The sequence below is a fragment of the Vigna angularis genome, chromosome 6, assembly GCF_016808095.1.
Source record: "Vigna angularis cultivar LongXiaoDou No.4 chromosome 6, ASM1680809v1, whole genome shotgun sequence".
Lineage (NCBI taxonomy): Eukaryota > Viridiplantae > Streptophyta > Magnoliopsida > Fabales > Fabaceae > Vigna > Vigna angularis.
The window spans coordinates 29,778,559-29,922,737 of record NC_068975.1 but is presented as its reverse complement, the minus strand read 5'-3'; the positions used below and the strand labels follow the sequence as shown (position 1 = coordinate 29,922,737).

Below are 144,179 nucleotides of genomic sequence, written 5' to 3'. Positions count from 1 at the left end.
GTGAGAGGATCCTTATTGGATGGTACTCTAAAGAGTAAGCTAACGGTCAAACCTCTATTAGACATATAAATTACAAATCGAACACATTTATAGATAAAACACATTTATTAGCTTTTAGACTGTGATTAGGTCAATTTTAATTAAAAGTTCATTTCGAAACTTATAAATGCAGAAGCAAAGTAAGGAGGTAGATGATTGCATTTATTGTGAATTTAAGACTTTACAGTATTAATTGATTGACCACGTAAGTAAACTTAAACGCCAAAGTGTCTTTGATAAATATCCACTCGCATGACTTAAAGTTAAAATATTAAAGACTTAGGAGAACTTTACATTCAATTAGCTCTTTTCCCTCACTCCGGATGAATGTATTTTTTCATTTTCTGACAATAGAAACCTAAAACAACGTTGAGAAATTTGGAAAAAAGTGTGAATAAATATTTTGATTGTGATTTCTAACTACACGTTCAAAACAAAAGTGGTATCAATATCTTATATGATTGATTCAAGTCTTATTATTATTATTATACCTTTCTTATAAAAAATTTTCTTTTATAAATCTAACCGTTTTAAGTTTGACTCTAAACTTCGTTTTAGAATTACCCACATCGTATAATCCCATTAAGAAAATGTCACAAATTGTAACTTAGATGGATTAGATGGAACGCATTTCTCGTCTGTTGATAATGGTCAACAATACTCTACAGTTGAATTGCAATTAACTTTGAATCAGATCCATACTTTAACTTTATTATGGAGTCCACCAATAAATATTATATATATACTTTTCATGAAGAGTTTCATTTATTATAAATGTATTATTTCATTTAGTTAATAACACAGTGATGCTTGCAAATATAGAAATTCAAATATTTTATTTTCTAATATTAGGTCTTTTCGCTGTATTGTTTTATTCTTCATTCTCTAATGGATTTTACTTTATTTTATTCATCCTATCTCTCACAAATATTTTAATTCTTATTTTGCTTTCCTTTTATTTATTTTTCTTTAACGAAATGATAAAGGTTAGTGGGAATATAAATGTAAGAACAAATTCATGAACTTGTGAGCCGTCAGGTTAGACTGTAGGATTTATGACGAGACAATAATATAAATCATAACAATGGACCATTCCATTCACTTCATATTTTTAAGGCAATTTGTTGTATAAAACTACCATTTTTGTGTGTTGTGTTATGGGTTACATATTTTATATATATGCCACTTTTGTCTTTACTCCTTTATACTCTTCAATTCATGCCAAAACAAAAATTCATCATTTGAATTTTAATTTGATTAAAAAAGTTAAGCAAATGCAAACGAAATAGTATTTATAAGGGCATTCATATATTTTTTTTTCTTGCTTCAAGAATTAAGAATGTTTTGTTTAGGTTCTGCTTATTAATTTTCATATATTTATTGAGGAATTAAATTCAAAAGTCAGTTTAAAAACAAAAAGAATGATTATTTTTATCATGTTTATTAAATGCCTTTGTCAGAAATTTTGTACCTAATATTTAAATACGAAATCATGATCAAATCAGGCGTTCCATCTTAGAAAGATAATAATAATTACCATGGCAACTTGCATAGAATTTGGTAACTTTCAAAAGCCAACATGCCTTCGTAAGTTGACTCTTCAACGTGCACGTTTTCCTAAATACTTTGTTGAAGAATCGAGGGTGACTTCTGTCATTTCCCCTTCAAACTTTAAAATGTTTCCGTAACGTTGGTATGTACAGCTGGCATAAATGTAGATAAAGAGATAAGGTTCTTTTATTACATCCAACGACTTAAACCAAAGTATATTATCAAAATAATTTATGTTTTTTCAAATTATAGATATTTTAATACTTCTTTATAAACATATTATATACGGATATTATATTACTTAGGTATTCATTATTAATAAAAATTAAAAAAAATTTAATTCATATTTTATTAAATTAAATTTATTAAAAATCAAAATTATTTATATTTTTTCGGATTATATTTAATTAAAATTTAATTTTAATTTATATTATATTTTATATATATTTTAATTTTATTTTTATTTTATTATAAAATTTTATAAAAAAATTATTTTTAAATATTAATTAATATTTATAACTATTCAGAAGTATCTTCTAAATAAATATTCGGTGAATAATAGATGAACTTATTTACTGTGAATCGAATATGTATCTAATTCGACTCGTTATATTCTTAATCGAGATTTATTTTTCTTACAATATTAAAATAATTAATATTATGTTCATAATATTAATAAAAAATAAGTAATGCATACATTCCTATAAGGTAGCTTTTTACATTCATAAGTAAAAAATAAATAAACAGATTATTAGTGTGAATGATAAGATTTACAGTTCAAACTTTCTGATTAAAATTAAAAAAAAAAATTAAAGCCAGTCATCGAAATCTTTAACACGAATTACTTATCAAGAAGGTTGAAATATTAGTCATATAATTGCAGAAAAAGAAAAACATGAACTTAAAAATAGTGTTAGAGAGGATGGGGTGGAATTAGTTTTAAATTAACTTAAAGGGCATTAAAGGCACTTCTTGATGGTGGCTAACACAAAGTAATGTTTGAAAAATGAAGAGTGACATGTGAAAATATGCCTTCTTGCTACCAAACAATATCTAAAGACTCAGACTTTATTGCTGTTTTAGTGAAAGCCACCACCCCTCAGATTTTTTCTGCTTTTTAAATGTTTAAAGTTCTATTCTTTACAAAAACAAAATACATCACGGATCGAGACACTTTTCTTTATATTCCCACACTTTTCAATTTTCTCCTTCTATATTTTCTGCTTGCTTTTCGATCAGATCCCCCCACATCAAGAATCAAAACTTTTACTTAAATTGGTAACTATTATACTTTCCTATTTTTGACGATTAATCGTTCACTTCTTTGTTTTTTTTTTAAATTTTTTTTTAAGTTTTCTAAAATATATATTTGTGTAAAAATTTGGTAGGTGAGTATTAAATATGGAAATATCGACACAATTTTTGTTTTACAAGAAGTTTACTTATGGGTAAGATAAAAGTAAATATTTTGTTTATATTTGACCTTTTAGCATTGTGAGAAGGTTAAAGTGTTGTATTTTATAACGTGTTCACCAAACGTATTAATGGCGGCAATAATGAGTGCACCAAAAAGTAAGCAGTAGTTGAATAAATGATCATGGTGTGGCTAAAACATGGAAAAGATTAAGTGAATGATGAACAACATTGAAAACTCCAAAGACAAAAAACCACAACTTGTTAGAATTTGCAAACCATTGCTTACTTCAACACTACTCTGCAACACTTATGTTTTTGTTGAATAAAACTCCCACCATGCCATTTCCTAAAGTACTATAATTAACCAATGACGTAAATTTCAAGAGATTCTACATTTTACAGATTCCACAAAAACAAACCGTGGGCGTGCGGCCCACGTGTCAGCACCAGGACCACTGATTTTGTAATGGAAGAAAATAAGAACGTGGTGGCGATCAGCAATTGCGGACTTTATTTTATTTTAACATAAAAGTAAATAAGTAGGTAGGAAAGAGTAACATAGGGAAAGTTAAGAATGAGTGTTTCAAATATCAGCTAGCCGACGCCATGAATATCCACCATGGCCATTTGTTCCTATAAATAAAGGCTTCGTATCTGCCTAACTTGCACGCCGACAAACGCAGAGGTAAAGACAACAAGTTAAGGAAAGGAAAAATGAGGGGTTTTCATGGAACACTGACAGCTCTGTGTTGTGTAGTGGTTGTGCTTGGAGTGTTTCCACTCTCTCTAGATGCACAACTTGATCCTTCCTTTTACAGAGACACATGTCCTAGGGTTCACTCCATTGTTCGTGAAGTCGTCAGGAACGTTTCAAAGAAGGACCCTCGCATGCTCGCCAGTCTCATTAGACTTCACTTTCATGACTGCTTTGTTCAAGTACGCATGCACACATTCATACTTTCTCTCTTTTCTTTTCCTGCTTAACCTATCTTCTTTTCACCAGACATTTTTTTACATACTTTCTTTCTTCTTCTACACGTAAGTGTATTTGTGAAACACTTTTCATCGGACGTTAAGGTAAGAACATAGATTTTTTTCTGTGCACCAAACCAAACTTCATATGGAAACTAAACAAATCGCTGAAGATTTGAGATAATACCATTTGCCTTCCGGCAGCTTCCATTCACCACTCCCTATTTTAAGTAGAGCTTGCAAAACTTGTAACCCGCTCGATCCCGATCCCCAGGTTGCTCACTTAGTGAGTAAACATAACTCGATTAATTTATTAACGAGTTAAAAAAATTTGAATCCCACTTAACCATCACGGGTTGGTAAGTTAAACGGACTGAGTTAGTATCTTACTTAATTATAAGTTTTTTTTAAATAAAAAAAATTATAATTTCTTTTTAATTATTATATTAGTGAGTTAAATAGATAAATTTATAATATTTTTTTCTTGAAATATTTTTTTTATCTCATCTATAATATAATAAAAAATTATTAACTAATAATATTAAAATATAATTAAATTAAATTAGGTGAATTGGTGAATCAATCAATTCAATTTATATAAACTAGATTTTAAGTGAGTTAAATTAAAAATTAATCCTCATAAATTTTTTTATTTTTTTTAAACTCAACCATGTTCAAACTCATAATAAAACAGATTAGATCGGGGTTTCAAGTGATCACTAATTTTAAGTATACAGTAAATAATGGCATCCACGAATTTTCTTTAATTTATGGCAGTACCAAGGGTCCCAGGCACCGGTGACCCTCATTAATTCTAACCTCCCTCTTTCTTCGTTATTGAACCTGATCTCATTTTAGCTCTATCATTTTTAACTATACTATGTTTGATTCGCATCCAGTTGTGATGTTATATTATATATAAAATATAAGTCTGATGAAAAATACGATGTAATTAAAAATATTCCACCCATTTTTTTCTTCTATCTTTACTGCGGAAAGATATTATTATTATTATTATAAGAATAGCACTTTCACTGTACATTATTTTTGTCCTCTCGGTTGATCATTTACCGTTATTAGTATTTTGTACAATAAACAAGTGAAAAGATAAACTCATATTATGATCTGATGAACCAAGAACGTTGTGGCATGCAGGGATGTGATGCCTCGGTTTTATTGAACAACACTGCTACAATAGTGAGTGAGCAGCAGGCTCTGCCAAACAACAACTCGTTAAGAGGTTTGGATGTTGTGAACGATATCAAGACAGCAGTGGAAAATGCTTGCCCCGGCGTGGTTTCTTGTGCAGACATTCTTACCCTTGCATCTGAAATATCTTCAGTTCTGGTATACATAAATGCTGTTTCCAATTTATTTTACTTGTGTTTGAGTATCAAATATATGTTTGACCAAATTCATATAGAATGAAATATTTAATCTTACACTTGAGTACAAAACATGATTTCTTGTAAATCATGATTATGCAGAGATCTTTCAGAAAAGCATATTTATGTTGATCATGAATATAGTAACTCAAAAGTCTATGAAGTCCGTGATGTTCATTTAATTAAGAGTTATGCTAAAACGAGTTTGTTAATATAGGGAGGTGGTCCTGACTGGAAAGTTCCATTGGGAAGAAGAGATAGTTTAACAGCAAACAGAACACTTGCCAATGAAAACCTTCCAGCTCCTTTCTTCAACCTCACCCTACTGAAAGCTGCATTTGCTAAACAAGGCCTTGACACTACTGATCTAGTTGCACTATCAGGTAATGAAATTTATCCTGTGTTGAAACAATTAGAAACAATAACAAATGGGAAATTCACCATCTTCTGATACAACACATGATCAATTAGTATATACATGATTCATTTCAGGTGCTCATACATTTGGCAGAGCTCACTGTTCTTTCATTCTTGACCGATTGTACAACTTCAGTGGTACTGGAAGACCCGACCCAACTCTGGACACAACTTATTTACAACAATTACGGTCACAGTGCCCCCAAGGTGGACCTAACAACCTTGTAAATTTTGATCCAACTACTCCTGACAAAATCGACAAGGCCTACTACTCCAATCTTGTGGTTAAAAAGGGTTTGCTTCAGAGTGATCAAGAGTTGTTCTCAACGCCCGGCGCTGATACCATTCCCATTGTCACCAGGTTCAATAGCGATCAAAAGGTTTTCTTTGACGCATTTGAGGCTTCGATGATTAAGATGGGTAATATTCGTGTGCTCACTGGGAAGCAGGGAGAAATCAGAAAGCACTGTAATTTTGTTAACAAGAAATCTGTTGAACTTGATACCGTGGTCTCTGAGGAATCTTCTGCAGAGGGTCTGGTTAGCTCTTTCTAAATGATTTGAGGCCATCAATAAGCTAGTTTTTAGCCACACTCATGCCATGTGCCTGCCACTTGTTATGTTGATGTGTGTTAGATTTTCTTTGTTGTAGTTTCAATCGTGTATTTTAGTTTTGGAAAGAGATCCTGAAGAAGCTAAAATATGATCTATCATTCGAGGATAGAAGTTGAGCCGAACATTTAAACTATAATTGACCGTTGTTTGTATTTATTGGCTTCCATCTGGCCAATGGATCAACTTGCCATTTGAAGAATGATAGTTTAAATGAAATCTTCAGAAGAGGACCCACTCTTGTTCTTACACATGCGAAATGATATGGATCTATGGTTTTGAATTTTCTCGAAAAAAGAAAAAAAAAACATTTCACGTTTAATTCAAACTATTTTCTTAACCATTTATTTCAATGTCTTAAACATGTAATAATATTAGTTTTAAATATGTGTTTGATCTATTTAGAGTAAGGAAACACGAATCGTTTGTTATATGTTACTATTATAAGTAGTCTAAATGATCCAAGATTATCTTTAATAAATTATTTCGAACTTTAGAGTAGGATTAAAAGTAAGCACAGTGTACTTAAAAGTAAGGAGGGAAAAGTTCATGCAAAAAAACAAATTGGAAAGTCCATACACAACCCATGACTGCCCGAACACTGTGTTAGATCTTGGCTTACTTTAATGCAACACTTATGTTTTTTAATTCCTAATTATAAACTAAATTTGATGCCATACTCCATCATTCCACCATGCCATGTTACTATAAATGTCAAGATAAGATACTTTTGAATTTACAAATAAATTCTCCTTCTGTCACCTAAGCACCAGCATCTCATGTGATAAATACTCCGCCCTTTTTAAGTATGTTTATTTTTTTTCTAGAAAAAAAAACTAATGAATATTTATACCTAATATTTTTTATAAAAAAAATTATTTTACGGGTTTTATATTTACATTATAATATATATATATATATATATATTAATTAAAAAACGAAGTGAAAAATAAAAATTTAAGTAATCATTAAATATAAATAATTTAAAAAAATCATTCTTTTAACAAAAACTGAGTTATATATATATATATATATATGGAGAGAGGAAGACTTAACTTCGACGGGTCCACGCATGACAGACCGCCACAACCTGCGCACTAGTTTAAGGAAAATGTAATACATGTTTTTTAATGCGTGTTGATAAAAAAAAACAATTGTTTTTTAATGTGTATTTTAAATGTTTCCATACAATTTTTTTATAATGTAGTTTATTTTTTTAAAACTTGTATTAGTTAATTTTACTTAATAAATTGATGAGATTCCGTAAGTTTTAGCTTACACAAAATAGCATTAATTAAAAGATCGTGTCCAATGAGATACTAATTATAACATTCACTATCTTTTAAATCTAAAAAAAAAATACTAAAAATGTACGTCTTATTTTATAAATAATTTGAGGTGAAAGAAAAAAAAATAACAGAGATAATGATACATTTACAATTTAACAAGAGAAAGAAAGACAAAAGAAAACAAACTACTGAAAATGAAATGTAACGAAAAAAAATTAGATAAAATATTATTTAGTCCTTTAAAATTTTTATAATTAATTTTCAGTTTCTCTAAAAGAAAATGTTCATTTTTCCTTTAATTTTGAAATATATAAATTTTTATCTTTCAAAGAGAATCTAAATACTTTTTGTATTTGTCCATAAAGCATTTATTAAATATTTCAAAGAAAAAAATGTATTTTCAAAATTAAAGACATTACTGAAATTTTTTTTAAAATATAAAAAAATCAAAAATAAATAAATTTCTATACACTAAATTAGTTTTTTATTTATATATTTTAATATAATCAATGGTTTATTTTTTCGAAAGATAAATACATATTGGAAACAATTAAAAATATTATAAATGATAAAAAAAATTCCAAATACTTAATGACACTGAATATTAAAAAATAGCATACAAGTTAGAGTAGAATGATGACATAGCATACACTGATTATTGCATGACACTAATCGATTGAAATAACGTGTAACACAGTAGCAATGTTTGTCTATAATAAATAAAGCATCTTTACTACATGGTTGTCCACAGCAACAAACACAGATAGAAAATGAGGTGTTTCTTTGCATTAGACTTCATGACTGTTTTGTTCAAGTACATTTGCTTTACTTTTATTATCGCTCTTCTTAATTCCTCTCCCCTTCTTCCATATACCTCCATGCATTCAACTGTTTTTCTATTTTCTTTTCTTTCTTATGGCTGATACTAACTCAAGGTTAGGAGAGAGACTCGACTACCTAATTGTTAATTATCATGCAATCATTTAAAAAATGAGGTACAAGAAATGTGGTTATTGTTTTTTATTATCATAATTAGACTTAATTATGTTTTTGATAAATTTAAATGTTTATAATTGAGTCTCTATTTTTTTTTTGTTTATTAAATATTCAAAAGTTTTATATTTTTTAATTTGAGTTTTTAATTTTAATTTTTCTTTTAAGTAGATATGTATGAATAACTTTTATTTCATTAAAAACGAACAATAATGGTTTCATTAAAGATGATGATGGAGATAATATCTTAGTTGATGTACATTGATTCACACATGTAGAATGTTTGAGATTTTGTTAAAAGTCCTAAATGTACATTGATTATTGATATTGTGGAATGCAGGGGTGTGATGCATCGATTTTACTCAACAACACAGATTCGATAGTGAGTGAGCAAGAAGCCCGGCCAAACAAGAACTCAATAAGAGGTTTGAATGTGGTGAACGACATGAAGACAGCGGTGGAAAATTCTTGTCCCAACGTTGTTTCTTGTGCAGATATTCTTGCCCTTGCAACTGGAGTCTCTTTGCTTCTGGTATTTCCAATTTATTTTGCTTTTTGTGTTTAGATAGGAAAAAAACCTAAATAAAAGGATTAAAAAGTATATGTGTATTGATAGAGTGGTGGTCCTGGATGGAAAGTTCCATTGAAAAGAAGAGATAGTCTAACAGCAAGCCAAACACTTGCAAATCAAAACCTTCCTGCTCCTTTCTTCAATCTCACTCAACTTAAACAAGCCTTTGCTGCTCAAGGTCTCAGTACTACTAATCTAGTTGCACTCTCTGGTAACAAAAATGTTTCCCAATTCAATTATATATATATATATATATATATATATATATATATATATATATATATATATATTGTTGCAAAAATTATGTTAAAACATTGCGACACTCCTCTGTATTCATGTGTGTTATGTGTATTAATTTCAGGTGCTCGTACATTTGGTCGATCCCATTGTTCTTTCTTTAGTGGTCGATTGTACAATTTCAATGGTACTCAGAAACTTGATCCAACTCTTGACACGACTTACTTAAGGTTGTGTTCACTTGAGGAGAAAGAACTATTTACGCGTGTTTAAGGGCGATGAAATGCGAAAAAATGTATGTTCACTTTAGCCGAAATGCGAGGAATGAAATGCGCGGATTTGCGGGATTGGAGAATTTTTCATTACCCGCTGGAGTGCAAAGATTTGAAGGGATTTACCATCTAATGTTTAATTTACCCTTGCACATTGTATAATTTCCAACTCCTAAAGCTCACATAATAATCAATTTTAAGATGATGGTTGAAGATGAGTTCAAAGCTAAAGAAGAGGAAGAACAATGGAGGTGTATTCGGTTACCTTTCACCCGTATTCGGTTCCAGGAGTGTGAATAATTTTTGAAGAACCTGTATTCGGTTCCCAGTGGGTGATATTCGGTTCACATACTTCTCAACGAGCTTCGTATTCGGTTGCATGTGCGATCTGGAGCAAAGAGGAAGGAGAAAAGTGGTTCCCCTGCAAGCAGTCCAAAACAGAAAGAGAAAAGAGAAGGGTATCTCGCTTTCTACCCCGCGACCTCCCTAGAACGGAGAAGGAGAGAAATAGCTCATCGACGACGCGACAAAAAGACTTGAACGCTGGGTTTTTCCATGAAGAAAAAGAGATTGCACGAACCAAAGAGAAAGGGAAAGAATTTTCCCCGTGCGCGCTGCAAGACTCCCATTGCTAGAGTTCTTAGTTGGAGAAGAAGAAAGGTGCTACCCTAGCTACCTTTTCGTGTGAGACAAAGAGAAAGGGAGTGAAGAAGCTTCACCAAGCAGCCCAAAGCTGGGACTGCGAGAGGATAAAGGCCCAAACAAAAATTGTGTAATGTGCATGATTATTATCTTTTACTAATAAAGAAGATAAGAAGATAAGAATTTTTAATAGTGTAATATTCATTTTATAGTGACTATTTATATTAGTTGTAATTTACCAAATATAAAAAGTAATGTAGTGGCAAAAGTTTAAACAAATAACATTTTATATGTTAGTTTTAATTATATCGGGTATAAAAAGTTGGCATAGCAACCATAGTAACACTTTTGTAATAAAAATGAAAATTTATTATATCAGTTCTAGTCATAGAAAGTGAACGCGATAATATTTTTATAATAAATAAAGATACTTTTTAGTAGTGTTGTCAAAATGGATGGTAATCGGCGAGTTAATCCGACTCACCACGTGTTTGAGCCGGGATAAGTTTGAAAAAAATATAATTTTTTTATGCGGGCTAGTTTTCAGCCTGGTTCACCGGGTTGAACTTGTGGTGAACTAGGTTGACTGACTAACCCACCTAGTTTAGTTTAATTATTTATTATTTTGTGTTTCAATATTATTAGTTGGCATTTTTTTTATTATATTGTAGATGGTAACAGAGAAGATGTTTCAAGAGAGAAAAAATATTATAGATTTGTCTATTCAAAACTTTAATATTATAAATGGATAAGTGATATAAAAATTATCAATATTAAAAACTTATTTATTAGTCTTTTGTACATGTTTTTATATTACACTTGGATTGTATGATACTTTCTTTTAATTGTCTTTGGAGTTTAACATCATTTTAGTGTGACATTTAGATTTGAATTAAAAAAAATTGTAATTTTTTTATTTAAAAAAAACTTATAATTAAATGAGTGAGTCAACCCGTTTAACCCACTAACCTGTGATGAGTAAGGCCGGATTTGAATTTTTTCAACTCACTAATAAGTTAGTCGAGCTCACTAAGTGACCAACCCTCAATGAACCAGGTCAGGTTGAGTTAGGTTACTCGTTTTGACAGCTCTACTTTTTAGTTCTAATTATAATGAATATAGAAAATGAATGTATTGACATTTTTTTAATAAATAAAAAAATTTCTATATCAATCTTAATTATAACTTGTATTGAAAGTCGACCTGATAATATTTTTATAATAAAAAAAAAAAATTATACCAACATGTGTAAAAGTCAAAATCAGTATTAAAAAATATTTTTTAACTGAAGGCTTTCCTCGTCTATATCATATCTATATGTATATATTGTGTATATTTGTAAATAAATTATTTGAAATCAAAATTCTTTTAAATCTATAATTTATATTTACAATACTTATTTAAAAGATAAAAATTAGCGTAGTGTAAATTGATTGTAAAATATGTTTCTAACTTTAATTACAAATCTTGTAATCATTTTTTTAACAATAAATTATATTGGTTAGTTTATATTTAATTCAGAATATTTAGCATTCATTTCATTTTTGTAAGTCATCAATGGTGATGTGGTTTTACAAACTGTCTTAATAATTCACCCATTACTGTTTTCTTAATGTTCTAGGAATGACTTTTCATCAAGCCATAAGGGTTGCTTAAAGGAAAACGTTTTTACCATATGTTAATTAATATATGTTGCAATTCATTTCAGTTAAATAGTGATATTTGTGTACTTATGAATTCGTTTGACTAGTTTCAAGTAGTCTGAAAATTTAATATTCAATATAAATAAAGAAATTTAAAGATGTTCACTACATACGAATCTAATCTATATAATTAAGTAATTGAAAAATAATTTTTTATACTTAATATGCTCTAAGTGAAAAAAAAATCATTTTTTTCATTTGTAAGAGTCAATATAAAATCCAACAACTCGTTAGACATTCTTGGCATAAGAAATATAATTCCAAATGACATAAAAAAAGTGACTTAAAAGAATGTGCCTTCCAAATACAAAAGAAACTAAATTTAAATTCTTATTCTGCTAAGCTTGGTCGAAAATTAGGAAGAAAAAATTGAATTTTGAAATTCAAATTTCCAGATGTAATGAAATTTTGAAGCACGAGTTCTGTTTGGTGCATCCTGTCTGTGATCACTCTTTCCTTGGTTTTCCCTTTTGCACCCTTAATCTCCAACTACACCCACTTCTTTCTCGAATTTCATGAAGATTTGAATTAAGATTAGCGAATAAAACAACTATTAAATATATTACAAAAATGCAATAAAAGTCTCTTACAAATTAAAATCAAGAAATATAAGATAAAGATAAAAAACTATACTTAAAAATAAAAGTATTTTATGTTGTCCATCTTGTTTCTTTTTATTTTTTTTTAAATTCCATACTATTACTTTTTTTTTTCTTAATCTTCCTCTATATACCCGTTACATAGTCAAATTGTTGTAGTATGTTTTCACAACATGCCTGATTTATATATTTTTTAAAAAGCACACACACATGAAAACTTCTATAATCGATTTGTGATGATACGGATTAATTTTACTGCAGTGAATTATTTTGAAATGCTCATTAATATTTAGTTATTTTCAAGTGTGACTAATTTGACAACGTTGGGGACATAAAGTAGACAATCGGTATGAGTTTTTAAAGTTCAACAATGGTAAAAAATATAAAATAAATAATTTTTCCATAAAGGGAGAAAAACAATTTGTGTCATATCTTAAAAGACACCAAATTTTGTTCACATTACATGGGCAAAGTCATGCATTGCAATAATGGATGACCTAGTTTAGAATAAATATTCATAACCTTATGATAGGTGGTGAAGTGTTCGGTTTTCTTGGTAGACATTTGTCATTGACCATTAACTCTTTTGAGTGCTCTCCAAAACTCTTATCTACATATTCAAAATCTTCTTTGATGATGACACGAAAGAGACATACAATAATGCGATTTTTTCTTTCCTTCTAATAGATCCATGTTTCAAATAATACACGCTATGAAGTTGAGTGTGCAACAATTAATGATAAGGAATGTCATTTTCAGATGGTTGTTTCTCTTCTGTCAAAACATGTTTCAAATTTCGTTGTTGAAGTGACATCTTATTGCTACTAATCTTACTTTATTAATAGATTATTGAATTGGAGGAGGTACTATGCTTCTCGGGTCAATGGCCATATCTTCTTGTTATCTTGGTTGAACTATATGCATGTGTAAAACACACGCATACTTTATATATATATATATATATATAAGATCGAGATTTTTGGTATAAAAAGTATTTTTGTTCAAACTGAATTTGAAAATTCAAAAGTGACATCAACATCACATTGTGCACTTGGTTTGTCGAAAACAAATTGAGTAAGAAATTGGGAAGCAAACGCTAAAAGTCTACATCGTAGATTAGATCTTAACGGAAAAGGTTGAAAAATGTCATAAATGATTATATATTTATGTTAGGATTACGTCATATGCTTCTAGATATTGTCGGCTATGATAAAAGTTTTGTTGTGCAAGTTATATGCATGTGTGTCTGCCTCAACCAAAGCACGTTTTAACCACATATCTTCTTTCATGGTGCAAGAAAATGAGCAAAAAGACAAGCTAAAGCAGACAAACATGACTGACAAAAGTAGGTTTCAACACTTGCGTTCTTTTTCGTGTTCCAACTTCGTAAGTTATATATGTCTCTTTTTTTTCATAATTTTGTCGATTTAATATCTATATTATGACCACTTCCATAGAAGTACCTGAAAGATTGATTAGTAGTAAACTTATATATGTCTCACGCTATCTTGCTGTATATGGATTCATTGTCCATACCCATAGTTAAGAAAATATTTAAATAATAAAAATAAAATTAATATAATAAAAATATTTTTTAAGATAATACCAAGTAATTTATAATATGTATCTTGCTTTTAATTTATTTTCTACATTAAACTTATTGTTTAGAAATTTATATTAAAAAATCTTACTTTATCTTATTTATCTTTATATATATATATATATATGTGTGTGTGTGTGTGTGTGTGTGTGTAATTTATGAGACCAAACATACTTTTAATATTGTAAGTGTAGTTAACTTTTGATATAATAAATTAAAAAATATTTGTCACATAAGAAAAAATTGTTCTATATTTTTTATTTGCATCATTGAAAAGTTAAATAAAAATTAATTTGCAGATTTAATTACAAACTTCTAAGATGAAGAGTTAATTGAATAATTTAATATTAAATGAAAGATTCTATAATTGTGTACCTGTCACCTAAAGCACGTGACTTTGCCTCTGTGATGTATTTTGTCTTCTTCCTCATAAACCAAGCAAATCAAACCACAGAAGGAAAATATTTATTTGACCACCTTTTTACACATAATAATAATAATAATAATAATAAAATAATGATACATAATCTATTATTAAAAAAATTAAAAAGAAATAGATGTTAATGAAATATACTAAAAAAACATAGCAAACTCCCGTTAACCTAAGATTGTCTTATCTTTTTCATGTTTTATTTGCGTATTTTATATTTTTCTTTTATAATAAACTTTAAACATTTAGAACGTGTATAATTTATTTTAATTTTGTAATTTGTTGGCTCAATAATTATTTTTGTTTTAAATTATAAATTATTCTGAGTCTAATATCTTTAAATTTTTTAGATTGTTTAAATATTTATGATTATATATAAGAACACTAAATATGTTGATAAAAACATTGGATATTCATTATATGAATTTTGAATTAAAGATGTTGATTCGCATCGAAAATGATTTCTTTTAACAAATTTTGTATGATTTATGAATTTGTTACATTTGTGGTGTTTTTATATTTTGGTTCTTATAAAAAGTGACTGTTTGCAATAAATTTCATTGACTTATAAATCGGTTAAGTTGTGGTGTATTTATTTTTTGATTTATTTTTATTTGTATTTATTGAAGATTTAAATTCTCTTATTCAAAAGTTGTCCCTGTGGTGGATCTTGATATCATGTTGGTGTACTTTTTGTGCATTATGGTCACCTGATTACTATGTTACGACAATCTATAGTCATCTTATGCTGATCAACCTGTGAGGGTACTTCACATTTGGAACTGAAAAAGTTTTAACACACAATTGGGATATTCTGATATTTTATTTTAATGGTATTTATTTTAATTCCTTAAATTAAGACGATGAGACATTATTAGTTGCAATGATGTTATAAAATCCTATGTTTCTTATATTTCGTTATCATCGAAGAATATAATATTTGTTTTTATCTTCTCTGTATCTTTAATGACAACTTTTAGGTTGTTTTAATATTTTGTTGAATATATGATGATTAAACATTTCGTTGAATCTTTTAGAGTATGGTGGCCGGTCTTAAAAGAAATATTGAAATGGATTAAATTTTAACTCTAATTTTGAAAATCGATTGACAAACAATTAAATTTCATGAAAATTTCGTCATCAGAATAATGTGTTGGAATTTGTTTTTTGGGATGTGAAGATATCCTAATGATGATCCTCTAGTTTATATATAAAGGTGGACTGGTCTAGATAAATCTGGAACATGTACATGTTATGGGCCTGGCCCAATTATATTTTCCCCCATAGGCTCAGTCCTGATTGAGTACAGATATATGAACATAATGATGAAATTTAAAATTAATATGAATTACACTTTTGTTTGACTAATTTATGAAGAGATGTTAGCAACAATTCTCACCAATATATAGAGAGCTGAAGTTGAACGATGTCGTACTCTCTGCTATCATTCCAGAATTCCGTAATTGAGAGTTGTACAGATTCGGTTCAGGCTGGGGAAAAAAACTAAAAACAAAAAAAAATGGGAAAAAGCTAAAAACAAATAAAACAAGTAGGGTGTGATTCAATGACACCAAAATTTACGTGTCCTACTAATTTTGGATCGTTGGAAAAAAAATTCTCGTTTTATTATTCAGAATAATATAACCTTTCAAATAAAAAATTACGTAATTGTAAATATTACAGGATAATTGACCATTAAATCTAGTGATTAAAAATTGTATTAGATTGTCTCATCAGCTAAAAAATCGCACAGTTCGATTAATTTAAAACTTCAAAAAAAAATCAATAGATAGTCAAACAATTAGGTTAAACAATAATTAATGCTAAAGACAATTACTTTAAATCTAAATAAGATTATTATTATATGGGTTGTAATTAGGCCAATGATATCTATTCTAAAATTTATAGATAAAAGTTTGAGATATTATAGTAGGTTCATTATATTTATTATTTTATTTTTTAAAATATTTATTAATTTTGACATTGAAATATTTTGTAATTCTTTGTCTCGACTGAAATTGCGAAGTGAAAAAGAGACTTTGATCTATGCTTGAAGTTAGAATGATGAAAAAAAATTTAATCTTAAACCCCATAAAGCGAAACAAAAATTAAAAAAGAAAAACTTAAAAGAATCCATTGTTCCAGTATAATAATATAGTAACATTTTCATTAATGTTCAATTTATTAAATAAAAGAACAAATGCATAAATGTTTCTAATAATCTATACATTAAACTGTATTTATATCTATAGTCTTCACATGTTGTTTTAGAGAGAATTCGATGAAGTTTCTTTTGCAAAGATTTCTGAAAAGATAGAATTTGAAACCAATACTTTTTGTTCTTCCTGTAATAGATGTTGTAAAAATTCAATTATTGAGTTATTGTGACATGATATTCCGCTCACCTTCGTTTACTCGAACACTCAATCATTCCATTCTTAACAAGACCTTTATTAAACATGTTTTTAGTTACATTCATAAAGATTACCAAGATAACAGGGGAGGTTTTAACTCCAACATCAGATACGTCAAATGTGTTTTAAATGTGATAGTCAAATTTTGGAAATTTAAGATGGAGAAATTTCACACATCCAATAATGCCAATTCATGGGAGTTCAGATTCTACACGATACGTAATGAATAAAGTCTAACATAAACGTGGGAAGACATTGGTGCAGTGTTAGCAAAATTGTATGTTGATTGGGACCTAAAATGTACAATTAATAAAACTTTAAATTCACATATTGAACTCATAAATTGTTCGTGTATATATATATATATATATATATATATATATATATATATAATCTTCAAATGATACTTTTCTTCTGTAAAATGAAACTTTAACTTGTAAGTTGACGTAGATAAGCTCTTTCCTTTGGGTAAATAAAACAGAAGAAAACACATAACGAGTTAAATGTGGAAAGTGAAAATATGCTCTTTGGAAAAAGTAGGTACTGATGGGAAGACTTTCATAATTCATTCTATTTCACACTCTGTCTTTTCATTTTATTGTAGTTTTGAAGCCATTCAAATAACATTGCCCACAAAAATAGAACCGAACCTAAAGGAATATTGTATTTTTATTTTTATTTTTATATTTTATATTTAAATATGTTTAGAAGCGTGGCCGAGGAAATACAAGGACGGAAATTAAATTTTTATGGAGTGTACAATATGAAAATATTACAAAATTAAAAATATCAATTTAAAACATGTCACCTATCAACTATTTATAGACAATAAATATGTCGTCATAGTATTTAATTATTGATACTGACCTCTGTATGATGAAAAAACCGAAAATTTATTTATATAAACAATAATGAGAAGTGTATCAATTATTGCTGAATCTGACTCTTAAAATTATAAAAAAAAGAAGTAATTGTTTACTTTAATTTCCTCTGTTCATTTGTTCTACAGCATATGAAGTATGTCCAAAAGTATGAACATGGAGTGTGGAAAATAAACATAAGTGCATGCACAAAGTCACATTTTAATATTTTAGAAGTTTGTATGTCTTATCATATTCTAACCTAGTGTTGGGTACAAATAAAGTCTCACATCAAATAAAATAAGATATAAATATAAATTTATATACACATGAAATATAGATTTTTTGAAATGATACCAAAATAAATTCGTGAGAATTAGTTCAAAACAGACAATATCTTACCATGTATATGTGTTATAGAGGGTTTATTATCTAGACGTTCCCTCTCAAAACGTGTTTTATGCAACCTTCAACTTTTCTTTTTCTTCATTTCATACTAACATTTTTCAGAAATAGTTAAGATCTTTTATTACTTTCTATTTTTATCGATAAATAATTTCCTAATCATAATTTTAGCAATCACTGACAGTTTTCCTGCATTTGAATAATCTTAAGAAAAAGTATGTATTTAATGTACGCTTCTACCAACTAAAGAAGTTTCTTATTCGCAGCTTTTACTTTTTAACTTCAAAAAGCAGAACTTACCTGTGGTTGAATACGATGTATACCCTCCCTCACACCACAAAAGTAATGAGTCCCTTTTTGTTTTTACTTTCTGAATTTAAATTTGAATCAAGATAGGCAAAATAAAACTTATATTCTAAAAAAGTGTAAGATCCCAAAATAGCTAAAAACTCAATTTTGTTTTATATTTAATGCTCATTAATCGTTTTACCTAATGACATACTTATAGATACACTGTATATGAAATTTCTTTTTAAAATGAACTAATCTGTATCTGGTATTGGTATTTCTAGGAAGTTATACATTATGTTTAATATAAAAAAGACATTCTATTTACATATTCACAATATAATATAATATTCAAATTTTACATTATTATTATTATTATTCACTATCAACTATAAGATTATCCATTTGATTATCTACTAACGTATAATTTATACAATCATTGTCTTAAATAATTCACAGGCAATAATAAAATACAAGTAAGTTTAATTATAAAAAAATATCATGCAATAAATTTGTAATAATCATATATAAATTATTCAACTCATTATTCAACATTAAACACAAATAAAATTATAAGACTCTAATTTCAAAGACAAAACAAATAATATTGATGTTAAAGTTTTATACTTGTTATAAACTTTTAATACAATAAATTCAACATCATCAATATCAATTCATTTACCCCTCAAAATCACCATCCTTATCACAAAAACAATCATGACAGTGTTAGTTTCCTTCCATCATTTAAGTCAATATATTATTTTGTACCGATCTTGCAGATTAAAAATCTTATTCGACTCTCATAGTCTAAATCACATTCTTTACGTGAATATGAGATTTATTAGAGTTAGAATGATTTCACGCTAGAACATGCTAGAACAATGTATACACTACACTCTATAATATGATTATTTTTCTAACAAAATAACCATATTCATACAATTCATCCAATATATATAATATAATAATTTCATGTGTTTATCAGTCACACAATATAGTTCAATTTTAAAATAGTTACCCTTCTTGTCTAGTCTTGCATCAATTTTGAAGGTTCCCACTTTTTCTACCAATATACTAATTCTTTTCTTAATTTATTTTATGGATAAATTTTGTGTCCAAATACATCACATTTAAAAATGAGATAGAATAAGGTTATTAAGATCGCACCGAATAAAATTAATTCTATTAATAAAAATAAATAAATAAGAATGAGGTTAAAAACACCTAACTTAAATAAATAAATATAAATAAATAAAAATGAGGTTATGAACATAAATAAAATAATAATAATAAATAAATAAATAAAAATAAGATTATAAATATCTTATTAATAAAATAATAACAATAAATAAATAAAAATAAGTTATAAACACCTCACTACAAAAATAAAAATAAAAATATCAAATAAATAAAAAAATGAAGTTATAAACATCTTAACTTAATAAAATGATAATAACAAATAAATAAAAATAAAGTTAAAAATACTTCACTAATAAAATAATAATAATAATAATAAATAAATAAATATAAGATTATAAAGACCTAGCTAATAAAATGAAAATAATAATAATAAAAAAATAAGGTTATCAATATTCTACTAATAAAATAATAATAAAGAGATAAATAAAAATGAGATTATAAAAACTTTACCATAAAATAAAAATAGATAATAAATAAATAAAAATAAAGTTATGAACACTTTATTATTAAAATAAAAAAAATAGATTATAAATCTCTCACTAATAAAATAAAAATAATAACAATAAATAATAAAAATGAGGTTATCAATACTTTACTAATAAAATAATAATAATAAATAAATAAAAATAAGATTATAAACACTTACTAATAAAATAAAAATAATTACAATAAATAAATAAAATTAAAGTTATGGATATCTCACTAATATAATAATAATAATAAATAATTAAAAAAAGGTTATAAACATCTCATTACTAAAATAAAAATAACAACAATATGAGTTTATAAATGTATCTCACAAATAAAATAATAACAATAAATAAATAAAAATTAGATTATAAATACTTTATTCATAAAATGAAAATGATAACAATAAATAAATAAAATAAAAGTAAAGACACTAAAATAAAATAAATAAATCAATAAATAGAAAAACTCAAATATATAAAATGATAAATATTTTACTTCCCTTATTTCAAATTAACTTGTCCAAAACAAAACTTTACTTTTCAATATGGAATAATTTCTTCAAATTATTTTAAAATCATTATTAGTTTTTAAAGAAAAAACAAGAAAAAAAAATGGAAAAGAAAAAGAACGAAAAAAAATAGATTGATGGATGCAACCCCAAAATTTCTTTATTATACTTCTTTTCTTATCGTTATATAAAAAATTTATATTATTATAATATCATTTTTTTTTCTATACTTTACCATCATGTAACTATAAAGTCATCATTTATTATTTAAATATTTTAATATTTATTCATAGTATTTCAAAAATTATCTATAATTTTACCAAGAAAATTTAAAGAAAAATATGACAGTAAGTAAGATGATAACTCCAAGAATAAATTTTAAATAATTTACTAGGAATAAGTTTAAGTTTAACTTATTCTTATAGAATAAACTAATAAGATAAAAAAAAATCCTATATAATGTAATTTGGTTGTTAATTTAGAATGTTCCACAGTTCCTACATCAAAGTATTTTAGGGTTTAATATATTACCATCTTGTGTCATGGGTGGAATTATTATTATTTATAAGTAGTTTAATAGCAAATAGCAAGTGAAATATAGATTTAATAATATTTACAATGATAAATTATGATACTATATTGAATAAAATAAATTTGAATTTTCTTTTACTTTAAACCATATAAATCTGCAGCAAATATAAAGCATGAAAAAAATTAAATATATGGCTTTTCAAATAAATCTATATAAAAAAGAAGTGGAATTTCACTTTAAGTTTTGTAAATATATTTAATTATAAAGTGTAATTTTTCAGACTTCATTAAAAACGCACCCAAAAATCCTCTGAACGAATGTCAGGTGTCAAGGGACTAGGATCCAGAAATCAGATAGTAGAAGACAGGTGTCGGCAGATGAACGGACGCTCCTTTTGACGTGGGAAGCAAAACTTGATTTTTCAGAAAATTTACGTCACACTCTCTGCATGCACCTTCTTCCCCAAACTCTGAAAATTTCATTTCTCCTCCTTCTCACTAAAAGCTCTCCCTTCTCTCTACGAAATCTCACCCTTTCTCTTCTCCGATCATCATTCAGGCACCGTAGAAGCACTTCTGGTGTCAAGGGCTTCAGTTTGAACCGATCGGTTTCGAGTTCTGAACTGTTTGAAGAATTGTTGAGCGTTGAGGGTAGAAGGAATTTTAGTTAGGCGAACCGTATTCTGTCTCTAGGAACGTTCGTTCATGCTCAGAGGTAAGGGAAACTTATTAATTTAATTTGTATGATTATATGTATTGCATGAACGTTCGTTGAATTGAATGAATTAATATGATATATGATGGTTGATATGTTTGGATTGTCTGAAGTATGAAAATTGATTATGATATGAATGTATAAAATTATGAATATATATGTTGAGAAATGAGTTTGTATATAAATGATTCTGGTATTAAATTTCTCCTATGAAAGTGTACGTTCGCTACTGAACGGTCCTTGACCGTTCGGTTTTTCTAGTGAACTTGGTTAGATTTGGATTCTTTCATTTGGGAAGAATCCTAGTTGAGGACGAGCATCTCCATTCCAAACTACTTTACACAAGCGTTCGGCCAAACATAGTTGTGTCTTGGTATTCTGTTATAAACTTAAGTATATATATATATATATATGTATATATGTAATTGTATATTTTAGTTATTCTTAAACACTACTCCAATAGTATCTTATTATATTTATCAAGCTTTCTAATATCAGTTTAGTAGTGCTCGGTCTTACACCAAGCGCTCATTTTCTTTCCCATATTCTATCTTGTTGAAAATAACGTTCGTCCAAATTCAATAGAGTTCTCTCTCTACCGTGCTCGGTCATTGACTGACATTCGGTTTTCTTGATGATAAACTCAAACAAGCTAAGTATTCACAAGCGTTCGAGTTCTTCATGTGAATTCTTTTAAGTATTATTCTTGGATGTATTGAAGTGGTTGTATCCATTGGTTCCAGCCTAGAGTCTTAGTACTTGGCATGGTCTTTTTGGTGTTTGGTTGGAGCTCTCAAGAGTCAGTTCATCTAATTGGCTCACTTTGTAATTTACGTTCGTTCCATTCGTTTCTTGTGATATATGATTGTACTCGTTTTCTTTCTCAACCCGATATTAATCCTCTTGGTCTTAATCTATTCTGGAATTGGAGATCTCTCGGTCTCGGTCCACGTGTTCGGTCTCATTCTAAGTTAAAGTTTAACGTTCGGTATTTGATACCATTGTGATCTTTGAACGAATGGTTTAATTAAGATGATTTATAATGAAAGATGAAGAGAATATGATGTGGATGAAATGTGTTGAATTATGGACGAGCGTTTCGGGGAGGAACGACTCATGAATGAATATTGAAATTGGTAAAGTATGAATGTGGGCATGTTAAGCTAGCGGTTCATCCTGATGTTCCGTGAGTACTCGTCCTCACTTAGAGGAGGGTAGGTCATGTGTGGGAACGACAAGAGGTCCCAGTCCTTATGGTTAATTTGGACAGATAGGACTAGCCTCGGGTGGCAGCTGTTGAGGGTATCCCAGTTACTACATCACCCGAGTGCACAAATGTCGTAGCTACACAGATTTCATACAGTCTGGACAGTCAGTCTAGTATTAGGCTTTGCATGAAACGTATGATGAAATTTATCTTGTGTGTTTGATTGTGGGAAATGTATGTTATACATGAATTAAATTACATAAGTTTACCATGTGTTTTCTGTCTTGTCTTGTTTTATACGTTCGTCTTTGTCATTGCAATGATCATCTATGTAGATGTGAGTATAAGGAGACGAGCTGTTGGAAGAGGCGCTGGAAGAAGAAAACCTGGTCGAGGTGGAAGTGAAGACCGAACAGTAAGACATTCGGTCAGTAGTTTAGTTTGGTTGTAAGGTGGTCGTTCGATCACCTTCTCCTTTTGTTTTGATTGACAGTTCGGTATAGGTTTTTGTAAACCGTTCGGTCAGAAGTGTACCCCTGTGCAGCTTTAATTTCTCGTATTGCTTTGTAAGACCGTTCGGCCATGATCGTACGTTCTCTTCTAGTGTAAGACTGATCTGTATATTATTAAATGTGATTATTCTATGATATAGTTTTAGACTTATTTTTGGGATGTTACATAGTTTATATTAATTTACAATTTTTTTTTGTATATTGAAAAAAATACCGAAATTGTAAACTGATAATGTTCGGGGTGAGTTGAAATGTTCCTTTACTTAATGCATACAGTAATGGTTCTTACATTTAACTGAATTTCACTTACTAATCCAGAATAAACCAAAGGCTTTTATCATGACAATATGAGAACGAGTGTAATGTTCTATTTCATGGTTTGAATTCTATTTCGCATACAAGATAATCTTACTCAATCTATACAAGATTACCACCATATGCTTTAAAACTTTCATTTTCAACATTTAACCTATGCAATGTGTTCAAAACTAAAACCCAGGTCATCATGGTTTAGCTAATTTAATTTTTTTTTAATTATATTATTTATACCAAATATATCTATGAATTCTGTTGATAGGCAATCTCTATCTACAAATCAGACTTATCAGGTGTTATTCTTTGAATTGGTTTGTTTTATTCACATGCTTAAAACCTGCTAAAGACGATCTATAAATAGGAGCAGCTGATCTGCATGTTCTTGCAACAACGACACGCTCATAATTTCAAACATCAGAAAGAAAAAATGAATTCCCTTGGTCTCACTACTTTATGCTGTGTTCTGGTCGTGCTTGGAACACTACACTGCTTCTCATGTGATCAACTGGATCCTTGGTTTTACGATACCACATGCCCAAATGTTTCTTCAATTGTAACAGATGTTCTCTCAAATGTTTCCCAATCTGATCCTCGCATGCTTGCAAGTCTCATCAGACTCCACTTTCACGACTGTTTTGTTCAGGTAAATATATTTTTCTGTCAAGAATACAAATGTGAATTTAAGTCTCACGTTAGATAGTGTCGTGTTTTTTCATTTAACTCCTTCTATAAACCTAACATCTTACTACATAAATATATATATATATATATATATATATATATATATATATATATATATATATATATATATTTTGTATGACTAACAGGGGTGTGATGCATCAGTTCTTTTGAACGACACTGATACGATTGTGAGTGAGCAAACTGCACTGCCAAATAACAACAGCTTAAGAGGTTTGGATGTTGTGAATCAGATCAAGACAGCCGTAGAAAATGCTTGCCCTGGGGTTGTCTCCTGTGCTGATATTCTTGCTCTTGCAGCTGAGATATCTTCTGAACTGGTATCTGCATAATCATTTCACCTCATCTTACATTTCTCATAGTTTATAGAAAATGATGGAACTTTATAACATTTGAGTTGTAACAAATGTTTTTGATATTTTGCAGGCTGATGGTCCTTCTTGGGAAGTTCCACTGGGAAGAAGAGATAGTTTGACGGCAAATCGAACCCTTGCTAATCTAAGCCTTCCCGGTCCTAATTTTACACTTGATCAACTTATTTCCTCGTTTGCTAATCAGAACCTCACTGTCACTGATCTAGTTGCACTTTCAGGTATGAATATTTATAACATGTGTAATGTGGTCTACAGTATAAAAATATCAAATTTATGATTGAAAATATTTGATTTTTAGGTGCCCATACAATTGGTAAGGCTCAATGCGGAGTTTTTGTGAATAGATTATACAATTTTAGCAGTGGGAACCCAGATCCTATTCTCAACACCACTCTCTTAGAATCATTGCGAGCAATATGTCCCAATGGTGGAGTTGGGACAAACCTCACCAATTTGGACGTAACTACTCCTGAAATATTCGATTCCATGTACTATTCCAATCTTCAACTTCAAAATGGCCTGCTTCGGAGTGATCAAGAGCTGTTTAGCACACCTGATGCAGAAACTGTTCCTATTGTCAACAGTTACATTAACGATCAAACTCTTTTCTTTGAAGATTTCATAGCGTCAATGATAAGAATGGGCAACATTGGAGTTTTGACAGGATCAGAAGGAGAAATTCGAAAACAATGCAACTTTGTGAATACAAATTCTTCTGCATTTGATATCTTTACCACCATAAATCATCAGAAGATGGAGTTGTTAGCTTAATCTAAATAAACAGAGGAAGATTAGTGTGGAAAATGTAGTGATTAAAGTTATAATAAAAGTTTTATGTGTATGCAGCTTGTGGTGAACGGTTTACGTTGGTACTTTGTATTCTACTCAAGCTCAATGGGTGAACAGGCTTGTACTACAGTCTTTTGTCGAAGAAATAAATGGCACTGTTTTTCATCTTAAAAAAAAAGTATCACTTTCAAGTGCATTAATTATTGTTTGTAAGGGTAAAATTTAAGCTTAATTTAGTCTTTATAAGATAAGGTTTCTATTTATTTATATATTATGAAATCTCTTCATTTTTAGTCTATGTATATTCTTATAACACTGAAATATATATATTTTAAACGTGAAATTAGACGAGATGATCCAACAGCAGTATGATAATAAATAAAATAATATATTTAATAAATAATCAATATTTTAATAACAAGTAACAAAATAAGCTGAAAAAACGAATATTAATTGAATATTTCCACCAAAATTTGTATAATTATTATTATGAACAGTATAAAGTCTTTTTTGTTGACCAAAAGTATTTCAAAATTGTAAATAGTGTCATTAAGAATTATTATATATAATTTTACAAGTATCTTTTAAATAAACTCAATTAAAATTAATTAGTTTTATTTATAAATTCTGTAAGAAGCAATAATGCACCGTGGTCTGAATTTCAACATGCATTAACGAAGGTGAATTAAAAGTGTCGGTTTTATGTTGGTTTGAAAATTCCTCTGTGGAAAAAGTGAACCAAAGAAAGAAGGAAAAGGAAAAATTACCGTGTTTCCAAATTCCAAGCTAAATGGAAATTTTCGTCACTTCAAAGATTGATGCGATTGGGAAAGGTTTGGATTTTGACTTAAGGACAAATAAAGGATGATGCAACCAAATTTTCTCATGTGAGTGGGCCATTCAAGATCAATTTCTTGCATTCTAACAAGAAATGAGAGTATTATGAACTAACTTAATTTAAATTAAATGTTAGTTTAAATATTTGTGATTCAACAACAAACATCAATATCTCAATATAATAGATCCTAATATTGTACTAAGAAATAAAATATAAACTTAATTTAATTTAATATCATAAAATCAACTTATAAAATTAAATTTGCGTTTATTTTAACATTATAATTATTTTTGGTAGATTTAGAATTTCAAATACGGAAATAAAGACATTAATTATATCATAAATACATTAACTATGATAAGAATGAAGTAGAAGCCAAATATAGAGAATTCGACTTTCTTTTTATATCGTTTTGGTCCACTTTGATTTTAATGCGTTATATCTTGGAGCAAGTTTTCTATTTTATTTATCTTCATAGACTGTATATGATTAGGGTCATTTTTTATACTAGTTGTTGATATAATTATTATTAAAATCATGCGTTGAGATCATTGATTGTTGACCTGGTTTTTTAATTAAAAGTTTATTCAAATTATTCTTGTTTGTTTGGGATGAAATAAGAAGGATAAGATAAAAATAAACATTTTTTAACATTTTATTTGAGAAAAGCATAAAAAAAATAGAGAAGTTATTCTCATGATGGGTGACCTATTAGAAAACATTTTCTTTCTCCTCACTTTAGAGCGAAATAAAAGGAAATTCATGAAGAAGAAAAAAAAAACTTAAAAAATATAAATTTACGTGTTTATTTTTTAAAATTATATTAAAGTTCACAAAAAAACATATATTTTAATCTTTTTATTTTTAATTATATTCTTTTAAGAAAACAATATATATGTATACGAAATATTATTATGAGAAAAGTTTTTTGTTTCCAACCTGTTATCAGGCCACTATCGGACATTCAAATTAATTTTTATTCTCACGTACGAGATGTTTATTCCTCGATGTGAAGGGAGTATGTTGGAAGTATACATCGACTAGAGATAAGACAGGTGCAAACCTCACCTTACAAGCCGATTTTGTGGGGTTGAGTTAGACCTAAATCACTTTCTAATATGGTATTAGAGCTCCTTCCTTTTTTCATAACTTGGTATCAGAGTCATTATTAGAGTCTATCCTTACGAGTTCTAAGTGGATATTTATGTTTTCATCCATTATAATATATAAATAGGGTGCAAACCTCACCTTACAAGCCGATTTTGTGAAATACTTAAATACATGACACCTACATATCATGAAAATGTGTGATAATTACAAATTAAAGAGATGGAGTGAATAATAAATTATTAAAGATATACATGAATCTGATATCACAAAGTAATATTCGTTATCCATTTGAAGCATCAAATTAGGTTTTGAGCATTGTTAAATCCAAACATAAAGAATGGAAAAACTAGCCAATGAAAAAGTGGTACGTGTGTATCATTGAAGTTTCGTCCGTATTATAATAATCATCTTCGTAACAACTCCTTCAAATTTCAATGCCTAAATTAATAATTTAGGTAGAAATTTAAAGCAGCCACGTGGGTGTGATCTAGAGAAACTCGATCTCGATTTAGGTTTTAACAAATATATGTGGAAGGAGACAATGAAACAAATTATGGATAAGATAAAACGATGTCAATGATCAACAAATAAAAAAAAAAGTATATTATTCATACAATTTATTTTACAAAAAAATACTTCATGATTTAAAAAATACTACACTCGCATCTCTTTGCACTATTTGTTTTGAAAAATATTATAGCATATATCTCATTGAGAAAATAAAAATCACTACAAAATGTTGAAAAAACAATAATTACCCAAACATTTGTACGAAGTTCCACCCTCACTCAAGACATTTGTGCCAGAAACTGAAGTTTACAAACGATGATGTTACGTTCAAGAGAATTCAGGGTTGAATGTTGAATAAAATACTTACAGTAGGCTACTATACTAATAATTAAATACAATAAATAATTAATAATGACCCAAAATGGAGTGTGGCGAGTTTGAATATTTGGAAATAATATTATTATAGAGAACACGTAACATATATGTTAGAGTGTTCAAAGCAAATTATATATGGACCACTTATAGATTTATAATCTAAAATAATTACACCCAAATACCTAGAGGATTTAGATTGTTCAACACACACCTCCCGCTTCTGCGCTTGCCAAAAGATGTAAGACTATAAACTACCCAATAATATGAAAAGAATATCCATCCTACTTTTTTAAATATATTATGACAACAACTTTAAATTTCTCAGAAATTATCATTTTTTTCAGAGTTTAAATCTATTTCATATATATTTATTCAGTATAAGTAGTTTTAAAGAAAATTAAAAAAAATATTGACTAAAAAGCTATTCTTAAGATCGTTTTAAACATTTAACAGTACACAAAAATTACACATTGTTTACATATACATTCATTTATATATATATATATATATATATATATATATATATATATATATATATATATATATATATATATATATATATATATATATATATATATATATATATATATTATGCTAGATTATATATATATGGCGTATATTTTTTTTTGTGTGCTGAAAATTAAATTTCACAATGTCCACACACAAGAAAACTTCATCTTGGTGAGATGAATGATGGTATATCCACAAAGCTGAAGTACGACTTTTTTTTGGTGGTAATCGACAAGAGTTGACTTGGCAATAAATGAGTCGATTAAGAATTGCAACACGGTAAAGACTAGCATTGCACCTTCCTTTCTTGATCAAGTGGCTCTTAGCATAATCTATCTTAAATCATCATTTAGCATAAACAAACAACTTGTGTGAGAATTATTTCTAAAAATATATGCGTTTTGTACCAGATAACGTGCCCAACAGGAAGTCTTGTTCTTCATTTCACAATTCAGGAGCTAGGACATGGCCATTTGTAGCTATAAATAGTGTAGCATTATGGTCTGTCTCAAAATACAGCAACACACAAAAACACTCAAGGGGTTAACGTTTTAGGCATGAAAATGAGGTTTCTTTGTGTTGTGGTAACAGCCCTAGTGGTACTTGGAGGGTTACCCTTTTCCTCAGATGCACAACTAGACCCCTTCTTCTACCAGTGGACTTGTCCACCCGTGCGTCATGTTGTGTTCCAAGTGGTAGAGAGAGCTTCACAAAAGGATCCTCGTCTGCCTGCCAGTCTCGTCAGGCTTTTCTTTCACGACTGTTTTGTTCAAGTATGTAATTTTTCATGTTGAAACAACTATCAAATACTTGATATTTTTAAGAACGAATTAGAAATAAACTGATATATATATATATATATATATGGTGTTACTGGTTTTGGCTTGCAGGGTTGTGATGCATCGATTTTGTTGAACAACACTGCAACGATAGTGAGTGAGCAACAAGCCCTGCCAAACAACAACTCCATAAGAGGTTTGGATGTGGTGAATGACATCAAGACAGCAGTGGAGAATGTTTGTCCCGGCGTTGTTTCTTGTGCAGATATTCTTACTATTGCAGCTGAAGTTTCTTCTATTCTGGTACGTCTCAGAACTCAGACCAAACTTCTTTTCACCTTTTTGAAGTTGTCCAAATGATATAAAAGTAGTGTGTGATTTAATATTGATAGGCTGGTGGTCCTTTCATCAAATTTCCATTGGGAAGAAGGGATAGTTTAACAGCAAACAGAACACTTGCGAATCAAAACCTTCCTTCTCCTTTCTCCACACTCGATCAACTTAAAGCAGCATTTGCTGTTCAACGTCTTGACACTGCTGATCTAGTTGCACTCTCAGGTAATAACAAATCTTCCGCAATTTGCAGTAACAATAATAAATGGAAAAAGTGTTGAAAACTGATTTGGATGTGGTTCGATTTCAGGTGCTCATACATTTGGCAGAGCTCACTGCTTTTTCATTCTTAGCCGATTGTACAACTTCAGTGGCACTGGCAGACCCGATCCAACTCTGGACCCTGCTTACGCACAACAATTGCGCAATATATGCCCTCAAGGTGGACCAAACAACTTGGTAAATTTTGACCCAAACACTCCTGATAGATTCGACAAAAACTATTACTCCAACCTTCAGGTTAAGAGGGGTTTGCTTCAGAGTGACCAAGAGTTGTTCTCCACACCCGGTGCTGACACCATCGCCCTTGTGAACAGGTTCAGTGCTGACCAAAACGCTTTCTTTAGCAGCTTTGCCAAATCAATGATAAAAATGGGAAATATCGGTGTTCTCACCGGGAACAGAGGAGAAATCAGAAAACAATGTAATTTTATTAACAGAAGATCTGTTGAAGTTGATATGGGAACTGTGGCCTCCGAATCAGAGGAGGGTATGGTTAGCTCTATATAAATCAATTAGGAGGAGTTATGTCTACACTTCAAATTCTGTGATTCCCATGGTTGATAATAACGAAGCTATTGCCACTTTATTCGCATAAAGTGCCCGCAGCTAACCATGTTTCATTGTCGCATGTATCATCTCTGCCTTTCTTGTATTTCGAACTATGTTCTGTTCTTAGTATCAATTTCTCTTTTTCTTATCTCTTATCTGCTCCATTAGTTACCTTTGTGTTATGTTTAAAACCACATATGTTTCGTCAAGGAATTTATGCAAATAATATAAAAATAACACACTAACGTTATAAACTAAGATTAAATATATTTTTTATCTTTTAATCTCCATACAAAATTAAAATTTGTTTTGATACAAAATTTTGATGTATTTAAGTTTCCAAATTTTAACAACAAATACATATAATTAATTTAATCTATGTTAATTTTTTTTTCGTATTTTGAAATATTTGTCATTTAAAAAAAAAATCTTTCAATACGATCATAATAAAAGATGATCATACTTTTGTAGTGACATGCCGTTACAGTGGCATTCTGACTATCACAACCCTTGTTGTCTCCACGGAACAATATCAGAGGAACAAGTTCTTTGATATACGTTTTTCTTTTTATTATCATAACTCCTGCGTTATCATAGCCCTATTGATCATAAAAAAATTCACCTTAATTAAATTAAAAAAATTATATCTATTTATTTTTTAAATTGAATACTGTCAAATTTTCATATAAAAATAATTCTAATATCACATCAAACTTAAAAAAATAAACATATATTTAACTCTTTCATAAGTTAAAATCAATTTAAAAAGAAATCAAAAGCCAAATACAATAATGGGAACTTTGTTGAGACAGACACATGCTAGAACACAGAACAAGGGTGGTTAATTATAGATTGAAATATAAAATTGCTCAACAACTTGCAAATTATGTTTGTACATGTGGTATATATTAGATTGAACAGAACAAAGCCTGCCCTCATAACTCTATCCATGCCAAAGTTCATTGCTACATTATGGTACCAATCACATATTTGTCGGGTTCAGTAACATTTGATTCCTTGTTAAATGTAACGTTAAGAAAATTAATATAACTAACATAATATATATATATATATATATATATATATATATATATATATATATATATATATATATATATATATATATATATATATATATATGTGTGTGTATGTATGCTCTAAAAGAGAAACTTCTACGCAAAAATATATTTTACAACCTTGAGCCTACTATTTCTAGTCAATAAATTCAACTTCAACCTTACAAACTATAAGGAAATTTATGAATTGTCTGTAGTCAACTTACAAAACTTTCTCATGTTTTGTTTAAATTATGTACTCCTTATTACACAAATGTTTTATTTAAAATAAACAAAAAATATATTACGTCCTTCTTTTTTTCTTTAATTAACTTTTACTTTTTTTTCATTTACATTATTAATGCAAATAAACTTTAGTAATAAAAAATGCGCGGATCTCAATAACTTAAAAATCTTGTGTTCATCACACGTTTTGCTCTTCAGTAAATAAAGTACATCAATCAAATACTTTGATTTCAGATTATTGACTAAGATGAAATAAAATACATGTGCAGCAAAATCCAAGCAAAAATGTCTGGGGGTTTAGGTTGAAATCCTAACTGAAAGTTAGACAAAATCTACATTAATTAATAATCAAATCGACGTGTGGTTCTAGCAAGATATTCCCAGAATCCCAGTTTGTACCAACTACTTAAACAAATTTAGCTATGAACGTTAATTAATTCCATGTACGAAGCACGAGCACTGTGCATCCAAACAAACAAGACCTACTAAACTAGGGTTAATTTCTTTATTATTAATTTCATTCTCCAAATTCGATGTCCCATTCAATAACTTTGATTTATTCAATATGTTTTTTTTATGAAATAAAAGATAATTTAAATGAGTTGTATCCACAAAAACTATTGAAAAATTTGATAAAAGCACACTTAAATGAATTTCCTTATACGAGAATGATTTTTGTCGTTAAGGATTTATCATCAATATGTGCAAATTTACTAAAGTATAACAGGAACGTCTTTAGCAAGGAAAACTCTGCTAAAGAATAAATATACACTTAAGATTGAAGATAAAGAGAAGATAAAAAAAAATAAGTGAGGGTGAAAAAACAGATACGTGAGCGATGTGTCTTTCCGGAGGTGAAAAAAGCACTTATTTATGAGTGTAGAAGAGTTACAGAGGAGTGGAAAAAATATCTCCTTATTGAGAAGAATAGTCCAACGTTCACAACCACCATCATGTGTGAACGTTTATGCAGTTTTTATAATCTATTGCAGTTGCATAAGCTATGTTGATTATAACAATAATCCCCACATATTGCAAAAGATAATATACGAAAAGAATGAAAAAAGAAAATATTTGATCTCATAGATGTAATGTATCAGAGTTGATATAGCAATCTATATGAATCAGTCATAAATCGAGAAACTTAACACAGAATATAGTTGGTATAGCAAGTTATATGAACCAAAGACACTTGACATATGTCACGATATATCTCCATAATTCTTGATGTTATTGCTATGTTACACTCACTAGGCCATGTATGTGTTCGATATTCATAAGTGCTCTAGAAATCATACCAATATCTCATACAAGGAGCCTCACTCAACACCTATATAGTAATTTCATCAAATGTATGATATAAATCATATATCATCCATAAGGGATATGAAAATAATTAAAAACTTTGTTTAAACTATTCTTACACCATAATTTTAATTATAAAGTTTAACCTTTTAATAATACAATATCTAACACTTTTCACACATCACAATAATTGACATAATTGATTAAAAAATCAATTTAGTGTTATCAGAACTAACAAGTAACATGTTTTTACCCATATGAATCTCATTCATGGGATCTCCAATCATAAAGATTGGGTTATCATCACTTGTTTATTTGCAAGTGTCTTAAGTCTCATTTCTATCGATGTTTCTAAAATTATATTATATCATTTGTTTCTTTGCATGAGATATTAACATGATTTTTAGAGCATTCATGAATACCGAACACCTAATAAGCGCAACACAACAATAACAATAAAGATTGTGGAGGTTAATTGTGATTGATAAACCACTAATACGTGACAAGTGATTTTGGTTATAGTTTGCTATATCATATTATGTGTTAAGTTTCTCATATTTAAGACTTAATCATATAATTTCTTACACCAACTTTGATGCATTATATTTTATGAGATTATAAATATTTTATGAGATTATAAATATTTTTCTTTAATGCAATATTTTTAAAATTGTTGTGATAATTAATATATTGCAAAAGAATATAGCTTATGTAACTACAAGAAAAAATAAGGTTTAACTTATATATATATATATATTCTGAGGGGACAACTAATATAGATAATTAACAACTAATAGATCAATAAAATAAACCCTTAATTGGATAAGACTAGTTTGAATTAATTTACAGATTAAAGTTATATTGTATCGTGTTATACATAGGTAAAATCTACGCGTAGCAAAGAGTACGATATTTATAATTTTTGGTTTAATTTTTTATTTTATTTTAATATTGTTACTTGAGTATATGAATCTAACACGTTATTGAAAATATGTTATACTTTTGTAATGACCTAAAAAAAAGTCAAAAAAAAAATACATTAAACGAAGGAGAGTCCACAAAATTAAATAAATAAATACAACATATTTTTTCAGATACCAGAAGTTAAAGTGACATTATGAAAAACTAAAAGAAAACGCCAATAATTGGAGACCAAATCCGTTGTTAAGTAAATTTTAATTAAGAAACAAGATGGAGATGGTAGTCAAATTAACTTTATCACGTGATCACTAATATTATATTAGTGATATCAAGTGTTGGTGGGATCTTGTTAGAAAATAGAAACTATGACATGAAATCATCATTATAGTGTATTTTGAGACATATAAAACGAATAAATGATAAATTTGTAATTAAGTAAAAAATATACAAATTGTGTATTAATGTTGAAATGAATTGGTAAAAGAAAAAGAGCATGGTTAGAGACAAGTTACTCGAAATGGGATGGGGTTGATTTTGTTGACCGAAAGGACCATTGAAAAAGAATGGTTGGAAAACTTAATGTATTCAATTCAGAATTCAGAAGGTCCCACGTTGCATGTTACTGTTTCACCACTCGTTGTTTCAAAAGCATGGTGGTTGGCAGACACCTTTACTTTAAGGTTAATAATGCAGACCTTATCTTTTCTCCAATATTAAATCAAAATATGTTTGGGACAAGATTTGAGTTTAACATTTTTAATATAAAAATATGATTTTTCAGTATTAATAAAAATATATATCTTAAAAACAATTCAAATGATCGATCAGTCATATTTAATAGAAATTCATTTTCAACTCTCTACATTTCATACATTTATTTCAAAATTTGTAGCAAAAATTCTAATGCAATAACTCTTGACCAAACACCATATAAAATATTACAACAGTATTTTAGATCATAAATTCGAGTAGAAATTCTGAGAGGAGTAGGTACGTAAGAATTGAAAACAATTTAACCCATACAAAGTATATAACGTCACTTTTTACTCAAAAATTTAAAGTAAAAAATTTGTAGATATTTTTTTATATTATGTTGGTTAACTTTATTGATTTTACATCATATAAAACTCAATCTTAAATTTCATTCCTAACATAAGGATATATTGATAAGCATGTATATTCATACTCCTCTTCACAATATTTTATTAATTTTTATTCAATAACTTAGTTTATATTTTAATTTAATATTTTATTATTTAAAGTTGTTAAAACTTTATTGAAAAATAAGGTTTCAAATTTCTATTATATATATATCAACCGATAAGATTGATATATATTTTTCTTTAATTAAAAATATTATCACGAGTTTGGATATGAAATAATACTGTTTTCTTTTTTATTAAGTATAAAGATTTAAAATAAATGAAACTTTTATAAAAGTTAAAATATAAATTGTAATACTTATAATATAAAGATGACACAAAAAGCAAGGTTAATAACGTGAACTCAGAAAGAAAAAGTTACCAACAAATAAATGGACCCCCATGCTATCATGTGTTGCTTTTGTAGAAAAATATTATTTACATGTGTTCTAAAATTTCAAATACTTAATATTATAATTAAAGTTTAAATGCATTCAGTAAATAATTAATTTTAAAATTTTGAATTAAATTGTATTTTTAACTATACGAATACAAATAAATAAATAACACTTGTGGAACCACCAAACCATGGACCATCTTATAAAAGGTTAAAACCATGAATAATATATTAAACCTACTTCAATAATCTTTTACATAGTACACAGAAAGTAAAAATAGCGTCTTCTTCCTTTTTTTTTTCCTCTTAGACGCACCAACCCAAATATGCTCATGCTTAAAATAACATTATAACTAAATTTTTCCAGAACTTCAATAAAGGAAACCCAATTATATATTGATCATTTATGCACTCGTAAGTATAAAGGAAACATAAATTTATTCTCTCATCATACGCTTCATTCAATGTTGAACAAAACAGTAATAGGTGTAACAAGTAAACTTTGTTTTACCGTAGCATTGTTGTAGATTATCATTAAGTTTATTTAAATTAAGGGTTAAATATTTTATATGAACTTTTTTTTTTAAATATTGATTTTAGTTCTTATAAATAATTTATTTGTTTCATTTCTATAGTCTTAGATAATAATGACAATGAATCGTAATTGTGGATGTATTAATTTTGTCTTGTGAGTAACTATGTTTTATCTTTAATTTTGTCTTGTGAATAAGGTACTTATGTAATGTTTTTAAGGTAAATAATGAATGTGTAGTTCTTTAGTTTTAATTTGAAGAGTAAAAAGAATGGGAGAAAAGTGTTATCTTGAAGTGTTCATGTAAAGTCTTGAAGATTTTAAGGGCTTACATAAGTGCCATGCAAAGGTGTGTTTGTGTTCCATAGCAATTTGTTCGTAAAGTTGATTTCATTAGAATGCAAGTATTTTTGTTATATTTTAATATTTGGGTTTTTTTTTTGAAAAAAACTTAATGAAGTATAATTTTTAGGTTCTAATGTGTTTTGGCTTGAAATGTATACTAATAAATTTAATAAATTTGAGATTTGATTGTTATATTTGTTGAGTTAATGATTTATTGTAAAAAATCATGTAACCTATCACTTTTTTTTATGATGATTTATCAGAAAAATTATGTAAAAAACTTAATGATTTATTCTTCCGAACAGAAGATATTTAATTGTGATCATAAGTTTATGTTGTCAAATTTATTTATTTTTCAGCTATTCAATTCATTGTATTTTTGAATTATATTTTGTCTGATGGTGTGTTTGTTATGTGTATTGATGTATTTAGTAACTTTTTATTTTGATTTAGCATATAATTATAACATCATGATTAACTTGTCCTTGTTTTTATCTCGTACTATTTGATGTATGGATATTTTATAGAAGTTTGTGAAATATTGATAAAATTAGTAACAATTAGGCATGACGTTTTATCCCTTCGAGTTTTATGTCAACTGGTATCCTCTTTTTAAGTAATCAGTCTCGCAATTATTTGGGCAATTAAGTAACAAATTTATATAGTGTGATCTTTTCACTTTCTATAATTTTTACTCTTTCTATATTTTAAATTTTAATTTCAATATTTAAAACTTAAAATTTAAACATCTAAATAATACGAATAGAGCATGAAGGATAACAATCTAATGGATATATTCAACTTGTTGTGATGTGATTGAATCACAAAAAATAATAACGGTATTAATTTTATAAACAAAATGAAGGTTTATACCGCTGCAATCAATGAAGAATTATAACCTAATTCATAAATGCAAAACCATTAACAGATATGAAAAAACAAGACCTATTAATCACCACTCACAAATAAGGTTGTCACAACCTATATTCAAAATAAAAAGAAAAACGCCAAAATCACGAAAAAGATAAATTAGGCAGAAGAAGTTGTACAAAAATAACTTCAAAATTTCATAAATATTATTACTTTTAATTATAAAAATATTACTATTGTTAGTCAAAACACTTTGTGGATGGAGAATAAATCGGAGACACAAATATTCCTTTTTAGGTATGAAAGAAATTATTGGTAAAATAACAATAAATAGAAAAGTAACTTTTTTTTTTGGAGAACATGTCTAGTTCCCATTAACGTATGTATCTAATATATGTCCGGTTAAGATGAAACAAAAATTTAATTATATAAACATTGACAGTAACTTGAGATAACATGTATTTCCATTCATTTCGTAGATATTATAAGAATAAAATAATTATAAGAAATAAATTTTTGTATTTCATAAATAATATTTTAATAAATAAATTTTTACATTTATTTGATGTTATAATTTTTTTTCTAATTTTTTTAAGTATAAAAAATTATTTTTTATATTTATTTTATTTGTATAATATTTGTCAAATAAATATAAATATTTATCATACTATTATTTTTTTGTATTTTTAGAAAATAAAGAAAGTAAAAAATAACAAAAGATATTATTAAATGAACGTGAAAAATTTATATATCTTAAAATATCAATTCTTAAATCTCATTCAAATTTTTGGTCAAAATTAGAGTTCACTACAAAGAAATGATATTTTAAGACACAAATTTTTTACTTTTATTTACTGCTACTCTTTATTATTTTTATGTCTCAAATAAACAATTATTATTAAAATTCACAAACACCAAATTTGACTTTTCTCATTAATCTCGGTAGCATGATTGAAAACCTGAACCCACCAGCAGCGGATCATGAAACTGAACCACGTTCCACTTTTCTTCTGTCTCTTTAAATAGACCCAAAGCATTTGGGGAAGCTCACAAGAACATCACATTCACAGCTCAAAACACAAGAAACAATGAGTTCTTTCAGTGTTTTCACAGTGAAAGTAGCACTTTTCTGTGTGGTGGTTTTGCTTGCAGCATCACAACCCTTCTCAAATGCACAGCTTGATAACTCTTTTTACAGAGACACATGTCCAAGGGTGCATTCTATTGTTCGTGAAGTTCTCAGAAATGTCTCAAAATCTGATCCTCGTATTCTCGCCAGTCTCATAAGACTTCACTTCCATGATTGCTTTGTTCAGGTACCATTTCTCTTTTATAAATAAACCATCAATATATAATAGTCTTTGTAAATGAATAATCTATATTCAAAAATCTTACTAATCAATCAAATTTCATGCTGCTGTGTATTTGTTCACATGACAGGGTTGTGATGCATCAGTTCTTTTGAACAGCACTGATACGATCGTGAGTGAGCAAACTGCAGCGCCAAATAACAACAGCTTAAGAGGTTTGGATGTTGTGAATCAGATCAAGACAGCAGTAGAAAATGCTTGCCCTGGCATTGTTTCTTGTGCTGATATTCTTGCTCTTGCAGCTGAGATATCTTCTGTTCTGGTAACTATATATGCTTATCTTCCTCTATTCATCATACTAAATCATATACATCTCATATTAACTACTAATGTAGTTAAAATAAACAAATCTCGGGCTAAAAAATCAATTTTTTCATATATAAGAAAATAAAGTTAGTATTCAAATTTAATACTAATGCTTCTTATATCAGTAGAATCTGTACTTAACCTGAAGCTGATATTCGGACTAATCTTGAATCATGAATCAATTTCACATACAAAACACCATTTAAGATAAAAAAATTTAAGAGTATTATTCTTATTTAATGCATATGTCTACTCAGCTTAATTAGACCGATATCTGTGGATGTGGGCAAGTGAGTTGTTGTGGTGTTATTGTCAAGATTTTGATGGGTACTCCATAATGTCAGATCCTGTAGTACAATGAATCCTTGTACTGAGGTCAAAAATCCATCACACGATTTGCTATATAATATCTTTTCATAGACGGAAGAACATAGTGATCCATCTGAACAAAAAGTATCAATATCTCTTATTTAAAACTGTTCAAGATTTATGGCAAAGGATTATGTAGTTCCCGTTAGGTGTTGAAATTTATGGTATTATGCAGTAGGAAGCTTCGTGTGCTTATAGTAATACTGAAAAAAATAAATAAAGTAAGTCTCTGTGGACTTTTTTCCAAATAGGTAAGTCTTCCTTTAAATATATTACCTTACCTTGCAATCATTTCTCTTTATCTTACACACTATTCATAACTAAATATAATATAAAAATCTGTAAACAAAAAATATATTTTTCTATATAAGTGACATCTGATGTATAGCTACAAAGCATAGATATACTAACAGAGGTAGCATCACTGTGTCTATCAATTATTTGATCATTTCGAAATAACATTTTATTTCAAAAAGTAAAGAAAAAAAATGCTTATAGATACTCGTTAAAATTAAAAAAAAAAATTGTATAATCTAATTGTTTATAAGAAAAGTAACAAATCATTTTTTTAGCTTTTATTTTCGTAATGAATTTACATAACTGTTGTTACTTTTAACATCAATCACATAAGTTTGATTTAATGAAGATAAGAAAAATAAAATATTAAGAAAATCAGACATATAATTAAGTAGAAAAACACAGTCCAGAAATTCAACTTGTTATAAAACAAAACAAAAACATAAAATCAAATGAATAAATTTATTTAAAAAAAAAAGAATTCAAATTTATTATACTGTAAATCTGGATCTCATCATAAAGTTGTTTTTCAAGGACATTATCAACTTGCCTTTGACCCTTGAGCCCAAGTCTATAAATACAAAGCCCACATTTTTTAAATGTGTTCAAGGCTTTTCCATTCTCTCTATACTTGTGTTAAGTTCACCACTAGTTTTCTAAAAATACATTGACAGGAGTATTTAAAGGAAACAGTATTGAGATACATAACCAAAAGAATCTGTGGATGAACTCAGAAAAAACAGGGTGGAAATAACATAGTCCTATGTTTTATACTTTACACACACAAAAATCTCCTTGAGTTTTTAGTTAAAAGAAAATAGTAGTTTATCGACAATTTTGTCCTTCTTTTTTTTATAAAAGTCAAATGAATTAATTTTAAATATTGTTTAAATTTATTAAGCAAATCCTATATTGTTTGTGTTGTTATTTGTTAGGCTCATGGTCCCGATTGGAAAGTTCCTCTGGGAAGAAGAGACAGTTTAAACGCAAGTTTTGATCTTGCTAATCAAAATCTTCCTGGTCCTAATTTCTCCCTCGACCAACTGAAATCTGCATTTGAAAGACAAAACCTCAACACAACCGATCTAGTTGCACTTTCAGGTATACAAATTTCTTGCATATTAAAAAACATATATTGAACAGAGTTGGTATAATGTATAATTCTTTTTCAGGTGCTCATACAATTGGCAGAGCTCAATGCAGATTTTTTGTGAATCGATTATACGATTTCAACAGCACTGGAAACCCTGACCCAACTCTTAACACAACCTTGTTACAAGCACTTCGAGCAATTTGCCCCAATGGTGGATCTGGAACCAATCTCACCAACCTGGACCTAAGCACACCTGATAGACTTGACTCTAACTACTACTCCAATCTTCAACTTCAAAATGGCTTACTTCGAAGTGATCAAGAGTTGTTTTCCACCACTGGTGCAGATACCATTCCCATTGTCAACAGCTTCAGCGGTAACCAGACTCTTTTCTACGAAAATTTTAAGGCTTCAATGATAAAAATGAGCATCATACAAGTTCTCACAGGAACACAGGGAGAGATTCGAGCACACTGTAACTTTGTCAATGGAAATTCAGCTACTTTCACTACTCTACCTACCCAACAATCTTCAGAAGATGATGGTGTTGTGAGCTCAATCTAAAAATATGAACGAAGAATGTTGTAGTAAATGCGATGCAGTTGTCATTAATAAAAGGTTTTACAGGAACATGCATGTGTGTGGTAATGTTGTGTCGTAGCAACCTTTGTATTTTGTCTGGCCATGCATGATATCCACTTATGAGAATTGGTTTGTTTGGTGTATGCTAATTTGGAAGAAAAGTTATTTTTGACATGATAAATTTAAGATCTATAGCTCGATAAAAATAAAAATGAATTAAAAGTTTTATATTAGCATAAATAAAAAAAATTGAATAATGTATACAAGATAAAATCTAAAATCATTAAATCTTAAAATTTTATGTTAAAAATAGTATAAAGTATAAATAACTGTCAATATTGATAGCTAGAAACATGACCATGATGACATTATTGATATTTAGCTTGGAAACTTTTAGTGTGGACTTTTCATTATCTGGAAATATTGTACCTCTTGTTTAATCATAGTAATTACTCTTATTTTACTATACTAAATATAATTGATCTTATTTATAGTTAATGTCTAAATATACAAACACAATTAACCAAACAATTTTTATAAAGAAGAAATGTACCATTGTAACTATCATATAAATAATTGAAAATAGTAAATTTCATTCTACTTTCAACTAATCGCGTAGGATAATCAATTCCAATCTCATATAATCGCAGGAAAAAGAGGATTCTACCACGGATTATTATGAAAATAACATGAATTTTTAAATTGTTTTTCAAAAAGGGAGAATGAACACAGGCAAATAAAGTAAGTAAATAAATAAATAAAGGTAGAGAATTAAAGACCATAGTAAGGGCGTCTTTGTTAAATTAGAAAAGAGAGGGAAAGAAGTGAAAAACTAAAGGCAATTGCATCATGCACTCCGTTATTTTCTTTCTACACCTCCTTCAATTTTAAAAAATGACTATTTTACTCTTGGAAAAGTGGCTTTCGGATTTTTATTTTCCGAAATAACATTTCCAGAACAAAATTTTCCTGAATAAAATTTTTGAAAAGAAATTTTAAAAATGAGATTTTCGAAATAAAATTCTAAAAACACACGAAATAAATTCTGGAACATATTTTTTGGGACAAATTTTTCAGAATGCATATAATACTTTTCTCATAATGAATTTTTTTAAATTATGAAATATGTTTTGGAAAGAGTTTTTTTTTTTATAAACATATGAAATATTTTTTGTAAAAAACTTTTTGAAACGAGTTCTTTTAGTGTTTTATCGACGACAATGATTCTAATGGTGTGGTACACAAAGAAATTTAAGTGTTTTTCTTATATTGTAGGGTACAAAAAGAAAATTGAAAAGCAATTGCCAAAACTAAAAGCAAACTATGAGAAAAAAAAATGGGAAATAAAAGGTAAAAGAATAATAGGAGTTTTTTTTTTCACGGTATCAGAATTTTTATTATGTTTTTTATGACTTTTTATAAATATATATTCATATATATGATTTTTTACTATTTAAAATTAAAATAATTAAATATATTATCTTTTATATATTATATTGAAATTATTGAAATTATTGAACTAAAATAATTTAATTATGTAGAATTAAGTATTAGAAACACCAATAATTTAATTACAAGGTTAAGTATATTTTTATTAATTCAACTTACATCTAAAATTAGAATTTATCTCTCAAAAAGTTTATATAAAACTCATTCATATACTTTAATAGTGCAGGAATATATTATTCAACGACATTAATTTTTTTAGGTGTTTAAAAACTATATTGAATGAATTAAAAAATGTTCACACGTGTAATTTAAAAATAAATTTTTGGTTTTTTTTTTTACACTTTTTTTCTCTTTTTCTTTTTCTCTTTAATTTTTCCCCCCTTTTCACTAGCTACCCCTTTAAATCAAGATCCATTACTTTAGGACTCAATAACCGACCATAGAGTTGAAAGAGGAAAAGAAAAAATAGAAAAAATGTAAAAGAAAAGAAATTATTAAAATTTTATCTTTAAATTACACGTGTAAGCCTACTACTATGTATGTTTAAGGTTGCCGAATGAGAAAAATGTATTCCAAATATTATTAAAGTACAATATAAATTTTATATTAAATTTTCGAAGATCAAATCTAATTTTGAAAACTAAAAATATATTTAACTTTAATTATATTTAAAATGTAAATGATTTTTTATTAGTAGAATTTTTTTTTATTCCACCGGATTTTAATTTTTTTTAATTTTACTATTTTTGCGAGTTTTATTGCTATTTAAATATATTATTATAATTAAAATGAAACCCTTGTATAAAATTAAAATTTAAAAGGATATGAAATATTACTGTAAAAAAAATTTTTAGCTTTTATTGTATACAAAGTAAAATATTAACATTAATAAAAAAATTAATTTATTCTATTTTATTTACTGTTTTAATTAAATATTTTTTATATTCTTTTGTTAACCCCTTTTTCCCTGTTTCACTTTTTTTTTTTTTTTAATTATCCACACACGTTAAGAAAGAAAAGAGACGAAAAATAAACAAGAGGAACATAATTCCCATTAATATCGTTTGTGATATTCCTCATTGTTCATTAAAAACATTAAATAAAGAAAATGTTGGATTTAGTAGACATGTAAAAGTATATATATTTCTTTACATAATCATGCATGCAATCTGAAAAATATAATCTTAAAATATATTTGTCTCTAAGATAATATTTTATTCTTAAGAATAACATTCTTAATTAAGAATATTATTTCAAATAAAATTAAATATATGAAATTGGAGGTAATTAGATAGAAATTAAAGTTGAGTTAACAAAATAATTTTCTTTACGAGAAAATATAATTTTCCCCTCCCAATGGAAAATAAAGTAAGAAAAAGTTTGGAATAATGTTAAAAATTAAGCCATTTTTGTTGTCGTTGAAGGAAAATTAAAAACAGTTAATATTTGGAGTCCTTAAACACAAACTATGTTTTTTTTTGTATCGCTCTTAAACCCTAGTTTCTTCCTCTGTCTGCATCTCTTCTCAAAAACCCTACAAACACCCACTGTATCGCAAATTCGAACCTTTTGAATCTGAATCATGCCGCGAAAGAAGAAAAGCCATGACCCCTTCTTCACCAACGATTCCCGAAAACGCCAAAAGCCCAATGGCAAACTTGACCGCGACGATGAAGAGGATGCCGAGATAGAAAGCGATTTTGATGAAGATGGCTTCTTCGCCGGCGTCGACGACGGCTCCGGTGAGGATCAGGAGGTAGAAACAGGCGCGGAGGCTCGGAAGAGAATCGCACAGGACTATATCCAAATGGTTCGGCAAATAGCGCAGAAAGAGAAAGAACAAAAGGACGGTGAGGAGGATGAAGATGGTGATGGAGAAGACGAAGAAGGAGCAAGAGACTCTCTCGTAGCTCAGAAGTTGATAAAGGAGCAACAAGAGGAAAGTGGGCGCGTCAGAAGAAGCATTGCTTCAAAGTTTGTTTCATTCTTCGCCAACTGTTTGTTTTTGGGTTTTAGATTTTGATGGAACCCTAAATTTGTTTGTTTGATATTTTAGGGTGAAAGTAAGTAGCGATGAAGGGTTTAGGGTGTTGGTGAAGCACAGACAGAGCGTTACAGCGGTGGCCCTGTCTGAGGATGATTCGAAGGGCTTTTCCGCGTCGAAGGACGGAGTAATTATGCGGTGGGATGTGAACAGTGGGCAATTTGAGCGGTATAAGTGGCCCAGTGAGTCCGTGTTGAAATCTCATGGCTTGAAGGATCCGCAAGGCTCGGCTGCAAAGCAAAGTAAACATGTATTGGCTTTGGCTGCTAGCTCGGATGGTAGGTATTTGGCGACTGGAGGACTTGATCGCCATGTTCATATATGGGATACTCGTACCAGAGAGCATGTTCAGGTGATTCTTTATTCTCTCAAATGAATGGCAGGAATGTAGTATGAAAGGTGGCTTGCATGTTGCTGGCTATGTGTGTAGATAAACGTGTAGTTGGTTTCTTGTTTACTGATTGTTCGGATTGGACCGCATGTATGCGTATTTTGCTTCATTTTTTTAATAAAAATGTTTTACTGCTACTGTTGTATGTTTCGCCTTGCTTAGATTAAAGTCAATGAGAATTTTTGTGTTTTAGTGGATAGTGAACTTATTTGAATGTAAACAGCATCCTACACAGGGTTTGACAAAGTAAAATGCAAAGTAATTTGCTTCCTTTGATTTGTAGCTGTACACATTACAGTCAATGTTTGGAAAACCATAGGCCTTTGTGGGCTAATTGTGGATTGGATTGCTGATATTGAATTGTAATTGTTTTTACAGGCTTTTCCAGGTCATAAGGGCCCTGTTTCTTGTCTGGCTTTTAGGCAGGGAACTTCGGAACTTTTTTCAGGTTCATTTGATAGGACAATTAAGATATGGAATGTTGAAGACAGAACTTACATGAATACTTTATTTGGTCACCAAAGTGAAGTATTAAGTATTGATTGCTTACGCAAAGAAAGGGTACTAACTGCTGGACGTGATCGTAGCATGCAATTGTTTAAGGTAATCTTACCAATATATTAAGATCTAAGTATTTGACTATCAACTATCATGTATGTTAACTGTTCATTTATTTCTCATACTGTTGCTCTGTTCTTTTTTATCTTCGTGTGGAAAATATTCAAGTGATTACGTAGAAACTTTTGCCATAACTACTTTTTTCTTGGGTTATTCCAATTTCTGTTTTAGACTTGACTTTTTTAACGATTGTCTTGTGTATTCTCCCTAATTTAGGTTCATGAAGAGTCACGTCTTGTATTTCGTGCTCCTGCATCCTCCTTGGAATGCTGTTGTTTTGTTAATAATGAGGAACTCTTGTCTGGTTCGGATGATGGAAGCATTGAGCTTTGGACTGTAATGCGAAAGAAGCCTATTTACATTTTGAGGAATGCTCATGCCTTACTGGTGGATAGCATGAAATCTGACCAAAAGGACAGTGAAAAACTTCCCAACGGTAACATAGGTAAACAATTATGTGTGTACAAGTTTCCTTGTAATCCAAATGTCTCAATATTGGCAGTTCCTTCAGCAGTTTGAATTACCTTATATCGAATAGAAAATACTTACGATGTTTGTAACATCTTTTGTTTCTTTTTTCTTTTTCACTTTTCTGAAAGTTTTTGTAATGGACGCACTACAATGTATGTGATACCACAGTTTGTGTAACAACACTTTTTGGGAATATCTCTCTTACAATATTTGTTGCATGCTATAATATTCTCTCTTTTATCTCTGCTGTATAGTGCGTTGTACTTGTTAGTGTACGAGTATCATTTACCACTTTGAGAGTGTTGTTTTATCTTCTCCCTGTTTCTGTATTCCGGTACTCATTTAATGTATGGTCAAGATATAGCAAAGAGCATTGCATTTTGCTGTTGGCTTACTTTTACAATAGAAAGGTGTGAGTTTATAATATATTTACCCTTCTCTTAATATCCTAAAGTGATACCGTTGTCTTCACCATGCAGAAAATGGTTACCACCATCCTGAGAACCATCATTGTGCGTCAGTTTTGTCTTGGGTCAGTGCAGTCACTGTTTGTAGAAACAGTGACCTTGCAGCATCTGGGGCTGGCAATGGTTCTGTTCGATTATGGGCAGTTGAAAGTGATACAAAAGACATTAAACCTCTTCATAATGTGCCATTGGTAAGTGAACGGAATAGCAGTTAAACTCAAGTTACTTTTCCTAGATAATTTTTTCTTCAATTTTGATTATAGTTACAGTCTCTGCTGAAAAAAAGGATTTTGCTTATTGTTTATTTTGTTCCTGTTGAATGTCGTTCTCTGTAGAGCCCTGTATTTTAGTGAACAATTATCTCCCCTTATGCACAAACCTTTACTCTTATGCCATGTGATGTATCGTTAAGGTTTCTCAGAATGGTAGATATTCAACATGGAAAACCTTGCTTCTTCCATTATATAGTTGTCAATTTGTACATAGTGTTTTTTTAGTTTTACATAAAAAGTCAAGTTTTTCTATTGAAGTAAAAATAAATTGCCAAACACGTAATTCTTTATATTTCTAGTATTGCATTTACATTTGCCAAACACTGGCATTTAATTAAACATTTTTGCATTATAGGTTGGATTTGTGAATACCTTGGCTTTTGCAAAATCAGCAGAATTCTTAATTGCGGGAGTTGGACAGGTGAAGTTTACATGCAACCGCCTTGCGAATATTTGATTAGCATATTTCTACCAATGAATATCCTGTTATTATCTCGATTAATTGTTACTCTTTTCCTGCCGTTCTTGTCACTAAAGAGTAATTGTCTGCAGGAACCTCGTCTCGGGAGGTGGGGAAGTAACCCTGAAGCACGAAATGGAGTTTCAATTCTTCCTCTTAAGTTGTGAGATGACGCAATGAAAAAATTGTACCTCCTCAATTTTGGTATACGAATTGTAACATTGAGTTGAATGTCCGTCCGTGATCTTAATTATATGTATCGCTTACATTTTTTTGTTATAAATAATTTCTTAGTTTTTGCATGTTTGTATATGATTTCAAAATTTTGGAATGGTTTCTTCTGCAAAAAAATATAAAGCTATTTAAGTAATGGCTACAAAAATCCAGAATAAAAAACTCCCTTCCCTTGACCCTAATACCACCTGTTTCAATACAGTTCAATGTTCCAATGATCTAAAAGCCTTTTAAAAAAATTAAAAGTGTCATGCACTAATCCTCCTCCTCATTTCTGGCGGCTTTTATCTGTACTGTACCATCAACTCAGGCATTGTCGACTTATTTGTGCTATTCAGGAACTTAAGCTGAATTTGTTTGCGTTTTATACCGACATTATTGGCTATTTGGTTTGAGTCCGTTATTATCGGAAGAATTATAGTTAAAATAATAAAAATTCAGTGTATATATAGAAGACAATTAAGGTATTTTTCTTTCATACCATTATGTTCCTGTATAAATTTACCATTGAGATACTTTTACATTATGTCGTATTTTTGCATATCTGACAGTCTTCAGTTGAATGCTGATTTTATGATCGGGTGAGAGTTTGTTTTACACCATTTCTTTACCAGGACTTGGGTTTGACCAGAATCAGGTAGGAAATACGTTACTAGCATTAACAGTAGTTCATATTGTACGAGTAAAATCACTGAAGAAATTATGCCCAAAGTTGAAGACAATGTATTCAATCAATCTGTCAAGTTCAGAGTAATATAACGTAAATCCTGAAACACTACTCAAATGATCAATGCATAGAAATTCAATTTAACTAGTTAAATCCAACCAGGAAGTCTTTCAAAAGTTGATTCTGAAGCAACTTATACAATATACTGGGACAAGTCAATACAAGTTTCAGTACCCGAAGGTTCATGTAACAATGAAACGAATCTTGTTCATCTCAGAAAATTCGTAATTACAGAACGTCCTCCCCTACCCCCCATGTTTTGGTCTTGGTCCATTTTCAGTATGCTTTTGAGGTTCAACTCCTTATCAGCAACCATCTCAAGCTCTTCAATGCTAAAGATTCACATCATTTGAGCTTGGGCAAGGAACTTCCTATAAAAATCATCATACGAGGTTACTTTGAGCGATTGTAAAAGTCAAGCAAGGAACCCGTTTTCATACCGAAACACTCGGATCGGAGAGACGTATTTATATGAACAGTTAATACGAAAAGGGGGAAAATTTAGTAGCACCTAATTGGGCGAGCTAAACATTTGATATGAACAGGTGAAGAATCCAGTAGCACCTAACAGTATGAGCTAATAAAGCCACATCAAACATTGAATTTATAGCTTCAGAAGTTGGTGGGAATAAAAATTTAATACTCCTATTAAAAAAAGCGTGCTGAGAGGTCTAAATGCTCTTGCCCAGCCAGACTCCAGGGTGTACTTTTCCCACCTGATTAATTTTGCATGGTTAGCTACCCAAGCCAGTTCACAGGAATTTACATTATCTATTCAAGTTCGACTCCTTTGTTGTTGTCAGTTGTGTCCTTGTTACTGTTTCCTCCAACCTCGGCGACTGACCCATGCGCAGAAGTAGGTGCACATGAACTTGGATTTTCATTTACTGTTTTAGTTGTCTCAGAGGTTACAATAGTGGAGTTATCGAGAGATGCTGATGGCAAATCAGTAGCTAACTGCTTATCCTTTGTCACTGCAACACTGGCTGATGGAGATGGTGATTCAGTTGCACCAGGATCATTGTTCCCAATTTCCCCATTCGGAAGAACATCAGAAGGGTCATTGGCATCTGAAGATTCCCTCCATTCAACCCACTCAACAGGTTTATCTGTCCCACCATGTTCTAACTTTGGTCCTGCTTCTGGAGAAGATGTTGCAGTGTCAGCTAACTCTTCATCCTCACCAGCAACATCATCTCCACTGGCTTTTACAATACCCTCCTCGGCATTAGGTGATGGAGAAGCAAGGGAACCGGTTGAGCGCTCATTGGCTACTCGATCTCTATCCTCCTCGAAAGCAAACCAGTTGGAATTCGTGAATAGAGATCCACTGCATATGCCATGGCATAAGGTATACATCCCAAGAATGTGAAGAAAAACTAGGCAAGACGTTCAATTCAAAGTAAAAAACTGACACGTACGATCAACAAAAGCACACCATTTACCTTTCATGGTCATCTCCCAACCGCAAAGAAGATATAACGACTTCTGCAGATTCATCATCAAAGTAGACATCCTGCAACATTCATATTCTGTTAGATATTTTATCATAATAGTAAATCAAACCTCAACCAAAAACCCTAAGACACATTAGTGATGTCTATCAATTTACATGAACATGAGAAATCAGCCCTAAAAAAAGACACTCGCAGACTTGTATGATTCAAGCAATTAATTTACTCTGCACAAAGCTGCAGACAGGCAAAACTTATGTGATGGAGGAGTTAAAGTCATTAGAAGACACCCAAGAAAGAATGTTCAATCCATCTTTAAACATATTTATCTCAAGCATTAACCTGCACATATTCAACTATATATTCACTTCACCTCAATTCAAGACTGGATTTTATCACATAAAGAGGAAAATATTATACCTCATCATCTCGTTCAAGAGAGCCATGAACCTGAAACACAGATACATTGGTCAGTAATCAAGAGCTATCGCATAGAATTATTAATGACAGAATCCGATAAGCAGTAGTATCACCACCTAAAAATTAAATCAGGCATTAGGAATTTATCATTCCACAATGCTGAATGAACAAATTGGTCACTACATCAGCTGGTCTACATACTCTAAGAACAAACTATTAAGTGAACCCAGACTGAGTCATTCCATTCTCTGTGAATCCTTATATCTATAACACACTATAGAAATAATTTCTGTAGGTATTTCATGTACTTCTGGCCATAATGAAAAAACAATTCTAAGGGCTTTGTGAAACCAACACCATATCAAAAAATGATTCTTAATAATCTCAGAAAAATTCCACATATTTCTGTTCTTCCATTCACAACTATCTAACAAATGAGACTGCGAAATGCACATTCAGCTGCAGGCAGACAGGAGGTTCCCTAAAATAACTGCACTGTACCTCTTCAATGTCATCACTGTTGTAAATGCCATAACGGAAGGCTTGACTTAAGTTATTTGCTAATGCTGCTACATCATAGTCCCGGTCTTGATAATCATCCTCATCACTATCCCTGTTTCTGTCATGTAACGCTGTTGGCCTCCTGTAACAACGAATTAATTACGAATCAGCAAACGAGCCCAATACACAACCACAAGATGACCTACAATGAAGCTACATCAAAATACAATCAATCCCAACAATAATAAGAAAAGTATTCAGTAACAGGAATCAAGATCGTGCTCAAGTTTGTGGTTCCAAGCATGTATTTCATCACGTGACAGAGATCAGCAAGCATACGGTAGCACAGGGACTATGTATTCTGGAGGTCAAAGTTCTCTTGATTCAGTGAGCAATGATCTATTCCTCTAACCGGAGCATTGTTCTTGATTGAGAAAGGTATATTATACTCTAAAGATTATAATGGTTGCTGTGACATTGTGTTTATGACTGTTAAGAAAAAATATTAGAATATAAATCTGGACTCCAAAGATTCCAACCACGACTTCTAAAAGCATGATGGCATTCAAGGAAAGAGGCAAATCTTTAATTTTTCAGCTCATTCAGATAGTGGCACTGCAGATTAACCATGGGATATAACAAGATAGTGCCAGTTAAGAAAAGCAACATACCCACACGCCCATTGATAGACATTCTCCACAGCATTGCGATTGGATAGAACACCCAAGTACCAATCTGTCCAATCACTATTTCCCTGTCAATTTAAGAACTTTGAAAATAAGTTTCAAGATTATGTAGTTTACCTTTAAAATTCATTTTGTTCAAGTACATGTAAAAAATCAGAAAATTACTTACTGGGAAAAGAAAGAGAATTGATCAAATATCACAACTAAGTTTAAACATTCAAAAATCATACCACAAAACTTGCTGGAGACATAGTAACAGACCTGCAAATGTTCCTGAATCACAGTGTTGTTATTCCCTAACTGGACAAGTTTGTTAGCTATACGGGTTAAGTGTCCTATGCATCCTATCCTAGGTGCTGATTTTCCCTCGGCAGGTATTGTTGCCTGCAAGAAATTTACAGAAATAGAACATTTAAAATATTCATTTATTCCAAAAGATTTTTTTTTAGTTTCCATCAAACATTGTATCCAAATCATAGAGCAAAACAAACAATTCTGCAAAAAAATTCTGCAATACAATATTTTTGTGCATAAGGGGCAAGAGGAACCAAGTACCTTGTTTGTATCAGCTTCCAACGTGAATTGCTTTTCTGCCTGAATAATTTTCCCGACAAAATCACAATGATGGAGAAGATGTTCCAGAAGAGAAGAATTCTTACTCTCCAAGCAAGATGTTATAATGTTTTCCACATGGTGATGCAAAAAGTTATTGTATGGGTACCTACCACGTTCAAACATAGTAGCAAGGCATGAGATTAAATGACAAGGCACAAGATACCAGAATTGCAAAACTTACTCAAAGAACAAGTGTATAATTCTTTGCACTGCTCCAAGATCAATCAATTTCTTCTCAGCAGCTTCACCACCAACAGTTACTAGGACTGATATGAACTCTACAATCTGAAAGAATAAATGTTCAGTTAATATTACTTATGGCAAAGCTACAATATTACTTTTCAACATCTTCGAAGAACAGCAAATTTGAAAAAAGGCAATTACTTGTGAAAATACCTTCATGACAGCACATGTTCAAAACTAGTCTTCGAATCAAATATACAAACGGGACAATTTCAAATAATTAGCTTACCTTTAGACGATGTTTACCAAGCGGTGGTTGTAATTTGCCAAAAGTAGTTAGCAAGAGATTTTCAGAAGAAGAAACTTCTAATAGCTTGAGTAAATCACCTGCAGAGTAAGGTAGATCAAAATTTTGTTCTCCTTTAGACAAAGTAAAATAAAAATTCAGATAAAAGAATATACATACAGACACAAATGGTCTCAAGATTATGTTTGAATTAATTTACCTAATTGAAGTGAACTCATTTTACAAATGTGAAATGAAAATTATAAATCAGTGTAGAGAGAGAGAGAGAGAGAGAGAGAGAGAGAGAGAGAGAGAGAGAGAGAAAATAAGGAAATTGGAAAGAAACAAACCAATAAACCCCATGAAGAGTGTTACAAAACACTCTCTAACACACTCTTCTATTGATTAAAATTTATTGATAACTACAAATCATGAGATATTCACTAAATAAGGATGTGGAACCAAAATGTCAGTGATGTCCAATAAACTCAAACCCACAAGAGTTTGTTCCTCGCACTTTTCTTCTCCCAAAAAACATATTAAGCCATTCAGAAGTCTTACCTAGGCTTTCTAGCATGCCTTCAACAGTCTCGGGATTTGCAGTTACACTAGATCCGTTAGTCATTTGTCGATTATATGTATAATAAGCTCCAAAAGTATGTCTCTTGGGGTCTAACAAAGATATGCATACAGATAAGGAGTTTACAAGAACAGATTTTGGCCGAGAGACTTCCAGGGCATGACGGAATAATCTTCCTATAAAGCTGCAGATATATGATGAAAAATGTTGGTTAATGAAAACGATGCATAAACTTCCAAGTGATGAAAACTAATCTAGGATTGCACTCATAACAAAGAGCAAGTCCTCAAACAAATCTACCTAGGACTGCAGACTTTTGCAGAAAGCCCTGCAGGAGCAAATCGTGTAATAGCACACAGAGTTTCTGCTGCATTAGCATGTACTTCTGGAGAATCCTGTAAAAGTCATAGCAAAAGAATGTATAGTCAGTGAAAATGTATTGGCTGGCCTTCGTAATAAAGAGAATTCAGCTTATACACATGATCCTTACTCTATTTATTGTACGTGTTTACTATATTCATCTTTATAGGTTATAAGAGTTTAAGGAGGTTTTGTGAAGTGTATTATAAGTAGTATAAGTAATACAAAGATATCCTTATGTGCCAAAACATTTAACAGCCTAAGTGAAAAAGAAATTGGCATTGTATATTTGTACTAAAATTCCAACAACAAACATTATGACAATCCAGACAAAAAGAACAGTCTAAATGCATCACAAATATATTTTGAATTTAATCTACATGATTTCTTGCTCTTAACCTAAAAATTGTGCGCTTTCATAGTTAAGTTGGGTTTTCTGATCTAATTAAGTTTTACAGATTTCCAATAGTAATTCAAGTAATATGTTTTTAGGCCTTGATTCAAGATTTTTATAAAATTCCGTTATTCCTCAACTAATCCTTATAAACAAAAATTTAACATACAGGAAATAGTTGTCAATCCCAAATGATCGTGTGAAGTGGCCAACCCACTAAATCTCATTGTGGCTAGCAGGGTGGCCGCTGTTGTAACCAATTAGAATAAGAATAGTAAATGAGGGTAAAAAAACGAAAAACAACCGCAAGGACAACACAAGGCCAGGCAGCAGAGGTAATGTCAGCTGGAAACAGACAATTTTTCCACAAAATTGCCAGAGAAGGGTGGGTACTTGGGGTTGAGCATGGACTGGGTTGAGTCGGGTTCACCCTTTATCCAACCCAACCAAACCCAAAATTGTGACCCAATACCCTAAATAAATGAGATAATACTGGGTTAACCCATATCTGTTACACAATATACAAATTTTAACATTGCAAATATTTAAATAGTAAAACATAAGAATAATAACTTAAATTAATCTATATTTTAAAATAATAAATATAGGGTTAGGATCTATTTATATCAAGTAGTCAAACATACTTTCAATAATTTTTTATAGAAAGCAGTTTTAATCTATCCAAATATTAAATTTCATATTCTTTTTAATTAGATCATGTATCCAAAACTTCATACAGTTTTAAAGCTATTAAGAATTTCTTTACATCTCTTCATTTTAATGTATAATGATATTCAACAGTTTGATTGATTGAATTTGTGTTCTATAAAAAGTTATTGAAGGTGTAATTTAGATGACTTTTTCGTCAGGTGTAAAAATTCTAACCTATAAATATAATATCACGTTATACAAAATTTTCCAATATTAAATAAAAAGGTTATTACTAATACACAATTATTCAAAAAAAAAAGAATTGAGAGGGAATCTTCTGACTAAACCATGTGGAAACGGCTAGAAACACAATCTAACCTCATCCTTAAAAAAATATCGTTTCTGCTTTTAAAATCCCAACCCGCCCAAATCAACTTTGGGTCAAGGCTAGCAGGTTGGATCGGGTCATGCTCACCAAATAACAAAGAGCATGCAAGTGACTGTGAGAGGGCTTCAATTCTGATTCAGAGAGGGGGAAATTCTTTAATTGAACACCCCCCCCCCCTGCTGGAAATGAGCCTCTTTCCTTATTAAGTACACTTTTTCAAAACACTTCAACATCACTCACTCACTCCAGCTGCAATTTTCCAGGTTTTTGTCTGGCTAGTGTCAGATCTTGGACCATGTCTCCCCCAAACGTTTCTCTCTAAGTTTTTAAAGTAAATACATTAAATTATAGTTTGGCACCTGAAAATTCTATTTCAAGCTCCCCCAACATTATTTCAAGCTTTTGACTTCACCAAAATTTTCAATGAAACTTTGGCACTGTGCCAGGCTATTATACAATCATTAATGCATGTTCCAGCCACTTCACAACATAATTCAGCAACAGCACCCATTATATGGCTTGTATTAACCATTTTTAATTCCAGAATGGTTAATACAAGTCAAATGAGGAACCATGATTTATTATTAAAGTATAAAGTAATAAAAAAGACAGTGACAAATAAAACTTAATAGAAAGCAGTTTTAATCTATGATAAAAGAAAATCATACAGCATCAGTGTGCACATATTTAATTCACTTATAGACCTCACATATCAATTTAAAGAATTCCCTCTTACTTTTAATTCATCCAAACTCTAGCAAATTTAAATTTAGAATTAATAACATATCCAAATCCCCACTACAGACTTCAGAAAACTGATGATACTTACTGAAGAACTGAATTTATCTGCAATCATCTCAAGCACATTAGTATCTTCAATCCACTGCATTGCATTCACATGACTTACATACATATGTTCGTCAGCACCAATCAAACGTATCAAAACCTGGTATTTCGAAGAAAAAATTACCAATAAAATTACAAATATACAAAAACACACATGCACAGAATAGAGAGGAAAAAAAATTCACACCAATGAAAGTAATTGATTCCCAAATCTAAAAATACTAATTCCCATGCAGGAGTCTAGGCATTAAATACCAGTAAAACAAAGATTTGAACTTACAGCAGCAAAGATAACCCTTAATAGGCAAGTATAACAATTTAAAATAAAATAAATGCGAAAAACCCAACCTCCATGATAGACGTGATTCCAATCAAGTCAACTAGTTTCTTCACAATTTCCCGGTGAGCCTGGTTAGCCACAATGACAACAGAACAGCAAACTGATAAGTGCAACCCAATGAATGCTAACACATCAATGAAAACATAGTAAATTAAACAAACATAGTAAACTAACACTGTCTCCCTTTTTACATTACGCATACACCCTTTTTAAGTTTTAAAATCATTACATGTCTTTATGTTTTTAAACACACAAGAAGTCCATTTTACATTACCCCTTTCACCCCATTAAGGGAGGACATTGTAACAATGAAAAAAGCAGAGGGTGTCAGCATAGTTTTCCAAAACCTAAAATTGTAATGTAGTCATTCAGTCCATTACTAAAACATATATATCACCAGGAAATATTCCTCAAATTGTTCCATAAAGTAACATTCTTTATTGTACACTTCCAATTCCAACACAATCACACCTTTTAGTTCAGTTGTGCTAATATAATAGCCATGAGAGGAATGAGAAAAATCTGTAGGATATCTTTCACATTCACATGTAATACACATATCACACTTTCGTGGTGGAGTCATTCTAAAAGCCATAACAAGATTGAAGTTTCTTAGGTATTTTTCAATTCACAGACTCAACATCTAATTGTACATTTGTAACATTTAAATTTAAAGGATGTCACAAATCAGTGAGTCTTGCCTCAACTGATGTATTCAATATATATACAATGAGAAGTATAACCAAAGGAAAAAGCATCCAAATTATGCCCTTAAGCTAGATACAGCCAGAAAGCAGCTTTAAAGCTGTAAAACAAACAATAAACTATTTTAACAATAACCATATGTGCAAAGTGGAATAAGAGAACATACATTTAACATGACCCCTAGTTAAACTTACAATGAAGCAAAGGCCAAAGTCCACAATCAAAACAAAGAACACTACCTGACATTACAATGTAATTGTAGCCAGCCACTCAACATTCAACCACTAATCTCAATACAACAAAACAAGCATCATAAAAGACATTTCACAACACACTCCAGACCTGACCTGACTAGTACTGAATTTAGATTATACAAATGCACCCAAACAAATCCTCGCCTCCAGACCACATAAGCTCCTCGAAAATTCTGTTTGAGGTGCCTTGCCAGGTTGGACAGGTGTAGAAAATAATTGCTATAGAAATCATTTATGCATTTGAAGCTCCAAGATGAAAGTTATGTGCAGAAAATAACTGCTAGCAGTTAGTTTTATATTAGGAACATCAAGATGAAAATTATATGTTGAAAAAAACTGTTGAGTTATGTATTAGCAGTACATATCAGATAATAGGTTATGAAATAATGTCTCTGAAGTTATTTTCAGTATGTGGACGGTGAATACTCTCTGCGGGAGGCCTCGGTCTCTGGGACAGCAACTGTATATCTAATTTATGAAAGGGGAGACTACTTCTCTCTGAGACAACAAATGTATTGCTGTGCTATCTGATGTCAATTCCCAACAGTATTTTTTTTTTTCAATAACACTCATGTTAGGCATTACTATGTACTATGACATCTCAGTTAGGCTCAACTCAAAGCACACCAATCCTTTGCCATCACATGAAAAATATTATTAAAAAAGAAAAATAATAACACAAAAACATGGAGTGATCAAACCAAACTCATGCACAAAAGATATTATTAAAAAAGAAAAATAATAACAAAAAACACAGGGTGACCAAACCAACTCTCATGTACCATTTTGTTCAAGAGTTTATATTTCAAGAATCATGGTTTGTCACCACTAGGATGATCAATTGTTTCACAAACATTTTTTGGAATAGAAATGGGAGTCAAAGAGAAAACAAAAGAGAAATACGACAGAGATAAACAGTTATAACTCAATTATAAATAGGATAAGGATTTGGAGTGGATTGAATACCTACCCTAAAAGGTATAAACCAACTAGAGTTTACATGGTATTAGACATTTACATGAATAAAAACAGGTTCTCCATGTAAAGTTGGATTATTTCTTCGGGGCTTGAGCTGATCTGTGATAGAAGGAGGTGAAGAGGAATCAACAAGAATGTTGATTGAAGAAGAGGATTCATCTTATTATGGTTAGGAGACTCATGATGAGGAACCAACAATGGATAAAAGGACGGGACAGGTAAAACCTATTGGATAGTGTGTAAGCCTTGTAAAGAAGAGGTAAAGAAGAAAGTTTCTTCAAAAAGATAACATCTAGAAACATCTAACATCTTTTAATGTTTGGAGAATGGCATTGGTACCCTTTCCAAAGACAAGAATCGAGGAACACACATTTGATAGCTCAGGCTAAAAGCTTATCCGAACCTAAAGAGACATCAATAACAAAACAAGTACAACCGAAAACCCAGGAAAAACAAAATATAACTGTTTGTTTCAAAAAATTATAAATTTAGGAATTTTATGTTCAAAACAAGAGGAAGGCATTCTATTTATGAGAAATCAATCCCTATTATTCGTGAACAAGAATGCAGATCACAAAATATAATCAAATACAGAGATAACTGCAACACAATACTTGAAGATATTCCTACATAATAGTTACCTATACATAAATTGGTGCATTATGTACATTTAGAGAGGAAGAAAGGATTTAGAGAAATATGAGAAGTGACTAAGAAGGTTAGAAAGCAGCCTTCAAAGAGTTTGTATAATATGTTTTCCCTTTTCTACATAAAATCTCTAAGCTCATGTTTGGTTGTGGGGAAGATCGTATAATGAATTCAAGAAAAGGAAAGAATAGTGCGGAACGGTTGTGGTTTGGATGAGGGAATTGTGGAAGGAGTGTTCAGAAGAGCAAGGAAGACAAAGAAGACAAAGAAGAAAAAGAAAGTAATAACTGGTAATTTTTGGGAGATGGGTGATGTAAATGTTAACAAAATAGGTTGTGTATGGAGAAAACAGGAGTATGAACACTTATGGTAGTGTAGATTCGTGGTTGAGTAGGGAGCATGGAGTTTGACAGAACAGCTACTCGATTTTGCTTACGAAATTTATTTTGCTTGTGGAAACTTGGTTGAGTGTGGAAAAAATATATTATGATATGACATATTATGACCTCACTTTCCTCAAGTTTCTTACCTACTTCTCTTCTTTTCTTCTCTCTTTCACTCCCTCAATTTATTTCCTTCAACCAAACAATGCTAATTGTGGGCGCTGGCCACTAAATCAGAGAGGAGTGTGAGAGAACAATTTCTTACACATACAAATCTGTATTTGTTATCGATGGCTTATTAAATCAAATAACAGACTTGAGGAATATGAATCAATAAAACAATAGCACAGCTCTGTTTTTTCAGAATCAAGACATAACCATAATATAATGTCATCAAAAGAGGATGATATAAAAAAATTTGTTCCTCAGACCAACCAACTAGTGTTATTTACAGAAATGCATTATTGTCTGCAATAATCTTTTTACACAACAGTTCAATGTGTAACCATACAGCATGGCAAGAAGGATACGTCTAAATAAAATAAATAAGTTGTGGACTTACTTGAACATATTGCATGAAAGGAACTGTCTTACGTAGCAACAGGCATACAACTACCTAGCAGCATAAGAACTTAATAAATACAAGGGTCCAGATTATTCGTAAAAGGAACTTTGAATTGGAAAATAAATAATTTAATTAAAGGAATGGAAATGCCTGGTCAAGTTGACTGGATTAATTTTAAAGTCATTTTGGAGTCAGAGAGCAAAAGTTAACTCTATAGTCAACAGACTTATTTCTGTGGGCAAGTTCAACAGTACCCACCACAAAACAAATTATGTTGCCTGACTAAACAGGCAGTGAGCTTCAAGTTTTAATAAATGGGTACCTTGCTAAAATATCCTGCTAGTAGGTTACTGTGGGAGTGATTTAGATCCAAAAAGGAGAACAACAAATTCATCAACTGCCAAAAAGGAATCAGGTAAGCACTACTTCAAAACATTAACCAAAAAGATTTTAAAAGTGGTTGATGACTTACTTCCTCATCCTCTATAAGAGTTTTGAGTATGATATCAACTTCACAGGTAAATATCTCACAAGCAATAAAGGGAAACCTGTTAAAAAATTATAGAAATAAGGTTCCACAGAAAATATCCACTAAAAAGGAAACTTAGTCAATCTTCATTTTGGACATCCTACTTAAAAGATCGCTTCTTTTCAGCATCCTCTGGAGCTTCTTCAATGATGTATCGTATCAGTTGTTCAACCTGTGGTTTTGCAGACAAACTGCAGCAAACAACATTGAACTTTGTTCAGTGCAAATGAATTAAAAGGGTAGTGTGGTCGGACAATCACACAATAAGAAACGTCATTTGAAAATAACAAAGAGAATAATTGATTCCAAACCCCAAACGCAACTTTGTTATCAGTATCCAAGCCAGGAGAATGTATAATTTAAAACCTAGTGACCAATTATCTTAATCTTTTAAACAGATGTGGGAAAAATTAGGTGTGCAACAAATTATCTTAATCTTTTAAAATAATTCAGAAATCATAGATGAACCAATTTTATTTTCATCTTTAGAAGATAAAGATACTGGGAGCTGCACCAACGAGACAACCCTTGCCCTAACAATTAACATAGAATGACCTACAATTGCTCAAAGTCTACAACTTTAATACAGTGGGAAGTAGGAATGTCTATTAAAAACTAAGCTCCATTCAACTTTTTTTCATACTTACATTATTCCTCTACATGAATATTAGCCCTTATTTTTTCCATTCATTGATTTTAGCCCCTCAGTTTACCAATAACATATGATGTCACTATAGGAACTTTTTGTCCAAACTACTTGTGAAAATGAATGTTCCGTAGAAACATCGCTAAATAGTATAATCAATGACGATCAATGCATCTTCAATGGAAAAATTCAATGGCACATAGCAATTGTAAAAGTTAACATAGTTATAATATATTTCATTTGAATTCTTAATAAAGTAATTCAGGGGGAAAATCATATGCCATGCAGGTAGTAAATTGGGGGCACTGCTAGGAACAAATTGACAACACAAGGACTAAAATTAAAATAATAAAATTACAAGTATTAAGAACTCGTTTAAATCTAGAAATACATATTGTTTCGCATCAATTTGAAGAAATTTACTGTCAAGGTATCCATCAATTTGCATACAGGGAGGTATTTTAATTTCTCAAGGAAAATGTGCCTTAATATCTTAACAGAAATAGGCATGATTGATTGTAGAACTGTGAATAATCGTATCAATTCAAATCAGAAATCAATGGCAAAGAAAATTGAGCCCTTCTCAAACCCAAAATATCTAGAAAGCTTGCTCAAAAACTTAGTGATCTCATTCTTACTAGACCTGTCTTTGTACTTGGGGTGGTTAACAAGTTTATGCAAACTCCTCGACTTGATCATTGGAATGTTGTTTTTCGCATTCTCAAATAACTAAAAAAGCTCCATGACAAAAGCTACCTTTTGAAAATAAGGCAAATACTCAAATGAATAGGTATTGTGATGTTGATTCAACAAGATCTCATAAAGAGATTCGTTCCATTAATGGATATTCTGTTTTCATTGAAGGTGAAATTGTTTCTTGGAATAACAAGAAACAAAATGATTGCTTGATCTAGTGTCGGATATGAGTATAGGACAATTACATCACTCACTCGTAAACTTTTGTGGATAAAACAATTCCTTCAAGCAGTTTAGTGAAGTTTATCGAATGACTGTGTATTGTGATCACCAGATAGTTATTTTCATTGCTTTCAATCTTGTATTTCATCTAAGAATTAAACATACAGAATGTGATTGTCATTTTGTTCAATAGAAGTTGTTGAACAAAGAAATTTGCATGAAATTTGTCGGCTTCAATAATCAACATGCAAATACTTTGTCTAACTCTTTGGAAGACCTCAAGTTCAATTATATATTCATGCTTGGTACATACCATTAGTATACTTCTGCTTGGTACATATAATTTGTATACTCCAGGTTGAGGAAGTGTTTGATTGTTTAACTTGTTTAAATAGTTTAACTTGTTAGATGAAGTTAACTTATCTTTTATATTAGCTATTGGCTCTATCATAGGTTGTTCCTATCTTTTTGTGAATCTTTGTCATAAGAACCCACATAAATATACGAATCAGCTAAGAGATGAAACAATAAGAATTATTTCCATATTTTCTCTCTCGAGTATCACTTAGGATTGGTCCTTCTATTTCCTTATTTTCCATGTTTCCTTATACTTCATATCTACTTCCTTGTTTAGCCACAATTACGATTTAGCATTAAAAAAAATTATTTCTTCATGTTTAAGTATTAGTGATACATCATAACCATATAACATTAACTTCAGAGAATTTAGTCTCTACTCTCTTTACACAAAGCCCTAGAATTTCACGCTATACATTTTATATTATTATTATGATGATGACTAAATGTAGGTAAAAAAAGACATTTTTTTATAAAATTGTACTTCCAAACATTTATAGTAATGAAATCATTTTCCTTACAAAAATAACAGATAGTGATTCTCATAAGTTTACTATGATGAAAACCTCATGCATTGACCATCCTTTTAACATTAGTATGAGTTAATACTATAGAAGAATTTCTCCATCCTTTCTTCACTCTCCTGATTCCTGAACAAGAGTTACTTTTAGACAAAGGCAAGTAAATGAGCATTATCTCAGTGGTTAGTTATTTCACAATAATAAATATTAAGACATGCAAAACGGGTATATCTCTTAACCCCTACTCCTTATCACCGCCAAGGTGACAATTTTTTAAGTTTTGAATCAGAGATTATCAAAGAAAAATTAGGATAAAATGGAATATCAAAGCAATATTTTGTTTCCTAATTTAATTAATTGCACAAGTCCAAATTGTTAAAAAACAGAGTGAGAGGCTCGCTTTAGTGGATTCAAGCACGTCACTTGATCCCATCCTCACCTGTAAACAATAATATTAATCCAAAAAGTACTTGTTCATAAATCAGCTTTTATGATACTGATAAATTATAATTCACTTGTGAATGATAGTTTCTGAAAAAAAAAAACAGAAAACGGAAAGCAACTGGGTGCATGTTTGGAACATATTTTTGAATGCTAAATATACTTCTAGAGTGAGATATTTTTATCTTTTATGCAAAACATTTTATAATGGACGCAGTAGTTATCAAGGCATGCACTAAATAATAAACTACAATAATTTCACATATGAAAGATATTTGTAATAGAAGAAAAGAAGAGGATTACAAATTTATAAGGCGACTATTGAGAGCTTTGCATTCCTGAATAATTTCGTCCTCATCAAGAAGTTCATCCAAAGTAAAGTTATCCCTGTCCAAAATGGTCTCCACCTGCAATATAATACACCAAATAAATAGTAAAATCCCCATACCAATAGGTACCTATATTACTTCAAAAATTAAATTAAATAAATCTATTCTGGTCCCCAAGAAACAGGCAATAAATATTGGTTTCAAGCCTTTACACACCATCACAAGGGACACCCTCACATGTATGCATAAGAATTGAGCACATTCAATTTTTTTTTCTCACATCTTTTTGTTCTCTAACATGCTTCTCTTTTCCATTTTGGATGACATAGTGTCCTCTCATTACAGATGTTACTACTTAAGTTTTTTTTCTACTAAACTTAATTTTACAATAAAAATAATCCTCAAATTAATATTTTACTAATCTAGGACGGAAGGAAGAGAAAGAAGGCATAACTTAGTAAACACTAATATCAAAGAAAATGTTACAAATGTAGAAGTTACTTGTGAGCAGTGGTACAATGCCTTCTAACAAGTTCCAGAAGACAATAAGAAGTCCTCCTAACTACAAAATAACAGAAGAACTAAAAGCAACGAAAACAAGCCCTCCAAAATCTTCCCCTATCCATTATGGAAAAAAACATTCAAATCTGTCCAGCAACAATGCATATAACACCAAACCCAAGGTCAAGAACAGAAATCTATATCATTAAAATTGAGGACAAATAAACAGCATTAAAATGTGGGCATTTCCGTACAACCAAATACGCCATAAAAATATGTAATGTAGAGCTAGCAGCAAGGTTATTAAATATTTAGACAGGGAAACGGATATACAAATCGTTGCTAAAATCAAATACTTCGACAATAAATGGCAGCTCTTCTTTTACCCTATTTAAAGATAACTGAAATCTGTGACCAACATAGGTCGTGTAAGAACAGGAACATTAGTTCCATTCAATCTATCCACAAACAACAAAAATCTTAATTCCACCGCATTACTGCATTGATCAGTCACGCACTCCTCACTCCTGTAATCGATCTCCATATATCACTTCCAAAATTCTTAAATGCAGAGACTACCCCAGTGTCCTATACCTGATGTGGCACTAACTACAACCTGGCAAAACAGCGCAAGCCATCGCTTCACAATAAGGTACAGAGTTACATGCACCAATTCAATTATTCAAAACATCCGATTGATTAAACAAATTGGAGAAAAAAGACACTGAGATCATCGTAGAGTAAATTAAAGACAATAACGCTCCACATAGTCACACTTCCCGAGAAACAGACGGAAATCAAATCCAAGCCAAAACAGCATCCAAGAAACAACCGAAACCACCACAAAAACACATGAATCAGTGTCGGCGCAGCTTGCGCCAAGAATTGAAGAATGAGAGTTCGGAACTCACCGGCGACGCCGTGGACAGACCAGCCATGCGCCAAAACATGTTGAATTTCTGAAGAAATGACTGGGAATCCAGAAAGCGGAAATCCGAAAACGGATCTGGCAGCGCAGAAACCCTAGTGCTGTGCCCCAAATCGAATTGGAGAAATTGTTATCAGAACGGAAACCCTAGAATCGGGAACGACGAGACATAGGAAGATCGAATAGAGAGAGACCAAAAACAACCTTCAATTGCGGGAGGAAGATTGTTTCCAAGTGATGAATGAACAATAGCATCACAACCATCATCATGTACCTTCATATATATATTTTTCTGAATTTTAATTAAATTCAAATTTAAATAGCTGGTGCCAGGATTTTATTTTTCTTTATGTATTTTATTAATTTATATTTTATTAAAAATACGAAAATTTGATGAACAATAAGCATTAGCAATGATGAATTGTGATAGATGAGAGAATGTAGCTTTTGTTTCAATTTTAGAAAAATAATAATTTTAAAATATCTTAAAAAGATATTATTTTAAAGAAATTGGTAGTTCGTAATAAAATACACTATTTATGATTGCTCCTCTAAAGTTGGAGGATTATTGTTGTTGTCCACTTGCCAACATGAAACATTCAAAAAGTTCCCTCAATGGTCCAGATGATATGTTCCTTGTGATGTTTTTCTTTTTTCTTTTTTATTTTTTTGTTAAGGTTGTTTACCATGTAATTTTGTAGTCATGTGTAAGTCATTCATATTGTTTCATCACTTGATCGGACTGTGTTTATTCTCTTCCTAAATTATTTTATTAACATTGTATATAAGTTTTTGAAAGAGACATTTCTTCTAATAGGGAGATAGATAAACGTTTATTGTTAAATTGTATTATTTTATGGATTAATTAAAACATAAAATTATGTAAACAAATTAATGAATTTATATATATATATATATATATATATATATATATATATATATATATATATATATATAATTAACTGTATATCTATACATAAATAATTTTAATTTCAAACTTATGCAACAAAATTAATTTTAATTTTATTATAAAAGGTGTATAATAAGACTTAAACAGATTAAGATAATGTATATAAGGAGAAAAATTCACTGTAATAAGTCATGTAAATGAATGCTTTACTTATCAATGTATGGCATGAAAAATGCAATGCGCATTAATTAGTGTTCATAAAATTGACCGAATGATTAAAAAATATACTCTGGTGTATTTAATTGCCCTGTTGACTAAATGATTAACTGAGAAAATGATTAGGAAAAGTGTCTAGTCATCGGGATTTTTTTGAAATTTCAATATACATAGCATTAGTTTTTATATTTAAAAATCAATCATTTTTATTACATATGTAATTTTCAATTTGTTCTAGTTTTTATTACATATATAATATTGTGTTTGTGTGTGTCTATATATATAAAAGGGGGTGGGTGGGGGGAATCGTTTGAAATAAGTCATACAAATCATTGTTTTACTTATCAATATATGGCATAAAAAAATGCAATGCAGATTAATTAGTTTCCATAAAATTGAGCAAATGACTAAGGTCTTGTTCTTTTGAGTGAGGGGATTTGAGAGGATTTGAAGATAAATTTTTTTGTCATTTATTTGAGTGAATTTGGAGATAAATGAGAGTGAATTTGGAAATAAATTTTTTTAATTTGTCACGTCAATACAATTCTATACTAATTCTCACAAATTTTAGTTCCAAATTCACTCTCATTTATCTTCAAATTCACTTAAATAAACGACAAAAAAAATTATCTTCATATCCTCTCAAATCTCCTCAAAAAAACAAGACCTAAAAGATATACTTTAGTGTGTTCACTTGTCATGTTCATGAAGTGATTAATTAGACAAATAATTAAGAAAATATTTATTATTTCATTGTTAAACTGGAAGATGCTTCACTAAAAGTAATTGAAGTATTTATTTAAGTTCATCCTTTATAATCGTATAATAATAAATTATGCTACAAGAAAAATACTTATTTTTAACCTTATCAATTGTTGTCGTAATAAATAATGTTTATTATTATCATGATTATAGAAAAATAGATTATAATTTTGAAGTACTTATGTGTTTTAAAGATATTTTCGTTGTCATTAACTTCATTAATTGCCATTAATAAATAAATAAATAAATTCTTATAATTATGTTTTTTCGTTGACAATTTTAACTTTCGGCCTTAAAACATTTCATACATCTTATTTTATTTTATTTTGTTGTCTTTAATTAGTTAATTATTTAAAAATCAATTTAGAAAATATAAAGTCAAAATGTATATTATTATGAGTTGTTTATTGATATTTTTTATGTTTTTTTTTATGTTCGTTTATTATTAAATCGGATTATAATAACATATAATTTTGGATAATTTCTATTAACTCAAATATGAGAAATTACTTCAAAAGTATTAAATTGGTTTAATGAGATTGTATTATTTGGAATATGTATTTTGTTTTTATATAGCTTAAATATATTTTAAAAAGACTATAAGAAATATTATTGAGTATTTTTAAGTATTGAATACGAAATGTTTTCTTTGCTTCAACATCATTTCAGATATATTTAAGGAATAATATTCAGTTGAACGGGTTGTCTACAAATATATTACGAAGTTTAAGCATGTTTTATAAAATTGAATATTACTTCATAAAAAATGTTATTTATAGTAGTTTTGTGAATTTTTACTTAATTAGATATAGACTATCTAGGTGGTTATATTTGATATTTGTTAAACCACTTACGATATTGTTAATTATCTTATTTATTTATTTTTTGTGCATTAAGCTAGCTATTATTTGTCTTTATCGTCACGATGTTACATTTGGTTGGTTGAGATGGTTTCAAACATATATGGTACAATCCTTTTTTTGCACATAATTGATGCAATGAAAGAAAGAGTGAAAATGAAACAATATTCTTCTTAAGTATTGAATATTATTCTCAGTGTTGATAATAGCATTCGAGTTGTAAGAAAATCTTTCTATATTCCATAAATACAAGAAATTTAGAAAAAAAAAAGATAAATGTGAGAAAAATAACCATGGTGATTTTATTAATGTTTAAGTTAAAACTATTTTTTACTTCTAAAAACTTTAAATTCAAGCGATGATTAATTATTTTTTTTCTTAAAATTGTAAATTACTATACTTGAATGTAATTATGTACAAGAACATTTATCATTTTTTTGTTGTCAATATATGTATTTGTTATGTTTAAATATAATTGAGTTTAAATTAATAATAATAATTAAATCATTTTATTAAAAAAATAAAATATAATAATTATATAAATAAATTTATATCTTAATATATAATAATAATAAATATATTAATAATATAAATAAATTTATATCATGCTAATAAAAAATGATAATTTTAATAGTAAAAATTTAATAATAGTACTACTAATAATAATATAAAATAATAATGTAAATAAATTTATATTTCAAAACAATAAAAAGTAATAAAATTAATAACAATAGCAATCATTTTTATTAGAGTGACAATTTTGTTATCTTACAATTTCATCTATTAAACTATTTTACTCTGTCATTCACATCAACCAAACCATTTACAAAATTTCTTCTTATTTCCTTGCATTATTCATTATTTTCATTTAATTTCAACAATATCACTTTCACATGTCTTTCTTCTCAAATGTATCATTTTTCATTTCCTTCAATATATGAAAGTGAATATGATTTTTTTCCGTTAAGTTAATATTAACGGTATTTAAAATGTGATCATATGTGATTTTAATAAAAAAACTTAATTACTAATTTAATATTTATATTTATTTTAAGTTCTTATATTTTTTTACAAAAAGATACTGTGATCCATTTTTGGTTAGTGTCATTCTTTATAGATTTTTTGAATAATTTAAAACTAAAAAATGGATTCATATATCGATGATCACTGACAATATAGTAAACAAAAACGAATTTAAATTTGTGATATTAGATCTAAAAAACACGTTAATGGATCTGAAATAGAGTGTCTCAATGAAATTGTATCGTCAAATAACAATATATTAGAAATGAATAAAAGGATTTAGACTCATATATGATCACCTCTTAACAATTTAATATTAATTCGATGAAATAGATCATACTATTTATATTTAAATAATATAAAAATACAGTGAAGTTCAACAAAACGAAGTGTAAAGACAAAAATAAACCATAAATCCATATATATTAATTATATTACTAATCAAATAAAATCACGTGATCCTCTTTCGGTCAATTTAGTAAAAAAAATTCATATTAACATAATTTTACAAATATATTAACTTAATTATTAAAAAACAAATATATAAAGAAAAAGAATCAAAAGAACTTAAATATAAATTAAGTATAGAGATTGAAACAAATTTGTATAAGTATAGTCCAAAAAAATCTTATATATATATATATTATGTCTCCTTTTTCTTTTCTTTTTTTTCGCTTATTTCGATTTGGAGAAACAGCACACTTTAGAACCTTTTATCTAAACCTTCGCCAAACATATTGTTTTCGTATGTAGGCAGTAACGTAGTTAAATAGTAAATAAAACTAGAGCAGGACCAACTGATGTTCTTGCGTGAAAACTTAGTAAGCAATAAAAATCAAGTTAGTTAACTGAATTATTAAACATTAGAAATTGCGATATTTTTTATTTTTTTACCTTTTCTTTTCTTCCATCACGTCACATAATTCGCGATATTTATATTTATTTTTTTTACTGAACATTTAGAATTTTATATGTTAGTCAATATTTTCTTTTCAATAATGCAACGTGGTTTACTTTTTAGTGGAACAAGGACGTTGGTCCTTTCTCAAACTTCTAAACGAAGTATGGTAATTATCCATCTTAAATATCTCCATAGATTATTCCATTATTTTAGATTATATTAATGCCCACGGGTTACTCGTGCAAAATTATCATCACTACAGCTTACCTTTCTTTTATATTAATTTTTCTACTTTTGCGTTTAAATATTTAATCACGTGTTGTAACGCATACGTACAAAAAATAATAATAAGTGGTTTGTTTGAATTATTTTTTTAGAAAATACAAAAATACACCACAAGTTGAATTACGAGTTCTTTTAGAAAATATTTTTAACGAGCACCTTTACAGTAAAATAATGAGGGAACGAAATTCTCTACAGTCTAAAATGAACTTATATGCAGAAGTTACAAAATATATAAGAAAACATAACTTTTTTTACAAATTCATGTCATTTTTTTCGTATGAGTATTTATAAACAACTTTTTTCAGACATACCATAATTTTCAAATATTTTTCGAAAAACTATCAAGCATATGTTCTATGGACAATGCAAAAATTGTCTTAAAGCAAGTTTAGTTGTAATATATTGATTGCCTATTTTACTTCTTAAAGTAATACACTGTGATTGTATAATTTTATCTTGTATTGAAGCCTTGTTGTGCCAATTTATTAAGTTGTGTTCATTTCATGAAATAGGAAGTTTAGTGCATTGATCGATAATTTTTATGGTAAAAATGGGTACATTGTTAAAGACAATAGGGTTGGGACATGAATGATGGAAATTTATGAAGGACTTCTGATAAATCAAAGAAAAGTTGTGTGATAAAGTTTTGATAAAACAAAATCACTCCACTTGGAAAATTGTAATGAATAATGAAATTTAGGATGTTGGTATTTCCAAGATTTTCAAAAACAAAATTATTCCGCTCGATAAATTTCAAACAAGTCCTATATTAAGATATTATGGAAGAATATTATAATCATGGTTACTTGTTTTATGATTAATGGAGATATATATTTTTTTTTTGGCAATGAACATAATTATAAACATTATTTAATGGATATAATTATAGATATTATTGAATAAATATAATTATGAATATTTTTAGGAGTGATAATTTGGTCTTTATTTAGTTTAGTATATATTTTTAGTTGAGTGATCTATGAATAAAAGAGAATGAGTTTTCTTGTTCTAAATCTTATCATGGTAACAATATAGAAAAATCACAGGGAGACTGTATATATATATATATATTAAAAAACTATAAGAGATTATGGTAGAAAACAATTGTGAGTCAATAGAAATATTTGGTTCAGTACATAGTGATAATAACTTCTTCGCATTTAGAATGTCTGATATCATGTGACAATAAATTTATCTTGTGTAAATGTGAAAAACAATTACAATCATACATGTAGGATTATCAAATGGGAAAGATGTCACGATTACAAGAAGGGTAGTGTGATTTTGGATGATGATTTGCAACTTGATAATATCCTTTTTGTGCCACAATTAACTTATTACTTAATTTCTATATCTCGATTAATTGATGCCTCAAATTGTTTCATTCAATTTACAAATGCATTGTGTTATACATGATCGAAAAATGAAGATGTTGACTGGAGTGGGTGAACAGACCGATGAACTTTATTTTTTCGGGATATTCCAAGATACACACATTAATGTTTGACAAAGATTCGTCAATTGATTTTTTACATAAACTATTAGGTCACCCATTAGAAATTGTGTTAAAGTCCATCCCTCGTGTGAGTTAGTGTGAGTTAATTTAATAGAAGCAATAATATTAAAATTTGTGACACATGTCCCTGTGTTAAACAACATAGGAATCACTTTTCATCGAGTCAGCATATTGTAAGTAATTTGTTTGAATTATTTCATTATGATTTATGGACACATTATTAGCTAACAATTGTTTATGATTATTCTCATTTAGTTTGATTTTATTTTATATACAACAAAACCAAAGTTATGTTTATTGATAAGTGTTTATTTTACTCATAACTCACAAACATTTTATCACTTTGCTTGATTATGGTACAAAAATTGATATTTCATTTCCTTTTACTCATAATTTGATAAAAGCATTTGGATATAATCATGAGTAACAAATTAATGCAATTTTTGTGTAAGTTTTACTGATTTTATAAGAAACAGAGTCACATAGTTGGAGCCTCAAAAAACACAACTTGAGCATTGAAAGACAGTTCAACCAAATTCAAACATTGTTTTCACAACTTAAGCAACAAAGTTGATGCCTCAGCCACACAAAGAGAACTTCATCCTAAAGTAATATGAAACATCAAAGTATAAAGCTCAACCATGGAGGAAACTCACCTATGAAGAAAACCTTACGGGTTGAACATCACAAAGGGACTGAGCCTTGAGAAAACTCTCCATGGAAGGAAAACTCACAAGTTGACCACCATAATTAAAGTTGTAACCAAGTCTCGAAACTCTATAAATTAAGAGCAAACCCCGTGTTTTAAAGATCCAATTTTTATATTCAGTTCTTAAACTTCTCCTTAAGTTCTATCTTCCATTTCATTTGTAATATTTCTTAGAATATGAGGAACATAAGGATATTACAGTGGCTCATTGGATTGAATATTAGAATCAACACGAGTTGTTGAAATTTCCTATATTCGAATTGAATTTAGCACTATGAACTTTTATACTAGTATTGTTTTATTATTTTATATAAGTGTTATTTCATATGTTAGTGATTTAATTTGCTTTATACATATAATTAATTGATCACTCATCCTTTTCGTCCATAACTCGAATTAGACTAAAGCTATCTAATTTGATTTATAGATCCAACTTAATCATCTAATATTGTTAAGTGGTAAACATGCATCTATATGCTTTAGCTGGTTAAAGAGTCATAATCTTAATGCAAAAGTATATTCACCAAAAAGTGAAGAATTCAAATGTCTTTAGGTCATAGGTTGCATACATGAGTTTATGATTACATTAATTTTCATTTAGGAACAATTAATGAATATTGTTAATTCAATAAAATAGTAAACGTGGTTAAGAAGAGGGTTGTGAAGTATAATCCCAACATGTTTTACCTTATCGACTTATTTATCTTAACTTAGAGTTATGGATAATAACATCACAACCAAACCGTTTTAATTACAAATCCAAGATAGCATCATAGTTTTTTTTATAAGAGTTGATTAAATCTTTATGGATACAACACTTGATACTAAAATTGAACAAATGCACTTGATGGTGTGATTGCTTTAATCAAAGGTCATCAACTATGTTTATGCACTTTGTTGCCTCTATTGATATAATATTTGATATGAAAGTAAAGAAAGTATAAGTGACAACAACATCGAATTTAACTATCTCTGTGATTTTTCATTAAAGAATAAAATTGTGTTCAAGACATATTATGTGGGGTAATCCACAACAAAATGGGAGAATAGAAAGTAAACCTCAACACTGTGACACAAGCACTCAAACTTTAAGATAATTTACCAATGTAGTTTTGGGATGAATGTGTATTAGCAACTTGTCATTTAATTAATCGCACACCATCTAATGTGCTTAACTATTTGACACCTTGTGAAAAATTATATTATGAACCACCTAGGTTTGATAAAATTAAAAGTTTTGGTTTCTTATGTTATGCACATCATCAACATTGTGATGGAGATAAATTTTTCAGTAGAAATCAAAAGTTTATTTCTGTGGATACCCCTTATGGGAAAAAGTGATAGAAATTGTATGATTTGGAATCTCATGAATACTTTGTCTCTAAAGATGTAAAATTTTACGAACATAAATTTTCTTTTGTTAAGTCACCAAACAATGTTTTTCATACACCTCACATTAATCATGATATTGAATGTGCTGATAACGGTATTAGATGGTAGACTTATGATGTATCACTCCTAAAGGGAGGGTGCATCTTTGGCCTCATAAGGAGAAGATGACTCATAACTTCAAAGGGGATTGTGTAAAGTCTGTAATGAATATGAGGGAGAAAATGTAAGTGGTGTAGATGGGGAGTTAGTGTTTGCACATGGAGTTGATGAAGATGATGTTATGGTAGTGTAAGAAGAAAATATCGAGACAAAAATGAGAAGAATATGAAAAACAAAATCTCATCAACAAAATATAAGGATTTTGTCACTTATGTTATTAGAAAAGTAAAGTCCTCGTAAAAAATCATTTTCTCAACAACATGCCTAATGTATTAATTATCCTATTGCTCACTTTGTAAATAATGAATGATTTACTATTAGACATTAAAATTTTGTTGCATATCTGACAACATGGAAATAACCTAACAATTTTAAAGAAGTTGTAAAGGATTATGGTCGGTGTGCCACAATAGCCAAAGAGATATGAGCTTTAGAAGAGAATGAGACATGAGTTTTGTAGAAACTATCGCTTGAAAAGAAAGCTCTTGAAAGTAAATAGATATACAAAAGAAAACATCACTCGAATGGGAGCATAGAACACTTGAAGGCGAGATTTGTCATATTTAGACATCATTAGAGAGAGGACACAAACTATGACGAAAAATTTGCCCCAATGGCAAAAATGATGACTATGTAAAACTTTTTTGGCATTATCAACAATTAAAAAGTGAGAAGTTCATCAAATGGAAGTACATAACTTGTTTCTTTATAGTGATTTGGTTGAAGAGGTATAAAAACAAGTTCTTCCATGTTTTAAAAACATTGACACAAATTTTGTTAGTCAATTGAAAAGGTCATTATATGGCTTAAAACCACGTTGTTGGGTTACTAAGTTGACAACTTCAATGAAGATTTTTTTTTCTATTATAAATCGTTTTTAAACTTTATTGATATGACTAAATTATCAAGATATTTTCTCTGAAATTATGCAATTTTATTATTCAGATAAAATTTTGTTTGTGAAAGACTGAATTCTCACAATGTTTTTTCTAATTTTGCATATTGGTTTGCAGTGAAAATTTATTTTCTTATGAACGAATTCTTAGCCATATTTTTTTTAATATATTTGTATATTTATTTATAATAACTTACTTCATTAAAAACTTAAATTTATTTATAAATTGATGTGAATATAAATTTAAAAAAACAGATTTAATTTAATATTTATAAATTAATTGAGAATAATGGTTTTGAAGAGTAATTATAATAAATAAGATAATTTAAATACACTTTAATTATGATAATAGAAAAATCATCATAATAAACTATCGTAATTATGGTTGTCCTTTTTTGTAAAATTAATTTTGATAAATATATATTTAGTTAGTTAAAACAATTTATGTAATAAAAAAATTATGTAATAAGTCAGAAAAATAAAAATAAATAATAATATGATTGTAGGTGAAAATATTTGAGAAGAAATTTAATGTAAAGTTAAAAATTAATAATATTAATGTAAAACATTTAGGTTTATTTATAAAAAAAATGATTAACAATTTTGGCATGTATAGAATTTGTTTGATGAGTTAACTTGTCTAATTTATCCTCCCATAAAAAAACTATATAAAATATAGTTTAATGCTCCAGCCCATTTAGCTAAATGATTAGTTGAGTTTGGTTGATCAGTTGAATTGGTCTTCTCTTCCTTTCATTAAATTTAGTTTTACCCATAAACATGTAATAATAATTTGTTTAGCAAGAGATATTGTTAACTACTAAAAAAAATCGAATGTATAACGACATCAACTGTCAACAAAAGAAAAAATAAATTCATTATAAGCTAGACAAAACCATGCACGAGTTATTTAAAAATATTTATTCATATTTTCCCTTTGGGCCAGTTTAAATCATTGGAAGTTGGCCTTTTTTTTTTCTGTGTGGTGGTTACGGAGATTATATCTAAATTAACTAAGTTTTTGGATAATGGTTTTATAAATATTGAGTGAGATAGACAATAAATTGGTATATATTTTATATTATAATAAAAAATTAAAATAAAATAATTTATAATTTAGTATTTTATAAAACATTTTTGATATGTTGGGATTTGAAATTTCATCCAGAAACAAAAACTTGTTATATTTATTTTCATTGATACGATAATTATTTACAAATAATATTTTATGAAGCATTATAAGTTTTTAATAACTAATAAAAGTTGTGACACCTGGAACAAAAGGATATTGAATTAAAATGTTTAATAAAATAGTTAAATTAAATTGGAATGTGTGAAGAAAAATGGAAGAAGGAAGACTGAGAGTGGTGATATGGGGGGTTACAGAAGGGTTTTTGGTGGGTTTTGCTTCCCTCCCTCACTCCCTTCCAAGCCAATGCTCTGACAACACTAATTCCAAATGCGTCGCCGCCTTCCCTTCTTCTCCGGCCGCCTCCGCCATCTACTTCTCCCCAATACCACCAATCCCCTGCGGCCAATTTCAGTTTTTCCTATCCTGCACCCGCCTCTCTCCTCCCCTCGTCGTTTCTCCTCTTCCACCCTCTCCAGAGACGATGGCGTCTCCCTCTGCTGTCAGATGTGGATCGACAACTTCCGCCACCCCGACCGCGTCGTCACCTCCATCTCCCCCCTCCTCCGCCGCTTCGACCTCTGGCTCCTCGCCTACCAGAAAGTCGCCACCGACGACACGGGCTCCTACGTCCCCCGCTCCTCCATCTCCACCTCCACCCTCCAGGACCTCCTCGCCCTTCGCAACGCCGTCCTCGACGGAAAATTCAAGTGGGGCGCCAGACTCAAGTTCTTCGTGAAATCCCCGCGAGACAAAACCGACTACGATTCCCTCTCCAAGCGCAAAATCAAAACCATCCTCACCACCACGCAGCCCTCACCCTTCCAGGACAAGATCGTTCAGGAGGTTCTATTGATGATCCTGGAACCAATCTACGAGCCTCGCTTTTCCCCAAAGTCGTACGCTTTTAGACCGGGTAGAACACCGCACACTGTCTTAAGGGTCATCAGAAGGAGCTTTGCTGGTTATTTGTGGTATATAAAGGCTGATTTTAGTGTTTTGTTAGATGGGATGAAAGTGGGGTTGGTGATCAATGCTGTCATGAGGGATGTTAGGGATAAATTGATTGTTGATTTGATTAAAGACGCTCTGGTTACGCCGGTGGTTGTCACTACCCTGGAGAAAAAGGAGAAGAAGAAGAAGAGGAAGTATCAGAAGAAGAGGGTGCTAGCCGAGGATGAGCCTAAGCCTGATCCTTATTGGTTGGATACCTTTTTTGGGTTTGCGCCCGAGGAGGCCGAGAGGGTTCCCAATTGGGGGCATTGTGGAGTGCTTAGTCCACTTTTGTCCAATGTTTGTTTGGATGAGTTGGATAGGTGGATGGAGGGGAAGATTAAGGAGTTCTACGTTCCTTCCAAAAGTGATGTTATATGGAATAGTCCTGAAGAGGAGCAGGGGAACACTTCATGGCCAGAGTTTGTGCCCACGAGTGGGCCGGATAAGACTAGGAAGATGGATTTTGTTAGGTATGGAGGGCATGTCTTGATTGGTGTTAGAGGGCCTAGGGCTGATGCGGCTGTATTGAGGAAGCAGTTGATTGAGTTTTGTGATCAGAGGTTTATGCTCAAGCTTGATAATGAGAGCCTCCCTATAGAGCATATAACAAAAGGGATCATGTTTTTGGACCATGTGTTGTGTCGGAGGGTTGTGTATCCAACTCTTAGGTACACTGCAACTGGTGGTAAGATCATAAGTGAGAAGGGAGTGGGGACGCTGTTGTCAGTGACGGCCAGCTTGAAACAGTGCATTAAACAGTTTAGGAAGTTAAGCTTTCTCAAGGGGGATAAGGATCCTGATCCCCAGCCTTGTTTTAGGATGTTTCATGCCACGCAGGCGCATACCAATGCTCAAATGAACAAGTTTTTGTCAACCATGGTTGAGTGGTACAGGTATGCGGACAATAGGAAGAAGATTGTAAACTTCTGTTCTTATATCATAAGAGGCTCCCTTGCTAAGCTGTATGCTGCAAAATACAAGCTTCGTTCGAGGGCAAAAGTGTACAAGATAGGTGCTCGTAACTTGAGCCGCCCATTGAAGGAGAAAAAAGGTCAGTCTCCTGAGTACCAGAATTTGTTAAGGATGGGTCTTGCTGAATCAATCGATGGGCTCCATTATACAAGGCTGTCTCTTGTACCTGAGACAGATTACTCTCTATTCCCTAGTAACTGGAGGCCTGACCATGAAAAGTTGTTGCTAGAATACATAAAACTGGATGATCCAAAGACTTTGGAGGAGCAACGGAGTTGCATCAGTGAACAAGGTCTTGTTACACCTCAAGATTATATTTCAATGCTTGTGTGGAATTACAAAAGGAATTCTCTTGCTATGGACCAGCTTTCCTTAGTAAGGAGCAACGAAAGTGTTGTAGAACAGCATTCGCTAGTTGGCTCAAACCAGGATGATCAGGACAACATAAACAAAGAGGAAGAAGATGATGGAAAGATGAATGCAGCACAAATGTAACAAAAGGTTTTGTAATCTGTACTCCCCAAGGAGTAATATTTTTGTATATGGTCTTTGAGTAGGTTCTTTCAGAATATTTTGGACTCGTTGAGAAAATGAAATAATAGTTTTTTCATTTAGTTCCCTGATTCCCTCCCTTGCCTGCACAAGTAGCTTTAACCTATTATTCCTGATCTTTGGGTGGTAACCACTTTGTCCCTTTTCTTTTGTTCTTGATCTTCTCCTTCCTAGTTTTATGACTTCTAACCTGAAGAGTAAATATTAACATGTGTTAAGAAGGATGACTATTGTATATATAAGAACCAATAATGTACTAAAGCTTTTAGTAGATTTCCTTGCCTTGATGTCGAAAACTTTGTGGCTGAAAGATCAAGTGTTGGATCCTAACCACCTCATTCATTTAAAAAAAGTTGAATGTCAGCATTAGATAAAAGAAGGTATGGGCATTGTACACTTAACAAGACAAGCGTGTCTTGCCTAAGGCCGTGTGTTAGAGATGTATGGAAACCATTCATGCGGTTTCATTTCACCTATTGGCATTAACTTTTAAGAGAGTTGATGATCCTGTGAGATATTATCATGATACAGGGTTAAGTGTTTCTGAAATTTACTTAAAATGAGTTTCTTAACATAGAATGAGTTTCTATGTTCTCATTCTTTAGTTTAATTTGGATTTTGGCAGTTTGCTATTTCAATTAACTACTTAACTCCTGATATCTTTGTTCAGAAGTAACGTTTTGAAATTTATCAGAAATGTTACACTTCACATCTTTGAATCTATCTCTGATGTTCCACAAACCCCTTTTCCTCTTTTCAGGTTGATATTGTCTTTTCACCTTCTCACCATGGATGCTTTCCAAGAGAAAGGATGCTATAACTGGAGTGGAGGGCCCATGCGTGCAGGCATTCAACTTGGGCAAAATATTATCGCTGCCACTCTGCTTGTGAACACTGGGCAATGAGACGGAGGTAAAAGTTCACGCACTTCAAAATGTGGAAAGCAATTCCTTTCCTCGTGCTGTTCTAGAGTGCTTATTTGTGAGTTCCCAGGAAGGAGTATGCAGATTTCTGTCGGAGGCTTATAAAGTGTGTTCCTGGTGAGTGCATAGGACAAAGCAAGGTGTGAATTGCACTCCAGCTGGATCATTTCAAATATCACATTAATTTTGTAAATGAGCTATTTGTCCATATATACTTGTCCCGATTATTTTTTAATGTATTGAGTATATCTGCAACTCTTAGTTCTTAACCACACATTGATTCGTGTTTCTTTTTTTCACTCTTTTCTGTTCGGGCCTTGAACGCAAGCTGTAAGAACACATTGAATGTTTGCAGTGTACTGGGAAGAAGCTCATTGTTGTACATTTTGAGTTTCTTATTTTTAAAACATTATAATTTAGTTTGTAATTTTCTTTTTCATTTCCAGTTTTTTTTTGTCTGTTAAATATTATTTTTTGTTTGCTTTTTTATTATATCAAAGTTTATTTATGTATTATATTTTCTAAATATTAGGAGTTTCTCAGCATTGAGAGCCATTTAGTGACTTCAGGAGATCCTTGACGTGAATCTAGTATAGTCTATAAAGTGGCATGTTTTGGTTGTTCTTTCTCGTTTTATTTGCCATTAATATACCACTAATTACACGTTGTTCTACGGCTGTGAGCAGTAAAAACAGGCCAGCTCAAGAGAGAGCATTGAGTTATGTTAATTTTCGAAGGCTCAAATGTTAAGAGAGAATATTTTAGTAGAAATTTCTCTTGTCTCCTTCTGCCAAATTATGGCAGTGTATTTGCAAGAAAAGATTAAGTTGTAAAAGTAGAAGGGGCCTATTTATATGGCAATCTCTGGGGCCAGAGTGCGATGTTCTTGTGATAAAATGTCGGTGAATACCTCACCGGCAAAATAGTAAAAATGAAAAAAGAAAAAAAGAATTTCATGAAAAAGAAGGATAAAAGAAAAAAGAAGAAAAAGTAATAGCAGAAAAAAAGAAGAATAATTGTTTTCTAAAAAAGAATACAAAAAAAAATACATTTGTTTTTCAAATTCTTTACTCCTTAATTATTTTTTTCCAAACTTTTTAAGTTTGTTCATATCCTAAATATGAAAAATGAAGCATTGCAACATCTCTTATAATACCTCCCAATATAAAGCTACCCAAAATAAACTTTTTTAAGTAAAACCTCCTCTTTTCAGTCTAAAATCAATAATAAATATATAATTATATAAAACTATTTATTTTGGAAATAATGTTATTTTTTCAACAAACGCATTAATTGGACTAAAATAAACAATGTACTATTGAAATAAGTCAATTTGAAACTTTTTAGATGAGGCTCTCCTAATACCCACACCCAATCTCCTAGTACCAATCACAAAGAACATTACTTTCCTAATTGTTCTGCATTTGGGCTTATTTACAGCCATGAAATTGAAGTTTTAAGGTGAATGGTACAAGTAGAGGCAACAGGATTGTAACAACCTCCCCAATTTTCCCAGCAAAAGTCAAAATCCCAGTACCTCTCAAATACCTTCCTGCCTTAACGCCTAGTAGATGAAATACCTAATTCCTTGGAACGAAGTTTTAAATGGTGAAAAAGAATGTGCTCAAATTACTACTTCGAGAACAATAATAATGTCTCAAATACAATGAATTACACTAATCAACTAAGCTGGGAAGTGTCCCAAGTTAGTTCTCTAGCCGCCTGCTCCAATAAGCTCCCATCAATTCTGCATACCTATCAGAGTCAACAATCAAACACTTTAGTATGTAAAAAATAAACTCATTATGTACAAGCTCAAAATCACCAACATACCAGTTAAATATAAGCCGATGAATAGTGTCACCATGATAGTAAATATAGAAGCTCTTACACCAATAGAAGCCGAAGTTGACCTGCACAATGGATGACTCGTCAGTATAACAAGAGCAAATCTTATGAAATGAAAAGCTGTTAATGACTACTGCATTGGTCAAGATCTTGTTGGAATAACCTTTTGTATAAGTGTACAGCATATGAAAATAAGAAGATAAAATGAATTGAGTTCCTCTGTTCACTTGAGCACTTAACTACGCAGAATTTTGTTCATCTGACTTCTCCAAAAGCTGAAGGACATACGTTGATTTTGGTTCATGGAAAAAGTCCAATTCATTTTACCTTCTCATTTTCTTCTACAATATATAGCTTTCATAGTTTAAATGGAAATTACCTTGCTACCAGGTCCTTAACAGATTCGGTTGTTAGTCCAAAACCAAAAGGATAAAGAGGATCATAGTGAGGATCCCCAACATTCATCGGGAGTTGATCAACAGATTTGAACCATGTCCTTGCAAGCTTACCCGTGAAACCATAGTCACCAAAAAGAACATCTGTCACACCTTGGCCTTCAGTGCCTGGCAACCATGCGGCCACCAATGCATCTATAGTAGAAACGTATGGTTCAATCACAATAGGTCTGCCAGAGATGATGACTACCACACACTTAACAGTCCCACAGACATTGTTGATCACATTTGGCCCAGATTCCATCATTATAAGTGTTGTGCTGTCCCCAGCGGTTTCAGCATAAGGAGGCTCACCAACTACAACAATTGCATATTCAAAGTTATTGGATTTAACAAACTCATTATCAGGGTTGTCGCGATAGACTACTTCTGTGCTTGGATCAACTGCTGATTTTATGGCACTGAGAATAGTTGTTCCTGTTCAAGGAAAATAATATTAGTTCCTCCTCCTTTCACATGCATGCAAACTACCTGCTATTAGTTATTCAAATATATGCATCACAAGCTCGGTGAATATTTATAAAAAGGGGAAGTTCCCTTCCATAAATTATAATATTTTGGATAACTTCAGACAATGCTCAATGCTCATTAACTAGTGTCACTCGTCAAAATATAAAAAGTCACAACATTTAGAGCTGACGATCTCCATGGACCTAGACTTCAGCTTGTTATGAATGCAAGAGAGTTGCTTACCTCTTGTGTCACTATTGCCATTGAATCCTTGCCATTTGATTGTCCACCCTCCACATTGGTAGCCCAAGTTATCGGCATGGCTACCGGCAACTAGAACTTTTGGGACTTTCTTTGGAAGAGGCAGTAGCGGAGTACTTTCATTTTTCCCATTCTTAAGTAGCACGAGAGATTTTCTCACAGCTTCCCTTGCTAGGTCCCTGTGTTCCTAGTGAATCAACACAATCATGACTCTCAGCGTCTCAATCATGGTCAGATAAATTACAGGCAACAAGAACTGCCGCATTTAATAGTTTTTTTCATAAAAATCAGACCTGGCATCAGATATGTTCATTGTTCTGATGTGGACTTGGGTATCATGGGATGTCTAAGTCCCAATCAGGCAGTAAGATTAAGAATTAACAAAGAATGTAAATATATTCTGTTTAGTTTCTAAATAAAAGTCAGTTTCAAGAGTTTCTTCTTTTTCTTAAAAGTGTTATCAGCTGAATCTACTTGGAAGCTGGATCATCTACAATGGGTTGAACAATAAGAATCAATCCCAAATAGGAGATCTTTAATTCACACCTACAGGACATGGTTCAAATTCTTGATATTGCCTGTGGTCTTCCAAGGCGTTATTGGGAAAACAATTTCAACAAATGTATTTGTTTTTCCATCAAAGGAAAGAGGATGATATTTTACATTGTTGGTTGAAATAATCGGTTTGAATGACTCACCTGGCTTCCAAGCTCATTGACTAAGCTGGTATCAGCTAAAGGGTTCTCAAAAAGACCCATGGTGAACTTTACAAGCAAAATTCTCTCCACAGCATCATCAATACGCTCCATTGGAATGATATTGCTCTTGACCAAGAGTGTAAGATCCTGAATGAACTCATCATATTTAAATGGGACCATGACCTGTGATGATTGGTAACAAAAAGAAAGGTTTCATGAGCTACACTCGAGGAGAAATATTATTCACTCCAGTCCTGCAGGAAATGTCAGCATGAAGAGAAACTAACCATATCAACACCAGCTTCAATGGAAGCCTGCACAGAGTATGTGTAATTTGAATCCGGTGGTGATGTGATTCTATCAATACCTTGCCAATCTGAGATGACAAACCCCTGATAAATAAGTAAACAAATTTGTTGTTAGTATCCAGAAAATGAACCATCTTGATTAGATCAGGAACAGACAATGGCATAAAGACAGGCTGTACAGTAATCCAAAGTTTAAATGGATTTCTCATGACTGACACACCAATTTTTGTAGTAGATTCAGTAATGCATAACATTAAACATAATAGAGCAAATATTGATTTTCAAGGATATCAAAAGTGAGTTTTTTTGAAGAAGGATTTCAGAAAAGCTTTATTTACAAACCTCTCCTTAAACAATAAACTTATATAGCAGTAACAAATAGCAAGTTAGAAAGCAATCAAAATGTGACAGAAATATCAAACACTAGTCAAATGTTTCAAGGGAAATGAGTCGACATTTTATATTTGAATTGAAAATAAAATGGAATTGACTCAAAAAAGACAAACACATAAACCAATAATGATCAACACTGAAGGCCTTGATCAGTTAAGTACAAGATTTTTCTTGTGCTGCCATGTCCAAATCATGTTGTGCATTGTTCCACCCATGCTGGGTCTGTTTTTCATACTTGACAGACAAGATAATATGATAGACACGCAAGCGAGAAGCATTAATGTAAAAGCATTCAGTAGTTGCTTCCACTGCGTGGAACAACTGTACCAGAACATTTATTATGCAAGAGAAAAAAAAAACACAGAAGCCAAACCTTAAACTTGAGGGTATTCTTGAGGAAGCCAGCAACTAGATCACGATTTGCGTGCATCTTTACACCATTCCAACTGGAGTAAGAAACCATGACAGTAGAGACCCCCTTAATAATGGAATCTGAATAGGCAGGCATGTGAATGCTTAACAATCCATGCCAATCAATCAATGTGTTGTTCTCATTTACTCCCTTCACTGTACCACCATCTCCAACAAAGTGTTTAGCACAAGCTGCTACCTTTGTCCTACAAAATTCATAAGCCTAATAAGGGATGGAGAAAAACATAAGTACAAGTCAATCATGTCAACTTTTTTATTCATTTGGATTGCATCTTAATAATGTTGGTTGATGATAATAATAACTAATTGACTAGTATCCCTATATAGACTGCCATTTGTTTGAAGTGAATTCCCAAGTCAAATTATGAAATAGTAAGACAGTAAACAGACCTTATTATCCAAATAAAATAATATCTAACCGTTATAAATAACAAGCATACATCATATCAACAAGTTGCTGATACAGAGGAACAATGTTACTTTTTTCACACTTTAGTTAAAATGCATAAGAATCTTTCAAATTATAAACTAGATTAAAGTTTAGTTTTACTAAAATCACTAAAAATCCACGAATTATATCATCTTTCTGGGCAGAAAAAACAATAGACTGGGCATAATAATCCATACATCACGGCCCCGGTGTAAATTATTGAAAATAAGACCAAAAATTGCATGAAAAAAAAATAGTGAAATGAAATCTTATTTCCAAAAATGCTTTAAAATAATTAATACATACTTGCCCCCAACATATGGAAATCCCTTTCTGGAATTGGCAGGGATACTTCCTTGTAGACCAGGTATGATTGCTGTCATTTCTTGCACAATTTTAGCATCCTCGCTATAGCTTTCATAACACCGACCCCATCTTGGATCTCTACAAACCTAAAGAAAAAGGTATACATTTGAAAACCTGTTTAATTTAATAAGAAATTTTCCAAAATCTTATCATTATACTCTTTCCTACTTACCGCTATGCATGGAGCAAAAACATAAGGAATCCCAGTAGCTCTGACTTCAAGAGCAGTAGCAGCACCAATCCTTTGTGCCAGATCTGGATCCCTGTTCATTAAAGATTATTAGAATGGAACAACCTATGTTTTAAACCTACAGAATTGACGGCATATTTCTTTTAACCACACCCTTCTCACCCAAGTATGCTGTTGATGAAATGATTCAGGTGACTACGTCAATTATCAAATTAGATATCAAAGGTCTATTATTTATCAAATCTTGTTCATATGACACAATGATAATAAATCTTAAACTTGCCTGGTACATCCAAGACCAACATTATGGGGAAATATGGTTGCATTGTAGACATTATTGTGTCCATGAACAGCATCAATACCATAGATCATTGGAATACCCAATCTACTCTCCAAAGCTCCTTTCTGAAATTCATTTATCATATTAACCCAATCTTCCGCAGTAGCCTTTGGAAGGGGCTCGCTACCACCACCACTCAAAACACTCCCTGCACACAAATAATGTCTTATCATGAGATTATAAAACTAAGATTAAAAAAAAGAAAAAAACTATAGATTTGAAAGGAATTAGTAACATATTCAAATGAACAAGTACAAAGACGTTTGTAAAAGATTGAGAGAAAAGGAAACACAAACTGAAGCCAAGGAAATAAACAGCACGAATGTTGCAACTTTCTCACTTTCTTAAGGTTCCTTTTCCTGTGCTGTAGACTTTAGTCTTCATATTTATTGAATTAAATCTAGTGATTGTGAATACAGTGAAGAAGATGCTCAGAAGCTAATCAGCAACTGAGTTGGGAGCCAAACTATCTAAAGGAAACCCCCAGAAGTTGGTGGTGTTCAATTAGTATGACAAATTTTACATTGAGAGGTCAAAGGTTTTGAACTACACTTGTCTCTCCTTGGGGTAAAGTACATGTAAGTGTTTTATAAGTTCTCTTTGAACCCAAATACTTGCCTTTCCTTGGAAGAGGTGTCATCCCCTTCCCCAAAAATATCTTCTACACAAAAAAAAATTGATGTCCAAGGTCAACACAAAATTATCAATGAAAATGAATTGCAAGGCATATAATTACACAGAAGAAATCCTTCTTCATGAGTGAATAGAAATACCGAAAGCAATGTCAAACAAATGTTGAGTATCAGGAGACTCGTCACCACTAAAACATGTAATTTGAAATATTAGTCAGACTTGCAAACAATCAAATGCAATGCAAATAAAAAGGAAAAACACAACATAAAACTTTAAGTTAGGTTACAAAATAGTTAATTTCATAGACATGCGGATTTTTCTCAGTAAACCATATGTACCCCCTTTTCTATTAAGGGAGATACCAGACAATCACATATGTAGTTATTTTACCCTTTTTTTTCTAAACAAAAAAGCTCCTGAGTAAAGAAAGATAACTACATAAAAATTCGCTCTTGAAAATGAAATTACAGATTTAACTCGAACATTGCAACTGAAAAGAGAAAAAGAAGCTAGGAATTCTCAGTTATTCTTACCAATGAAGCTGGTTTTCATAACCTTAGCATTGGCAACACTCCTATCAATCTGAACCATTTGACCAATCTTCTCCTCCACAGTCATTCGACTCATCAAGTCCTTAATCCGAGTTGCAACTGGTTGCTTTGGATCTTTGTATCTAAGATACTCTGTTTGAGCCTCTCCAGTTGATGCCAACCACCAACATACCCACAGAACACCCAACAAATGAACCAATGCCCTAGACATGTTGAGCTCCCCAGCTCAAGCGTCACCTGCAGAATTTGACAGAAAACAACACCCGACCCAATAAAGGTTTAGTTTTTGGAGTTATACCCCATTTGGTCTCTAAGGTAAAAAGATAGAACAGAAGCAAAAGAAAAGCATATCCAATGAAATGGGATTCAAGAAAACCAAACCTCATTCCTTGAAAGACAGTTTTTTTTTTTTTTTAACTTTAAAATGTGAGAAAGGTTCTACACTATAAAGTAGCAAGTGTCACCAAGATCAAACACACTTTTTTTTTGCAGCAAGATTTTCTTTTTATTCAACCAAATAGAAAGGGAAGTGAATGAATGGTTCAAAACAAAGGAACAGCTACAACGATCCAGTGGAGGAGAGAAAGAGAAAGGGTGGGACAGATACCTCAAAGGGAAGCAAAAAACAGTGACTTTATGAGATGATATCTAGAAAAGTTGGTAACTTTGGATCCAATGGAAAATGGGGTGATAGAAATAATGGAAATGGCACTCACTGCATACGGAGGAAACAGAAAGAAAACATATGGATGGTAGTGGGAGACACCTATCACAGTTGTAGTCAGAGGTGGGCGGTTTTTCACTTTGAGAAGTGTGGAAGTTGGTTAACAAATGGGGGTGATCACAACCATGTGGGTAAAAATTCCAACATACTAAAACGTCAATTTTTCTCCTTAATTATACCAACTAGAGTTTGGTTATACTACTTGACTAAGATTTAACTAGTATTTGAAACGACATTAAATGTTTATTTTATACAATTAAAATTTAAACTTTGTTCTTACCAAGAAGGTAGCTTTCTGGAGTTGGTTAGAGAAGTATTATTGGAAGTTGAGTTTGAATATTCCGGAAGCGATAATCTAGTGCTTATAGTGCTTATGAAGACAGAAGAAGTTTCCCTTTCGGAATAATTTCCACGTTCAAGTTAGTAACAACCAGAAAAATTATAAAATGTGAAAGTGATTGAGAGAAATGGAGTGACTCTTGTGAAATTAATTTGTATTTATAAACTTTTAAGTTCTTAAATAAACACTGGAAATATTATCAATATAATTAAATAATAATAATAATACAATTGGTTATTGAGCAATTTGATATATTAGATATTAAGAATTATATATAACAAATAGTTCTTACCAATTTATATATTCAAATAAGTGTTGTTCGAATACCACATAATATTTCACATATTATTTCTTAATATCTTAAAAATAAGTGGTAAAAGCTTAAATACGTTATTATAATTTCTCTAAATTAATAAATTTGATTTAGCCTAAAAATACTTTTGTTTTTATTCTCCAAATATATATACTTTCTTAAAATAGATAATAAAAGAAAGAAGACAACGGTACCTAAACTTTTTGCAAGAGTAGATGAGCTTAAACAATAAGATAACTACATTTCGGATATTAAAAGTTGTATTAAACAATATATTCAGATAATATTACGAGTAAATCCTTTGGATGTCATGTGAAAATGGATGACAAACTGGTGTTTTAACAGTAAACAAACAGTATATTTTTTACAGTATATTTACGTAAAAAGAAATAGTGTAATTTGAAAAACATTATAGAAAGTTAGTGTATTTTAATCTAAAATATAAATAATTATTTTATAATGAGTACTTATTTGAATTAAAAAAATAGTTATTAAAATGATAAAATTTAAAATAATTTGTTATTATGAATAATTATTTAAATTTTAAAAATAGTAATTAAGAGGTAAAATTAAAAAAAAAACAAAAGAGTATATTATTTAATTAATATATATTTATATATATAATTATAGATATTTGTTAGTTTTAAATTTTTTATACTTTTAAATAATTTTTCTAGTCATTATTACTGACTATAATTAGTTTAAGTTCAAAATAATTTTTTTTAATTGATATAATTTTAAAAATATAAAATATTGCTATTATAGTTTATAAATGTGTAATTTAATTAAGTAAAACATTTCTTGTTCAATGATTTATTTTTAATAATATATTTTTATTTGACAATATATTTCAATTGTAACCTTATAATTTGTTTTCTCTTTATTAATTTTTATGTAATTGTACCTTATAATATTGCTCCGTCTATGTAACATTCCAGAAATATAGCACACAAGTATATACAAATGTCAATATTTAATAATATGATAAAACAGCTACTATAATATTAAAGTCAAATCAAACTTACAGTTATTACAAAAATAACCATAAATTTTTTTTTTCGTTTAACCTTACAAAAGCTTCTTATACTATTACCGAACATTCAACATATAACCGAACGGTTATATTTACAGAACAAAAATGGTGAACGTTCGGTTCACCAAAACTATATATACTATACGACCGAACGGTCATCAACTATTCAGCAGGAGTCTCACCACCCAGCTCTTGCTCTAGCGTAAGCTCTTCCCCTTCTGCTCACATCTGACAAGGATGATCATTGCAAAATAGAAAACCGAACGGTAACATGGATAAAACAGAAAACAAGGGTAAGCTACTATAATTCAATTAAGCATGTATTCACACATGTAATAAACTACAAGCCCTTACAGAACGAATGCTATAACATACAGGAGCCAATATAGATATCACACATAACTGAAAAATAATAATACTATACAATCGACACTTGACTTGACCATCCGGATTGTATGAATACGTAGCTTGAGGCCGTTCGTGCACTCGGATAGTGGAGTAACTCGAAAACCATCAGCTGCCACCCGAGGTTAGTCCGTTATAACTCACCCAAGAACCTATGGGCTAGGACCTCCCGCCATTCTCACACAATGACTTACCCATCTCTACTTGAGAACTGATAATCATCAGAATATCAGGATGAACTCCGTGAATTTCACTATCTGTATTCATACTTTACCACAACATTATCCTTACACTGAGACATTCCTCCCCGGAATTCTCTTCCACATTACTTGAAACATAAACTTTTACTTGAATACCAATAATACTTCCCATACATAATAGATCATTGCGGTAATAAACAACCAGCACCAAGCCATAACATCAACATTGAAAAGATCAAACAACATTTCACATAAGAAGATCGAACGCTCAAATAACACCACCCTTAATTACCAACGAACGAAAAGGATCTAAACAACAAACGAATATAACTGAACGTTTATTTAATAGATATGACTTTGACATGAGCCGAACACAGCTTAAGAATAGAACACTCTAATTAAACCAAATACTTAATATAAGACTGAACCATATTTAACTATCCTCAATACTCGAACGAACGGTATTTCAATATCCTCAAAGTAATAACGAACGATATTCTACTATACTCAAAACAAGAACGAACGTTATTTCACTATCTGACAAAACCGAACGCTTAGAGCTTATATCGAACACTTATAACTACTGATCCTTGGTGTAAGACCGAATGGTATTTTACTTATTTTACAAAACCGAACGCCTAGAGCTTCTACCGAACACTTATAATTACTCCTACAAACTATTCATCAAACCTAGTACTTTTAAGGAAACCGAACGTTAAGACATTTTAGCTGAAATACCCATAAACTTGTATCTGATCCTAAACGAACGTAATTTAGGCCTAGTCTAAGTACGAAGTCTACTAATAATAATATATGAGCTATCACAAACTAAAATACCTAATCCAATAAGACTGATTATAAAGTTATATAACCATCAACACGTGATATATTAATCACTTCCTACAAACCGAACAATTATACCCTGGTAAGGCTAAAATGCTAACTCTATTGATAACTTATTCCCTGACCATAACCGAACGGTTGAGACCGAACACCCAACTATTCTACATAATTTTTGCAGAATCCTTATAGACTTATACAGAACCACAAAAATCTAGAAATCATACAAGTCATACGGTCATATACAAATCATCAATCCATTCATTTCATACATACACAAAATCAACACATGCATAATTAAATTTAATATCTTTCCTTACCTCTTAACAGACCGATCGCTCACAATCCGAATTTGCACCACGACCAACACTCAACCTCCCAGATTCACTGTTTGAGTAAAACAAATCACCCAAAACACCAGGAACGTGATCAGAACCTTAGAAGAAGAAGAAGATAAACACATGCAACAGAAACTTGGTTTGCATGTGCCCCAAACTAGACTTTATTAGAATCAGGAAGACCTACCAGTTCAAACCACTAAACGATCGGTTGAAAGGAGGATCCTTGCCACCAGCAACCTTACATACACTCTGATGGATGATCAGATGGAAGAAAATGTGAGATTCAATGGAGTAAAAGCTGATAATTTTAGAGAGAAGTTAGAGAGAAGGAGGAGAAACTAGTTCAGAAGATTTGGAGGAGAAGATCGCATGCAGAGAATGAAACCAACTTTTGAAATTTTAGCTTATATACTCCCTCAGAAAAACCGATCGTTCACTCTTCTGCCACCACCTGTCTTCCACTTCCTAAGGCTCGTTCTCCTCTTGCAGACACTCGTTTCCCATTACGATGGAGAATTTAATGGTTCTGACAGTCTAATTTATTATTGGAACCTTCAATCAGTATATATCATATAGGACTCAACTTCCAATTAACGAAGTTATAAAAAAACCAAACAAAAAAAAATAAGTTGGAGTCATAAAGGATAATCATTCAAACGATAACGAAGATCATTAATGAATAATTAATAGAGTCAATAACAATCATTAATGACAATCATCTCTTTTAATTGTATTGTCTTGTTTTGATTTATAAATATATGTTAATTTCAAATTACAAAACACTCCATAAGAAAAACAGTTATGATTTAAAAATATTATATTTTTCTAATATATTATAAATAATTAGTTTATCACTAAATAACCAAGTGATAAATCCGTCTCATTGTATATATAAAAAAAGTTATTCGTTATTTACTATCTTTCCGTAATTTAAAGCTAACTCTATATTAATATATTTTGTAACTAATCATTCTTTAACTGTAAAATGAACAGTACAAAGTACAAAACTATACATAATCATGTTTTCAGATTAAGTTTTTGTAAATAAAAACTTAGTTAATAGTTCAAAAAAGTCTGTTTATATAAAATATTAAATATATGAGAGGTTCACTCTCAAACACACATATGTTATTTGTCATCAATTCTCTTTAGATTATTGAACTTTTCATAAAATTAATTTCGTCCAATAAGATATTTACACATCTACCAAACTAAAAACATTGAGAGTTCTATTTAAACAAAATACGAACCTCTTTGGTTTTTTAAAAATTGAATTTCATTCAATAAATGTATGATTGGTCAAATAAATTTACGCAATTCGAAATCCAAAAAATATATTTGATTATTACATTGACTCATACTGATTTTTTTTCTTTATTTTTTTTTCAAATTAATAAATACATTTCAAAACAACATCATAAATAAACAATGTGATTTAAGTGATTAAAGTTTAACTATCTAAAATACTCAACTTAGCACACCAAAGTCAAATATATTAATTTCAAAAAACGCATAAAACCTTCGTGTGTATATATATATATATATATATATATATATATATATATATATATATATATATATATATATATATATATATATATATATATATATATATATATATATATATATATATATATATATATATATATATATATATATATATATATATATATATATATATATATATATATATATATATATATATATATATATATACTGATCATATAACTTTTACAAGGTCATTTATGTATGATACTATTAAAATGAATATAATTTCCCTCGCCTACTATGTCTATCTTCACGAAAAAAAGAATTTAAACTCAAACAGTAAAACTAACGAGAACTTGGATATTTAATACAAAATATTTAAAATAAAAAAATTTCAAAGATATGATAAATTAAATGGATAGATCACTTTTTTAGGCGATTCCACTAGTACTAATAACAAAATTATAAAAAGATTAAGAAAAAAAAATAATTTTATTGATTTAATAGTTTCACATAATTTAAAAGGTTAGAGATAGTTTAAATACTGTGTTATCATTTTTTTTTCTATTTTTTGATATATATTTTAAAAACAAAGTTTCCAACTAAAGAAATTCAGATATATCAAATTTAGGATGAGAACAATCTTAATTTTCTCAATCAAATTATAAAAGGTTGGTGAATTTAAACTTTATATCTCTTGAACTTTACCATTTAAATCTTTATTTCACCTTTTAACAACATTTTCCCACTCTCGATGGAAAAAATAAATAAATAAATAAAATTTGTGTGCATAAAATAAGAAGCGTTCACTTCCATCTACTACCTCCTATATTAATTTCGTGAGATTTCTATTTATGCTTTCATTTTCACCAAAAATTAAATGTAGATTGGAATCAATCAGTGTTAATCTCTAAACGTATTTAAGATGGCCCTTCGTCATATCTATGCTTAAGTAATTTTTAATAAAATATTTTAGAAGAAAAAAATAGTTTTTTTATTATTATTAAAATTGGATCACACAAAATTTCTTAAAAATAATTAACAATTGTATTAGAAAACTTACAGAAAACAATTTATATATAATAATATGAATAGTGATATATTAACACATAATATTTTAATATACTATCATTTTTTTTATGTCTAAAATACATTATCATAATAAATAATAAAGCAAATAAAAAAATAACATGTGTCATAATGTTGTAAAATAATTTATGTTAACATATTTACTTCCTAACATTTTATAAAATATCTTATTTTCTCAAAAGGACAAGTTTGTGAGAAAAACATGTGTGGGTAGGTGAGCTAAACAATAGTGTACAGTCAATCAATTAACTAAGGCAGGAAGTTACTATTTTTCATTATTTAAACATCATATTAGGTTTTTCTAATAAAAGTTACCAGAATAGATAAATTTTAAAAAAATTATTTAATGAAAAAAATTATATTCAAACTTTTAAAGTAAAGTTGTACAAATAATATTATACTAAAATCGTATTAATTTTGAATAGAAGTTGTAGATCAAATGCAAATTTATTATGCCTAATTTTAATTTTTGTTATTTTTTTATAATCTGGACTAAAGTTTATAAGTGACATTAATTTAGTATAATTTGGTTTGAATTAAAATAGTGTAAAATTGACACGATTTTACTATAATTTCAATTTAAATCATATTACACTAAAATCATACCATTTTTGCATAATTTCAATATAAATTAATCAAACTTTAAGTAAGATAGAATTTTTAAAATGACAAGCTTGTTTGATTAGAAAATTAAACAGATCTTAATAAAAAAAATCAGAGAGAAAAAATAATTTAGAAAATTCTTGATTCCTCACATAATGGCTTTGCAACTATCCTTGAATTTATTTTTTTTACTTTAATTATAAAGTTTATGTGAAATAACAAGCAAATGGTGATCTTTATTTTACTGAATCAGTGGCAAAAAGTTGTGGAAAGGTGGATTCCATAACATAAAAAGTGTATAATTTGGCAAACTGATTTGAAAGGAAAGGAAAAAAAAAGATAAGATTGTGTGGTAAAGACAAAAAATATTATTGTAGGTTGGTACTTTGTTCAAAAGTGTAGAACATGCAAAGAATAACTTCATCAATGGAAACCACTTTTTTGGGAATCTCATTCAAATTCAATTATTCTTTACTACATTTTTTCAAATTGCTTATTTTTGGATTATTCGGATTCAAAAGTATCAATAATATATAAAATAGAAGAAAAAAAAAACATTTACTTTCGATTGTCCATGATTTCCTTTGGATTCCTTGCTGTGGGAACTATCTTGCTTTTGTCTTTTCTTTCTCAGTCTTTATGCACGGAAATTTAAAAAGGAAAGAAAATAATAGCACAGGAATAAGTCCATTTTTTAATAAATTATAAGTAAAAGTCATTTTTAACCTGTGAGGTATAATCAATATTTATTATTTTTATTTCTACAATCAAAATGACAAAATATTGGTGGGACGGGGCTTGTTCTATCTGCACCATGTAATTTCTAACAGCACCCCGTAAAGTTTATAATGACATTTTATATTTCCAAAGTTAATTTTCGATTATTTACTTCCGAATTTTTTCAACACAAACTTTCCAGTATTTTTGAAATAAATTTTCTGGAAAATAATTTTTAAAATAGAATTTTCAGACCAACTTTTTTAAAACAGTGAAAGTTGGGCCTCAAAAGTTATATTTGACTTTTATCCATTGGATTTTTTACAATATATCGTTTACATTAAAAAAAATAACAACGATAACTTTCTTTTAAAAACCCTTTACATTGCTTTAAATATTAATTATATATAAAATTATTTTGTTATTGTTTATGTTTATATACCACAATTTTTGTGATGATCATATTATTAATATATTATAATATTATATACTAAATAAAAAAACTTTATTTTTATTATGAAAGTATAATAATATAAATGCTTAAAAAATATATATTAAAATATTTAATAAAATAAGTTAATTAAAGTTTTTATATTTTATAAATTAATTTAATTTAATATATTATCATTTTGAAATATAACTTTTATATTCATTATAGTTTAATAATATTTTTATTTTAATTTAAAGTTTTGTTTTTAACTCTTATTTATGTTTTGAAATTTAGTTTTATATCAAATTATTTTAAGAAAAAAATTTATATTTTAATTTTAAATACATATCAATAATTCTCCTGTTACATTACACTTAATATAAACTTTCTATTTTTTTTTAACTTTTGTGTCGGTCAATCACAAAATAAGCTATTAATTACATCTTAATTTATCAACCAACGAGTTCAGTCTAATTAATCGACTATCAAACATACTAAGTGACTATAAATTAAATTAATCAATTTAAAGATAAAATATAATTACTACCATTTGGACCATTATTAAATTAATATTAATTAAAAGTTCATCTCAAAATCTAGAGATGAAATATTTGAAGTGAAAAGATATGTTCCTTATATTTGTTAACGGTTACTTTAACGTTAAAAATATTTTTTTTAGATATCCTCCAAACCATTTGGTACACTACTTGAACTTTTAAACATCATTCAAACTTTAAACGACACAATTTAAACCATTGAACTCAACTCCATATCCAAAACACTTCTCCTTTACCTCATTTCTAACATCCTTAATTTTTACTATTTGTTTTATTTGTTTCCTCAACTCTGTTCTTATCCAAAGAAAGTGATAGTGAAAAGAAGTCTTTGAAAAGTTATAGACTAGGTGTTGGATATTGCTATAGTATGAGATAATGTAGCTCCATCCCCATCATTACCCCCAATACAGTCCCATCTTCAAATCTTCCTCCATCACTTATTTTCTTTTTTATATATCATACCATTGAGAAATTAAACACGAATCAATTTCATTTATAATTTCTTTCCTGAACAAGTATTAACTTAACATCTCCTGTGGTATTATGAAATGGATTTTGGTTCAATGAATTAGAAAAAAATTCGTAATACCGTAATAAAAAGTTTAAAATTTCTCAAACAATGAGACTGATTAATCTCTATCAAATGATTTAAGCACATATTTACCGTTAACTAAACTCAAATTCGGAATGTTACTTTAAAAAATTTAAATCTAATTTTCCAGATAAAGTAGTTATTTAATACAATGAAATGGGAGTTGCAATGTGGTAATTGTGATAAAGAAAATAAGATTAGAGTGGATATGGTAGTGTTTTATAACTTTATTATTGTTATTCTTCACACATAATTATGAATTTTGTTGAAAGTTTACTTCCATGAAAAATAATTGCTTTCACGTATAAATAAACTTGTTTGACTGGTCTACTTATAAGATATAAGATATGCATGACTTATAATCAATTATATCATGATTTATTATGGTTAAATAAAAAAATAATTATGAGTCATTATGTTTTAAGACCACCTTGTACAATAATGATCCCATTGCACACTAGTTGGTTCAATCTTAACATTAACATAATGAAATATTGCGCAATGGTTGAGAGAAGAGAAATATGTTGCCACGTTTCCAGCAAGAATTGGATGCTCTTGAATTATTGAATGTTCTCGATTCTTCTCTTCATTTAATTCTTGAATTTAGTTTTCTCTTTATTTATTTCTTTATAATTCTGTTCAAATTTCGTTAAGTGTGACATTTTCTTAAAGAAAAATTAAAAAAATAATTTCACAGTTACTTTAAAAATAATTTTAACGTTTCTTCTTTTTATAATATTAATCATAATTGTAAACTTTGCAATTTCCAGTCGCTTTTAATTACTTTTTTGTTCTTTTGTTAATATGAACAAAGTCATCTTTCATTATCTTTTCCTTTCCTTTTTTTTCTCCATTTCCTCTTCAAATTCAAACAAAAGATCGATGATGTTTTTTTTTCTTTTAAACAATATTTAAATAACTATAACCAGTAAAAGAGTTTTTTTCTTCTTTTATCCTCCCAAATTTAAATAATAATTAATTTTTTAACATATATATATATATATATATATATATATATATATATATATATATATATATATATATATATATATATATATATATATATATATATATATATCTTAAACGTCCATCATGTTTGGTTATAAAGATTCAAAATGAATGATAATAAGTATAAACAAAATTTATATTTATAGTATTCTTATATTTTATTTCAAATAAATTATCTCTTAATAATTTTAGTATTATACACGTGTGCATAAAAGTCTTTTATACTGGTTAAAAAAAATTTATATCAGTTCTGAACTGATATAAAAGCAGATGATATAGAAAGTTTTTACTATTATATACCGATTCCAAAAATGATGTAGAAAGTGTCACTTATTGTACTTGTCCGATGTAAGTAGTGTTGGTTATTCTACTGAGTTGCACGTTAAGACTTGACAAAAATTATCACAATAGAGTGAACATATAAATTTTAAAAATTATTTGGCAAAAATATTTATACATAGGGGCTCATAATTCATCATCATAATTCATTTCATTCCATTGTGTTTGAAGAAAAATAAAATACAAAATTAAAATTAAAAAAAAAGACAAATAAATGTAGTGAGAGACTTCCCGTCAAATAGAACCGTCAAATTTGTAAAACAAATAAAACAACACCAAGACAAAAAAAAACACATATCAGCGCCTCTTCCCATATTAGTGACGCTCCCTTCTCCTTTGTTACTAGATCTGATGATTCCACTAACAAGACCCCACCACCATCGTCTCACCTCCTTCTTGCCGCCAACCCTCCCAAGCGATCTAACAAGGACATACATTATCGTCACTAGATTGTGCTTGGTGAGAATGGTGAAGGTAGAGATAATAAGTTATTTTCACGTATGTTATTTTCGCATATAAGAAAAAATTCTAAAAGTGAGAGAATTCTCTATTTGAAATAAAAAAACATACTTTCTATAATAGTTATAATTATAGAAAGTACTGACTTAGTTCAATCTGCGGTTCAATCTGCGGTCAAAGTCGACTTAGTTCAATCTCCTATCTCTGTCAACTTGACTATATTTTAGGCTCAAGCCCATTCGGAACAAACTTCGACAATAATCTACTTGATTTGATCGAATTCAGTTAAATCTTTTATCGAATTAACAACCTTGACTCAAGTGGATATAATTTGATTTTTTTTAGACATGTGAGTTTTTTTTTTCATGATAAATGAAAATTTTCACGTATTTTAAAATTTTTTACATTCTATTATTTTAATTATTTATCTACTTTCTTAATATTAGTTAATTTCAATTTCTTTTTAGTTTTTCATCCAAACAAATCATTTCACTTCAAAAAGATTTTAAATATTCTAAATAAACGAATAATTCTTTTAAATTGCTTCATTCAAATCCATCATAAAAGTTATTTTAAATTGTAAAAAATCTAAAAAACTAAATGTATTTTAAATAGGAATCTAATTGAAACTGAATCACATAACTTTATTGCAATATATATTATAAATTTTACACACAAATAGATTTACATAATCGGTAAATTAGTTTTATATGAAAATCCAAAATTAGATAAAAACATATAATATCATGTAACTTAACTATAACATTAATAATTGTTGTATAAAAATCCCTCATTATTATTCGATTGAATTTGATATTTGTATATGAAATAATTATGTTCCTAATTAATTGCAACGAACAGAAATTTACGTGGAGCTTATCCACTAGCTATATATAGCCATCTTTTTGTGGCACTAGAGCCCACTCATCCTAACTGATCAACGTGCTCTTGGTCTCTCTGCAACTAATTGAGTGAAGACTAAAACGGATTAGTATTAAAAATAGTGAATAATCTGATTTTGAGGAAGCTAATATGACACATTTTCCATAAATTTATTTATGAAAAACCAATTTCAATCTATAAAAATATTATTTCACTTTCTCTTTTCTTATTTTTCTAAAAGAACATTAACTTATTGGTAAGTAAGCTTTTATGGTTTAAAATTAAATTTAATATGTTCCTGATTAAATTAATCTCGTTTTTCAGTTGCAATTTTACATGCACTTTCATGGAGGTTTACGGTGATCATTTTAACAGTACATATTTAATAATTTTTTAAAATAACACTTCGTACACTTATAATTTGAAAAGATGCTATTGAGACGATTTTCGTTGACTTGAACAAACTTCTCATAAACTAATGATCAAACACAACTTTTTAATAACATGTTAAAAATAGATTTTAAACTTAATTGAATTTCACAAAATTAATTTACCTAATTAATGTAAAAGTTTTAATATATTTTTATAATATGAACATGTATAGATGTCGTTGGTGAAACATGGTATAACAGTAAGTTTGATTAGGAGATGTTGTTTTGTGGGGAACATATAAGAGGTTATGCAAGAATTGTGGGTGAGAAGGTGATGGAGGCATCTAGCTAGATGGAAGGCACTTACCACCCATCATATGCAATAATACTCAAACCCAATCTTGACCAATTCATGCTTCAGATACACTTTTTTAGAGAATATGCATTAATCCTTGTTTTTTTCTTTGTTAACTTTATTTTTAAAAATACCCTATAGTTAATACATTAATTTACTCTTACTATAAAAAAATTAGTTATCATAATACACACTTGAAAATTAAAATTGCATGAACTTAATATTCATCAACTGAAATAAAATTATTATTTTTGTCAACTGATATAGTTTCGAGTCAAAAAAACAAGCCAAACCATCTATTTTAGCTTGATCTATCACAATAAAATGGATGAAAATTTTAGTTCACCTCCTCAAGGCTAGTTCATCAATTTTTTATTTTGTTTTTTTATTGTTTTATTATACATACAAACACACACACACATATATATATATATATATATATATATATATATATATATATATATATATATATATGCTTACTGATATGAACATTATTTTAAGTTTTTTCATTAATTAAATAATATATTTAATCGTATAAATTATAATATTTATTATTTTACATTAATATTTTTTAAAAATTAGATTTAAAGTCGTATCTTTTTGTTATTATAAATTGGTCTAATATTTAGTTAATGTTCAACCCCATTTTTTTTTATGTTAGAGTATATATATATATATATATATTTATTTATTTTAATGTTTAACTAGATATTAATGAATGATTTTTATGATTTTGATACTACATTAAAAATAATTTTTTAAATTTAATTCAATCTTAATTTGTAAAATAAGGTTTGAATATATTATATAATGTAGTTTGACTTTATAATTGATGTACTTTCAACAAATTCAATAAAAGAAATAATTTTTTATTTTAATTTTTAATTAAAAATATAAGTGGACGAGCCCACCAATCCTACTTTTTCAATTTATTGAGTTAAATGGAGCTGATTAAAAACAACGTGAAAAAATTAAAAATACTGACCAAAGTCATGAGTGAATGTTAATTTTGATACTTCCTAAATAGTCTTTATTTCTTATAAACCAAAATTGAGTTGAGATCATTTTTATGTTATTTAAAACCAATTTTGGTTTTCACATTTATAAAATGGCGTCTACATTTATAATAATTATTTAATTTTTTTCTAATTAATTTATTTTTTCAATACTGTTCTTATATATATATATATATATATATATATATATATATATATATATATATTTTTTTTTTTTAAAAATACTCAATACGACTCATTTTCTTAAAAAACGGAGGATGGCATATAATTTCAACTTCACAATCTAAAGCCGTCTCTCCTTTCAATTACTCTTTGAACAATAAAAATTATATTTTTATATCCAATTAAAAATTTACAAAAATTACATTAAATTTCGTATTAATGTAGTAGTTCCTTCCTGATTACACTTATTAATAATTAAGAAGTTATTTTATATTTTTTTTTACTGTTTCGTGTGAAAGTGTGTTTGCATATATAATATGCTCTGATTGAATATATTATAATTGACATAATTAAAAGAATGATGATGAAGTTGTGATTGGTTCAACGAAAATGTCGATCCTACTTTGAAAAGAACAACATTACTGGTAAGAATTTCATCCGAAAAATATTACACGTTTTTTTAGCTTAATGGGAAATCTGCACGGCTTTTGAATGAACTGTAAAAGAAATCTGCAATACTGATATGCTTGATTCTTTATTTTCACAACCCAACATAAATCTTTGTATAGAATTAGAAATTAGATCTTATAATCTATTTTGTTCATCAGAGAAAAATGAAGAAATTGGAATCAGATAAACACTTTTAAATTAAATTTGTTATGTAGTGAAAGAGAATAAAAAAGTGTTAAATCTGGGAAGGATATCTGGATGAGAAGCACTTTTGAATTATAATTTGGCGTGAGAAATCCATTGAAATTATTTGTTTTTCTAAAGAGAAACATTCCCCACCTTATCATTTTGGCATGGAAGCATCTTTTTCAGCTTTATCTCAACATGCGTTTTATTTTTTTAACAATAAGAAAAAAAAAAGGCATATGATAAGATTGTATAGTAGTTGTTTTGGCAGTAATGTGTTGTCGAATTTGACATGTTTATTGTAGCCACCTGTTTTAGTATTAACTATTTGTTGACCCTTGTATGGTATATGGTTCTCTCTATCACCTGTTTGATGTTGTCGGAGAGTCAGTTTTCAACAACTGCCATTATTTCACCTCAACGGTGTGCTTCCAAAACATCTTCTAACATCACTTCAATAACATATACAAATGCAATATCTACATTGAGCGTGCTTATATATTTTATTCTTCCATGCTTAATTGTCCCACGTTTATTCAATAGTAGTAACAAAGATAATGTAAATAATTTTTTAAAGTTTTAAGATATCGTTTAAGAATTAAATCAATACAAAAAAAAATTTCAAAGAAAAAAATAATAAGACATATTTATAATATATAAATGGATACAAACATTATTTTATAAACTAGTTTTTGTAAGATTTGGTTAAATTTAAAGCTTATTACTTAAATGTTATCATAGTTATCCGAAATCTATCATAACTAAATTTACTATTTGTTGGATCTATCTTGTCACTAGTTATTGGATGTTTGTTGTTTATTGGACTTATCATGTTATCCATTATTGAAAAATTTATTGTGTGTTGGATTTATCATGTGACACATTATTAGGAGTTTGATTGTTTGTTGGACCTATCGTGTCATTATAATCAGGTCGTTGTCAGACCACCCATTAATATCTATTTCCCTTTAGAAAAATATATAGCATGGAAGAAATGTGTTGGAGATTTCATATCGACTAGAGATGAGACAAATTTATAATTAGGTGTTAACCTCGTATGATTTTGTAACATTGAGTTAAACTTAAAACTTACATTTTAGATGATATCAGAGTCATCTAAAGTCTATCATAATAAAATTTGTTGTTAGTTGGATCTATGTCATCTATTATCTAACAACTATTAAACTATTTATTAATATCTAATCACACATTCAATATGTGTGAGGGTGTGTTAAAAATTCTACCAGATTAACGATCAAATAGATTTACAAATCATCTAATAATGTTTAATATCACATTTTGATGTGGGAATTATGTTAGAAATCTCATAAAGACTAGAAATATAACAAATTTATTATATATAAATAAGTAAAAAATTTACTTTATATAAGTTAATTTTGTGAGGTGAAATTAAGTTTAAAATCATTTTTTAAAAGTTGAGTTTGTAAAAGAAATTATAAGTTTTTTTTAAAATATATACTTAAATAATCTTTTATTGTTACAAAATAACTCTCGGTATTTATCGTACATGATAAAATATATTAATCAATTTTTTTTAATGTACCTTTTTAATATTTAGTTAAATTTATTAAATATATATAAAAATTTATTGAGTTTCATTTGTTTTGTTTATGTAACTGAAGTTCAAAATATTTTAATTAAGAAGAATATTCGGAACATATCCTTTAAGTATTTTTGTTGGCGAAGATTTACTGAAAACTATAAAATGAAAGATAGATTAATTAAATATGGAAGGAACTTGTTAAATTTTACAATTCTTAATAAACTTCAACCGATTAAAATTTAAGTCATTGAACTGGGAATAAAAAATGAACAAAAAGCATCAATTTAGAGAATTAATTGCATATATTTTTTTAAAATACAAGCTTGTTTTTCCTAAGTTTTTATAGACTATAATATGATGGTTACAAACAATTTATGTAGGAAGATGTTTGGAACACTCATCCTACGGCTACTCTCTTACAAATTTTAACCAAGATCAATCTCTTTTAAAAAAAAATAATCTAAAGACACTTCTGTATGATTGTCCCTTATCTAAAAAAATCGTATAAAAATAATCAGAATTCAAACTCTTAAATACCCTATATTTTTTATTTGTCACTAGAAAAATGTCTAGAAATTTGCTTTTTTCGTGCCGCCGCAAAAGTGCAATTTCAAATCTGCAATATGTAATTTGCATGCCTAACACACCACTTCCTCTATTCATTATTATTTTGGACAGAGTTTGGCAGAAATTTTTAAAATATTAATTTTGCTGACCACTGTGCTACGTAAATCTTTCACCATTATCTTCTTCTTTTCTCTACAATCACCATATTGCACTTCTGTTAGTTTAAAAGCTCATTTGGATTAATTCATCTTTGAATGAAATTTTGATTACAAGTTCGTTTAAACTTAGAATATAATTTTATATATGTTATCCGTTAATTAAAAATAAGACGAATTGGTATTGTATAATTAAGTTAAACTTCATTTTGAAATTTATTATTTTTGAGAATTATTATGTATCATTATCAAGTTTTTCTCGAATTATCAATACTATCTAATCTTAAATTTGAAATATATATATATATATATATATATATATATATATATATATATATAGAAAATAAGGTAATTATCCTTTTAACTTAATAAATTATCATTTTTCTTCTTCTTTTTCTCCTTTAGGACATTGATAGACTCAGTGAAGTAACTGCAGAATCCTAAACTGATCCTACATTCAAAGTTCAAAGCGGTTTAACACATTTTTTCTTTTCTTTATTAAAAGAAATGAAGGATATGCATGACAATGGCATCCTCATTATCATAGCTGAGTTGTACAAGCAAAACATTTGGATTGTCGACCGATACATCCTATGTTACGATAAAACAAAACAAAACTCGTCACCTTTTCTACCATTACAAAAACTGCACACACATTTTTCATTTATTTAATTTATATATAATTATACAAAACTCCTCTATGCTGATGATATTGGCTAACAGCATCCCCATATTGAAGCAGGGTTGTGATGTGAATCCAAGATGAAGGGGAAAACCTTGGCATCACAGTTCTCACACATTCACCACAAAAAGTCCTTCCTCCAATTAACCTCATCATTGCTGAAATAGAACCCATCCTGAGTGACCATCCAGGAGCACATCCTATGAATCCCACATCGTTCAGTGTCTCGTGAAGCCTTAAACGCCTCAAAACTCTTCCTCGTACTGTCCCATTTCATAGTACACTTCATGCGATTGCTGCTCCAAAAATTTGGCCTCATCACCCAGCTAAAATCATCGTGTTCCTGAAGGGCACGTCCTCCGAGATCCATCTCCTCGGAAGAACACCAAATCACCAACGGCACAGAGGAATTGTCAGTGAAACCGTTGATCACTCGAACGTAGTAATCGTTGGTGCCCAACAAGAACCTTGCCCTTTGTACCGTGGCCATCACCATGATAATGGAAGAGGCAAGACACATAGTAAGGTAAATCACAGAATGTTTCATGGCTGGTTATGAAGACGAATCTGAATATGCATATGAATATATCTCTGTTTTGCTAGCTTCTCAGGCTTTATATATGTGCATTCCTTCAACACTATTGTGTCAAAGTTTCACTATTATTTGTGTGCCGTATTTAGTGTACTCTCAATCTTTTTCATTTTATATTCTTCCAAAATCTCATAATGTTATCATTATATGAGATCTTTTCCTTTGTTGCCATTTTATTTTTGTGGTCTAGATTTCCCTTTTAAAGCACACCCATGCGACATGATTCCTGTTTATAGCCTAGATTTTTCTTTTTAACATTGTATTTTTCATTTATGCCTCCTATATAGTATATAATGTGTTTTATGAAATACTTGTTTATGAAATACTAGCTAGATGGAAGGCACTTGTGTTGTTGTTGTTGTTGACAGGGCTATGTCCAAAGAGTCACTTACCATCCATCATATGCAATAATACTCAAACCCAATCTTGACCAATTCATGCTTCAGATACACTTTTTTAGAGAATATGTATAGGTGCCCCTACATTAATCAATCTTTCAATCTCAACATTTCCCACCACCACCACTTTTAGTGGGATTCATGTTACTTGTTTTTTTTTCTTTGTTAACTTTATTTTTAAAAATACCCTAGTTAATACATTCTTTTACTCTTACTATAAAAAAATTAGTTAACATAATACAAACTTCAAAATTAAAATTGCATTAACTTAATATTCATGAAATAAAATTATTGTTTTTGTCAAACTTATATAATTTGGAGTCAAAAAATGGATGAAGTATCCACGTATCTCACTTAATAATAATTAAGAAGATTGAATATATTAAATTGACATAATTAAAAGAATGATGATGAAGTTGTGATTGGTTGAACGAAAATGTTGATCCTACTTTTGAAAAGATCAACATTACTGGTAAGGATTTCATCCGAAGAATATTACACGTTTTTTTTTTCTCCTTCTTTTAGCTTAATGGGAAATCTGCACGGCTATTGAATGAAATGTAAAAGAAATCTGCAATATCAGATATGCTTGATCCTTCTATTTTCACAACCAAACATAAACCTTTTTTTATAGAATTAAAAATTAGATCTTATAATTTTTTGTGTTCATCAGAGATTTAAAACACATTTTATTAAAATAATAAATCAGGGACATGTCACACTTTTAAATGATGTATTATATTATCAGTTCATTCTTTCCCGAGACAGAAAAAAAACTATTATCAGAGAAAAATGAAGAAATTGAAATCAGATAAGCACTTTTAAATTAAATTTGTTGTGTAGTGAAAGAGAATAAAAAAGTGTTAAATCTGGGAAGGATATCTGGATGAGAAGCACTTTTGAATTATAATTTTGCGTGAGAAATCCATTGAAATTATTTGTTTTTCTAAAGAGAAACATTCCCCCACCTTATCATTTTGGCATGGAAGCATCTTTTTCAGCTTTATCTCAACATGCGTTTTATTTTTTTAACAATAAGAAAAAAAAATACATATAATAAAATTGTATAGTAGTTGTTTTGGCAGTAATGTGTTGTGAATTTGACATGTTTATTGTAGCCACTTGTGTTAGTATTAACTATTTGTTGACCCTTGTATGGTCTATGGCTCTCTCTATCACCTGTTTGATGTTGTCGGAGAGTCAGTTTTCAACAACTGCCATTATTTCACCTCAACGGTGTGCTTCCAAAACATCTTCTAACATCACTTCAATAACATATACAAATGCATTATCTACATTGAGCGTGCTTATATATTTTATTCTTCCATCCTTAATTGTCCCACATTTATTCAACAGTCCTAATAAAAGATAATTGAAATATTTTGTTTAATGTTTTAAGATATTGTTGAAGAGTTTAATTAACACAAAAAAATTATTTAAAGGAAAAAATAAAAAAAATATTCACAATATATTAATGAGTAGAAGTTAAAAATGACAAAAATACTCGTGTTTGAATAATGGTATCTCACGTATTTATTATTTGCGAATAGTGGATAACAAATATTTTAATATCCTCTTATAGATAGGTCGAGTGAGGTATTATACTATTCGTATTTGCGGTATCCATTACCTGAAAAAAAGTTAAATTTAAAATTTAATTTATATTTTATTTAATTTAATTAAAATTAAAATTATATTTTATTACGTTAAATTTAATTAAGATTAAATTTTAATTTATATTAAATTTAATTTATATTATATATTATTTTTTTTATAATTTTATTTGAAAAATTTATAAAATATCTTTGCTTAAATATCTTTGAGTATTTATGGGTATCTGGCGACTAAAATAACTTTTTTTGTTGCGGGTCGGTAGCGAGTAGGCACTATCTGTGTTCAACCTCACCTAGTTTGTAAGATTGAGTAGGCACTATTTTTGTTCCACATATAAATGAGAAAAAATTATGAGTAGGTGCAAACCTCACCTGATTTGTAAGATTGAGTTAGACTTAAAGTCCAAATTTTAGATGATATAAGAAAAATCCAAAGTCTATCGTAACAAAATTTATTAATTGTTAATCTATCGGGTCACTCGTTATCTAGTAACTATCACATCATTCATTAATATAGTCTCACATTCGACATATGCGAAAATATGCTGGAGATCCTACAATTACTAGAGATAAAATAAATTTACAAATCACTCATTAATATTTAGTTTCACATACTATATGTATATTCTTTAACGTGGGAACTATGTTGGAAATCCTAAAGCGACTAAAGATAAGACAAATTTACTGTATATAAGTGAGTGCAAATCTTATTTTATAAGCTAATTTTGAAATGTTGAGTTAAGTTTAAAATCTACCATTAAGTGGATGGGTTTGTAAAAAGATTTCTTATAAGTTTTTCAAAAATAAATTATATAATTTTTATTTTTATAAAATAACTCTCAGTATTTATCAAGCATGATGAAAATGTATTAATCAAATTGTTTTTAATGTACCCTTTTATTATTTAGTTAAATTTATTAGATGTATAAAATTTCTTGAGTTTCATTTGTTTTTGTTTATGGAATCTTTATCCTGAAGTTCAAAATATTTTAATTAAGAAGAATATTCGGAATATATCCTTTAAGTATTTTTGTTGGCGAAGATTTACTGAAAACTATAAAATGAAAGATAGATTAATTTAATATGGAAGGGAACTTGTTAAATTTTACAATTCTTAATAAACTGCAACCGATTAAAATGTGTATTTAAAAGAGCGTGGTATAATAATATTTGGTTATCAACCAATAATACAAATTATGTTTTTATTTTCTTAGATTTCATTTAAAACCCCATAATTTTTTTAGTTTCTAAATGTATGTACGTTGTTATATTAACTAATTAAGTCATTGAACTAGGAATAAAAAATGAACAAAAAACATCGATTTAAAGAATTAATTACATATATTTTTTTAAAATATAAGGTTATCCGATTTTTCCTTATTTTATGTAGGAAGATGTTTGGAACACTACGGCTACTATCTTACAAATTTTAACCAAGATCAATCTCCTTTAAATAAATCTAAAGACACTTCTTATGAATTGTCCCTTAACTAAAAAAATCGTATAAAAATAATCAGAATTCAAACTCTTAAATACCCTATATTTTTTATTTGTCAATAAAAAAATGTCTATAAATTTGCTTTTCTCGTGCCGCCGCAAAAGTGCAATTTCAAATCTGCAATATCTAATCTGCATCTCTAACACACCACTTCCTCTATTTTTTATTATTTTGGACAGAGTTTGGCAGAAATTTTTAAAATATTAATTTTGCCGACATCTGTGCTACATAAATCTTTCACCATTATCTTCTTCTTTTCTCTACAATCACCATATTGCACTTCTGTTAGTTTAAAAGCTCGTTTGGATTAATTCATCTTTGAATGAAATTTTGATTATAAGATCCTTTAAACTTGGAATATAATTTCATATATGTTATCCGTTAATTAAAAATAAGACGAATTGGTATTGTATATTTAAGTTAAACTTCATTTTCAAATTTATTATTTTTGATAACTATTATGTCATCATCATTAAGTTTCTATTGAATTATCAATATTATCTAATTTTAAGTTTGAAATAAATATAGAAAATAAGGTAATAATTCTTAGTTATCTAAGTTATCATTTTTCTTCTTTCTTTTCTCCTTTAGAATATTGATAGAGTCAATGAAATAACTACATAATCTTAAACTGACTACAAATCATTCCACATTTGGCAAGAAAATGAACGATGAAGTAGAGATAACAAAAAAAAAAGGTGAAAATGACATGTCAACTTCACCCCTATTTAGAAGTAGGTACCTTAAACGTCATGAAGCCTCAACTCTTATATCTCTTTACATCTAACAATCTAAAACGATCCAACACTTCTCATTCTTTGATAGGCGCAAAGTTTGAAGCATTCTAATTATTGTCTTCAATAGTCATAATCCAACACAAACGACTAAAATATAAATCCATTCGTATCTCATAGACGATGCTCAAGCTTGAGAGCCTTGTGTATAATGTGTTTCGTCCAATCAACAAATAGTCAGACAGTCAATCATTTAGTCAACAAAAGAAGTGGTAATTTTATTATAATAAGACGAGTGACCAAAATGCATTTATGCCATAACGACCAAACAATTGAGATAAAGTGGATTAATTCAAAAAATCATTATCGTTAAAGTATAATTGTGACTAATAAAGTTTGAATAATAATTAGGTTGATTGTAATAAAAAATCTATTAAAAAACTATAAATAGATAATAAATGATTCATTAATTACACATTTATTATTTTTCTTTTAAAATCAAATTAACTTTTATATGGAAAGACCTTTGACATATACTTTCCATCAATGTTAACTAAGTGAATTTTGAACAAAAGTATTAGATGATCAACGATTGAAAATAAGTTGTTCAACCTCACCTACCGAAATGATGAAGGATTTTGTAATGTCAACTATGTAATCCTTTATTTAGATTATCTTGAGCCAAGACATTTACTTTATCTCAAACTTGCCATTAAAATTTATGTTTCTTTTTCCATTTATTGCCACAAAAATGATAGTATTTTGGAAATATGTTCACTCTTTTTTTTTTTCGGGATAAAAGTCCATGAGAAGAGGATTGATTTTTATTAGCACAAGCTGAATTTAAAGATGATGACGACAGATATCCAAACTTAATAATGATTTACAAACTTGACTAAACTTAATAAACTTTCTTAAATTAAATAATTATTTTTAAAAAAGGTGAATTAAAGAGAAGTAGCAAAATTTTAACGGCGATTCGTCATAATTTAAGACTACATGGAATCTTAGATGCTCTGTGAAGAGTATACAATTTGATAAGAATGTTTGAAGTACTCTTTTTAGGTAAAACGTTTTTAGTTTCCACAATAATAAGTATTTATTTGCATGTGTATCTTTAATAAACTACTCAAATATTATTTTTACACGAGCTTCTTCAACCCAACAAGAACCTCTTGACAAAATAAAAATGTTAATGAAAATAAAACATAAATATACAAGTGTCTAGTCTTTCTTTCCGTCGAGAAAAATACATACAAATTTACCACACTCAAGTCATGCAAAACTAGCAACAAAAATATTTTGTAAAATCGATATTTAATAATCAATATGTTAATTTGAATAGTTTGATTAAAATCACCAAATTTGTAAATTTAAGAGACTAAAGGTTTCTATTATGATGAGAGGTCGAAATTACAGGGGAGAAAATAGGAGAGCAAAATTATATTTCGGCCGAAAAAGAGAAAGGGGTGTTAAAAGTAAATCCATTCTCCATAAATTTCATCAACCCTTTCTCTTTCCGTCTGGGCCGAAATTTTCTTATTAATTGAGCCGAAATTCTCTTATTAATTGGGCCAAAGTAACATTTAATTGAGTGGTGTTTCATCCTGCACCTCCAAACACTTCATCCTGCACCTCCAAACTTTTACAAAATTCCTGTATTATTTAAAACGTTTTTAATATTTAAAAAATAAAAAAAATTAAGCTTGGTTAAAGATTATTTTTTAATTACAGCAGCAACATTGTGAGTGGTACATTAATATTCATTCAGATATCATTTCTTTATTCTCTCCGTTTTCCCTTCTTATTTTTTTCTTTTGCACACAGAGCACTCCTTCTAGCTTTCCTCTTCTTTTCTTTCCATTGCTTCTTGGGCACACAGTACAAAGGACACTGCAAGCACACACTAAGAACCAACTAGCTGAGAAAATTCATAAATTTTGGAAGACAAGTGATTTATTGAGTAATATTGTCCTATTCCTCATCCACAAGTTCACCGGCACAGTCTTCATAGACACCGACATGAAAAGGAAGTCTCTCAATCACTCTGAAATCAACATAAAAAAAATATCTAAGCACCATCACTATACTTGAAGCGGGATCAACCCAGTTCAAGAAAGCATTGAGTATGTCAACTAAAAACCACTGAATCTTAACATTAATTTCATTGGAGACTCACTAGTTGAAGACAAGTAACTCAACCACTGAACATCAAAATTTACTAAAAACCTTTTGCAAAGTTCTTAATGTTGAAACATCTATAAATCAATACCTTTTATAGCAAACTTTAATGGAAAAGAGAAGAAAAATACAAATATGCAAAAGAACGAATTTGATCTCCATATCCGATCGATATCCGACAACACACTTTAATTTTTCTAAAATATTTATATTAAATCTCAAAAAATCACAAAAATTATTTTTTAACAATTATATATTATCTAATTAAATTCTAAATTGATAAAAAATTATTTACAGTCTTAAACATAATTATAAACTAATAAATTAATTATATAAATATGTAATAAAAAATTTATGTAAAATATTAAATATAAATCAGACGTGGATATCCAAGAATCAAGACATCGGATATCTACGTCCGAGGCATATAATCAATTTTTTTTATTCTAAATTTTTTTTAATAATTTTAATAGATTCATATAATTATATCAATTAAATTTATATAAACTAAAAAGTATATATTTTTATTATAAATTCATACATAAATTTATAAATAATTATAAACTAGTATAATAATAATTAAATATATAACAAATATAATTTAAACATACATAAAAACATTTATCAGAATTGAAAAGCTAAAAAAAAGGCTCTATGGATGTCCACATCGATTTGGCACATAAGGGTGCAGATGCAGCCTTGCATGTTTTTGTAATAGGAGAAAAATGGAAATACAGTCAATACACACAGAGATAATCAATAAACATAAAATAAATAAATAACCACCTAATTAATTAGGGGTAATTTAGAAAAATAGAAGTGCAGATGAAATGCTTACAAGATAAAATACCCTTAATTGAGTAGTTCTATTTGAAGTTCATCAAGAAACCTCAAATGGATCTTCCTTCACCTTCTACTACCAATTTCTGTTTGCAACCTCAAATGCTTTTGTTTCTTCTTGAGATGTCAAAATGAAACGAAGGTCAACATGATTCATTTAACTCACGTGTTAATCGTATTTCAACTAAGTTAGAAATAAATTAACATATAACTCACCATCACTAACTTTTTTTATTTTCATTTTTTTATAATTATGTATTACTTTTAATGATATAAGTTGTTAATTTGATATTTTAAAAATTAAAATATTTTTTAATATTATTTGAAAACTTTAGCCGTTTAATTTTTTTCTCAATAATGTAAATTGATATTTTAATTTTTAATTATTATCTTTATAATATCAAAATAAGTGAATATTTTAACTTTATTATTATAATATATTAGTCAAATCATTTGACTTTCATTATATTATAATAAATTTATAAAATAAATTTTACAAATAAAATATTCTTAAATAATTCAACCCTCGAAATTAAATTACATATTTTTTGAGTAAAGAAAAAATATTCAAATTAAACTAATGATATATAAAAGTTTACTCACTTTCAAACCCATGCCTTTGTTTTTTATAATATACACCTAACATATTATTAGGCGGATGTTACCTTTCAATTTCATAAGTTACAGAGTATGATTTGAATTGAATACTTAAGAACTTAATAAAAAAATTATTTGACATATTAACTCAACGATAATCTGATTTCAATTAACAGAAAAAGTATCCTTTTTTATTATTATTTTCTTCTTTATGTTGTATAAACCTAAAAAGTTTATCTGAATGTCACTTGCTGGTATACAGAACACATTATTTAATCGTGATAATGTTTTTTTTATTGATATGAGTTTTTAATCAGGGAAACAGATATAATCATAACTAATTTACAATATATATTCTTTAGTAACTTTTCAATAGAAAATTTGGTGCAAAATCAGCAGCAACATGATTGTCCAAGACACTGCTGATGACAGTGATGTTGGCAAATATAATGACAGACATGAAACACTAACAAACAATAATTGTTGGTAATTCTGGTTAATGAAGAACCTATGTGAGGACAAAGAACAACAATATACAATATATTAGTTTAAAATTAAGAATCAGAAAACATTATGAATTTAAAAGTCCACTACATACCATCACTTTTTTTTATATTTAAGTTTATAAGCATTAGCAAGTGTGAGGTCAGCTGCATCAAACACAAACCCAATTACACCAATTAGAAATGTCCTGATTTCTGTTAAAAACATTTTTAAGATAGTGTCTTAAATAAGATTAAATTTAAATAGGTTCATTTGGATTTTATTTGAAAACATGAATGTGAGACAACATTATTTATTAAATTTATTATTTTAAATTTTTAAATTGACATATTTCATTTAGTTTTAATTCATATTTAAATTATTATATTATATATTAATTAATAAAATAAAAAATATTTATATGAAAAATTAAATATATGATGTGTACAATAGGAATTAATTATATATTTTTATTTAAAATAAATATTTTTCTAAAAATGAGTTCAACTTATTGTATCCTATAGAACTTTTATGAACATTTTAATTTTACCGAGTTTTTAATTGAGGACATTTAATGTTATGAATTTTTTTAAATCGACTTAGATGTGAAAAAGAAATGGAATTGAAAAGTCTAATTTAATCATAGAACTTTATTAAGATGGTAGTTGGATTTCTATTGGAGCTATATAAATGCTCTACTAGTTGGCGGAAAAGAATAAAGCTAGTTCAAAAGGTAAAAACCACTAACAATGTCAACTCCCAATTTTAATGGGCCCTAATCTTTTAAACTCTTATTTACATCCTAAGTCAAAAGGCCCATTTCACTTACCTTTTTCTTTTAGTTTTTTGACTTTCACTTTCCATTTTAAAAATATGTCCCTCTATCATATTTACTTTAGAAAGATCACTTTATTCACAAATTCCACTCATCTATTTTTTTTTTCTTTTAAAATGACAGCACTCAAGTTTCAACCTACAACTTTATATGAGTTATTTACAATTATTATATTAACCTCGATCAATTCCAATTTGTCTTCTTATGCTGCCCTAAACTTGAACACTTATTCACTACAACTCTCAATAATTCTTCTTTTTCATGAAGAAAATATATTGTTCCATAGAATATTCGCATCTTATATTTTGAAAAAAAAAATAGTATAATCTACTAAAAATTTTATGGTTTTTCTTCTATCAAAATAAGAAGTATTATTATATGAGCTATTGATAATAAGAGATCCATTCACACACTGTGAATTCCTTTAAAATAAGATTTGAGATCTATGTGAAATTCAATACAATATTTTTAAGAGTAATATAGTCATTTAAAAAAATAAAATTTTGTATTTGTAAAAATGAAGAGAAATAAACAATAAAATATTGAATATGAAGTCCAAGTAGAAATTTATGATATCATGATTTTTACAGTTAAAATTCTATATTTATTGTCCCAATTCATCTATATTTTGTAATTTATTTTTTTATTATTTATTCGGTATTTAGCTTATACTTTTGATAGTAGAATATGTACAAATTTCATATTGATCTGTGAATATAGTAAAAACAATCTTATAATTCTTCATAAAATAGCTTGCAAAGAAGTTGCAATTTATGTACAGAGTTGTGCACTTTTGTTTTTAAGTGTGATGAAAATTTTTGTTTGATCTAGAATACTTTCTGGTCAGATGATGGTCCACAAAACTAGCATGATAGTACATTATTTCCTTCCATTAAAGAGCTCTCTGGTTACAATTAATGTCAGTAAATGCACGAAAAAGTAATCATAATTTTCTTGAGATGATATCCAAAAGGGAGTCAATAATCAAAATCTTTGCAGTGAGACTTTAAAACCCCTCAAATTTTGAAGCTGTCACTTTGAACTTTAGAATAGTATTAACCAAGCATTTGAAGAAGGTTCAGTAATACCCTTTTTCTTTAGTTGAAAAACCCTGTTGGGAAATTAATAAGCAGTGAATGAAAAGCAGTAAGCTAATTGATGAATTGGTTTGGAACAGTCATCTGCATTCTGCATAAATTTGTTGAACACTATTGGGTAGTAGTTGATAAATATAGCAGACAAATTGTGCTGTTATGCTGCAAGTCCAACTTAAAAACATTATTCAGTACTGCAGTCTACTCCATGCATTCAATTAACACAGTTCAATTTCTGCCTAGTTAGTGTAGCAGCACAGAGATCCTCTGGGTAAACGAACCAAGTTACTCTGTTAATTCTGATCATTTTACAAGTTTTTCTCTAACAAGCAATTTGACACAGACTATGCATCTTTCTTTTGCCTAGAAATTATCTGTTGATTTTGGTAATCTATCAGAAAATCAAAACCTCTCTATCTGAAATTCGATTCAACCAAAATAGTAACAACCAAAAACCTGACCCCTCACTACCAACTTAGCAAAAGAAAGAAAAACCAAATCCCAAAGTAGCAGTCAACAACTTTCTCAAATTAACACTCTAAAATTCACAGACCATGATAGTCTAGTGGTCTATTATGCACCACTTCTTCATCTCTTTAATTTGGTCTGCTAAAAATCTTAAAAACCCTGCAAAGCTGCAAAGGAAAGATATGTTTATTCTCAGGTTCAAATAGCCTCCATGCCATTACAAAGCCTATCATATACACTGAGACATAACATCAAACACTAGGTAGGTGTATGTGTGTTTGAAACCACATTCACTCACTCACTTTCCTTGGATTTTGAAAAGCTGCAGAACTTTGCACTTTAACATGTTGCAAAGGAACCAAACAGTGACCAAAGACATGCCTACTCAGAATTTTTAATTCAAACACAAATAAACAATAAATAAAAAAAAGGAAATTTTGCTTGGTGTAGTTCTAAAAGTGCATGTGAAGCGTGAGACACACATATGATAACTGCTATAAACAAAAGTGGAAAGCGAGGGGTCTCACGCGGATCATAGAGAAATACACTCTCTCCTCTTTCATTCATCTTTCTGCTCTGTTCCTGCACTCACCATAACGCAACATTGACCCACCAATACAGACAACCCCTTATGCTATTTAACCACATCTTCAATACTCTTTATGTCAAAAATACATAACCAAATTCAGATTAAACAAATTTCACCATGATGTGATTGTGACTCAGTACCTCACAACTTTGGTTGCATTCATGCATTCTGTCCTATTAGATTAAACTCAATCATTTCTTCTAATCAACTTAATTACAGTAAAATTAGCTAAATTACAAGAAAAATCAGAGTAAAAACGGTGATTCTGAAAAGAGTAGCACACATTTTAGAAGAATAATATAGATTTGCAGAAGGGTAGGGAGAGAATAGAGAATAGGGCACGAGGCTCGAAACCACAGTGCCTTTCGCACTCAAACTTTAAAAGGCCTCGAATTTCAAAAGCTGAAAAGGATATCATCCTAAAGCCACCCAAAACAAATTACACCCTTCACCATTACTATATTTATATCCCAAATCACAAAATGCCTTATGCATCATCATCCCGAATATGTATCATCATCATATCTCGCTATGTTACTTGTGGGGACATGTATGCATACACATGATACATACATTTGTATGTGCACTTTCTCGGTCAATGGGAACAAGGTTTCACAAATTCAGAAATATTTAGATGGCATATGAATGTATCAAATTCTTGAAATAAAAAAGTTTAACCAGTAATTTCAAAATTCTAAATTTAGTATAATTCTGATTATTATTTTTTAAAAGTTATGGCTTTATAGTTAGATTCTTAAAAGGTCTAAGTGATATTAAATAAAAATTACAGATACTAATATTAAGAAAATATATATTTAACCAATAATATTTGTTAGAGATAGTGGAAACTTTTATATGGATTAAACTTAAATTTTATTTTTCATTGAATTCTATAGTTCCAATTTGAGTATAAAACTATAATTTGGTAAGTTAAGTTTGATTTGACTAAAAATTGAAGAAAAAAAAGGAGAAATATGAGAAACTGAACAAGAGGACATAATGAACTTGAAATGGCAAATGGAAAGTGTGAAATGGGAAGCATTTGAATAAACAGAAATGGAATAAGAGACAAAAATAGGCAACACGTGCGGGGCCTTGGCTTACCTAATTGTCTTCTTTCTTGTCACTCAAATCACTCATGCAATGCAACGGATGTGTCTCATTATTACATTAAAAATATTAACTATAATAAAAGAAAATTACAACCTTTTTTTTTTATCAATAACATCATATTCGAATTCATGAAAAAATAAATTTATACTTTGTTCCATTTTATTTATGTATTTTTATTTACAATAGTATTGGTGCAAATTATTTTATAAGTCATGTTTTTATATTAAATAAAAATTATTCTTTTAATATTTTTTCTTTTATTTAAGTTATATTAAAAAAATAAATTTTAAGACTAATTCAACTTCATAAAAAAAATTGTTAGATGAGGTTTGTATTTATATATATTATAAATTAATTTTATCTTTAGTCGTTGTAAGAATTTTCACACTCTTTCTCATGCCATGAGTTATATACATCTTATGCGTAATATTATACATTAATATGTGATTCAATAGCGATTCGATATGGATAGAATAATATGTTCATAAAACATGAAATCTCATTAGGGTAGTATATAATCCATGATACCATTTTGAGAAATGAAATTTAAAACTAACTCAACCCTACCAAAGATTTGTAACCATATACGTGTACTTTAAACTAATTAACCTTTTATATATATATATATATATATATATATTTCCAACACAAACTTCCCTTTTTTTATTATTTTATCAAATAAATTATTAAAAGTGATAGAACATAAGCTTTTATTATTTAGATACTTCTATGTTATATAATTTATTTTTATTATATACAAGATATATTTTATACTTCACTACATTAATATTTAATATTGATAACCGATAAAATTGTTTTATTTTTTTATGAGGTATGTTTTTAATTTCACATATAAATATATGAATTAAAAACATATTTTTAACCTTATTTTTTACTTTATTTTGAATATTAAGTCTACTTCAAAGTATGTTATTTTTACTTTATTTTGAATTCGAATATAAATATGGTAAGATATAATATAATATTATTAACAAATACACAATTTAAAAAAAAATGTATTAGATACCAACACATTTTATATATATAAATAAAAAATGATAAGAGCTTAAAATCAATAAAAAAAAAAGGGTTAGAAAAACCCTCGATATATATATATATATAATCAATAAAAGCATTAGATTTTAGTTAATTTAATTAAACATTTATAATCTAACGAGTAATCTAAAGAGTTTCATTCAGCAACTACCAACTATAAGTTCTTAGTTTTTTTTTCTTTCGAGGTAGTTTTAAGAAACATATAACACCTAAAATATTAATAAATAGGCACAAATGATATTAGCTGGCTAAAATTACATTTTCTCTTATACAGAGAGAGAACCTAATTTCTGCACTTAAATAGAGGAAACTAAATTCCAATTGTTACTTGAATGAGTGTAGAGTTGAGATTGAAGGGTGATGAAGGAAATAAAGAAGATGATAAATCTGACGAGTATTCGAATTCCATGGTTGAAAATAGTAGTGACAGACAGTCGAATGGTGAGGTGAGAGAGAGGAACAGAATCCATGGGATAAGGTAGGGACATGACAGGCACAGAGTTGTGTTGTGTTGTGATGGATCAACAGAACCATGTCGTCATCCCTTGTTTTGACCATATATATTTACTCCAATTTGTAACCCAGATTCTGTGGGCCCCACATATCTCTGCATTTCCCTTTTTATTTCTTTAATTCTAAGTTAAATTACAAACTCATCACAAAGCTGCTATAAAGCAACTAATCATCCATTTAGTACACTGCAGACAGCAACAAAAGAGTCACCTTAATTTTTTGTAGCAGCACATGCGTTGGACCATTTAATGTTTAATGCAACAAAGTATCATTAACCTAATCTTTGTCTCAATTAAATCACAAAGCTTCATCATTATCATTAGAAAGCACTGCTTCATAGCATATATGCGTGTCCTTTAGAACAACAAGCTCTTCCTTTGATCTCGCTATCAAAGTCCTTCTCCAGACATTCGGGCACAAAAACAAAAACATCATCACTTGTGACAACTAACCCTCTTTCATACATTGCATAATGCTGGTTTGTGTTGCATAATAATGGTGTTACTTGTGTCGTGATCAGCATCTTCACAAGACTAAAACCCATCACAGCAATGGGAAGTGTAGGTGACTAGGTGCATCTATTACCTGCGTGTCACTTTCATGTGCATCCTTGTCATGCAGAAAGTTCTCAACCAGCCTAATGTTTTGAGTTTTTTCTTTTTTCTGTCATACAATAAGGTTGAATTTGGTATAGGTTTCTTCTGACACAATCTTTCACAATTACCCCATCTTGCACATAGTCATCATATCAAATCCTTGGACAAGATTAGAAGACTCTTCATACCCCTTTTCTTCTTTCGTCCACCCCCACATGCCCATAACGTTGAATGTTTGCCATGACGCAAAAATATCTACTTGAATGACGAGGGTGAGGGCTACTACTGACTTTTGCAACCTCACCAGATTCCTTGTTTTGACAACACTTTATGCAGCATAACAAACATCTTGCCCATACCAACACATAAATCAAATTTCAAATTAAATACTACTTCACACTTACATTATACTGTCTTCTTTTGCTTAAAATAATATTTAGAGAAAAGGTGATTTGGATTTGGATGCATAACACCCTGCACTTCAGTTGGATTTGGATTTCTGCTAAATCATATCACACTGTTCCGAATAGGCTGACCAGTGACAGACTGAACAATGTCACTCATGGTCAAATTTCTTTTATATCCTCTTTAAGAAAAATACACACGTATATATGTGCATGAAAAAAAATACACACACGTATGTATGTCAATCGTATCATTTCTTTGTCGTTTATCTACTCCTACATCAAACAATGGGAAGGCATATTTTTCTTTCTTTTCAATAAAAGTTGCTAAAATCTTCTCTCTTTCCACTCTTTCTTTTACAGTTTTATTTTCTTTTGAAAACCAAATAGAATGTTAGAGTGACAGACAAGAGTCCGCACAAAAGTTACTTTTTCACCTATAAAGTAAAAGATACCATCATATATCAAAATTCTTCCCAATTAAAACACGGTTAAAATATTATATCAGAAAAATAACTTTTTGTTAGACTTTGGAAGTTGAAACCAAGGCGCACTTTTGCTTTAGAAGCAAGCAAAAACACCATGATGATCTTCGTGATTTGTGAAGGAAGATAAAGAGAAAACATGCTACCCCGATGATGATAACATCAAAATGACCCCAGATAAGTATAAAGCAAAAACCATCAACACAAATTTAAAACAAGGCTAACCATCAATACGAGGTTCTCTACACAATGTAAACTCTGAAATGAGAAGAAAAAATTCACCACATTAAGTAGAACGTTTATATTGCAATAAAATACCATACACCTGACATAAAGTAAGGCTTACATTAGTACAGTTGTCTATGATAGTACCATATGGTAATTAAGTACTGAATATAAATTAGTACGTAAAATAAGTAGAGTCTATATGGTTCGTCCATCATACAAAAGACCAACTCATAAACATGAAGGCTAGGCAGTGATTAGAATCATCATCATTCAGGACTTTCCATGCAATGGCCTGCTCATAAGACACTGGCCGATTCATACTCGATACACATATCCCAGCAGGTAGATAAGCAAATCCCTGAAAAGAAACAAAGAAAAGAAGATAATTTTGCATAAGATGAAGGATATAGCAAAGAAAAGGATATATCATAGAATTGAACATAATTCATAATAGAGCCAAAATTAACAAAAAAAAACGCAATTCACTTTTTAAATACCTGTTGCATTATCTTGGAGAACTCAGAGCAAAGAATCTTCCTGCCAGATTCATCTAGCACTTTATCAAGCATTATGTCTTGAAGTGCGACTAGAGTAGTTTCAAGCATGTCTAACCCAGCTTGATTAGCAAAGGTGAACACTGGAGATGCCTGCGATGATTTCAGAAGTACCCCACTCAATGGAAATATTATTGGAGAAAAGAATAGCACATTCTTCCAAAACATATTGCATATTATATATTATTAATAACAAAGTCCTCTGACAACTATTCGATTTTTCAAATTCCAACGAAAAGAAATTAAAGATGCAATGAAAGGGATTACATTTGTTTTCACAGAACAGCACATGATTGCATCGGAATGGTGCCAAAGTTGCTTCAAGATTGCATCACCTGTAGTGGACTCAGCTCTAAAAAGCTCTGTGCCAGTGTGGATCCTTAAAGGAAACACAATATAGTGTCAGACTAAACAGAATAAGATCTGCCGAGTAAGTCGTGCACAACATTAAAAAACACCCCTCACGTTCAAACAGAATTCAACTTTCAAATAACCAATAAACTATATAGATTATACTAGTAATGAATATCTATAGATATAGATAACACAGTTTCTAAGGGCACTTTAACAGCTCCTAAACGTCTAATACAACAAAATCAAACATATAATATGCTAAGTTCCGCACGCTGAAATAATAGATTTGCGATCCAAATTTATAGAAGACAAACCTGTAGCTTCTACTGATCCATCGTGCTAAGGTAAGGGCCTCAGGGGAACCAGGGAGTGACTTTGGCCCAAGTTGAGTACTAAGCCTGGAAGGAGCAATTGCCATGGCAACTCTCTGAACAGAGCCAACAACACTACGCACATACTGCCGAGCCATTGCAGCAACATTGTCCCGCGTATGATTTTCGAAGGTAAATTGGAAAGCAATAGTAAGGACCGACCGAAGGTTGTACCCACTCAAATCAGCTTCACCAGAGGGCCGGGCATTAGCAGATCCTACTTCCATTGTTGATGCCAAATCCAATGTTCGAGTTGCGGCTGGCCCATCCTGGATGCATTCAGATGCAAAAAAATTAGTAACTTGGAGCACATTAAAAAAGAACTAAGATACACCATAACAGATTTATATCTGCTAATGAGATTATGCTACCGTGATTGCAAATAAACTGGGAGTAGTTTTATAACCAAGAGCTAGTGCTTATAAAAAAAAGCCAAGAACTAGTAATGAAACCATATAAATAGCAAAGAAATGTCACTCAACTGATTTAGGATCTAATGGAATGACACGAAATCCAGATGGCAGCAACAGAGCATCATCTGCAAAAGACTCGTCAATAGGTGCAAACACAAGTTGAGCACATGCCCCAATTGCATTTTCATCAACTCCACTGCATAGCTGCAACATCCAGAAGTTGCAAATAAAAAGGGTCATTAAGTGTCGAACATAAATACTTAAAGTTTAGTTAAACAAAATATGCAAATAAAAAATTCGGACACATTACCTGCAATAGATACATATCACGAGCCAACGTGACATCCTCAGGAGAAAATGCATGACCCTCTATGCGAACCACCTCCAGGAACTGCAACATTACGGCATGCCACAATTTAGCATGGAACATAAAATGAATTGTCAAACTAGAGAATGAGTTATCTCTTAGTTCAAAAGATAAATACCTCTTCATGTTCAATAGTATGAGCAAGAGGTAAAATGACCTGGCTGCTCGGGAAGCCACCAGGTCTTGCACAGGGAACTGCATAGGGACTAGCTTTAAGGCATGCAGCAGAGTATGCATCAACCCCGTAATCAGCCCATTCTGAACGATGCTCTCTCAAAAAACGAACAAGCAAAGCAGGTGGAACATTCTGTAGGAACCGTTGTTCAGGAGATTATAATAAACACATACAAAATGCTTGGAAAATTAGGAAAAAGAGGAATTGTGCATATAACTATTTGCTTCTAAAGTACCTGCAGGAGCATCGATGCCTTGGCACACAAGACCCCACCTCCAAAGGCTGGGAACATGGAAGCATTATAATTGGACCCCAAAAATTTGTTTGGAGAAGAGTTTATAGCTATGGTCACATCTTCCACCCCATCAGTACCCATCAGCGACCAACCGTCATCAACAAACCCATTCACCGCATCATTAAATCCCCTAAAGAATTATGTTAAATAAAATCTTATTGAGTAGTTGAATTTTAGCGAGAATATGAAAAATACTAATCCATAAAAGCTGCAACCCCACATAAAGTGTAAAAAGTGTCCAGCAAATTATTCAAAAATTATGCACTAGTTCTACATAACAAGGAGATTCAAGCCTTACCTGCAAAGTCGCTGACTAAATGTTCTCAATACAGCAGGCTGGCGACCCCCACCATATTGAATTTCGCCACTCGATTCTTGTGCTATCTGTCGTATATGTTGCAAGGCCTGAAAGAGTATAGCTTTTTTTTTTAAGTCTAATGGTGATTTTGAGTAAGTTATAAAGTCTAATTCATCGAACAAGATATTAATCTTACAGCAATGGTCAATTTCTGAGCTAAGATTTTTGATGACTCATATAGGGGCCTCAGTACTTCAGGAACACTCCATACCTGTAACAAACAATAACGGTAAAATACTGCGTAAAGGATCAGAGATTATAAAGTGATTTAACTTGTAGATGCTTTACTTACATCTAAATCAATATGATCAACTATGTGAATAATGGATCCACCACCCTCACACGGTCTAATCAGATAACCACTGGGAAGCATTTCAGCTCTAATAAAGGTTGTTGCAGGAGGCCCTGTGGGACCACCAGTTGAGGATGTCAATGATCTCTCACATATCTGCCATCCAGCATTATAATTTCAATAAGCCAAATTTGTTCTAAAATCCCATGAGGAAGAAGAAACAATCATTTTAAATTGTGCAACAACACCTTCAAATGTTGCAGAACAGAACTAACAAAAAAGTTGAAAATTCAAAAGAAAAGATAAGAAGTCGTGTCCAATGGAAATTGTGTTTAGTATTTAGTAGACTTAGTGCAAATATGTTGTCTACCCTTCTCTCCAAGAGAGAGGGTACAGGGACCAGCTCCAGAAATGACTATTTTCAGCACAAGAACAATAAACAACCATTTTGGCAGGGACAAATGTTTGTTAAAAAAAAACACAGCACACCATATCCTTTGCCATACCACAAGGCTTCCATCTTCCAAACTTGTCGTGTATCTCAGTGTCCAAAAGTCCCGCGCCGCTGCCAATGTTGTGGGCGCGTATGTCTGGCAAAAAAGAAATCAAATTTCAACCAAAAAAAATCAAGAAATTAATCATTAAATCATTCCAAGTGCAGAAAGCGTCCACCAGACCTGCATGTACATGAGCTCTATGGTGCCCCCATTCCCTGCGGGAACTATACTCAATACTTCCACGCATCGGCAGTCACGATACCACGACTGTCGATCTTTCAGAATCTCAGCAACCTGACAAACAACAGTCACAACTATTCAGAAAAATACAGTCCAATTGTTCGACAATGAGGAACCAAAGGAACATGAGGGATACAACAACACACCTTAGTGGGTTCTAGACTCACAAGGCCGCAGGCTCGTGCTGCCACACCACTACAGTTGCGGGAAACAGCAACGATTCCAATCGAATCCGGACCAGGCTACACAACAGAAATCACCAACGAATAATTACACACAAAAAACATTAACATAAATGAGCAAATTGTACATGTTTTTCAACTACATAGTAATAATTACTGCTTAGATGAAGACATTAGGAAACAAGAACTAATGTTCGTTAAAATGAATATACCTTCATCCCAATCATCTGGACCCAGTCGACAGCAGTTCCAGTAGCCTTGGAAAGGAACTCTGCCAGGGTCTCCTCAGCTATGGCGAGAAGACTGAAACAATAAAGAGTAACCATGTTACTACCACGAAAACATTTAAATGAACAAGTACCCAAATACTAAGAAGTAGTTCATAGTTTGTTACATACCCAGCTGGGTTGTTGGCATCCCTATTGGGATGCTGAGGTGTTGGGTTTTGCTGTTGATTCTGACCACTCATTACCACAGACTCACAGCTATTGTCTGTGGTGGTGCCCGCAGAGGCCTGTTCAAACCAAAGCATGGTTCAACCATTAACATTTAGAAATAAGAAAAACATGCAGAAAATGAAGGCGAGAGGGATGGGTCCTCACAGTCTGTATCTGTTGCTTCATATATCCATTCTCGTAAACCAGATGGGAAACCTGCTTCTGCAAACGGTCATTCTCTTCCATTAACAGTTTGTTCATCGCAGTCAGCTTTCTGTTCACTGTCTGCAGCCGAGAAGCCTCCTTCCTCTGCTTCTCACGACACCTACACACCAAATTCACCAATGCCTTGTAAGAACAAAAAACAAAGAAACTAAAAGGTACTATTAGAACCAACGCAAGCACAAGTTACTTTTCTTTACTGAGGTAAGATTAAAAAAAAAAGTAGTGAAGGTGATGGCTTTTTGTAAGAAATGATAAGAAACAGAAGACTTTGACATTTGGGTTATTTGAAAAGGGTCACCTTCTATTCTGAAACCAAACTTTGATTTGTTTGGGTTCGATATTGGAAAGGATGGGGCACTCTCTGATGAGTTGCTGCCTCCGCAAAGAACTTGGTTTGGGACATTCAGCATAGACCCTCTCCAAAGCCTCAACCTGCTCAGGTGTGTACCTAACATACTTGCTTGAATCCATCTGGTTGTTGGCCGAGTCCTTGTGCAAAGTAAGTGCCATCTCACACTATCACACCCCAAAACACACTGCTTTCTCTGATATACACACACTGACACTAAAGTAGTCTTTGAGACTGAAAAAAATACACAAATGGGAATGGAGTGAGCGAGAAAGAAAGAAACTAGTTTGGCTCTTCTTCTTCACTGCTCTTGTTGGTGGTAGTCTCGGGCAGGCTCTCTTCTCCAAGAGAGCCTCCACTCTCCTTCATTAGATGCTGCTCAGTTCCTCAAATTCCAACTCTGGATAGAACCTCAAGGGGCGCTACAGTAGTCTCTATCCCACACACACCCGAATCTCGAGAATATGAGAGAAAGAAAGAGAAAGAGATGGAACAAGAACTGAGGAAGAAAGAATGAGTTGTGTGTTTTTATGTGTTGTCTCTGTAATAATATAATAGTAATATTATTGTGCTGTATTATTATATTGTATGTATAGCATAAAATAATAAAATAAAGGTGATACGTAGTGCAATATGGCTGAAAAAAGCAAAGAGAAGGAAGCAAACAACCAATGGGCAATTAAAGGGACTTTAATTTGTTACTGAGCCATATATTTTTATTTGTTTTCCTTTTTTGGTTGCTCCTGCAGTACCAAACTGGTTTGCTCTTTACTCCTGGTCACTGTGTGATGCTAAAACGAAAAGCAAATAAATGAAAAAAAAAAGAGCGATATAAATGAGAGGACAGCACAAGCGCATAACAGATACGATTTTTTGACGACTCAGTTTCCCTGTGATTTGCAAACCCTTTGTCTTTCTCTCTCCTCCTTGTGCAGAAAAAAGATACTATATTGCAGGCACGCAGGCACACCAATAGCCAAGCTTCTCTCTCTTCATGAAGGCATGTTTCAAAAAACGAAGGGTGATGATGATGTGGTATGGTATGCATGCATGACTGGATGTACATGTAATGATGCAAATGATATGGATGAGGAAGAGAGATATAGAGAGAGAGAGGGATAGTACCAGTACAGTGTACGTACGTAAAGAGGGTGAAGAAAGGTGGAGAGAGTAGACAAAAAAGACGGACAAATATTTGGCATCACATTTGGTTGCAGGGTGAAAATGTTAGCAGGATCCCATAAAATTGGCTTCACTTTGATTTTCCTTTTACTTCTTTTCTCTATTATTTGTACTTCAAAGATTCTACATATTGTCGCACAAAGTCTCCTTTTTTTTCTTTCTTTTTTTACTTAGACCATGTCAAATACAGAACTTTTATCAATAAACTTAACAATAATGCAAATTTTAATTTTCAATCATTTTTTTCCGTACTTTGAACAGCACACCTCGTGTATCTCATTTAAAAATTCTTTAAATTTGTTAGCTTTGCTAAACTAATTTAATATTACTTTAATTTGTGATGTTGTTTTATTAATTTTAATTATATAAAAACACAAAACTCCTTTTATTTTATCGTTTATTATGTTTTTTATGAACATGGTCTACCAGATTACTAAATACAGATAGTTTATGCAATGTTATGTGATTTTATAAATTTTGTGTAAAGAACATAAGCCTAGACTTATAAATGTGTGACTGATTACTATGGTGTATTTGTCTTGCTTTTGATGAAATCTATGAGAAAAATTTAAACTCGTTGTATAAGTTGTTGTAGACTACGGAAACATTCTCTTAAAAAGTGGCAAAATTAAATAATAATTTTACTTAATAATTAGCCTATTCACGAACCAAGAAATGATGAATGAAAGTTGAAGTTGAGGAAAAATTGACAACCAAGTATGATTAGGAGTAAAAGCGAATTTTTAACTTAAAGGGTTATTATTTTTGTTTTTTTTTCTTCTTAAACATGATACCTTATCTTAAATTTTGGGGCCATAACATAATAATCAAGATCAATTTGAATAGACATCCACTAGCCACTCTAACAATAACGATAAGAGTAAAACACTTGAGAGATGTTTGATAAATGCCAATTCATGAAGAAAATATTGTTATGAAAAAAAAATTAGTAAAAAACATGTTATTCTCAAGACGTGATTTATTATAAGTTGAAACTTGTAATTTAATTTCTACTATATTCTATTCAATAATAAAATACGTCGAAAACATATTCGTTATACGTCTTTTTATGTAAACGAAATTCACATAGTTTGGTCCACAGATGTTATATATCGTGTGAAGAATAATTAACATGATTGGATCCAGAGAAAATCCGAGGATATTTTTGCGTATTAGTTCTATGAATTTACTTAAGCAGAAGGATTAATTGAACCGTGTTGAAAAAAATTGTATGAGAAGAGTCAGCGAAGAGCACTAAGAAATGTTACTCACATGATTCATGACTATGTGATGGCTTATCAATTGCATGCATGCACCCATTAATTGCCCATTTATAAGTCAACTTTCATTCTAAGTGGTTTACTTTTTAAATAAATTAAAACCTATTATTATGATAATCAATTGTATAATAAATCATGTTATTGACTCTCTTTTTTTTAATCTTTTTAGAAAAATCAGGACAAATCTTATACTTAAATCAGTTTTAATTTATCATATTTAAATATCAGTCATTATCTACCATATTTCATTTAACTTGAAAAACACAACTTGCAAACTTAACAAGAATAAAATACTAATGTTTAATAGGTCATTTATATATTATAAAAATATAATATCAATGAGATATAAATTCAATTATATAATAAATTTATTCAATTCTAATTCTAAAATCTTAAAATAAAAAGTTTATAAGTTTTTAATTTTATAATATTTGTAGATTATTTATGTTTATCCACAGTTAAAACTCACATTTAAATTATCAACAATTAAATTTCTATTCAGATATTTTAAGAAATTAATGATATTTTATCAACTTTTCAAAATTATTTTAGGGAGGATAAAATAATCATGATAAAAATGTTATTTGATGAAAAGTTTGAACGCAATATCAACTGGGAAAATGGTATTTTACACATTTGGAAAGTATAAACCTATTGTTTATTTAAAAAATGGAAGAGATAAAATATCACGTACTTTTTGCATAAGAGATGAAATAATAAGCACGTCTTTAAAAAACCGAGTCTATACTTTAAAAAAAAAAAACATAAATTATCGTGATTTCTAGCTGGGTCTTATAGAGCAATCTGAGATTCCACGCACACTCTCGTGACAGATTCAAGTAGGAAAGCAATAACCGAAGATTAACTTTGTTGCCCATTCAAAATGGAAGTAAAATAATTAATTAATCGATAATAGATTTGCATGAAAATCATTATTTATAACATTCCCAAAATTATTTACTCATAATTTTAAAAGGAAGGCACCAAGTTTTGATGAACAATTAATACAACATCGATGAAACTTTTGAACAGCGAGGAAAAAATGGTATAGAATTGATAGCTACATAGTGTATACCTAATTATTCGATTAAAAATGGTTTCCTAGTATACATAATGTACGCACATGTCTACTTTCATATGGACATTATCCAATGCCATAATTAGTCTCGGTTCAAATTATCGTCAGGGTGAAGTCACCTATTGTATATCCATGCTTATGTTGCGAAGTAGGCATGCACAACAAATATTAATTTACATACGATATTTAATTAACGAGTATATATATTTAGTGATTATTATTAATAAGAAGAAGTTAATGATGAGAAGTGGCTTAAAGAACACTGGTGTATCCGAGTGTAGAATCTAAATGCTTTAATTACGATTAAGTGTTGAATAAGTTTTAGGCCTGCAAGCTAGGTAGCACGTATCTGAACCCTGAAATCCAACTTTGTGGTTGAGATCCACCAAGCACCAACCTCCTTCCTTTTCTTCACAATTGATAGTGTTTCCCACCTCTTTCCCTTTACTCATAAGGATCCAAGAGCAAGAGAGATAATGCCTCACAAAAGCAATTGACTTTTGGATATTTACAAGGTTGACATTTCCTTCAATCCTTCAGAGCATCCAATGATCCATCCAAATTAATAATCTCACTCATTTGGCTACTTTCTCTCTCACCCTCCAACTGTTTGATAAAAAGAATGTTATTAGGTCTAAGTTCATATAGCAGTTAATATGATTAACGGAGTCGTAATGGGTGTATACACAGACTCTGTGGTGTTTTTTTGTCTACCTTTGCAATGTGTGATGATGATGGAGTCCCCCCCTATGGCTATAGCTTTTGCTTCTGGAAGAGGAAGAGATTTGGGACAGTGAGACCCCGCCATTGGGACAGGGCCATTGCGTGATTTTGCTGATAAAAAAACAAACAAAGGTGGAGGTCCCTTTCAATTCCTTCCAGTCCCATGCGGGGACCCAAAACCCTTTGTTTTTTAATCCTTGGTTTTGAGCTGATCAACCTTTTTCCTTACATGCACCAAAAGAGTGTCATGGACTCACTCACCAGACCCCACATGCACCCACCACCTTCTCTCTCTCTCTCTCTGGAATTGTGTGCATGCCTTTGCTTTCATTTTACACCTCTCTCTCTCTTCCCTTCATGAGGGTCCATGCATGATCAGAGGTGTAAAGGTGGCCGCCATGATAGGATGCTCATGTGAGTCAAAATCTAATGTCTTGCAAACTAATTATGCCAACATATCATTTCTAATCGTTATCATTAGTAGTGCTATTTAAGTATATACTGTCGATTTAATCTCCTGATTATACTTTACAAAAGAACCCAAATATTCCAACCCATCATCTCATGGATATATACACTTATTCCTTCATACATTATTAACAACTCTCCAACTTCCCTATCATGTATCAACTCCCCATGCATGCATGCATTACATATATATACTGTCTCTCATATTAGGGCTCCTTCCTTCTTGTAACTAAGTTTAAGCTTAATAAAACATCTTTAAACAACAACTCATGTCAATCACCAAAAAAAAAATTGTATTCCCTGTATTTAAGATTTAAAGTAATATAAAGGGTTGAAGTAAAATTAAATCATGCAGCTTTCTTTTATACTTTCCCACCTCTGTGACAATTGCACGCATTATTTGTGATGTTTATTAAAATTCTTGATTTATTAATTTTTTATTCTTGTTCGATAATGAATACATTTTCCCCATTTTTAATCATTTTACTCATTAATTGACATAAAATGAGACAAAGTAACTGTGGAATCGAATCGTAGAAAAATTTGAAAAGATCTTTTTTTTGTTCAACATAAACTAATTTAAACATAAAAAACAAATGGAATACTCCAATCAGCATGTAAAGCAAAATATTACACAAGTAGAAGGGTATTGACTAATCCTGAATCAGTTCCCTCTAATCCAGCGAAAACTCTTACTTTTGTCCTAATAAACTTTAAGTTCCAATGTCAAAAAACATTACAAAGAACAAAAATAAGGTACAAACCAATCAAATTATCATATAAATTACAAAGAGCATCATCACACCACTTTTCCTAACTAAACTATACTAATTGTATCAAATAGTTGGATACCATTCTAAATATGAGAAGTGTGTCTTCTTGAATTTATACCTAACCCAGATCCATCCCTTAATCTGGATCAAGTTAAATATTCCCTCAATATCTATTGTAAGTTCTCCTCAACATTATTATATTTCTCAAGTTCTAAATACTCCAAATATACTTACATGCACTTTCACATAATATTACCTTTGGCACTAAATTTCAAGGCATTTAGTGCTTACCCCCAACCACCTGTTACTAAGCTTGTTAGAGCGATAATTGAATTACTAATTTTAAGCAAAATACTAAATTTGGATGGAAAGAAGATAAAAAAAAATAATAACAAAATCGAGTATACTTTTGATGAGTAGGATTGTGGTGTTAAAAATTGGAAATGAGAGTGCGAAAAATACACAAGATGGAGGAAAATAAATTTGATATGATGAACACGAGAAGAATAAAAATTGAATCATTGATTTTCTGTTTCTATAATAACCTGAAAGCAAGTATGTGAATTATTGCAAGTTGCAACCGCGAGAAAATAAGTAAAGATAGTTAAAGAAATACAGTTATATTATCTCTATATACAACTCTATAATTTCAAAAAACTTTCAAATTGTTCTTGTCTTGTTATCATAACATTATTATATTAATCACTACATTCTATCTATTTTTTATCTTGAAATTTGAAATCCCACGTTATAATTTTATTCTTTAAATATATTGTTGTAATATGTGGGAAATGAAATCAAAATTCTAAAAACGAACCCTTCTTTTTAAAAAACAAAAAAGTGATTTCAAAGATAAATATCCGTTTTTTAGACACTAAGAGAATACAAAAAAATAATTACAAAAATTAATTCTCACTTTTGTTGAATATCGATCGAAGAATTGTTTCGTTAATCAAACAGTCCCATTTACTTTGAAAAGTCAAAAATAATTTAATATATTTTTATTTTTTAACTTTTCAAAATATCAAAAGCAAAAAATATACCAAAACTTTCAACTTGAAAATAAATAGTATTTAAATGTTATCGTCAACAACCATAACAATATTATCTCAAGTGACAAAATAGATTCATACTCTCAATTCATAATAAATCGTGGTGTATATATATAGAATAAAGTTAAGACTTTGAAGGATCTAAAATAACATGATGGAAATAATAGATTTATTTATTTTAAAATAAATAAATCTGAAAAAAAATAGAATCCAATTTAAATTAAAGAAACTGAAAGCGCAATTAACAGACAGTTCCATGATATAAGTTTTGTAGATAGCTAGTCACTTTCTACATATCAGTGATATACTGAAAAAGTTCTCTAAAATAGAAAAAAAAAGGTTTCCTTCTCTAAAAAACACACGAGGTTCGAATGTCTAATTTTTCTGTTTTCTGAATGTTATTTTAACCACAGACAAACCTTGTTGTTCCTGTCGCAGTTGAACAATGTCAATTAATAAGTGGAGGTGTAGTGAAGAATACTGTCCAGAAAATACTCTATTTTATGGCTTAAAATCTTCACACACTCCAAATCAAGTCACAAAACTCACTCCGTATCAGTTTCTTATGCAGAAAAAGGGTTATGAATGTAAACTTTTCAGCTGGTTCATGGTAGTTCAAATTCTGGCCTGCGAATGATTGATAAGTTGTTGAGGTCAAAAGCATAATTGCATTTCAGAATAAGATTCCCAAACATGTTTTTATGTGTACTCACTTTTAGTAATTTCCTCCTAACTTTGTTTCTTGTCAACTTCCAAATTTTCTTATCCGCCGAAATTCTTCCTACTTTCATTTTTAATTATAATAGCAATTGCATTTACTCATACACTTGCAAAACCTAGAAATGGTATTGAAGAGATGTTTATTACCATGAAACCAATGACATTATTAAAACAAAAATTAGTGATGTTAGCTTTAAGCATCATTATTATTTGTGAGATAACGAATAAAATCGCACCTAGAGCAGGACAGATAACAAGTTAGTGATTGAGAACACTTATCCAAAAACTTAAGATAAATAAAAAGTAAAAACGTTAAAAAAAATAGGAAGAAGTTTGGCAGCAATAAGACAAATCCCAACAACGTTTAGCCAAAAATGATATGATTGCTTTGATAGAATCGGTGAGAAGCAGATAATGTTAAAAACAAGGAGCCAACAGGGTTCTTTTCAATTTTGACAATCCTCATTTGCCATTAAAGATATATATAATCATATTCATCCAATCACACACACTTATATACCTCAACATTCAAATCATGGAAAATGTTCCTTCATCAATAATAGGAACCAATCACTTCTCTCACTTCATTCCTTATATTAAACTCTAGTAAAACCAAATCTATAAATACATTCAATAATAATTATATAAAACCAAAAATGTGGTTCAAGCTATATATTTTAATATTTTTTTATCTATTTATTATACAGGGACATTTGATGAGTGATATTTTGAGTTCACGTCGAAAATTAAGGTGTCTCTTGTTTAAGTTAAGGATACTTGCAGTTGTTGTTTGCCTGTGTTGAGAAGCATTGCAATTCACGTGAACTGAAAAAACAAAACAAGTGTGTAAGGAAAACTGTTCCAATTATACTTTATCCTGCATGATCTTTTTGTTTCATAAAATTGATTTCTGATTCAAATTAAATTATTTGTCTACGAAACTTACGAGTATTTCTATTTGAGTAATTTAACTCACTGATTAGCTTTAAGTTGAGTAAATTATGAATCAAACGCTAAATTAAGGGTTACAAATTTGTATAGCATTGGCTCTTTTGTTATATTTCTTTTATTAGAAAACATTTTTTTTTCTGGAGTAAATAGCCAATTCAATAAAATAAATATTGAGATACTTTATTTTCAATATATATATTACTTAGAACTAAAATCCGTATTACCGAGTAAAACATTTATATTATGCAAAATTTAGCTTTGTTTTATTTTATTTATAGTAATATATAGTTAACTTTTTTTTCATTTGACACGTCTCGTATTTCTGCTTTACTTTTATTTTGATTTTTAAATTAATAAAAGTATAAATTATTCACATGTAACGATATACAATGCAAGTCTTTATTTTGGTATGTGCATGTATTTATCCTTAATTAAAGTTATAAAAAAATTGAGTATAAATTGCATATTTATAACAATAACAATATGTAAATGAGATTATTTCCTATAGTGTATACATTTCATATTTATACATACCATTGATTATATTTAAAAATCTATATTTCTATTTTACTCTCAATATAGAAAAAAAATGTAAAATTAAATTATCCAAATAATAGAAATAAGTGCACATACACTTTAAATGTAACAATTAACCGTTTCTTTTATTTAACTACCGTTATTAATATTATATATTTTTATTTAAATAAATATAAATACAAGGGTCTCATTTTCACTAACTTACGTAATTAAACTTACTTTTCTAATGAAAAATAGATAAAAAAAAATTCAAACTCAAAATAAGAAATGAGTGAAAAAAAAATCTCGAAAGGATCATAGTCCAGCCCAAAGCCTGAGTAAAAATAAAACGTGAATTCTAATTTAGAAAAAAAAGTTATATGGTTGGAGAATAGCATGATCTTTTAACTAATTTTTCTATAATACATGTTTAAATTTAATCATACCTTTAAGTTTAAAATTCTAAAAACAAGTAATATATATATATATATATATATATATATATATATATATATATATATATATATATATATATATATATATATATATATATATATATATATATATATATATATATATATATAACAAATTTATAAATATAATTATCGGTGATTATATAATAAAATTGATCCTCTCACATATTTTGATAGTCATCTACTTGAAGTTATAAAAACTCATATTTAAGAAGAATTTATAAAAATAGTTTATAGAACCCAAATATCTACAAAGTCATATAAGAGACAACACCGTGGACCTTATTTTAAAAAAATATATATTTATTTCGAATAACAAAAGTGATTAATTCTTAATTTGTCAAAAATCTAAATATTTTTAATTTGTATATAATCATATGCTAACATTTTAATCAAACTAAGATAGATTTTATAAGAGGTTTCAATAAACTTTATTGTATACTTATACAGGAAAATTACACAACAACATATAATGTTGAAATCTTTGACTCTTTAAACATATATTAATATTTTTTTATTGACTAGACATATTTTTAAAATATAAAAGATAATCATTTGATTTTGGTGTGTGAAAATTTATTTATATCTAAATAAGACATCTCAATTTTAAAATTTAAAATAATAAATTTATCAATAATAAATTTATGGATTTGTTTTATTGTAAGTTGTTTATTTTTTTTTTCTTTTAATGTATGACTTAAATTCTACCAAATTTTTATTTCTCTTTATATATATATATATATATATATATATATATATATATATATATATATATATATATATATATATATATATATATATATGTACTCCTGTGTGATAAATATATATTTAGTAATTGTAAAAAATAATTTATTTGTGAATTTTATTAAAATTAATCTGATATTTTGACATTTTAGCTAGACTTTATGTTTCTTTTGTCATGTTTTGAACTTTATTACAATGTCCTTTATACTGTTGTATTAAATGCTATACATTTTTTTTTCTAAAAAAATGATAAAATTAATAAATAGATTATAATTAATAATTATGTTAAATTATATATTGTATATTTTATTTACATAATAATAATAATATAAGATAAAAATATTGATTTAAATATAATAAAATATATAATCTTATATGTATATAAATAATATTATTCTAATAATTAAAATTATAATCGGGATAATCCATTCAAATCCTAACCCTAATTCACTTCAGAAAAGGTTTAGAGGTTTAATTTTTTTTTTGTTCCTCACTTAGGAGATTTCCTATAAGAAGGTTCTTTTAAGAGTGGATATTACTAGCTCATGGATCATGGATAAGGTTTACATCTCTAAAAACCTAGAAATGAGTGACAAGGCGATGGAGACTTGAATTGCCAGAGTCTCCGTGACACTGGCATCCCATTTTTCACGTGCACTTTTCAAATAAGCATCTCTTTAATTAGGGTTTCACTCTTTCTACATTGCAAAAATCTCACCCACCACAATTTTTTACTTTACTGAAAGGGGTATTTTAGAATGTAAACATAGTATGCAGAGTGAGTTCTGTTAAATGATCAAAAAGACACTCTCCTAACAACGGCCTTAGTATGAGCCCAAAAGTTTCAATTGGCCCAATTGGAATTTTTAGTCTTTCATTTACTTTTTGCACCCTCATAACTATTAACGCACTTCCATTATTTTTAATACGACTGTTCTACGTTCATTGAAACCCTGTTATAATGAAGACTTTTGGAGAAAAATTTTTCACCCAAATAAAAATATTAAACTAGTAATAATTTAAATTTAACTTAAATTTTTCATTTTTTAAATTTTCATATTTGTTGCACTATAATAAAAAATATTAATGACAATTACATTAAATTATTATATTATAATAAATAAAATTTATTTATAAAATTATAGTTATGATAATGAGTTAGAAAATTAATATATATATATATATATATATATATATATATATATATATATATTTAATTCAATGATTTATCAATTTTTTTATAACACACATATTTGATTTTTTTTAATATTTTTATGTATTGTTACTTTTTATCAAGTAAAATATTGTTTTGATATTATATATATATATATATATATATATATATATATATAATTAAAGGTATGATAAAATGAAAAATATCTTAGACGTTTGATAAAACGTTTCAAATATTAATCTAGTTGAATTCTTGAGAGATGACGAAAATTATTTAAACAAAACAAATGAGTTTTTCAAATGGAACAAAAAGAATAATAATAAGAAAATAAAGAATTTAAGTGTTTTATATTACATAAATGAAAGACTTGTCTTATTCAACACTTAAATATAGAGATAAATGTTTTTAAGAAAAAATTACAAAAATATAAACATTCAAATATGAGATAAAAACATATTTAATCAAAGGTTTGGATAAGAGGAAAAATATCTAAATGAAATTAATTACAAACCAAATAATTAAAAAAAAATAGAGAGTCGGTATATATATATATATATATATATATATATATATATATATATATATATATATATATATATATATATATATATATATATATTTATTTATTTATGTGTGGTTACTTAATAGTTAATAGATAATGGATATTTTAATAATTTAAGTGATAGAGGTGATGGTGACACATACATACTCATCCTCGTATCCAATTGAAAAAATCGGATATTAGTTATAGTCACAGTCATATCCATACCCAATCATTGCAGAAGGTTTGTCATTAAAACATGAATGAGTTTTGACAATACTCATGAGAATAACTTTATTTGTCATCCTTAGCATTTATAGAAATGATAGTAAGGTGTAATAATAACATAGGTATAAAGACTTGATGGATAGGTGAATATGTAAGTGCAATAAAATTGAGATAAATAAAGTATAGTGAGTAGAATAGAGTTACAATAACAATTTTATGTTGCAATAATGGAGAGCATTGAGTTTCTAAGTAAAAAGTGTAAACATGGAGATGCATTAATGTTAGCTGCAAAACGGTAAGAGCACTGATCGAAGCATAGCAAATGATAAATATCGTTATCTCCCAAGGAATTTTATAACACTAAACAAGTACTGAACTCTCTGACTCAATTAGACCGCAAAGGTCACAAAAACATGTGAAACTTTTTTTGGTATTTTCATCATATAGTTGGTGTGCAAGTAAATGTAAGCGTGTTTACATTTGTCAGGATTAGATTTCGTCAACTTCACTCCCATCATTCACAAACATATTAATTGCATATTCAAGTCAAAATCAACTCACCAACATACTCAAATCTTATCCCTAACAACTTTGAGCATATGATAAGTTATTAAGTTTCAATTTTTTGAATTATCAACAAGCAATCATGCATTAAGTCCAAGAGTCTTAAAATTACTAATGAATCATGTTCTATCCCAAGATACAAAGTCCATTAGGTATTCAATCTCAATATTAGGTTCAAGTCATGTTTGCAAATACATTAAGAACCACAAGTCAAGCAATTAGTGACAAAGCCACACCAAGCATTAAGCATATAAATCAATATTAACTTTGAAAAGGAAAAGCATGTGCATTAACATCACAAAACACATAAGATTCAGTTTATTACATCTACTCTCAACAAATAAGAATAGTCCTCAATGGTGGAGAACTTAAAGTTTTACAAATTAAAGAGTTAAGGAAGAAATTGAAATCAAAGAGAAATGCACACCCTTTCTCTTGTCAACTGCTCCATGCTCCAATTGTGCCTCCCTTTTGCATCTACACCTTAAATTCATGACTCATCTTCTTCCTTAATCCCAAAAGGGGGAAAACCACCATGGACGAAAAAGGAAACCCAAGAAGGAGATAGAGAGCTTCCCAATGCTCTAAACAACCTCAAAAAGCCTCTCACAAGCACCCTAGGTGATTTTATTCGTGTAAGAATTATAAATCACTAGTGGAAAAATAACATTATGTGACGACTATATTATAACGTAGTTATGAAAATCAGTTATAATATGTAATACGGTGACAAACTTGTAAATAATTTAAAACATATTATAACGAAGTTATGAATATCAATCATAATATAAAATGCGGTGACAAACTTGTAAATAAATTTAAAACATATTATAACAGACCTATAAACATGTGTCATAACACATGAGTGAATTGAAAAACCGGTCATAATATCTATGGCATTTCACCTTGTGAAAACCTACTAACTTATTCCTTCTTTCTCGTCAACCTTACACCACACTTTAACCGTCTTGACTCCATCAATGGGTCGCTTACTCTGAAGCATCTTCACACGGAAACCCCAACTAGCAGGGCACCATCAGGTTTCTCGGTTGTAACACTTCATCACAAGAGCACATCTTCATTCAACATTTCCTCTCTCGCGAGAAACACTCTTATTTCCACAGATTCACTCATTTCACTCTCGCGAGCATCTGAAGCTTCTCACTCTCTGTCGAGAGTTTTTAAGCCGTAAGTCTCCATTGCTCTTCACATATTTGCATTTTCGCTTCACTCATCATCCAACTACATCTACTACTAGGGTTTCTCACATACCTTCATCTTTTTCGCCTTTACCTTCGATTCCACCGATTGAAACATCATTTTCCACATTTTCCACCGATTATAATCACATTCTACCGATTATAATCCCTTTCCACCGATTAAAAATTGATTTACACCGATCAATCGGTCAATTTAGAGTTTGTACTCCATCTTAGGGTTTTTCGCATCGAATCCTAAGCATAACTTCTCGCTTAGAGTTCTCCTATGTTCGTCTTTGATTCTCTCTCGATCTCGAGCTTTTTCTCAAGTTTCTACTTCATTCTGTTGTGTCTTCTTTCTAAGGAAGCTTAAGGAGGTCTGAATCGTGATCACGTTGCTTCGATCGACTTCTCCTCAGGTCGTCTTCCATCAACTTGTTGCTTCGAAGTTGTTGTCGGGGTGGATGGCTTGCTTTGCAGTGATGTTGAGGCAGTGTGACATTGTTATAAGGTACATGGTTTCTTGGGTTAATGTGCTTTGAGGATGGATGCTAAATTTTTTTGTAGATTTATTGTAATTTATTTGTAATTTATTGTAACAACGGTGCTAATAATAATATATTGTAATTTGTTTGTAGATCAGATTCTTCTGACTTAACTATGCATGTTTTTTTTATGTTTTGTGCATGTTTCTTCGTGTCTTTTAATCTGCATTTCTCTCGGTGCAAGAATTTAAGCCTGAAAACTCTATCAAAACAAGATCAAAAGGTGCCTTTTGGCCAGTTCTCATGCTCAACTCAAGAATTTCCTTTGGCTTTTTTTCATTTTATGTATGTAAAATCAAACTTATTGGTTGATTATTTTTGGGAAAATAGAAGAGTTGATCATGTGTTGGTAACTTGAATGCACAAGTGATGCGATGAGAGGATAGGAAATTGATAAAAAATTGTCCTTGTTTTTGTGTGAGAGTTTAATATGAAGACGCTTGTTTTATTTTTGTACGACATATTGTTTCTTTATGTTAAATAATTAACACACCCTATTGATACTTCCAAGGTGTAATTTCTCTTTTTTATGCATAAGTTTATTGTTTTCTATTTGTTTGATTGGTGTAGAATGGAGACCAGTAGAAAAAGCTAATGGTTAAGTGTGCTGATATGTGTGGTACTATTACTAAAGGTAGAAGGGGTTCCTGTGGGAATCAATTTTGTTGAAAATGCAGTGGCAAAAGGAGCTGGTGAGAAATTTCTGCTATGATCTTCATCTCCTTGGACACTATTTTTAAGATTGTTCATAGCAGGTTTGAAATTGATGTTTGAAATCTTGTGTAGTTTATTTGGATGGGAGTCCACTAGCTTACCACTTCCATAAGGGATCTGAAGTAGGGATTAACAACTGGATTGTTCACTTTGAGGTATCTTTCCTTTCAGCAAGATGGCTTCAATATTATGAGTCTTTTACCAACTCAGAAAAAAAATCATTTTAATTTAAACTTTATAACAATTTATAATCCTACTACATATGAGATAGGAATGATTTCTGCTTTGCAGCATCCTCATCTTGTTAAACTATGTGGATCTCGTGTGGAGGGAGATCGCCTATTGTTGGTATATGAGTATATGGAAAACAATAGTCTTGCTCGAGCTTTATTTGGTAAATCTCTTTATCATATCATCAAATTTTACTTATCATATATTTTATATATTAACTTATGAATATGACAATATGGTAGTGTGGTCTGATTTCTATGATTTTACGAATGAAGACCTGAAGAACAGCAAATAAGATTGGATTGGGCAAAGAGATACAAGATTTGTATTGGTATTGCTAGAGGTTTGGCATACCTCCATGAAGAATCAAGATTGAAGGTTGTTTCATAGAAACATACAAACCACAAATGTGTTGCTTGATAAAGATCTCAACCCAAAGATATCAGACTTTGGTTTGGCCAAACTCGATGAGGAAGATAATACTCATATTAGCACCCGAATAGCTGGAATATAGTAAGCTCCTATGTCTTCTTTGTTACTATCATAGAGAAATAATTTTTGTGTATATGATTGTAGTCCTAAGAAACAGTAAGTAAAGGAATTTATTGATGATTTGACTAGTTTCAATACATTTCTTTTGTTAAATTATATACTGCAAATCTTATTGAGATAAGTGACTTAGAAGAAAGAGAAATGATTACTATGTCATGCAACTGATAAACTTTTTAATTTTGATCTTACAGTGGATATATGCCATGCATGGTTACTTGACCGATAAAGCGGATGTCAATAGCTTTGGAATTGTTGTCTTGAAAATTATAAATGGAAGGAACAATATCATTCATCGACAAAACGAAGAATCATTCTCAATTCTTGATTGGGTAGAAAAAAAAATGTTTGAATAGTTGGTTGTTTTGAAGTTTGATTTATTTGAAATGAAATTTTGTTTATAGTGTTTTGTTTTGCAGGCACATATGTTGAAAGAGAAAGGTGATCTAATGGAGCTAGTGGATAGGAGATTGGTTCAGACTTCAAGAAAGATGAGGTATTTGTGACTATAAAAGTGGCTCTGTTATGCACTGAGGTGACTACAACACTTAGTCCAACAATGTCATCAGTAGTAAGCATATTGGAAGGTAAAAGTGTTGTTGATGAAGTGGTGACAGAAGCAAGTGAGGTGTTGGATGAGAAAAGGATGGAGGCAATGAGAAAATATTACAGTGAGCTAAGTATAGAAGTGCCATGGACTGCTTCATCTACTTTTGCATCAGATCTTTATCCAACACATCTTGACTCTCACAAGAGGATGCTTGAGATGGATATTTCCATAATTTTGAATTTTTAGTTTTATTATGTGACATTTTTACTTTCATGCCTATAAGTTAATTACACGATTCAAACTCTACCACTTGTGACCATATGTATAAAAGAAAAATTATGTAGAAACATGTTTAGTTAATTACTATTGGAGAAAACTATCAATGAAAATGATACATCGATAAAAAAATGTAAACAAAAAGAATAATAATTATTAGAATGTGTTAATTAACTCGGGGTGAGACTACAGGCTTGAGATTAGAATGCGTCAAGTTTTATTTTTTAAAAAAATATATTATGACGTACTAAACCATGTACGTAATAATACGTTGATTTTGAATTCGGTATATTATGATTGGTAAAAATATCTACGTCATAATACATCACATATTATAACGTACAAACAAATCTACGTCATAATATCTCTTATCATATTATAACGGACAAATGAAAATTCGTCATAATAAACTGCGCATATTATGACGGACTTAAAAAACTACGTTATAATATGTTCAAATTATTATGACGTAAATTTATGCTATGTCATAATATATCATTTTTGTATGTTATAAAATGTCATTTTTTCACTAGTGAATGACGAAAACTCTCGTGAAAATATGATTAAATATCCACTTTCGTGTATCAGGTCGGGCAATGACTTCATTCTCGCCTAGCAAGGCTTAAAATTCGATGTCTCTCTAACTTGTAACTTGTTGAGCGAGCCATTTTTTTCGCTCAATGACTCAAATACTACAAGTTTAAGTTGTCAATCTTGCCTAACAAGCAGCCAACTCACCCACCGAGCAGTCAACTCGCCCACCGAGTAGTCAACTCGCCCAACGAGTAGCCAACTCTCCCAATAGTGATTTTTCTGGTTGTTTGGGATGGTATATGAAAATATAACACTACGGGTGAATCTTTTTCTTGATGTATGCAACCGTGAGTACGATTTTAAAGCCCTTAAAGCGAGTATTTGTCTAAAAATCATTCGTTATTGTCCAATCGTGCTTCCTCGAGTTCAAACTTGTTTTCTTCCACAAAAAATGCTTCCTATATTGGCTTGTTTTACATACTCAAAATAAAGATTAGAGATAAACAAGCACACATTAACTAAAACATAAAAAATCATGAAAACACAATAAACTTTGGAACAAAACAAAGTAAACATTGTAAAAGAGTTGATTTA

The 144,179-nt window shown here is 29.7% G+C and overlaps 10 protein-coding genes, 1 long non-coding RNA gene and 2 pseudogenes across 14 annotated transcripts; 8 read left to right on the top strand and 5 right to left on the bottom strand.

Annotated features, from left to right (window-relative positions):
* Positions 1-3,560: 3,560 nt before the first annotated feature.
* On the top strand, positions 3,561-6,640 carry LOC108343028 (peroxidase E5-like). The gene is made up of 4 exons (XM_017581044.2): positions 3,561-3,942; positions 5,134-5,325; positions 5,581-5,746; positions 5,856-6,640. The coding sequence occupies exons 1-4, from the start codon at positions 3,721-3,723 to the stop codon at positions 6,332-6,334; spliced, it is 1,059 nt and encodes a 352-aa protein (XP_017436533.1). The 5' UTR covers positions 3,561-3,720; the 3' UTR covers positions 6,335-6,640.
* Positions 6,641-8,382: 1,742 nt separating this feature from the next.
* Positions 8,383-9,754, top strand: LOC108341597 (peroxidase 22-like). Its single transcript, XM_017579262.1, has 5 exons — positions 8,383-8,388; positions 8,432-8,494; positions 9,014-9,205; positions 9,290-9,455; positions 9,606-9,754. Exons 1-5 carry the CDS (start codon positions 8,383-8,385, stop codon positions 9,752-9,754), a joined length of 576 nt encoding a protein of 191 aa, XP_017434751.1.
* A 14,768-nt stretch (positions 9,755-24,522) lies between these two features.
* LOC108343027 (peroxidase A2-like) lies at positions 24,523-26,224 on the top strand (annotated as a pseudogene).
* A 3,578-nt stretch (positions 26,225-29,802) lies between these two features.
* Positions 29,803-31,449, top strand: LOC108343173 (peroxidase E5). The gene is made up of 4 exons (XM_017581278.2): positions 29,803-30,131; positions 30,249-30,440; positions 30,530-30,695; positions 30,781-31,449. The coding sequence occupies exons 1-4, from the start codon at positions 29,916-29,918 to the stop codon at positions 31,257-31,259; spliced, it is 1,053 nt and encodes a 350-aa protein (XP_017436767.1). The 5' UTR covers positions 29,803-29,915; the 3' UTR covers positions 31,260-31,449.
* A 7,703-nt stretch (positions 31,450-39,152) lies between these two features.
* LOC108343171 (peroxidase A2) lies at positions 39,153-42,274 on the top strand. The gene is made up of 4 exons (XM_017581277.2): positions 39,153-39,430; positions 39,555-39,746; positions 41,392-41,557; positions 41,629-42,274. The coding sequence occupies exons 1-4, from the start codon at positions 39,203-39,205 to the stop codon at positions 42,111-42,113; spliced, it is 1,071 nt and encodes a 356-aa protein (XP_017436766.1). The 5' UTR covers positions 39,153-39,202; the 3' UTR covers positions 42,114-42,274.
* Positions 42,275-45,043: 2,769 nt separating this feature from the next.
* Positions 45,044-48,605, top strand: LOC108341798 (U3 snoRNP-associated protein-like EMB2271). Its single transcript, XM_017579451.2, has 7 exons — positions 45,044-45,554; positions 45,637-45,976; positions 46,394-46,618; positions 46,850-47,078; positions 47,584-47,762; positions 48,199-48,264; positions 48,396-48,605. The coding sequence occupies exons 1-7, from the start codon at positions 45,163-45,165 to the stop codon at positions 48,468-48,470; spliced, it is 1,506 nt and encodes a 501-aa protein (XP_017434940.1). The 5' UTR covers positions 45,044-45,162; the 3' UTR covers positions 48,471-48,605.
* A 711-nt stretch (positions 48,606-49,316) lies between these two features.
* LOC108342954 (uncharacterized) lies at positions 49,317-65,985 on the bottom strand. 2 transcript variants are annotated; one of them, XM_017580899.2, is made up of 20 exons: positions 65,876-65,985; positions 65,655-65,772; positions 64,217-64,320; positions 61,135-61,221; positions 60,974-61,049; positions 60,824-60,898; positions 60,499-60,552; positions 56,977-57,036; positions 56,612-56,728; positions 54,290-54,384; positions 53,971-54,173; positions 53,413-53,510; positions 53,122-53,225; positions 52,881-53,046; positions 52,587-52,709; positions 52,311-52,393; positions 51,640-51,781; positions 51,139-51,168; positions 50,710-50,780; positions 49,317-50,594 (listed from the first exon to the last, which is right to left on the bottom strand). In XM_017580899.2, exons 2-20 carry the CDS (start codon positions 65,691-65,693, stop codon positions 50,036-50,038), a joined length of 2,286 nt encoding a protein of 761 aa, XP_017436388.1. In that variant the 5' UTR covers positions 65,694-65,772; positions 65,876-65,985; the 3' UTR covers positions 49,317-50,035. The 2 variants fall into 2 exon arrangements, with proteins under 2 accessions (XP_017436388.1, XP_017436389.1); XM_017580900.2 differs by lacking the exons at positions 60,974-61,049; positions 61,135-61,221; positions 64,217-64,320; positions 65,655-65,772; positions 65,876-65,985 and having other exon boundaries at positions 60,499-60,548; positions 60,824-60,891.
* Positions 65,986-76,634: 10,649 nt separating this feature from the next.
* On the top strand, positions 76,635-80,310 carry LOC108343370 (nuclear intron maturase 2, mitochondrial). The gene is made up of 2 exons (XM_017581614.2): positions 76,635-78,897; positions 79,709-80,310. Exon 1 carries the CDS (start codon positions 76,759-76,761, stop codon positions 78,889-78,891), a length of 2,133 nt encoding a protein of 710 aa, XP_017437103.2. The 5' UTR covers positions 76,635-76,758; the 3' UTR covers positions 78,892-78,897; positions 79,709-80,310.
* Positions 80,311-81,276: 966 nt separating this feature from the next.
* Positions 81,277-88,065, bottom strand: LOC108343470 (uncharacterized). Of its 3 annotated transcripts, none has more exons than XM_017581784.2 (12): positions 87,834-88,065; positions 87,209-87,463; positions 85,986-86,190; positions 85,685-85,775; positions 85,453-85,598; positions 84,658-84,901; positions 83,871-83,975; positions 83,584-83,766; positions 82,868-83,072; positions 82,099-82,591; positions 81,705-81,784; positions 81,277-81,626 (listed from the first exon to the last, which is right to left on the bottom strand). In XM_017581784.2, the coding sequence occupies exons 2-12, from the start codon at positions 87,435-87,437 to the stop codon at positions 81,613-81,615; spliced, it is 1,995 nt and encodes a 664-aa protein (XP_017437273.1). In that variant the 5' UTR covers positions 87,438-87,463; positions 87,834-88,065; the 3' UTR covers positions 81,277-81,612. The 3 variants fall into 3 exon arrangements, with proteins under 3 accessions (XP_017437273.1, XP_017437275.1, XP_017437274.1); XM_017581786.2 differs by having other exon boundaries at positions 87,943-88,063; XM_017581785.2 differs by lacking the exon at positions 87,834-88,065 and adding an exon at positions 87,608-87,824.
* Positions 88,066-89,685: 1,620 nt separating this feature from the next.
* On the bottom strand, positions 89,686-91,937 carry LOC108342716 (uncharacterized). Its single transcript, XR_008250072.1, has 3 exons — positions 91,607-91,937; positions 91,402-91,468; positions 89,686-89,864 (listed from the first exon to the last, which is right to left on the bottom strand). It is a non-coding gene; the product is annotated as an uncharacterized LOC108342716 (long non-coding RNA).
* A 12,937-nt stretch (positions 91,938-104,874) lies between these two features.
* LOC108341596 (S-protein homolog 5) lies at positions 104,875-105,757 on the bottom strand. The gene has a single exon (XM_017579261.2). The coding sequence runs from the start codon at positions 105,639-105,641 to the stop codon at positions 105,213-105,215; it is 429 nt and encodes a 142-aa protein (XP_017434750.1). The 5' UTR covers positions 105,642-105,757; the 3' UTR covers positions 104,875-105,212.
* Positions 105,758-121,460: 15,703 nt separating this feature from the next.
* LOC108343566 (homeobox-leucine zipper protein ATHB-14) lies at positions 121,461-127,050 on the bottom strand. The gene is made up of 18 exons (XM_017581923.2): positions 126,470-127,050; positions 126,112-126,271; positions 125,908-126,023; positions 125,722-125,812; positions 125,474-125,569; positions 125,268-125,381; positions 125,097-125,180; positions 124,591-124,746; positions 124,435-124,509; positions 124,239-124,345; positions 123,881-124,070; positions 123,589-123,777; positions 123,414-123,494; positions 123,173-123,307; positions 122,634-122,959; positions 122,233-122,344; positions 121,909-122,058; positions 121,461-121,769 (listed from the first exon to the last, which is right to left on the bottom strand). Exons 1-18 carry the CDS (start codon positions 126,679-126,681, stop codon positions 121,623-121,625), a joined length of 2,541 nt encoding a protein of 846 aa, XP_017437412.1. The 5' UTR covers positions 126,682-127,050; the 3' UTR covers positions 121,461-121,622.
* Positions 127,051-140,650: 13,600 nt separating this feature from the next.
* LOC108341595 (probable leucine-rich repeat receptor-like serine/threonine-protein kinase At3g14840) lies at positions 140,651-143,164 on the top strand (annotated as a pseudogene).
* Positions 143,165-144,179: the final 1,015 nt, after the last annotated feature.

Coding starts and splice junctions, on each gene's coding strand:
- LOC108343028 (XM_017581044.2), top strand. CDS start 3,721: ATGAGGGGTTTTCATGGAACACTGACAGCTCTGTGTTGTGTAGTGGTT. Junction 5,326..5,580: donor CTGAAATATCTTCAGTTCTG/GTATACATAAAT, acceptor TTGTTAATATAG/GGAGGTGGTCCTGACTGGAA. Junction 5,747..5,855: donor TGATCTAGTTGCACTATCAG/GTAATGAAATTT, acceptor GATTCATTTCAG/GTGCTCATACATTTGGCAGA.
- LOC108341597 (XM_017579262.1), top strand. Junction 9,206..9,289: donor CTGGAGTCTCTTTGCTTCTG/GTATTTCCAATT, acceptor GTGTATTGATAG/AGTGGTGGTCCTGGATGGAA. Junction 9,456..9,605: donor TAATCTAGTTGCACTCTCTG/GTAACAAAAATG, acceptor TATTAATTTCAG/GTGCTCGTACATTTGGTCGA.
- LOC108343173 (XM_017581278.2), top strand. CDS start 29,916: ATGAAAATGAGGTTTCTTTGTGTTGTGGTAACAGCCCTAGTGGTACTT. Junction 30,132..30,248: donor TTCACGACTGTTTTGTTCAA/GTATGTAATTTT, acceptor TTTGGCTTGCAG/GGTTGTGATGCATCGATTTT. Junction 30,696..30,780: donor TGATCTAGTTGCACTCTCAG/GTAATAACAAAT, acceptor GTTCGATTTCAG/GTGCTCATACATTTGGCAGA.
- LOC108343171 (XM_017581277.2), top strand. CDS start 39,203: ATGAGTTCTTTCAGTGTTTTCACAGTGAAAGTAGCACTTTTCTGTGTG. Junction 39,431..39,554: donor TCCATGATTGCTTTGTTCAG/GTACCATTTCTC, acceptor TTCACATGACAG/GGTTGTGATGCATCAGTTCT. Junction 39,747..41,391: donor CTGAGATATCTTCTGTTCTG/GTAACTATATAT, acceptor GTTATTTGTTAG/GCTCATGGTCCCGATTGGAA.
- LOC108341798 (XM_017579451.2), top strand. CDS start 45,163: ATGCCGCGAAAGAAGAAAAGCCATGACCCCTTCTTCACCAACGATTCC. Junction 45,555..45,636: donor AGAAGAAGCATTGCTTCAAA/GTTTGTTTCATT, acceptor TTGATATTTTAG/GGTGAAAGTAAGTAGCGATG. Junction 46,619..46,849: donor GTAGCATGCAATTGTTTAAG/GTAATCTTACCA, acceptor TCCCTAATTTAG/GTTCATGAAGAGTCACGTCT.
- LOC108342954 (XM_017580899.2), bottom strand. CDS start 65,693: ATGTTTTGGCGCATGGCTGGTCTGTCCACGGCGTCGCCG. Junction 60,899..60,973: donor CTCTTATAGAGGATGAGGAA/GTAAGTCATCAA, acceptor CCTTTTTGGCAG/TTGATGAATTTGTTGTTCTC. Junction 52,394..52,586: donor TGATTCAGGAACATTTGCAG/GTCTGTTACTAT, acceptor TTAAATTGACAG/GGAAATAGTGATTGGACAGA.
- LOC108343370 (XM_017581614.2), top strand. CDS start 76,759: ATGCGTCGCCGCCTTCCCTTCTTCTCCGGCCGCCTCCGCCATCTACTT.
- LOC108343470 (XM_017581784.2), bottom strand. CDS start 87,437: ATGTCTAGGGCATTGGTTCATTTGTTGGGTGTTCTGTGGGTATGTTGG. Junction 83,073..83,583: donor TCAATGAGCTTGGAAGCCAG/GTGAGTCATTCA, acceptor TTGATTCACTAG/GAACACAGGGACCTAGCAAG. Junction 81,785..82,098: donor GTTAAGGACCTGGTAGCAAG/GTAATTTCCATT, acceptor TCCATTGTGCAG/GTCAACTTCGGCTTCTATTG.
- LOC108341596 (XM_017579261.2), bottom strand. CDS start 105,641: ATGAAACATTCTGTGATTTACCTTACTATGTGTCTTGCCTCTTCCATT.
- LOC108343566 (XM_017581923.2), bottom strand. CDS start 126,681: ATGGCACTTACTTTGCACAAGGACTCGGCCAACAACCAGATGGATTCA. Junction 122,059..122,232: donor GCTGTTCTGTGAAAACAAAT/GTAATCCCTTTC, acceptor AAATCATCGCAG/GCATCTCCAGTGTTCACCTT. Junction 121,770..121,908: donor TCTCCAAGATAATGCAACAG/GTATTTAAAAAG, acceptor GTTTCTTTTCAG/GGATTTGCTTATCTACCTGC.